Source organism: Talpa occidentalis, unplaced genomic scaffold (genome assembly GCF_014898055.3).
Source record: "Talpa occidentalis isolate TD23 unplaced genomic scaffold, MPIMG_talOcc4v2.1 talOcc4.5, whole genome shotgun sequence".
In the NCBI taxonomy this organism is placed as follows: domain Eukaryota; kingdom Metazoa; phylum Chordata; class Mammalia; order Eulipotyphla; family Talpidae; genus Talpa; species Talpa occidentalis.
In genome coordinates, this window is record NW_023604861.1 from 56691776 (window position 1) to 56813671 (window position 121896).

The 121896-nt window shown below is 41.3% G+C and overlaps 1 protein-coding gene across 1 annotated transcript; it reads right to left on the reverse strand.

Moving 5' to 3' along the window:
* Positions 1-24529: 24529 nt before the first annotated feature.
* Positions 24530-121236, reverse strand: FOXO1 (forkhead box O1). The gene is made up of 3 exons (XM_037527229.2): positions 120167-121236; positions 33557-34908; positions 24530-33053 (listed from the first exon to the last, which is right to left on the reverse strand). The coding sequence occupies exons 1-2, from the start codon at positions 120815-120817 to the stop codon at positions 33571-33573; spliced, it is 1989 nt and encodes a 662-aa protein (XP_037383126.1). The 5' UTR covers positions 120818-121236; the 3' UTR covers positions 24530-33053; positions 33557-33570.
* Positions 121237-121896: the final 660 nt, after the last annotated feature.

The window sequence follows — 121896 nt, forward strand, 5'->3', positions numbered from 1 at the left end:
TGTCTATTTATCTACTAGCATATCAGTGTGTTGAGAGCAGGGGCTGCATGCTTCATCGTGTACCCAGCATGGTACAAGTACAATAAACTTTATTACTGGCTGAATGGATGAATGATCAAGCATGGGAAATGGTCCCTTTTTATTGTGTCGAGGAGTCACTGAAAACCTTGGCAAGTGTGATTCTGGCAAAGGTAAGGCAGGGAAATCAGATCAGAGAAATTCCGGAAGAGTGTTGTTTATTAAGGAAACTCATTGTCGATGCTGCTGCAGGATGTAGGGAGTAGGGGGAAGGGAAGTGCAGCTGTAAACAGGGCCAAACATCTGGGTTGTATTTCATAAAAGAAGGTATTCAAAAGGAGGGGCCAGGGCCCAAAGTAGAGAAGGGAGCAGGCCAGTGCAGGAGGCAGGACGAGGAGGTGGCAAGATGAGGGTGACAGAGACTTTAATGGACTTGTCTGATGTGGGTGGGGTCCTGGATCATTTCACATGAGCCTCTTGGAAAATGCTTACCTTTCAGGCCATAACACCAGCACAAGCGGGTGAGCTTCCTGGCCACAAGGAGTGACATGACAAGAAGAGACACTTAAAACTTCCCCAGAAGGGGAGGCTGAGGACTCAGAGGCACTGACAATGGAAAGAAAGCAACACAAGCACTTACAAACAGCAACAATGGGAATGGAATGCTTGAAAAGGCACCGATGGGTAACCAGAAGCAAATTCATTAACACTCCACAGTTTCTTTTAAAGTTTGCTCTAATTGCAAATCATTCAATTATTTTCTTCAGTGTTCTTCAGGATTGCCCTCTTCCCATTTCCATTGAGGATTAACTTGACAAAATTGTTGAATGGGTTTGACCCCTGTGGAAAAGCAGTGAGGAATGAAAACAACCTGCTATCCTTCATTTTGAACTTGTTATTAACTTGCGCCTGATTTTTTTTCCTGCTCTTCCACTCCCAAAATCTCCCTTCCAAGATGGATGCATATGTTACCTAAGTGAATGATTCTGTGGTTGTAATCATTAAATTTCCTTCCCCAACTGACTAGATGTATGGGGAGTTTGAGCATAACCCTCCAAGGTGCCAACTTTCCCACTCGGCACAGTGTCACACATAAATTGAATGCCCACACTGAAGATTTATTCAGGTGTAAGAACGAGAAGGAAGGATGTTCATTTCCTCTTAGACGAGCTTTTCCCATTTTTTTTTTAATGTCTATTTGATTCTTTGACCTCAGTACAAAGTGAAACCAAATCTAGAGAGAGAGAAAGAGAAGTTCATTCTGGGAGCAAAAGATAGAGCCCTTTCTATTTCATTGGCTGGCAGTAAAGCCTGAAACTCCATCACCACGTTGCCTGGCAACCTAGGAAATATTGTTCTGATTAAACAAAAACTATCTGGAGTAAATTCACAATGAAATAGCTGGAAAGCATTATTTCATTCCACATTCCACTAAGACATAGCAGCAAACACCTTGGGACATTTCACCCCCAAGAAAACAAACACAAATCTACTGTCATCACTAAGAGGTAGCCTGGGGACTCAGAAATGCATGGGACAGGGGTCAGAAGTCCTGGGCAAGTGTCATAACCTTTGGGAGACTCAGTTTACTCCATCTGCAAAGACAACAAGTGGTATTAATGAACTCTGATACCTCATGATTCAAAAGAAACCGTAAAAAAGGAGAGCACAGTACTAATCACCTTTTGAACTGCAGCATTTATTACTCATGTAGGTCATCAACTATGATACACAGGCCTAAAGGGTAAAAGTCATCCATGATACCTTAAATGAAACCCACAGCAGGAATTGGCGAGGTTCTGATAGGTTATTAATCCCCCTGTTATTACAAGAAACTTCTTTACTTTAGAAAAGCTGAGACTCAGCATTATGGAAACTGTTCGTCTCATTAAGATAAAAATACCTCCTAGAAATTTCTTTGAGGCTATTCTAGTGAGCAATGCTGGAGTCAAGAAGCCCTGGTAAAATTAAAGCAACTTGTTTGTGGAAATCACAGATGAATGGTTATAAAGCTATCCAAAAAAAGAAGCTACCGTTGAAAACTGAAAACTGCAGCAACAAAGCTTTGAAGAGTATAGTATGGTGTTTAAAAAGCAAAGCCTCTGTGTTCACCCTCGCTAGCACTTACTACTGTGACTGATATTTACTCTCTGCATTTTGGTTTATCCATTCACATATAGGTATGAAATTAATAAACATCCCTCTTATAGTAATTGTAGGAATAAAATGAGTTAGTAGTGATGTTGACATTTCCCCTTCAATACATGGGTTCTATATTCCCTCCCCTTGAGAGTGGACCTTTACAACTTTTCTACAGCTAGGGTACAGCTATGTGACAGTTGTGTGTAAAAAGGCAATATAGCTTCCAGATACCTGGCTCTCTTTCTCTTGGAATATCTGCATTGGTATCCACGAACCACCATGTAAGAAGTGTGGCCTACTAAAGCGCCATCCTAAAGCTGCTAGGATGGAGACAATATAGGGAGATTACATAGAGAGGGTACTTCCCAGCTGTTCCAGCCCCCAGCAATTCGAGTCTTCCCAGCCCAGATACTAGAATGTGAACAAGTGAGCCTTCCAAGGATTCTAGTCCCCAGGCTTCAAATTGCCCCCATTCAATGCAGAAACAGATTGAAGATTAGTGAGCAAAACAAATGTCAGTGTCATTGATGCCTTTAAGAAAATGGTATAATCTAGGAATCCTCTCCCATGAAATACAAGTACATATCCCCTAAAATTTGCAGTTTTAGGAGTTTCACAGCAACCCTAATCTTCGTAGGGTAAGAAGCTTTGATGCTGGCTAAATTGAAACTTAGAGAAGATGTGACAATGGTGAATAGTTTCATTTCCATCCAAAGCACTGTCTGACCAATGAATGGGTAGATTATAATCTGTCTATGGAAAGGCCTGGAACTAACTGTTGGAGAGAATGCTGGAGTAAAAGTTAGAGCTCGTGTTTGGAATGCAGTCCCTCACCTCTGACTCTAAATTATATCATTTCCCACCTCTCTAACTCACAGGAATATTGTGAACATAAATAAAATAAAACGATAAAAATGCCTATTTTTTAAAAACTGAAAAAGTACTAATGAAGTAGACTGAGGAAATAAATGAAAGAATTGGGTGAAATTGCATGTACTTAATGCAATTGCATTAAGTACAGGGTAGGGGCATACAACAAGTCCTTCGCCTTAGACAGATCTTGAGTTTAAGTCCCATTCATCATAAAATGAACTTAAATTCATGCCATTTGTAGCAACATGCATGCAGCTGGAAGGGTTGATGCTGAGCGAAATAAGCCAGAAGGAAGAAGATAAATATTGGATGGTTTCACTAATATGTGGAATGTAGAGAAACCAAACTACGGTCAGACAAAGACAACCCTTGAAAACTGACCATGGATCTGAGGCATCCAGGAGGCGAAAGAGAGGAGAAGGGGTAAAAACAGGGGGGTGGGTGAGGAGAGCACAAGGGACTATGGTGGTGGATTATGGGTGCCTTGGTGACAGGACAACTACAGTTACCACCATGAGGGGAGAAACCATATAATTGTCCAAAAGTTAATAACAATGTAAGAAAAAAAAGTATGGAAATAAAATACAAAAATAAAATGACTCCCCCCCTCAAAAAATTATAAAATTTACTTAAACACTCTCAGCATCAAATTTACTTAAACACTTTGAGCATCAGTTGTCTTGTCTGACAAACGAGGGCTAGCAATACCTAGGGCGATTACGAAAATACAGTGATGTAATGGCCCTGATAGTCTTCCAAAGGGACTTCCCCCCCACAGGGCTTGGCTCCCTAGTAATCATTCAAATAAGCAGTTGTTCACTGGGTGTCACCCCTGGTGGATTACAAGCTTTGAGAGAGCTTTGTTCACAACTGTATTCCCAGGAGCTCTATAATTGCTGAAGAATGACTGTTTTGCTCAAAGCCTGGTGCATGGTCTGTGCTCGATAAAGGATAGCACTTATGAACACCCAGCTCAAACTGATAACAGCAAAGAAGCACAGCTAGTCAAGAAAAGGCTGTCTGCTCAGGAAGCCATGGAGAAAATAAAGGGACTCCCTGGAAGAGGAATAAGTGCTGTGCTCTCTGTCACCATCCCCACACAAAGTAGAGGATTCACAGACTCAAAATCTACCAGTCCCATAGACCACCTGAAAATGAGCTTCTTCCCGGTTCTGGTCCACAAAACAGCTCTTGAAACTCAGCCTGACTCGCGATTCTGAAAGAGCAAGAAGCCACTGGTGAGTGGGAGGCAGTATCATCTATGGCGAGAGGCCTAGCCCTCTCCCAAAAAGGTGTTACTTTTGATTTCCTTCAAGTATGATCAAGGTGGGGGAAGTGGTAGCTATTGGAAGGCTGGGTGAGGTGTGGGCTGGCTGAGTCAGTGCTGGCCAGGTTCCCCTTGGGAAATTCCCATGGGGAGGGGAGCGGGTGGCAACTGTCAGCTGGGAAATTAACCAGGCGTGACTTCAAGATCAATGGGGAGATTATAATCTGCCCATGGAAAAACCTGGGTCTAATTAATGGATAGAATGCTGGAGTAGAAATAAGATCTTGTGCTTGTGGGCCTCCCCGGTGGCGCAGCGGGTTGAGCACCGTGCTGTGAAGCTGTCTGCAGCCTCTGCAGTGCAGGGTCGATCTGTGGAGATACCCACATGGTGCAGCAGACCTCTCCTGTCTTGCTCGCTGCTCCCCTCAACAGCGTATTTCATCAGTCTGCCTGTGCTGTTCCCCACTCTGTCTCTGGTGAATCCTCTCACCTCCACACATCTCTCTGACCTGTACCCCAGCTCTTGTATGCATAAATAAATAAATCTTTAAAAAAAAGAGAGAGAGAACAGACAGCTTTTTATCAATAATGATTTTCATTTTATCACACATCAACTAGGCACTACTGCTTGCGCATTATTTCTAAGCCCCAAAACGAGTCCCAGTTCATCCACACGAGACAGAGACAGCACAAATGGCATAGAAGTTCGCTATCCTTCTGAAAGGTGGGCTGGGCGGTGCGGGGGAGCTCAGCCAGCCTGCTGGGCAGCAGCCTCCCTTGAGGTCGTTCGCGGTGAAGCCCAAGCGGGTGGCACTGCTGGCCGGGAGGCCCAGCCTCCAGACAGGGTCCAGCCGGGCGTTTTTGCAGGCTGGGCTATGCCGCTTCTCCAAACTAGGACGCTTACACTGACAGAAGTCCAATGTTGAACTAGACAACCCCTTATTTTAGCTTTTCTCCAGTAAAATGAAAATTTAAAAACCAGACATGAAAAAAAATATTTTGACGCTTTACTGTAGAAATTTTCAAACGCACACAAAAGGCAAGAAACTGGTCAAAGTTAGCTTTTCTTCCCTTTCCAATAATGACCGGCATGTTGTCATTCTTGTCTGGTCTATCCCTTTGTTCCTTGAATATTTTAAGTCCATCCCAGACCTTATGTAATTTCACCTGTTAAATATTCTAGTATTGATCCTAATATGTGGAGACTTAAATTTAACATGAGTTCATTATCACTCATAAGGAAAGTAATAATAATTCCTTAATATTATTTTTCGGGTATACCATTATTATCTCTAAGATGTCTTCTTACAGTTCAACTTACTGTATTCTGTCCACACATAAAATCGTGTTCCTGCAGTTGTGTACAGTTTGTTTTTTTTTTTAATTATAAATAAGGGAACATTATTGCTGTATGGTCCAAGATGTACCTTTCACAGTGAACTCGGGAAGATGGAACCACCCAAGCAAAGCAAGCTGACTTGTCCCAGCAGTGCACTTCCTATTGGCCAACGTTATTGCAGTGTTAGGAACTGGTTCCTGTCACTGCTGCAGAGAGAGTAGTTTTCATTGTAACAGATAATGTGCAGACTGATGAAGGAAATCGAATGTGTGTGGAATGGGTAAAAGTGAACTTCGTGGGGCCTCCCTGGTGGCCTAAGATTCAAGTCTCAGCTACCACCTCAATGGCCTGAGTTCGATTCCCAGCCAGGAAGCTGGCACAGCAGACCTCTCCTGTCTCACCTGCTGCTCCCCTCATCGGTATATTTCAATAAATCTGCCTGTTGTGCTCCCCATTCTGTTTCTGGTGAATCTTCTCACCCTTAGTACCGCTGGCTTACAACCCAGTTCATTTATAAATAAATAAATAAATAAGTGAACTTCATAATCACCTCAATGGTTGTTCTGAAGTAAAAAAAAAAAAAACTACTACTAGAATACATATATGTATATATATATATACACATATATCAATACAAATGTACATATTCACAACAATAATTGTCATCCTGTTAAGGATGTCTTTCTGCCTTTCCCATAGAGAAGGCTTCAGAACAGGTTATATGCCCCCTGATACACAAAATCAATCATTTCCAAGGAATACCTAAAGATTTTAAAGCAAATATTTTCCCCAGTCTCAAGTTCTACCTTCATTATTTCTTTTAGTGAGGTAACACTGGTTTATAACATCTATCTGCAGTCCTTTCTCAACTTTTTTTTGACTGAGTATGACCAAGGTAAAGCATCTTTCAAGTTCCTCTTCTTACATCCTCTTTCATAATAGAGCCTTCTCCCACTTTACAAAAGGAATATTTACTTCTCTCTCATCCCAAATCTTATAGTGACACATTGTCCATCAAAACTCCAGGGTACCATAGGTATATTTGAAATGTTAACATTGTGTTTGAGAAAATGCATGACACCAGTGACTACATAAAATATCTTATTGCAATGCAAGCAGTTTCTAAAGTCATTGTTTTCCCAAAAAATGGAAGGAGTTCCTGATAGAGTTATTCACTATAGAAATCTAAAAATAATTTCTGATGAAAGATCACCAAATGATTTTTGGCATTTAACTCTGAAGGAGTTCTGAACACATAAAGAACTCATATAACTGAACAAAAGACAAAAACTCAATTTTTAAATTAGATAAAGATTTAAATTCACATTTTACTAATGAAAATAGAAAAAGGGCCAACAAGTACTTGAAAAGATGTTCAACACTAGAGACACGAAGGCCAATGGAAACCAAAATGAGAGAACACTTTACACTCACTAAAATGGCCATGATAATAAAGACAGACTGGAAAGAAAGGCAAAGTGTTGGTAAGGATATGGCAAAACTGGAACCCACCTACTTAGCTGGGATGAGTGTAAAATGATACAACCTCTTTGGGAAACAATCTGGGACTTTTTTAAAAAATGAAATATAAACTTACATGATCTAGCAACTCCACACCTAGCTCTCTGCCCAAGAGAAATTAAAACCTAGGTTCATATGAGTATTTGTACGAGAATGTCCACAACAGGATTATTCATAATGGCTAAAATGTAAAAATAATCCAAGTATTTTGAGTTGGCAAATAGATACACAAAGTATATCCTTGCTGCAACACAGACCCACTCACTGGTGGCCTTAAAGACAGTGTGAAGGGTCGTCCTCCCAACGGGTCCAGCTATAAACAGTGCACTTGGTCATTCATTTTTTATGGGGGACAAAATTGTTCAAGATATGGATTTACAGATACTCAGAAGGTAATGACCAGTGGTTCGTTGAGAGGCACCTGTTCAGCTCTCACACGTGAAACCTGGACGAGCGAGAGAAATATCAATGGAAACAAATACCTCCTCACTCTGTAGGGCTTTTTAGACAGTTCTAGTAAAACCCAATCCTAGCCTCCCACTGAGGGTTGGGACAAAACAGAGGCAAGCAGAAAAAGTGAAGCATTTGGCTCAGGTGCGAAAAGAAAGGGGGGAGGGAAGAGGGCACCAAGAAATTAATAATATTTTATTAACATTTTAAAATACTATTTTTAAAAATCCAAATCAATATAAAAATCCATGCTGAGCAAATATCAAGATTTTAAGTAAAGATAGGATCGATATTACTAATTTTTTCCTTTGGCCTCCAGCTCCAAAAATGTCTCAGCACAGCACTCTCATTGGCCGTGGGCGCTGCCAATCAGCACCTTGATTACACAGTCCTGTCTGGTCTTCCTTCCCTGTTCACGAGCCCATTTTAAAACAACAACAAAAAAAAAACCACGTGTTATAGGCTCAAAATGGAGTAAGGTTCATAATGGAAAGGAATAAATTATCGACACGTGCTGCAACATGGATGAACCTCAAAAACTGTGTGCTAAGTGAAAAGAGTCAGACGCAAAACACTATGTCACCACGTACTGATGATTCCATTTATATGGAATGTCCAGGTAAGGGAAATCTAGGGAGCCGGAAAGCAAGGTCTGTTTGCCTAAGCTTGGGGATGGACTGCAAACTGGTACAAAGAATCTTTTTGGGTGAAAGCCTGGAAATAGTTGGATAATTCTAAAAAATGATTAACAATTATTGAGTTGTATATTTAAAATAAGTGATATGTAAATGTGCCTCAATAAAACTGTTAAACAAAAAATCACTTTCTAAAAAGGTAAAGTGAAATAAAGCAAATAAATCCAAATTTGTATGATTTAGTGGAATACCCACAGAAACCAAGATTATTTCTTAGTAACTTTAAATTTTAATGATGTTGGAGGATAAAGATATTGGGGGGCAGTGGAATAGAGAGGTAGAACATTGGCACAGGAGATTTGGTACAGGGTGAGTGAAACGTGTACACATGGAGAAATAAAAGCTAACTCCAAAGTTATACGGACATGTGAAAGACAGACAAGTTAATAATATTTTTTTTAATTAGTGAAATCATTGTGCATTCCTCAGAAGAAAAAAAATTTTTGAAGCTTAAACTGTTTTCTCTAAGCATATTGTTGGCCACGGTTTTTCTAGAACAGTTTAGACTGTTCTAAATATTGCTGTTGCTGTAATGAGAATTTTCAATGTAGAGAAAGGAAATACAAATGTACAACTAGATTAAATTTTAACACCAGAGAACTTATTTCTTTTTTTCCCAATTATGTTTATTGGAAGTAACAATATGAATTAATAATGTAGTTCTTCTTAAATGGTTTTTCTATATTTGTCCACTGAAAATCCCAGTGAAAAATGAGCTATCCAGCACTAATGAATCTCCAAGCACCACAGAATGGTTTCTAAGTACAATTTTCCACTGAAAAGAACAAGTGCTTCATGAAGGAATAACTGACACCAGATCTGTAGCACAAAGTACACCAGATGAGCCTGGAGATTTTTGTCATGACACCATGAAAAAGAGCTTCCAAACACAAGTATATTCATATCCAAAAGAATGGAGGCACCAAATTAGATTCCAGTTGACCAAAGCAAAATGATGAGTATCAAAGAGATGAATAATCACTATACATTCAACACCCCCAGCATGTTTAAATCTCTAACTTTATAAAGGTGCTAAAAGACAAAACAAAAAATCTCAGTGGTTGCCTTTGGAGGATGTTGGGGAAATTGATTATTTTGCAAAAATGGTAAATAAAAGAATTCGGCCTTTATCCTGAATTTCATATTTGAATTAAACCATTGGGTGCCATCAACAGCAAACTTTGAAAGCCAGGTCCTTCTATATTTGTCTGTAGTACTCCCAGGAGCTCTCACAGACAACTTATTTCTTTTTATTCCCCAATTATGTTTATTGAGGTAAAGTTGCTTTATATCACTGTATTTGCCTTAGGAATTATAGGTTCAAACCTCTACAAACATATGTTTTCACAGCATGCCCACCACCAATGGCCCAGGAATCCTCACTGTGTTCTACTGTGTCCTCTCTCACCCCACTCCTACCCCACAACCTCCCCTTTAGGTTGCCTCAGTTGCCTCAGTTTTGCAGTCAGCTGTCAAAGATTTATTACTGGTTTGGTTTTGTCTGACCTGTTGTTTAGTTTATATTCCACATATAATTGAAACCATCCGGTATTTATCCTTTGCTTTCTGACTTATTTTCCTGACCACTATCCTCTCCAGTTCTATCCATGTCATCGCAAATGGCAAGAGTTCATCTCTTTTTTATAGCTAAGTAGTATTCCTCTGTACATATATGCCACATTTTTCTGATCCCCTCCCCTGTCCTTGGGTACCCAGGCTACTTCCAAAACTTTCCAGAACTTAGCTACGTAAATAGGGCTGCAGTGAACATAGGAGTACATACAATCCTTCAAATTAGTTTTTTTGCATTATTCAGGTAGATACCTGCAAGTGGAATTGCTGGGTCATATGGTCGATTTATTTTTAATATTTGAGAAACCTCCATACAGTTTTCAGAGGATGGACCAGTCTACTGTACAGCCAGCAGAGTACAAGGGTTCCTTTTTCTTCGCACCTCACCAACAATTGTTTCTGGGTTTTTTGTTTTGTTTTGTTTTGTTTTTTTTTTTTTTGCTATGGGCCATTCTCACAGGTGTGAGATGGTTTTGATTTGCATTTCCCTGATAATAAGTGATGATATGCATTTTCTCATGTGCCTTTTGGCATCTGTATGCCTTTCTTTTTTTATTTTCCTAAGATTTTATTTATTTATGCATACAACAGCTGGGGCATAGGCCAGAGGTGCGGGGGTGGGGTGGGAGGGGTGTTGAGACGATTCACCAGAGATAGAGTGGGGAACAAACAGGAGGCAGATGGACTGAAATACACTGCTGAGGGGAGCAGCAGGTGAGACAGGAGAGGTCTGCTGCGTCATGTGGGTTGCTCCCTGGCTAGCAGGGAATCGAACTTGTGCTGCAGAGGCTGCGGATAGCTTCATAGTGCTGTGCTTAACTCTTTGAGCCACTAGGGAGACCCCATCTGTATGTCTTCTTTAGGAGAACCTATTTCTAAATTTGAAAATCTTTCAGTGTAGCGGTGGCAGGCACACAGCCTGTACATCGATAATCCCCTAATGCCATTAAAGTGACTGGGTAGAAGAGGGACTTCCTTAATTACCTATTCTAAGAGGATCTGATCTTAAAGGATTTGTCTAGTGCTGTCATTGTATGACAATATGCCTTTCTTAGGTGAGAAAGTCACTGAGCTGCTGAAGAGAGTATGCTACCTATGTGTAACTGTCCCCCAGGCCTCTTGCATTCACAGTAAAAATAATACAACAAAAGAAGCAATCAGTTAATTGAGCTTTGGATACCGAATAATTTAAGAGGATGCATTTAAATTTACAGAAGTATTCCAAGTAGTTAGGGAAGAAGGAAAATGAAATCAGAAAATCACCATCCTAATGATATAATGGATTTAGGCAATAATCACCAAAGGTTGCTATAGCAGGGGGGATTTTCACATATCATGATGTCCTGGTGGGAGTATATTTTGCCATTTATGATGCAATCTTGCTAAAAAAATTTTTTTTAACCTGAACCTATAAAGGCCTTTAAAACACAACTTACAGGAAATACAGGAGAATTGGGACTTGTTAAATTATACAATGATGCTATACAAATATCTAGACTTGGGGAAATTCTAAAGAAAGACCCACTTCTTCACTTCAAAAGCAGGAAAAGCTGAAATAAAGACAAACCTACATATTAAAAGAGACTAAGAGACACACCAACCAATCACAATATATAGGCAGTAATAAAATCCTGATGTGAAGCCATTAAAACTATGAAAGGGTTTTAAGATTGGATTGTGGTGATGTTTGTACAACTGTATACATTTACAATAAAATTACTATAAAATTCAAACTGTATATTTACAATGGATGAGGTTTACACTTTGTAAATTATACCTCAATAAAACTGGAAAAAAATGCATCAGTCTACCAGGGAAATATAAACACTAATGAGCAGTAAAGAATTATTGTTGATTTTTAAGACATAATAAATATATTGTGAATTTTTTTTAAAAAAGAGTCCTTACCGTATAAAGTCTAATAATGAAATATGCAGATAATTTGAAGTATTTGCTTCAGAATACTCTGCTTTCGAGTGAATGGGAGCTTTAGGTATTAATGTTCAGTGATAAGCACAGAGGTTATTACATTATTCTACATTTGTACATATTAGAAATTTTCTATAATAAAAAGTAAGGTATAAATGGTAGCCTGAAAATCAAAAAGGAAAAAAAAAATAGTGTAGAAGAGAAAGTCTTATAATGAATCAGTTCTCTTTCCCTAAATCATTTAGTTTTGACCTTTCCAACTTTAATATTAATGCAAAGGCCGCAGGAGGTAGGTGGGAAGTAAGTAATGACACCAGAGCTCAAGTCCCATGGCTTCAGAACCACATGAGGTGTGGAATACTGCCTCCCACCCCTGGGGTGCTGGCAATATGAAAATGGGCCACCATATATGGGGGTCCAACTGCCTAGCAAAGGCCTGAGTGTGGTTTAGTCATGGTTCGTGCCCGGCAATGCACACAGACTTCGTGTCATTTAGTGGTGAAGCTGTCAAGCTGGTGGAGTAAGCTCAGACCCATTAAATGGCTTCTTATTAAAGTAAATACTTTACATTGTTTAATGGACATCAGAGGTTCATAAGTGACTTTATAGCAGGAAGCTTCTGAGAAGTGAACTTTACCTGCAAAATTTGGAAACTAGCCCTGAAAAGTCTAAAGGTCTCAACCATTACAGCTCTGCATAATGAATGCTTATTGGCTTATACAGTTTGTTGCATTCCAACCCCCACTTTAGTCTTGATCCTGGGTTATTTGTTCCAGAATCCTCCATTCCTGAAGAGTGTGCCCGTTAAGCCCGAACAGTGGTAGTGTGTGAAACCATCTTCACCTCCCAGAAGCTGTAGAAGTTATGGCCTATGTTGGGGAACACCTAACAGGTGCATACTATGTTTTTCCACAACTGAACAGGAGCCCTGGACACCCAGCTGGAGAAAACTATTCCATTCAGCAAGCTGGAGATTCTTATTCTCTTTAATCCTCAGACTCCTCACCAGGGAAGGAGGAATAAAGACACATTCTTCCCAGGGTAGATAGAGGCATTAAAGGAGACCACACAGGTAATGTGTTTAGCACTGTATCTGGCACCTGGGACAAAAGCAGTTCCTATGATTGTTCCTAACACCAGGCCTTGGGGAGACTGGAGATGGGCCTTGCAGCCTGTTTCACCAGAAAATGAATATAGAAGCAGTTGGGTCACTGGATGACCTGGCAGGGCACGCATTTGATGAACAGAGTTTTCCAGTGATGACTCTGTGCAGGGGAAGATATTTAAAAGAACTTCAAAGGTCAGTGCATTTTCTTGGAGCCCAAAGTCTGGGCCTGTCAACCTCCTTGTGGGCCTGGCATGATGGAAAGAGTGTAGACAGATGGGTCAGGGGGTTACACAGTCCTCTCGTCTTTGGCTGAGCTGAGAACTGAAATGACAATAATATCTACCTCACTGAAAAGCAAAGGCTGAAGCTGATGCTGGCTCAGACTCTCCTCTGTGCCGGTGATATGTCCAGAGCTTAAAGTGTCCTTCAGCCTCCAACAACTCCATAAAGAAGCTGTAATGATCCCATTTCGTCACCGAGGAAAGTCTCATATCGAGGGCACTTGCCAAGGTTACATAACAGTTATGGGGAGGAGCCAGCATTTGACAATGAGTCTGAGAATGAACTCCAGCCCTACTAACCTCAGCTCACTCAGTAACCTAGCCTGGACACAGGAAAGAAATTGTGTAGGAACACGATTTCTTAAGTCGATTTTAACCCCTAAGATTTTATGAATCCCCATGGCAGCTACAAAGAGGAAGGTTTGGTGAAAGCCAAGCTAAGCCCCCTCTTTAGTTTCACTACAGACTTTTCCTGAAGGAGTGAGCTCTACCATATACAACAGGACCAGCGGCAAACATCTATGTACCCAGAAGATCAAGGGAATAATTATTTGGCACCTAGAGTTCAACTCCTAGAAGAAGAAATACAGCCATACATCTAAAGTCTGTTTCTTCAAAAAGTGAATTAAGAGAAGGCTGCTTTCAGCCAAGTCTCCAGAACAGAATATGAAGAAAGAACTTATGAGCTTGCTCTCCAAAGTGCTGTCTCATTGCTTAAATTCTTTAAAGCTGAATTCTGGTCTCAACCCTAGAGTTAACCTAAGTCCAAAAGTCCTGTGGCACCTGACCTACCTCACAGCAGCTAAGCTTTATAGAAGTTGCCAGACTGTTGAAACACAAGCAGAGCCAAAGATCCTCCCAGCCAGCACTGCCTTCTCCCAAAGTTCATGTGTTAAGGTTTCCATCACGCCCAGCCATAAAGTTCCCCCTGGCGTTTGTCATCCCAGCGAGCCATGTGACAGTCACCACTACCTGGGTTACATTCGCCTCTTCCCTTGGAACACAATTTCTCAGCAGAATGGCCTCAGGCACTTGCTAAGATGAGTCAGAAGTTCCTTAAACCTCATGACACCGCTGATGAGCAAAGGGAAAGGCACAGCAAACAGGCCCAGCAGGGGCTGTCTAGCCATGACCTAAGAACCCAGACCATTTCTGTAGACAAGCATTTTTGCCCACATCCCAACCTGCTTTCCCGGCACCTGGAGAGGGCTTGAGACAGCATTTGCACTGGTGGTGAGTGACAGGCCTGGGGCCAAGTGTCACACATTCGTTGGCTGTGGGACACTTTCCAGTGGCTGTGGGACCCTCCAGACATTCAAGGTACCCACAGAACCTTCCCTGACGACCCCCAGGCCCATTGATCCTGTGGCGTCCCGAACTGATTCCCAGAAAGTGAAAGAATCTCTGAAGGAAATTATTTTCTCTCTGAGCAGTTAAAGTTCTATGTCACGAGCCTCCCTGGTGGCGCAGCGGGTTGAACGCCACCCCGTGAAGCTGTCTGCAGCCTCTGCAGCATGGGTTCGATTCCCAGCCAGCCAGGGAGAAACGCACATGGCGTGGCGGACCTCTCCTGCCTCACCCGCTGCTCCCCTCAGCAGTGTCTTCGGTCCATCTGCCTGTTCTGCTCCCCGCTCTGTCTCTGGTGAATCCTCTCACCCTCCCGCGCCTCTGACCAATACACCAGTTCTTGTATAAATAAATAAATCTTAAAAAAAAAAAAAAAACAGCAAGAACAGCACAGAGTGCACAGTAGAGACCTGAGGCCAGCGTGCTTCCCAAAGGAGCCCAGGGTTCACAGAATTAATGCCCCCGTGGGATGGTAATCCTCCCTGCCTCTCTGTACACACTGGTCTCTTCGTTGTTCCTTCACAGAGGCTCAACCTCCACAAAACCTCTAAAGTATACCATTTTTTCCAGCACCTTTAGTGGCTCTTGGGGCAACCAGGCCAGATTCAGACTCTATCTGTGTCCCTGATTCCTTCAGTGGGTGAAATCCTCCAGGGCTCAGATAATGAGTGTTCCCCATGACCTCTGCTGGCTTTGGGCTCCTCAGGCTCCTGCTGCCCTCAGGAGGAGGCATCACTTCATCCTCCTGCAGGTTGCCCATCTCTAGTCAAACTCACCCACTCATTGCTTTCCTACTCTTCCTGACCTTGTGCTTTTGTCCAGACCTCTAAAAGACCATCCACTTCAAAAGCCTCCCTATCCTACCCAAACCTGTCTGTTGAAATCCTCCCTGCCCTTGAGGCTCAGTCCAAAGCTCCTCCCCACAAGGCACCCCCACCCCTCACCGCTGTCCCCCTCGCCAGGCCACACAGCACTCCACCCCAGGAGGAATGAACTGTGAATCAACCTCACTTTCAAACTTCTTGTGGCACTTATTTTTACTCTTAGCCATTGGCCACAAATACATTTGTTTATATTTTTTAATTTTGAGGTGATTGGAGACATAAAGAAGAGTTGGAAAAGCAACACAGAGTTTTTGTCTAAGCTTCATCCAACTTTCCTTAATGCTAACGACTTACATAACCATTGTACAAAAATCAAAACCAGGAAACCAGCGCTGGAACAATACTGTTACCTAAATGATGGGCTTTAATTGGATTTCACACTTCTCTGCCAATATCGTTGTTTTTTTTTTTGTTTTTTTTTCTGTTGCAAGATCCAATCTAGGATCCCATGTTACATTTAACCAGGTCACCTTAGCCTTCTCTAACATATGACAGTTCCTCTGTTTCCCTGCCTTTTGTGAAGATGACACTTCTGGAGAGTATTTTGTCAAATGTCCCTTAACTTGGGTTGGTCTGATGTTTTTCATCGATTGAGGGTATTCAGTTTCAGAAAGCATACCACCGACAATTTGGTCCTACCCAGTACAGTAGATCAGCAAGAACAAGACACCATGTCTTATTATGTGATGTGAATCTTGATCTCTTGGTTAAGGTGGTATCTACCAGGATTCTCTACTATGATCTCACTATTTCCCCACTTACAGATAGATAGTATTTAAGGGAAAATGATTTGAGGCTATCCAAATATTATTTCTGCTTAAACTTTTGTTCTTTACCATTCATCAGTAGGTCTTTCTGTAACAATTATTACTATGATACACTAATGTGTTTATACTTATCAGCATGAACTAAAGAGTATTTATCTTATATTAAAATTACTATTAAATATAATTATATATTGTAGAATATACAATTAAATTATGTTCATTATAAACTGTGCGTTATGTGTTATAAATGAATTATGTAAAATGTATTAAATATAAATACTACCATTATTTATTTTGTTCAAATTGTTCAAGCTTTGCCATTGTAAGCACATTTGGTGTACTATGATTTGTTACACTAGATTATTAGCTGTTTGTAGATAAGAATCATGTCTTTTGTTCCCACAGCCCCAAACACAATGTCATGAACATAATGGACTCTCAATAAAAATACTTAATATTTATACACATTTTAGTTTTTCAAATGTTTTCAAACAATTATCTTAAGTCTTACACTATGAAGAGAGTGTATGAATAAATAATGACCAGAATAATACATGAAGGATTTTTGTGTATATCCTAAAGACCTAAGTTAAACTCTTTCAAGAACTCAATTCTTTATCTGTCTATCCTCATTTGAGGTTAGAGATGCCATTAGGCAAAAATACTTGACTATTTTAGCTGTTCCCAGTCATTCTTCTGACTCAGGCTAATTCTATATAGGTCGCTTATGAGCAACCTGAGGTTGTTTTTGTTTGTATGTCTTGGTATTGAATCCAGCTAAATTTCCCTGGCCACTCTGCTGATTTGTTATCATACACAGGTTAGAGCAGAAAGGTGGAAGGCGTCCTCAACCACTGTGCATTCTCTGTATTATTCTCCATTCTTGGGTATTATACTTGGCTGTAAATGTCTGGCCTCATTCTACAGGACCAGAATTCAGATCCACGTGGCTAGACTAACACGGACATAGTCTAACACTTGGAAGGGCTGAACCATTGTTGACTGGAGAGACTTCAGATGCAAAACAATATTGCCTAGTTATCTAAAGTAACATATCTGGAAAAGAATACAGTGACACTCTCAGTCTCGCTGACCAGACAAGAAACACCGATGAGTCTCTCGCCCAGGAGAAACTAAGAGACTTAACCCAAGGGTGCTAATCTTCTTTATTCCTTGAACTCACTTCTACCATTCATGCCTGGGGACCTGAAGGATAGTAATGGGTAACTATTAAGTATAATGGATAACTACTGTGGACATTATTTTGGGTAGAGTGACAACAGGATTTATCATCCAAACTTGGAGACATATAAAAGTAAAAGAGATATTAGTAACTACAGTAGGGCAACAAGCATAAGTTGAGGCTATCCTGGGAAAACTGGGATTTGTAATCTATATAAAAACAGAATCCTCAGTAGAACAGACTAGTCAGCTTTTGCTAAACACATAAGAATCTTCAGGAAAGCCAACAACAATCTTAAATGAGGTTTTGAGGGAAAATAGATTGTCTTATAGTTGAGTGATACAAAGAAAATTAATAACTCTAAAAACATTGGCAGGCCTGGCACTACAGGCACACCTCACAGGTGTGCAAAGGGACAGACACTGCTGGGTGTGTGGAGGATTTTTTAGTGGAATGGAACCAAGGGTTAGGAAGCAGCTTGACCCACCAGAAGCAACTGCCTCCTCCAATCAAGAAAGAGAAAGCAGGGCCTCCCTGGTGGCGCAAGTGGTTAAGCACAGCACTGTGAGGTTATCCCAGCCACTGCAGCACGAGTTCGAGCCCCAGCTGGCCAGGGAGCTATAGATGAATAACCACATGGCGCAGCAGACCTCTCCTGTCTCGCCTGCTGCTCCCCTCAGCAGTGTATTTCAGTCAGTCCACCTGTTCTGTTCCCCACTCTGTCTCTGGTGATCCTCTCACCTCCCACACCTCTAGCCAGTACCCAAGTTCTTGTATGCAGAGATAAATAAATCTTTAAAAAAAAGAGATAGAGAAAGCAGACCCCTCTGCCTAGAGGCCAGCTGCACTGTGTGTGCATAAGCAGCTGCTGTGTAGTATCAGCTAGCTGGTGTTTCAAAACTTGATACTTTCTTCTCTTAGGTCAAAACCAATTCTAAGTATCCTCATAAATAATTTCCTTGAAACATCTAGTCATTGAGATCACTTCCCCTTAAAAAACACTAAGCCCTCATGAAGGTAAAATGGACTCACACCAGGGAAAGTGTGTTTTCTGGAATGTTCTTCTCTATTTGGAAGCACTTACAGACCCCACCATCCTCCCAAGCTCTCTTGGTTAATCTATATAGTGGGAAATACCTCTTTGGCAACAGGTTGTGAGCCAGTATTATTTTTTCCCATTCTATCAAGGAGGAAATGGAATCTTTGTAAGAGGCAAAAGACCTGTTTCAATTTCTGACTTGAATCAGTAAGCAGACAGAGCTGAGATTCCTCATGCTGGAGCCATGGCCCTGCTCTCTAAATCTTAATGGGGAAAGCCAACACCCTAATAAATGAGTGTTTGTCCAGAGTTCATATTTTTTCAAGGAAAGGCACTTAACAGGAGAAATCTTTTCAAACATAAGCAGGAAGAGGAAAGTTTTTCACCGATTCAGAGTGGAGAAAATGGCCCAGAAGAAACCCACACAGAAGGTTAAAGATCATTAGATAAATCTGCTACCTTATGGTGAGAACCAGGAGGATCTGTGAGTAATAGTTTCTGCCTCCGAGTATCTGATGAGTGAAGTACATGGAGTGCTTAGGTTAGAACCTGCCCCAAAAGTAATGATGATTATTACTGTGTGAACACTGATAAGTAACAACTTTGTTAACATTAACAACTACACTAGAGCGACAGGCAAAAATTGAGGAAAACTTAAAATTGTGATACAAAGAAATTAATAATCCTAGAATATTCCTGGAACTATAGGCAAACATCAGAGAGATCACAGGTTCCCTTCCAGATTACCATAATAAAGCTAATATCACAACAGAGCAAATCACACAATTTTTAAAAATTTCCCAGTCCACGTAAAAGTTATGTCAACACTGTAATATAGTGTTTTAAGGGTGCAATAGTATCATGTCTAAAAAACAATGTTTATACCGTAATTCAATGTGACAGAGATACAAAGTGAGTCCATGCTCTTGGAAAAATGGCACTAAATTAAAAAAAAAAGAGAGAGATCACCTTACATGGTGAGAATGGTTATTATCCAAAAGACAAAAAAACAAGTGTTAGAGGGACATGGAATGAGGAAACGCTTATGCACTATTGGAGGGAATGTAAGTTGGTACAGTCATTATGAAAAGCAGAAGAGAGATTCCTCAGAAATTAAAAAAAGATCTCATACCATTCAGTTATCCTACTTCTGGGTATTCATCTAAAGAACACAAAAACACTAATTCTCCATGTTCTCTGCAGCGTCATATACAATAACCAAGAGCTGGAAACAACCCAAGTGCCCACTGACAAGTGATTGGCTACAGAAGATGTGGTAAATATACACAATTAAATACTACTCAGCTATATTAAAAAAAAAAAAAAAGAATGAAATTCTGCTGCTTGCAACAACACAGATGGACCTAGAGGGTATTATGCTTAGTGAAATCAGTCAGATGGAGAAAGACAAATACCGTATGACTTTACTTGAATGTGGTACATAATGAAACAAAACAAACGAATGAACTAATAAAAACCAAAATAAACTTTTAGACCCTAAGATCAAAGTAGTGGTTACTAGAAGAGAAGGGGGACAAGGGGTGGGCAAAGGGTGTAAAAAAGGACCAATTATAGGATGAAGGACAGAATTAGGTTTTCAGTAGGAAAATAATGTATTATATGCCGATGCTAATTAAAAATGATGCCCACGTGTTATAAACCAATGTAACTTCAATGATATTATTTTTATAAAAAAAAAAGAAAAGAAAAAGAAAAATGGCACTGACATACTCGCCAGACACAGAGTTGCCACAAACCTTCAATTTGTGAAAAATGCCATATCTATCTGCATGGTGCAATAAAGTGAAGCAGCGCAATAAAGCAAGACAAAGTCCACCGGGTATTCAACAGTTGTTTCAGGGAAGTATCTTCATAGATGTTTTCAGCCAGTGACAACTTTGGCATCGTGGAGGATTCATAACCATGATCCATGTCATCGCTGCAACCCAGAAGACCTTGGAGGGCTGCTCTGGGAAGCTGTGGCGTGATGGCCGAGGGGCTGCCCAGGACATTATCCCCGCTTCTACCGGTGCCATCACGTCTGTGGGCAAGGTCACCCATGAGCTAAATGGAAGCTGACCAGCTTGGCCTTCCATGTCACCACCTATGATGTGTCCATTAAGGGTCTGACCTGCCGCCTAGAGAAAGCTGCCAAATAGATGACAGCAAGAAAGTGGGGAAGCAGGCTTCACAGGACCCCTTCCAGGGCATCCTGGGTTAAATGAGGACCAGTTTTGGGGTTTTACAGTGGCACCCACTCCTTCCCCTCCAATGCTGGGGCTGGCACTGCCTTCAATGATCACTTTGTCAAGCTCATTTCCTGGCATGACAATGAATTTGGTGGTGGACCTCATGGTTCACATGGCCTGCAAGGAGTAAGAGCCCCCTGGACCACCAGTTTCAGCAAAGCACAAGAAAAAGAGAGTGGCCCTCAAATACTGGGGAGTCCTCGCCCCCTCATCCACTCTGAGAATCTCCTGATTTGTCACAGTTCCACCCCAGAACCCCCAGAGAAGGAGAGGGGTTTAAGGGGCCCTGCCTTGTCCTTTACCACCAGTGAAGTACACTGTACCCAGTCAAAAAGAGAGGGAGGACTATTGATTGACTTGACAGTGACATCAAAACCAAACAAATTGCAATGTGTAAATGTGTAAATGCTCTTTGGAGTCTAATTTGAATAAACTATGAGGAAAAAGAAATAATTAAGAAAATGTGAATATCGTGATCAAATATTTGATATTAAGAAATTTTAAATTCTTTATGTGTGATAATGTTACTATGATTATGTTGTTTCACTTTTTTTTTTAAAGATTTATTTATTCATGCATACAAGAACTGGGGTACAGGCCAGAGCTGTAGAGGGTGAGAGGGTTCACCAGAGACAGAGCGGGGAACAGAACAGGCAGATTGAAATACACTGCTGAGGGGAGCAGCGGGCTAGTCAGGAGAGGTCTGCTGCACCATATGGGTAGCTCCCCAGCCAGGGATTGAATTCATGCTGCAGTGGCTGCAGATAGCTTCATAGGCTGCTTATTAACCCCTTGCGCCACCAGGGGGGCCCTGTTGTTTCACTTCTTGATCTAATATATAAACAACAAAATGATAAGAATATAAGATAGGGTCCTCCCTGGTGGCGCAAGGCATTAAGTCTCAGCACCATGAGCTTTCGGCAGCCACTGCAGCATGAGTTAGATCCCTTGCCAGAGAGCTACCCACATGGCGCAGCAGACCTCTCCTGTCTCACCCGCTGCTTCCCACAGCAGTGTATTTCAGTGTATCTGCCTGTTTTGCTCCCCACTCTGTCTCTGGTGAATCCTCTCACCACCTCCCACCCATGCACCTCTGGCTACACCCTAGCTCTTATATGTATAAATAAATAAATCTTTAAAAAAAGAGATAATACAGGGGTAGGTAAAGATTTCTTGCTAAGGATACAGAAAGCATGAACCATAAAAAGAAAAAATTAATAAACCAGATTTCATCAAAATTTGAAAGTACTATTCATCAAAGACAATGGCAAGAAAATACATACCCAACTGGAAGAAAATATGTGCAACAGCCATATCTGGATGGGTGGGTGGATGGATGGATGGATGATAGACAGACAGATGAACCGACACATATGTACATACGTATATACGTACATACATACGTACACCACCTATGTCTTGTATCCAGAAAATACAGACAGTAATAAAAAGGCAAATGATCCCATTCAAATGGAAAAATTCTAGAATAGGCACTTTACATAAGAAGACATACAAATATCAAATAAGCTCATGAATCATACAAAGCTCATACAAATATCAATAAGCTCATCATTACTCATCAGAAAATGCAAACTAAAACTGTGAGATACCACTACACATACCAGAATGGGTAAAATTTTAAAAGATGAAAAATTTTAAAGAGGATGTGGATCAGAACTCTCATACATTACTAATAAGAATATAAAATGGAACATACACAGGAGGAGCTCATTAGATATTTAATTGTTGAATGAATAGATAAATGAATGAATAGTAGAAAACGTCAGAGCATTCCCATAGACTACCGGTGGTTTTCAAACTTCAGAGTCAAAAATCACCTGGAATGATTAAAATGTAGACTATCCCACAGGACTGGGAAGGGAGCCTCAGAATTTGTATTTTTATCATTCTTCCCTCAATACTTCTATTGCCCAGTCAAAAGTTCAGACTCAGAAAAACACTGTCTCACTTGTGGAGTTACCTTGCAGCAGGTTCCCTTGGGCTCTCCAACAAGTCAACTCTCCTGCCCAGGGGACAGTTTGTCCTAGGTGAGTGGTCCACAGAAAGGGGGCTTGCTCTGTTCTCTTTCATTCAAAGGGAGGCTGGGCATTGATCTAAGTGCTTGGACCCCTTCAATGGAAGGTATTATAAATACATAGTGTTGCTAAAATCACAAAAACTTTTAAATAAAAATGTTTTCCCTAATAATCCATCTATTTTTCATAATAATGGTTTTTCCTCCACAAATCTTAGCACTGTTAGGGGCCGGGCTGGGGGGCGGGGCGCGGAAATCAGCTTATTTCACAAAGAAACACTCCAATCCGGCATTTGTGTTGGTCAGAGATGGCCATGCTACCTTCATAATTTCACTCTGGGAACTTTATTCTCTAGAATCTCAAAGGTGACAGGAGGCCGTCCCAGTGGCCCATGTTCGCAGACTCACTCTGCTGTTAGAAGCCCATAACTGTCTTCCCAAGAGGGGATACCTGAGGCAGAAGCAGACTTTATTTCAAGATGCTTAGGTCAAAACAGCATCTTGGGATCCAAAGCTGATTCAAACTTCTTTTTGCTGTCAAATACATCACCAAATTTTAATCCCTGAGGGAGTTTTCTTATCTATAATAAAGACTGAATTTTCATTCATTCAACTTGTCAGTTTCTCTAACACTCAGATCTAGCAGAGGGAAAATGGCCAGGTTTTGAGCCAACTCTTTGAGCAAAGTAAGGTAACTCGGACTAAAAGTATTACACAACAGAATGCCCGGTCCTGGAAACATTCCGAGGCCTTTTTTTTTTAAGTTATCCAGAAATGACAAAGGAAATTATTTACTCCAGGAAGGTTTGCAGATTGGTGTAGCTGAGGGATCCAAGAATGCATTTTTCTTATGTCTTCCTCCCTGTCCTACTTTTGCCAGTAACCAAGTGACAACAGAATTATTGCTGGTCATCTATTTTTTTAATCATGTGCTTTTCTTACAAAAGACAAGGACAATTGTTGTTTCCAAAAAAAGGCACATGATGGTTACATGAGATTCCATACAGCTGTTGGATGCTTCCAGCCAGTCCTATCCAGGGTTTTGAAATTATTCATGCTTTTAATGGAATACCAATTATTTAAAGCAGAAAAAAAAAGGAGTTGAATGGGAACTGGAACCGTAACGACAATACCAATTGAAAATACAACCCATAGGGCTCTGGAACTTTTGAGATCTCACAGGATATATTTACAAGAATAAAAGACATTTTCTATCCTGGGTATATTTATTGACAACTTCACAAGTATTTGTAAGCCAAATTGCCTGAACTTCAGAACATGTCTCCTTTTTACTAAGTCGCCGGTTTGGTAGCTGTGGTGAATTGAAACAGGAAAAACTTTTTCTTTAAAGTAGAATAATTACTTTCCTTTCAAAATAAGACTTGATTTCAAAAACAATTTGAATATGTCTTACCTCAAAATAATATTTTTAAAAATCAGAATGCAAATTCCACACGTTTTACCCAATTCCTTTCCGAAGGGAAGAAATGGAAATAACCCAGTGATACAACACTCAGGCAAAAATTACAAAAGACAGGGCCTCCCCGGTGGCGCAGCGGTTGAGCGCTGGGTTGAGAAGCTGCCCGCGGCCTCTGCGGCGCCGGTTTGATCACTTCCCGGCCACCGGAGATGGGACCCACATGGCGTGCAGACCTCTCCTGCCGCCCGCTGCTCCCCTCAGCAGTGTACTTCGGTCCTTCTGCCTGCTCTGCTCCCCGCTCTGGCTCTGGTGAATTCTCTCACCCTCCCGCGCTTCTGACTGTACCCAGTGCTTGTATAAATAAATAAATAAATAAATCTTTTTAAAAAAAATTACGAAAGACAGTACTTAAGGATTTTGCAGGTGAGGTTCTGTGAAAACAAATAACAAACTGCCTATTTGTTTGCTGCTGTTGTTGAACTGAGAAGCTATGACTGTTCCAGGATCGGACGACCTAGCTGTCTATAAAGACACACTCCCCTTCCTGGGGGTAAGCAGAAGAATTGATATTCAGCCTTGTCAATGGCAATTTGGGAGGGGGGAGCTCAGTGAAAGGACCTGGCTCTGGCCCCTTACCCAAAGTAAAGCTACATGGAAAGGGAGGATTTTGCAGCCTGTGGGGAGGACTGGCCGGAAGAAAAGCCAATGATCCCTTTCAGGCATTTCATCAGTGGTCATATGCCTTTGAACTTTCCTTGGTTAAAGAAAGTGAACAGCAGCTCCAGACTTGTCAAAATACCTTGGGTTTCTTGGTCTGCTTTTAATTTGTTGGAATGTTGGCAGACACAGAGTGGTTCGCCCAGGAGGAACGCCTTAGACTATGTTCAGTGGTCAACTGCCTTGATCGGGTCACAGGGAGCTTGGTGATGACACCAGTCAGTCTGGCTTGGCTCTGAATTTTGTGATAGGATGGCTATACGGTGACTTGGAAGGGCTACTGTGGGTTATTATTTATGTAGAGCTAAACATAGCCACATGTCTGGAAAAGGGGACCTGAAACTCATCTAGCCCACCTGGGCAAGTAACAACGGACTGAGGTGGGCTTGAAGGGTAGGGGAAGGTTCTAAGTTGTACTGTGGTTGACAAAGAAAGCAGGAGAAAGGCATTTCAGAAAGACACATCAAGCATGAGAAAGGCTGGAAGGAAGCACAAAGGGAAACAGTTGCGAGGTGTGACCGATGCATGGAGATGAGAATGCAAAGGAAGGCCAGAAAGAAATCTATGCTATTAAACATCCAGCTAACATTCCTTTGGAGTAAGGCTCCAGCCTCCAGCTTCAAGTCCTCTCATCTACTGGGATTTCTTTCCATTGTGAGGTGTGGACTCTTGGAAGTAATTAACTGAAAAGAAATCATTTGCTTATAAGGTGAACATATAACTAAGCACCCAATCCTGAACACTTCAGCATGATGAGAGCAGCTGTAATTGTGTCGGGCACAGTTTGCCCAAACCTGTCTTGGACAACCCAGAATGTTCGGTCACCCAATTTTTTTTTTTTAGCTCTTTCTAGGTGCCAGGCGCTGTGATAGAATATTAACTCAAGTCCCTTAATTCCCCCAGTTACTCTGTAAGTAGGTGTAATGATTCCCATTTGACAAACCAATGATGAGTCTCAAAAGCAGAACTGGTTATCTTTTTGTAGTCCTTTTCCACTCCACGATCTTCAACCCTCATGTTTACCAGTTAAACCTCTGTGGACATTTAGGGCATCCAGCTACTTCAGGGTAAACGTCCTCATCACTGGACCTATACTTGTACCTGCCTCCTGATTTCTCCCTTGTGTTAATGGCTAGGACACCTGAATTTGAAACCCTCTCTCCACCCCAGTCCCCTTCATGGGTTCAAAGGTCTAATTTGCATACTCCATGCAATCTCCAGACTCTTAGAGATATTCTGACCCCTGCCTCACTGCCTTAGTCACCCTGCCATGGCCACGCCCTCTACCTCACAACTTCCTGGTCTCTCTTTTCCTTATTTCCACCCTACCTGTTCTGTGCCACCCACACTCCCAGCCCTGTAAGGCCTCCTTGCACCCAGTCAGCTGTTTAACAGCTGGCTTTGCAGGCAAGTAACATGTGCTTGGTTATCCGTACACGTTCATGCGAACTTACTGATTCAAGGATGAGTGGCACATAAATTACAAATAAAATATTCAGTACTCTTTATTGTAAACTCTTATCAGGTCAACTGATTCTCACAGAATGCTTTCACTGGTTTTTACTGAACTCTTATGTGTAGTCAACATAAAAGGGAAATTCAGCCAGGATTTGACTAATTGACCGGCATCCCAACCCACCAGCTAGCTCTTTTCTCAGCAAGCTTATGTTCCCAATTCATTTATCCGATGTGATTTACTGTTAAACTATTTCTCACCTTCATTCCAATTTTATTCGTTAAACTGAAACTTTGTTCAGTCTCAGCAAGCCAGTATTCCTACCATGCAGGTAAATACAAGCAACCTATGTCAAGAGTAAAATGTAGTTCATTCTGACATGATGAATTGAGTAGTTACTACCTTTCTTTAATATCTTATCTAATTATAATCTTATTTGCTAATAATGGTGGCATTTGAAATCGGCTCCCAATATTCCTGCAAATTTACCATCAGTTTTCATGAAATGGAGTCAGACTCCAGCCTACACTGCGGCTCCAACATCTTTCCCTATTTTACAGGACAGTCTAAAAATGGCACATGAAGTTGGCTCCCTCCAATCTACCTGGTAAACATGACGAGAGTGAGATCAAATAACCTAAAATGTCTCCAAATTTCCTTGGTCCAGGGAGAACTTCAAGAGAAATACATACCACAATCAGTCTGCACTGGGCACACAATGGCTTTACAACTTAGTACAAAGTACCTCTAGAGTTACAGAGAAGCCTACCAGCGATCCTGTGCATGAGTATGACAAACTGTGTATGCATTTACCTTCTTAAAAGGAGGACTGCAGAAAAGCATCAGAACACAAGCAAGCAGCTCTCCTACTTCTCCTGCAGGGAAATGCTGACTACCCACAAGCCCCACTAAGAAAATAAATCCCCAAGGCCTACTATTATCTACACTGACACCAATTCGTATGCACAGTCTTTCTCCCTGACACAGGAAGCCACTGCAGACATTATCTCATCCTCTAATCCTCACATCAAACCTGTGAGGCAGGTAGCAGAAAATACCCTCAACTTACCTTATCTGCAGGAAATCACTGCCTAAGCATCTGAGAGGCTTACTGCTCTGCCAACACTCCCAAGTTTCCCTGCCACCAACAGAGATGAAGCAGTGGCATCTCTGGCTTCTAATGGAACCATGCACTAATGTGTAAAATGGACTTCTTCTTGAGCCCACTCATCAGAAAAATCTGGCATAAAATGACCCTCTGTGAGCTCTAAGCAGCTGTCTCACTGGGGCAGAATTTGGTCATGCTTTAGTCCCACGATTGTGGAAACTCCAGCAGGACAGGAACATATTACCATCAGCATGGAAATTCTGCAAGTTGAATATAGAGGACTGGAACTTACAGAAGTAATGAGGTATAAAGAATGAACAACAGCACTCATGAAGTTGCCTCTTTCTTCTTGAAAAATGAAATCTCTACTTTCTACCAATGGCACACTGAGCAGCTAGGTCTTCCACTTTTGGAAAATGCAAACGTGATGAAGGTCCTAATTGCAAGGAATTTCACTAGCCTTTGAGTTCATTTACCAGCACAAGGCAGGAGAACAAAGATAGTGTCCTATCACTACTCAAACTAAGAAAAGTTGGCCCTAATCTTTATCTCCTTCCTGTAAGAGGTGAATGTCCCCCTCAGCGTGGCACTTTCTCCTCTTCTTGCCAAAACCAGAAGTCTGCACCTCCTCTCACAACCACCTGCAAACCTGAAAGTTCTTTAGAACACTTCTAGGTGTTCATGCCATCCTGTAGCTCCTCCAGTGGCAGGATCCAAATCCTTCAGCTCCCATGGCAGCCGTCTCCATTTCATGCCGTGATGCATTTACCACCACCACCTAGGACTACCTGTCTTCTTTTCCTGATCAAGCCTTTTCCATGCCATGAAAAACTTCTCTCACTTTTCAGTTTCTTAAACTGGAAAACATCTTTTTAAGATGTTTAAGTTCATGTAAGTTATCACAAGTATAATTTTTTTATACTAACAGTAAATTAGAATGAGGGCATCTACCATGAATAGACCCTCATTTTGAAGGTCATTGCCCAGCCCAGAGGCTGGCTCATGGGCCTGTAATGAGCATTCATATGAGACAAGGTTCATCATGTAGGTGACAGCTTCAGAGCCTGCCACTTAGTGTGGCATCTCTTGAAATGGCACTCCACCTGCCTAGCCACATCAACCAGTTTAAATTTAACAGCACACCATGGTTATAGGTCAGCTCAAACATGGAGAAACAACAGCCAAGGCAAAGTCCTTCAGAATGGTCGGTTCACAGGTCAAGAAACAATCCTGGATACACATCCTGATTCTGCTGTCATCTCCCACAGCAGGGGCCTAGATACTGTCCAAGGAAGGAAGCCTCTCCCTCTACACTAAGAGTTGAGCTCTGCCCACTGGGTTTATCAGGAAAACTTTCCTGCTGTGTTGCTTCCTCTTATCAAGTAATGCAAAACTTGGAACTAGTCTCAGTAAGTGACTTTAGAGTTCTGTGTATATGTGCAGAGGGTTTAGGAAAGGAGTCTGCTGGTTTGAGTTCTGGCAGTACAAACTGGTTTGCTGCATTTAGCCTAGATCAGCAGTTTTCAGAGATCTGTGCATGAGCCACAAGGCCTGGGAATAGATGATTTTATGGTTCTATACTCTGGATTTCTACCATGTCTTTAAAGAAAGGATTCCATTTCTGGAAGGGGAAATAAAAACCACCCTGAAATATAGACTGATCTTCTGGGGTCTGAACAGATATTTCTTTGTTGCTATTCCAACTCACTCACTCACAAGGTACAAGAGTTAGAAGCAAGAAGATTGGGAATGATCTGGTTTTAAAATGTATTTTAACCACACTAATCTAATCTTAGCTCATTCCTTGAGTATTTTTCTGGGAAAAAAAAAAAAATCAAACATATAAACCTCCAAATCGCAGTAAAGGAGGATGCAATTCTCCCCCTTCAGCAGGAGTGTGAAGCAGTGTCAGGCACACACCAGCCTTGGAAAGCACTGTTCCCTACATCCTAGTCCGTGCCGGCTCAGAGACCTCCTAGCAAGACCCTAACTTACTGTTAGGTGTTCTTATGTTTAGCACAGGTCTGTTCTGACATAAGATTTAGTAAGCTTATAGTAATTACTATACCGGATGTCGTCTCAGACATTCCAAAGATGAAGTACTCCAGGGTTGTCTGTTATCAGGAATTTTACTTGTTCTCCAACTCTCTTGGGCTACGGTTTGGTCCCAGAGGGACTGTTCCCCTCCTCCCGCCCTCCAAAGGAAATACCAGATTTGATAAACCATGGCACTGTGGCTGACAAGGTTTAAACCAAGTGATAGCTAAACTTTTTAAAATCTAAGAAAAAGCTTATTTTGCACAATTAGGAAAGAAAGACACCAAAGCACTAAACATAATTTATGTACATTTATGGCTTTATACAGTAATAGCAAAGATTGTTCTTGTGTCTGTAAGTACATCAGCATCATCAGGCACTTCTCAGAGAGTATCGGAACAGGAACATGGAATCTGCACTGTTACTAAACTCGAGTAGCGAAATGCTCGGAGGGCATGACTATGTCCTAACAGGACTTAGGTGGCTACCCCTGGCCACACTGCCAAGCAGTGCACCACTCTCAAGGAGGAGGCCAAGAGTAATGCCAGGCTGTTTTGTTTGCATAAACTACACTGCATGTTTTACTGAATGATTACTCCCAAACTAAAACCACAAGAGAAACTTCTTAGTTCAAAGCCAGTTATAAATTAAGAACTCTTAAGAGCTGAATATAAGAATTTCAAGAAAGGGGTAAGGTTAGGGAGGTGGGGAGCACTGGTAACATATATCCAGCAGTTGAACAAGTCCAAATTGGATACCTTTGGAGAACTGTTTCCATTTTAAGTGTCCTTTCTCCTCTTCTTGGGATGTTCCATTTACTACTGCTCACTGGGACACAACATTTGCTAATTAATTTAGACTGTCAGTTGTCAAAGCAGAACTTTCCAGTAATACAGCTATTACCTAAATATATTCCATACGTTTATATTACGCAAACAATACTTTATATTTAAAATATCTGAATAGCTCTATAATACAATATGCTTTTAATAACAGTACAAACCAGAGGAAATAAATCAAACAAGGCTGCATAGATGATAACATCTGCACATTTCACAAAGCAATCATGTACAATAACTGATATACTAATTGCTCCAAAAAGTCAGTCTTCGTACAGAAAAAGAAGTACAAGAGGTCACATAATGTTTTCAAAATAGACAAGGTGCTTTTCACTGGACTTCACTGTACCCCAGGAGAGCTACCCAGGATTCATGTTTAGAATTTCAACACAAAAAAAATTTGAAGGATAAAAATATATATTTACATAGACTCAGTAGGAAGAAACATCTTTTTAAAAGTCACTCCAAAAAGTAGCAAGATTTTAACCATGATTTTAGCTGTAGTTGCCTCCCTGAAGGGCTGTGAGGCTACGGAGTAAGGGTACCCTAGGAAGGGAGTGGTAGCACTTGATAACAAAACGAACATGAGTACTCTGGCACCAACAAGTTTTATCACATGCACAAGAGGCACTGCTTAGAGGAACTAAAGTTTCTAAAACCAAACATTTTGGAGAAGCCAACAATGAGGATGGTCAGAGAGGTGGCTGTTTAATAAATTTTCAAAATGGTAGAAGTCACAGTGGAAAATTTACAACAGAGCTGGCCTCCTATAGGAAATCAATTGGGTACACTTGTTTTTTGTTAAATATGTAGGAAAACCCAACAGAGATGCGATTCATATGCAAGACAAAGTAAGTGTGATTTGAGTTAAGTGCACAGAAATCAGAGCCCTCAAGAAGGCAAGTGGAACATTTTTGTGCACCTGTTCCACTTTGGGCATTCCATGTGACTTGAAAATACTGATGGATTAAATGGGAGGCAAAGCCAATTAACTTGGTCTGTCAGTCAGTTACTTATAATTGAAAAATATTAAATCATAATCAGAATTACAGTTTAGGTTATTAAAGGTTAAAGAAAGTCTCCAATTTTTAACGTACGCAAAGACTTTTAAAAATACATTCAAATATACAACTTACAGCTGGTTTATTGGTTTTCAAATTAAATGCCCCAATTTAAAACAAGTTCTATTCCATTTGGTAGCCATCTGCACTCATGAACACAAAGCATTTCTACAAACCACTAAAGTCCCATTTAAAAAGTTCTCCCTTTGACTTAAATTTCCACAGCATGCTAAGTACTCTGCAGAAGTGGGAGAGGGTGTGTGTGTGTGTGTGTGTGTGTGTGTGTGTGTGAAGGGTGAGTGTTCACATGATCCCGCAGAGCTACACAACCAGCCTCCAACCTGTACCAGAATAAGAGCACAGGAATCTGAGGGGAAACTCTGCTGAACTCACCTCAAAAATTTTAAGTTGATCAAAAAAGCCCTAGTTTGAGAAAGGAGCAATGTTTTAGATGCAGACATCCCTCCTCTGCCCTACTCCCACCGCCAATTCTGATCTACAAACATTACAAGGCCTCCCTGGAGGAACTGGCACAGCACACAGCACATTGCCATCTTATGAGATGACGCAATGCTATATGGTGTGCTTAGCTCATGGATCATTGGAAGTTGACGGAGTTTCTTTAAAATACGTATAAAAAACCATATTAAATTCTCCTAAACATGAAATGCGAAATGTCTATAGCTATATATCACTCTCCTGCCAAAATAGGGCCAGAAATGTTGAGTATGCAAGTATTAATTACAATGATTTTAAGATTAGTCAGTAACATCACCAAGTAACATCCCAAAGTGTACAAACCAGTTAAGCACGTATAAAATTAGTACTAATCCAGTTAGAAATACAAAATGAAAATTATGGATGCTGCCTCAAATATCTGGGATTCCACAAATTTACAAGCAGACTATGTAACAAAGTAGACTCTAGTTTTAAGAAAACATTACAGTTCAATATCTATTCCAAAAATGATCTCAAGTCCCAACAATAACATCAAAAATCATTTATCTGGAAATTAGAACCATTTAAATGTTTGTACAAATTTGCAAATAACAAAATAAACAAACAAAAAAAATAGAAAAGACCTGTACAAGGCTGGCGTTTAATTATTTTTTTTTCCTTCGAGAGTGTGACAAGTCCGTTGATTCAGCAGATTAATAACAGGCTATTGGTTCTCATGTAAATCATGTGGCAATAAGAACAGGTCCAAAACTGTTCAACGGAGGTGCAGTATGAAGAGCTTGGTACTTTGTGATTCATCAGTTCAGCAGAACCCAGGTAGTACGAACAAAAGTTTAACTTATCAAGGACATGAGACCATCACAGTATTACAAAAAGAGTAAAAACTTTCCTTGGACCAAATGGGTATTTTTAAAAAAAAACACACACAAATACAATTCTGTAGCTACTGCTTATATACAAAACTTGAAAGCACACCAGGATCCAAGTCTTTTCTGCAATTATATGGTGTAGTGAGTTTGGCACTTCATTGTAATGAAATTTCCAATGGCACAGTCCTTATCTACAGCAGCACATAACCTGCAAACATCGGGCAAACATCCTGTACAGGAAAAGTGTCTTCGCTGCCAAGTCTGACGAAAGGAAAAAAGAAACTTTTTTTTTTTTAATCAAGAAAATGAAAAAGAGGGGTGAAGGACATCTTTGGACTGCTTCTCTCAGTTCTGCTGTCAGACAATTTGAAGTACTTTTAAGTATAGCCTAGGAAAAAAACACACACCAAAAATGAAAATATAGCCAAATTAAAACCAATTCAATTTAACATATTACAGTGACAGGCATACTCAAGGGTAAAAAAAAAAAAAAAAAAAAAAAAAAAAGCTAGTGCTTTCTCAAATAGCTCAAATCATTCAATGGGGAAAATTACACTTTAAAAAAAAAAAAAACCCTTTAGTATTTGATTTGTATCAAACATATTCATTTATTGAAGAGCTACTAACAAAAAGATGCAGTCATCCAACTGTCAAAAGAAAATCTTTAAAGTAGTTATAAGAAGTTTCCTTAAGTTATAACTCAAAAGGAAAATTTACATACTGCGAAAAGGGCAGAGAAGGGACGATAAAGGATGACTCTGTGGATAAAGGATGACTCTGTGAGGGGCAGCTTAGTCAAGTCCCAACCGTTAAAGACACATGGCATATGACTGTGCACCTATCCTTTACATTCTATTTTCAGAAGGTGTTTTAATATTGGGGTGAACTTACCTGCTCACTAACCCTTAGCCTGACACCCAGCTATGCGTTGTCGTCTTGACACTGTGCGGGAAGCTTTGGTTGGGCAACACATTGTCAAAGTTAAAATCCAACGTATCTCCATCCATGAGGTCATTCCGAATGATGGACTCCATGTCACAGTCCAAGCGCTCGATAAACATGCCGTCCAAGTCACTTGGGAGCTTCTCCTGGTGGAGAATGCCCATCCTGCCGTAGCCATTGCAGCTGCCCACAGAGGAGTAGCCCCCCAGAGCATTCATCTGCATGGGGTGAGGCAGAGGCACTTGTAAAGATGTCTTCACTGGGCCCAAGCGGTTCATACCTGAGGTGTGGGGCATGGTGTTTACCGCATGGGGCAAGGCACGCCCATTAACCACAGACGTTGGCTGAGCATGTCCAGGGTGAGAGTGGGAGCTGGGACTCATCATTTTGTTATGAGATGCCTGGCTGCCATAGGATGGCATGACCGAATTAGGGCCCATCAACACATTCTGGCCAAGAACCCGGCTGTTGGGCTGGGCCACCCCAGGATCAACTGGTGTCATAATGTCATTATGGGGAGGAGAGTCTGAAGTAAGTAACTCCTTCAAAAGCCCCGGTGCACAGGTATACTGAGTCATACCTCCATAAGTCGATTTGTTGTCCTGAAGTGTTTGCATAGGCATCTGGGGCAAGGGGCTCATGCTGGATTGGCCATAAGTGTATTTTTGGTAGTTTGGGCTGGGTGAATTCAGACTGGTGTTTGGTGGAGCAAATGAGTAGCATGGCGTCTGCTGCATCATGGTGCCAGGTGAAGACTGGGTCGAAACAGTTAATGACGTTGGTGATGAGAGAAGGTTGAGATTATCCAAAAGGTTTTCCATGTTTTCAGGATTGCTGATCTCAGACAGACTGGGCAGAGTGGAAGTCATCTTTGCAGCAGATGGTGGGTACACCATAGAATGCACATCCCCATCTCCAAGATCATCCTGTTCTGTCATAATAGGGGAAAGTCTTCCACTAATAGTACTAGCATTTGAGCTAGTTCGAGGACGAAATGTACTCCAGTTATCAAAGTCATCGTTGCTATGAGAGCCAGGGCTTGCAGGCCACTTAGAAAACTGAGATCCAGGGCTATCCCCAGCACCCTCCTGGCCAGACTGGAGGGATGCTTTTTTCTTGGCAGCTCGGCCTCGGCTCTTAGCAAATTTACTGTTGTTGTCCATCGATGCAGCTCTTCTCCTGGGGGATTTTCCACTCTTGCCTCCCTCTGGATTGAGCATCCACCAAGAACTTTTTCCAGTTCCTTCGTTCTGCACACGAATGAACTTGCTGTGTAGTGACAGATTATGACGAATTGAATTCTGTAAAACAAAACATCATGTGAAAAATACAAGTACCTCTCCCTTGGAAAACGTACTGCTCAAAATAGGTATACATTACATGAAAGACATGCAAACTTTTAAAGAGGTTATGGTATAATTTTCAGCTCGAATCGTCATGATGTTCTTTCTGAACACCATTATGAAAGAACTCAAATTGGTACAGGAAAAATAGTATCTTATCTTAAACACAGTATCTGCATCTTAATTTAATGAAGGGATAAAACTACGTAAGTATCATCATAAACACCTTTTATATAGCTATATTTCACAGGGAAATTACAGAAGCTGGTTTTAAAACCACTTGAATTTTGCTGAGTTATGATATGTAAATAGTCCTCTATGACAAAGTACATCAAAAACCCTTTCCATCTTATTACCTCCTAAAACTATTGCCAATTCTCTTCAGGTTGCACATGCACCATTTACACAAAGCTTTCTATTACCATACCCACATGATTATAGAAAACAAAGAAATGAGCAGGGTAAATGCTAGTCAAGAATTGAAAGTCTGAAAACTAGTAAGACCTAGATTCATTTACACCCTTAAAGCACAGGAGGAAAATACAGGTGAATATAGTCTTTTTTTTAAGAAACTAAACTGTCACCCCCCCCCCAAAAAATTTAAATTCAAGTATTGCTTGCCACCCTGCTCCCAAAAATAGCCAGTGCTCTGTGCTAACTGAACACTACATCAGTGGTTATGCTGTCCCAAAAGACAATCTGAGAGGGATAGTGTGGTGGAGAGTACAAAGGGCCCTCCAAGCCTCTATAGTTCTCTGCACCACATATACCCCTGTACCACATGTAATATAGCAAGGCAATTAGTGACATGGCTCAGCTCCTCACTGGCTACATAACTATGGCAAACTGCTTGGCCCCTGTGTACCTAAGTTTCCTCATCTATAAAACAGATTATAAAGTTGTACAGGGTTGTTCTACAAATTAAGATATGGTATATAAAATGTGTCTGTCACATGTTAATCAGTTGCCAAGAAGAAGTTATTAGTTTCTGACTTTGAGGGCACAGGATGTCGCTATTCTGATTCGGTTTCTCTCCTATTCACAGGAGTGTGGTAGGAGCTTGCAGATATAGACGCAGACCCACATCTCCAAACCACATGGTGAAGAGGGCCAGCAATAAGTCTTCCAGGCTCCAGTAGAAGCATCGAAGTCAGGCTGCAACAAATGAACCCCAACTTGAGTCTCCTATGGGGTACACAAGATTTCCAGCATCCAGAAAGCCTCAGGGATACATGAAAACAAAAAGTAGATTCCCTGAAAAAGAAGGGCTTTGTCTTTTTGTCCCTAGCACGAGACAGGCGCATGGTAGATTCTCACTATCTGCTCCTTCAGTAGCCTCTGTCCTTTGGGCCCTTATCCCAAGTTCACATATAAGAACAAGGAGGTTCTTGACTCTAGGGAGCAGGGCTGTGTGCCTGGTATCCGGACTGCCCCAGTCACCTCTGCCTATAAGATGCAAGGTTCACCTACCTAAGCCCCTGGACTTCTTCAGCCCCCGCTCTCCCAGACCACAAAACGGGTCTAGCTAGATTTGCAGTCACCCAGGGATGCAGTCACGATGCCCACATCCTCATGCCTTTAAGTGGGACGCAGATGCCTGGATGCCAATCATTTGTACCAAAACAAAGCCTTTGCATGCAGGACAACGTTGGGACTCCAATATAAACCATGAACTCAGGTATACTCTAATTAAAAGGAGGTAGAAAACAAAAAAAAACAAACAAACAAACAAAAAAACCTCACTTTTTAAAAGGAGATGCGAAAGTTAGTGAGGTCAGATAGTCAGGAGTGAGAAATCCACGTTTCAAAATACTCTCTGACCCTCTGTACTACATTCCACCCCAGGATTGCAACACAGCAGCTATGTAGCAGGCCCTTGGGCCAGGGCAGGCAGCAACTGCTGGTCAGACAGGGCCCTGAACAGGGAGAGGACTCCAGGCTGTTTGCCGGGCAGGTATGGAAGTAGATGACAGTGACAGTTTCTTTTGTTACCAAAACTTCCCTCTTTCTTCCCACCTAAGAAAATATCCCCAACTCAAGACAAGTTTTAAGGATGCCTTTCAGTCCACACAAGAATCTCTAAAGGAGGCCAAGTGTTACATTTCCCTAATGTCCTATTTCACTCCCAAAAGACTCCCCCAAACTCAATGGGAAAGTTTTGTGCGCAGCACACACATGTAAATGGTACCAGAGCCGCAACCTCATCTGCTGGGCCCACCAATATTGGAAAACCAAGTTCTAAAGTCCTCCTTCAAGAAGCAGCTTGACCCTGGGGGATAGACTGGAATGGGCCAAGTACTCTCACCCTGCAACATTTTCTGTATACTGAAAGGCTGGCATTTGCAAAATATTCCATCTTGATAATCTTGTTCTTTGAACACAATAGACACAGATAAGCTACCATGAAATCTCTGAAGGAAAGGAAACTTGACTCCTGTCCCTATCACATTTACTTAATGATAAAGGGAGATCTTCCTAGATAATGGCTTACCCACAGTCTGTACCGCCTGGGGAGGGGGTGGAACAGCTCTCCAACTTAGATATTGTACCAGATCATCTGCACAATTGGAGGGCATTTTTAATAATACTGTGAAATACATGACCATCTTTTAAAAGTTCAGGAAGTATTCACAAACCCAGGTGGGACAGACAGTAATTCTCTACTTGGACTTACAAAAAAAAAAAAACAAAAACACCACAGCACTCCCTTACTTATCAAAACATTATGCTACATATTTTTCTTAGAGGACATTTCAGGTCGCTGTTTGAGTAACAGAGCTGTCTCCTCACTTTGCCAACAATTAAAAAAAAATTTTTTCCGAACAGGAAAAGGTTTGCTGTGCAGGGCTTGTTACATAAATTCCTGTTTTTCACATAGCCAGCAGGACATTAAAGAAGCTATGATTTCCAACTGGGGGTGGGGAGGGAGGTGCGGTGTTGATAGGTAAATCTTGTAAAAATATGTGTTGCTATTAATGATGTTATGTCTACAAATCTCTGCCGGACACAGCCAAGGCCAGAGGAAAGTGCAGTTCACCCATAGAGCTGTGTGGCAGAGCCACATGTAACTGCTGGTGCTCTGAGATATTCAGTTCTTGAATTATAGACAAATTATTACTTGAGCAAAGAGGCAGATGTGAGGACAGAGGACTCGTGTGCTGTCAACCACTTACCCAAATCCTGATTCTGTATGACGCCATTAGAGAAAAAGACCAGTCAGCAATTTTCCTCCCCACTAGCTGTATATCTCTGCAGCCAGGGGTTTCTGCTAATGCTGAACTGGCTTTCCTCTTGGACCTGCTCCCCAGACTCTCCCCAGCCACCTGCATGCCTGGCCACCCCAAGCAGTGCAACATGTTGTTCTTATGGACTGTGTGAGGGAAAAGGGGTCTTCTGGAAAACAGGTATTTCAAAACTGCTTACCTGGCTATTACTAATTCTTGGGATTCTACAGACCAGATTCCATGTTCCTTAAAGGGCACGGGGCTAGAATTTGATTTTATTTTCAATCTCGAAGAGCTACACATGCTCTTATATACAATTAATGTTCGATACCTGACATCCCAAAAGCATCACAGGGAAGGAAGCTGGGATGTTTTACCCATCTTTTACCCATCCACTTTGGTACCATTTCTCCATTTATAAACTCATGCCAAGTAACATTTACTGGGACTTATTCTATCTAGGTGTAGTAAAGGACACAGAAGGAATTAGACACAAGAGTTTGCATTCTAGGTGTTTTATGATCTACCTGGGGAGAGCACAGGCCACATAAACAGTCACTAAGGGCAAAAAAATAATTATGTACAAAGGACTATCCAGGAATATTAACCATTTCCCACCAAAGGTGCTCACTTACTCTCCCAATTTTTGTTTCCTTTTAAGTGTCCTTTTTCTTCGAGATGAATTCACTGACTAACCCCATCCCATCCTGTAAGCTCTCTGAGGACCTTGTTTACCACTAATTATGATTCTGCTACATCTGGTCCTTTGGGGGCATATCTGGCTCCCCACCTGTAAGATGTGTCAGAGTTCATGAACATGATTTGTCTTCGTGGATACTATCTTCACAGCTCCACCACCAAGCAGGGACTCAAGTATTTGCTAAATGGATTAATGGGTCCCACATTTACAGGTCTGTTCTGAGATTAAATGAAATAATATATGTAAGGCACTTGCCTCGATCACTATTAGTTGATGTTATTATTATCACTGGGATAATGTCACCTATAAAATAGCATGTCTGTGCTTCAGAAATTTATCTATCTTATAAACATTAGTCTCACTTCTTTATAAGCATACCTTGTACTGTTTCCCCTAATGTGGCCTTTTAACATGGTCAGTTACTGGAAAAAGACACCAGTTTGGGGGTAAAATTATTTTATCTTTGCACTAGACACTGTCTCCGATGTTGTAAACAGATGTTAACTAAGGAGTTTAGATACAAAAGCTGGTCTGTTAATACTGGTCAAAATCCTTAAGTCTTCTCAAGGTGCTGCTGCCGCACCAAGCACATGGGCACCACAGAGCAATGGGCTCTCAGTGCTATGGCACAGCCAGCGTGTGACAGGGAAGCAGTGACGGGTATTAGAGCAGGGCTACTCCCACAGGCCACAGTCTGGACGACCAGTCCTGCTAGTCCACTGCCTTCCTGATTGGAAGAAGCAAGGCTCTAGGGCCAGTCTGCAGAGAACCCCCTGAGGACATAGAACAGGAACTATCCTGCCTAAAATGCTCCTAGTATTACTGTCTGAAGTAATAATCATGCAGCCACTGTCATGCAAGAAGCTTCTTTATGCCTTTCTTTTACTTTAAATTTAATTCATTTTTAAAAATATATATTTTCAAATGTATCATATATACATATTAGTATAGTGTACTATGTGTGTGTGTATTCGTATAGTAGAAATAAGTAAATTTTACACTGAAAGGGTATGCTGTATTTTTAAAAAACATTAAGAAGTCACTAGTTTACTAGAAGTCCCACCAAAGACCAAGGGAGCAGCTCTAGTTCAGGACTCAAGTCTAGCAAACTCTTTTCACGCCCACTGGGTCAGATCAGGTCCAGCCCTCGGTTTACAGCTCTCCTCCTCTGGCTGCCCCGGACTCCTCTTTACTTTGGGCTTACCTGGCTCCTTGCCCTCCTGCTTCTAGCCCCTCAGCTCCACTGCCAGCTTGGTTCCATCCAGTCTGTTGTCATCTGTGAGTTTGGACACCCTACCTCTTCAGGATTCTGCCTATAAAGGCTATATTCTACTTCTCTTTCTGCTCAGCAGCCTAACACTACTCTGGTCTTTGCATTTAGCCCCAAAAGTAAAACAAAACAGCAACTTAAGCTGAATACATTCTCCTCATTCTTTATATTTTCCTCTAGTTTACAAACTGCTTTCAATACATCATACCTCATTCCATCATTGGAAGGGTCCTATAAGGCAGGTATTACCAACCCTGTTTTAGAAATGGAAAACCAAGGTAACACCTGGTTTGGCTTCACCGTTCTATTAAGAAGATCCAAAGAAACATACTGAAGACTGAGGTTACATATGTGCATCTTGAGGGGGCAGAAATAAGTCTGTTTATAAATACCAGTTTACAAAACTCAGTTTGCTTTTATTTTAATAGGTTACTCTTTGTGGCAGGAAACCATAGCAGTTTAAGTGTGAATTTCAGATGTGAGCATGACCTGGAGGAAAACTTGTGGAAAAGTCCCAGAGGCCCCCACAGCCTAGACCTGTCCATTGCCCTAGAATATGAGCCGGTGGGTGTGGACAACAGTCACCGAGTCAAATAAAAAGAACTTCAAACTAAGACGCTGGAACACATGACTAAATGAACTTGTTGTTCTAGAAATTCTAGAAATTCTTTCAAAATGCTAGACAAACTAGATTTTTCCAAAAGCATTTTATCTTATTTCTGTGAACTTTGTAAATGCGTGCGAGTGTTTGTAGACTCTCAGCAAGGACTTTACTCCCTCCTCCTGCTTCCTTTTTTACACCATCTCTTCCTGCACGTCTACAAGTGAAAACAAACTAAGGAGAAAGCAAGAATAATCTCTATTCAACACAGTTTCCATTAGAACTGCTAATAAAACAACAACAGTGTGAAATTACTCATTTTGCTTGCAAACAGAAGGAAAACGTGACCACTTGCCATCACTCTTTACACAGTGATGTAAATGGACATAGACTATCAATAGACAGCACATACACTGAACTTTTAAGAAATCCTGTAATCGAAGATCTGCTGTAAAGAGCTCATCAATGTGCTCAAAACATGCCCTTGCATCCAGCTTATCTTCTAAGGCTGATTTCATTTCTCACATACCTGTCCTTCTAGCCTGAAATTCCATGACCCCAAAGGCCACTCTTGTCCTCTAGTTTGCGCCGAGGACACAGGCTTCTCCAGCAGTCCCAGGGCAGGGAACAGAGGGCTCACACTCTCATAAAACTGAAGAGCTGACGGCTCTGGGAAAGTCATCTGGTCTAACTCTCATTTTATGTTAGAGAAAATAGAGTTCAGTAAGATTAAAATGCAGGTGGAGAGTTTATGGGTGTGTTAATTTACAAAATGTAGAACCACAGGGGCTTTAGCCCTGGAAAAAATGTAAAACAAGTATCAAGACCATACGGTGTCCCTCCCCACCCAAACCAATTCTCAGCTATACTCTTGAACCACTGTAGATACATATTCAGCTCGAAGCAGTTTTATCTCAGACTTAAATCATTCCCAAAAAAGGAAAATATGAGTACATTAAAGCAGTTTCTACTTTTTTTTTTAAAAAGTGGGAGATTATGCACTCATGTAAAACAGTACCCAAAAGACCATGTTAGAACTCCTATGCAACACTTAGAAGTTTCATGTATTTGGAGGCACAATGGGACTTGGAACCCCAGGTGACTCTGAGTCAGTCACTCAATCTCCCTGTGTCTCACCTTCACATCTATGAAACAAAAATGAGTATCACATAGTACTGCTAGGGCCTAGAGGACATAATATACATGGAAAGCACTTAATGCATTACCTGACAACAAAGCTGAGGAAGTAAAGGTTGCCTATTTTGTTATAGGAAGTAAAGGGATATATAAACAGGAATTGTTAAGCCATCATGAGTGGTTACAACTTGATTAAAAACCATTCATCACAAACTTCCTGTTTAATAGGCAGTCAGCCTTCTGTGGGCTTGTTTCCACGCTCTCAAACTAGATCGTAAGCCTTCATTAACAGAAAAAAATATTTTCTCTCCTTAACAATTTTTAAATTAAAAAATTTGAATGCTGAACTGGCACACTGTGTCCACATTTTTGGTGCCCTACATGACACATGTGTATATGAGGTTGTTCGAGTTACCAGCTGACAGGTGACAGACCATATTTCAGGATGGCAATTAATGAGAACGATGCTCTTTTCTCCTCTCTTCTCAAACACAAGTTACCAAGCACGGTTTCCTTTATGGAGAGCAAACCCTGAAAGAGTCCCCAGGTAGTGCGGGATTTCAAGAACATGCTGTAGGACAACATGTTTGGTAAAGAGGTGAGTTACAACTGACTAGGCTCCTTGTACTAGGAAACAAAGAGTGGAGACTGAGGGGTACCCCACCCCCCAGGTGAGCAGGAAGGGCAAGGAAGAAAGCCTGCAATGGAGAGAACAAGACAATGCTCTGAGGGATCCCTGGTCTTCATTAGGGTCTCATAATATTCAAAAATCAAACTATCTCAGAGCAACATTTCAGTCAAAACCTCATGTATTTAGGATTCCAGGAAAAAATCTGCAGGGGTAGAACACTTTTACTTGATGATATTAAACTATATCAAACTTTTGATCCTCTGAAGGTGATAATTACAAAGTAGCACAGGGCTTCCCTTTACTGTGTCCAACAGGGAAAGCCCCTATATAGTAAAGAAAGCCACTTAGGGAAGGTAGGGCAAAGCCCTTAATTTTCAGATTGTGAAAATGACAATCTTTTCAATCCCACTGAATGCCATGTACTTTATACACTATCAGAAACTAAGAATCCCCGAAGAAAAAAAAACGCAAAACAATTCAGGTGAGCTAAAAACCTTAAGTGCAAGCATCTTCCCTTCTGTTCCAGATCATAAGGCATTTACCGTAATTACTTTCCTTCTATAACCTTCATAAAAGTTGCTAATTAAAAAGTGGATACCATTTCATAAGTTTGGGGCATATAAGGCAACAAGGCAAACTCTCAAGTGTCATCAACCCTGGCTAATAAGGTCCCAGAGGTGGAAATAAAAAGACTAAAATTTTCTAAAATTCTTTTAAATGTCTTGCTTTGGGGAAAAAAAAAAAAAGTCAAGTGGAGTTTGTTTCTCTCCTGAGATTAATTCAGTTTCAAAGCAGCCTGCAGGCATCCCTAGCGACCCTTTAGCCCACTAGCTATCTTCCCCAGGGTGGCAAGAAGACCACCCACTGTCAAGTCCACAGCAGAGAGCACCACAACTCCCCACCCTGCACATGTGTTAACCTTAAAGGATCCTATCCTTTTTGAAACTTCTACTTAATTAACTGCCCAAAATATGGACTCTTTTTGCTACTTCTGCCTAATGACTGTCTCAGGCAATAGGCCCCACCATTGCAGAAAATTAAGTGGAAACTCATTTGTTCCATAAGTGCTTCTGCTGTTTCCTAATGAAAAGCTTTGTCTATTTTATAGGCCATACAATTTTTCTAATCTTCACTGGCTTTATGACCACACTGCTTTAGAAAGCAATTAACTACCTTATGTTTTTGGCTGCCAGAAGAATGAGGCAAAACAAAATAACCTGGAACAAAGAATACGGTAGGATTTCCTTCTGATGACAAACTTAAATTAGGCATAAAATGAAGCATAGCATATCAATATTTTGCTCAATTTAAGTTTTCTAAAGTTATTGGCAGACTAAAGTGAATTTTACAGTACTTTATAACATTGTGATGAGTTCATTAATAAATATGTTCATATGACATAAATGTTTATTCAAGGTGAGTACCTAAACTATTTGCAAAAGCCAAGGGAGAGCTTTATGCATCTGCCCTCAAAGGCAAGAACACTGAAACTTGGATAGATTGAAATACCTAGGAAACTATCCCATCCAGAGCATGGACTATCCAAATTGCTTTTTATCTTAAATATGCTCACTGTCTAGAAGACCTAGAGAAAATTAATCCACTGAATAAGCTATTTGCCAAATACTGCTTACTCTTAGTAAACAGAATTTTGAAAAACAAAATCCAGGTTAATGTAGGGTTTATTTTTCTATTTTGGAACCCAATGATGATAAATCCAGAATTAAAAAAAAAAAAAAGCTAATTGCAATGAAGCACAAAACTCTGACCTACATATTATTTGTAATATGGAGTTTTCTTGTTTATACAGAATCTCCAAAACTAACTTGCCCATTAGTCTGACTAGGAAGCCTAATACAACAATGACTTGCAGCAGTTAAGCATACATTGTTTGGGGGGTTACCTCCCAAAATTTCTTTTTTAAAAAAAGATTTTACTTATGTTTGCGTAGAACTGGGGTACAGGCCAGAAGTGAGGGGGTGGGGGGGGAAGAGGATTCACCAGAGACAGAGTGGGGAGCAGAATGAGCAGATTGACTAAAATACACTGCAAAGGGGAGCAGCAGACAGACAAGACAGGAAAGGTCTGCTGTGCCATGTGGGTTAGCTCTCTGATGAGTGATGGAACTCAGGCCGATGTGAACCTTTGCAGTGCTGGCATTCACACACGCTCCAATTCCAAACCAACAAAGCTGCTTCCACACCACCAGGAACGCAGGCCAGTTCAGGAACTCCAACAGAATCCCATAGACTCCAAGTTGAGTCTGCCCTGGAACCAGATTTAATGACCTGAGGACATCCCACGGAGTCCTTTGGTTTCCATAAATTTTGAGCTCAGCCCCAGGACTAGGCTGGTATATATTCCAAAGAGAAGGAAGTCAGGAGGACAGAAAGTATACCCAAATCACCTGAGTGATTAGCAAACTTTACCATCTGGAAAATTTTCCTGTATTCAACTTTTTCTCTAATGCTGCACTTTGAATTCACATCCTCTTTGGAAACATGACTAATAGTATAGCCACGAACTAAAAGTACAAGACTATAATAATCATAAATCTCCAAAGACAAAAACCTCACAGCTACTACTGGTTATCAGTATCATTTTTTAGAAAGGTGTTTAAATTTTAAAATGCACTAGTTATACACAATATACATTTGTTGTTTGGGAGTTGAGAAAATGAGAAAATTTTATACAGTTAATTCTATTCTAAATACTTAGACGAAAGGGAGAATGACTAAATGACTAAATGAACCATTTCTTACAGTGATTCAAACCAATGGAGAATTAGAACTCTGCAGAGACAGAAGTTATACCTTAAACTGTTCTTTTTAACTTCAGTGCTCATTGTTTTCAGTAGCATCACTTTGAATTTCCTCCAAAAGGGAACTGTGAATAGGAACCATTGTGGCTAAAATCCCACACTGTACAAATATTTTGTATTTCATCCAAACCACTGCAGTCAAGAATACTCTCAACCCCAGCTACAATTTCCACCATAATATATCTATTAGTACTTTTGGGAAAGTGCTTTCTCCATTTTCTTGAAAGTATTTCCCAATATGGTTCAGTCAAAAGTTAGAGCTTATATTCACGTTAAGTCAGGTCATTTAGTCCACATGTGGAGCTGAGTGGGTTACAGATGTGCGGGTGCCTCACCACCATGAGACCCAAAGGCACACTGTGAAGACTAAATGACAGTGTCTGGAAGCCAATGGTGTATTAAAAATGTGAAAGATGTTAACACTTGCCAGCATATTAGAAAGTTCTTCGAGAAATTAATAATATTCTATAACAAAAAATTTTCCAGAAGTTTTTAGCCCATTATCACAAATAATTTAAAAACTACAAGCAGTCTAGACTCATGCTTGAGATCAATCTAAACTAACAGACAGACACTTTGACATTCAACTTCTCTCCAAGATCACTATTCTCAAAGACTTCTGCATTTCTTTAAACTAACAGGCAGTCTCCTTACCATCAATTTCTTTGTTTTGGATTATGGAGAAAAGCAATTTAATCAAATTCTGACAACTTAGTTAAAACTAATGGATAGTTTTGAAACTATCATTCTTCCCCCAAAGTTGTTGAGGGGAGCAGCGGGCAAGACAGGAGAGGTCTGCTGCACCATGTGGGTAGTTCCCTGGTCGGGGATCAAACTGGGGATGGAACTCATGCCACAGTGGCTGGCAATAGCTTGCTAGTGATGAGACTTTAATCTCTGCGCCACTAGGGAGGCCCACAGCAAGCAATTAAAAAAAAAAAAAAAACATATTTTCTTTAACAGAGGTTTCCAGGTTGGGTTATGTAGTTTTTGATGTATTTAATTACAGATATACCTATGTTAAATGGACCATGCAGGAAAATAAGGCTGGAACAGAACATGTCCAGCCAGTCAGTACAACAGCAAGTATTCTTCACAGGTCCTTGAGTTAGTCACTTTTATTGGGAATACAAACAGAAAATAAACTTTTGCCTACATTTCTATTACTGAAAAACCCATCCAAAATTAATCTAGGAAATGAGCAAAGTGTAGTAGAAGCAGGACTAATGTGAACTATTTAAACCCACTGAAAAGCCTGAGTTATTATCTCCATTCACATTTTATTAACATACTTTGGGCCTTTTAATTCTGCCAAATTAAAGCAAGCAATATAATTCTCTTTCAAAAAGCGTGTACTAAGCCCCTATTGTATACTACCGAGGATACAACAAAGTAACATAAAGCTCATTTCTGCCTCCCAGGGTGTATCTAACCATATAAATATATATCTCCACAGATATCAAAAAATCAAGACGGGGCCTCCCCTGGTGGCGCAGCAGTTGAGCTCTGGGCTGTGAAGCTGCCCGCAGCCTCTGCAGCACCGGCTCGATTCCTGGCCGCCAGCGAGGGTCCCACATGGCGCAACAGACCTCTCCTGCCACACCCACTGCTCCCCTCAGCAGTGAGTTTCGTCAGTCTGCCTGTTCTGTTCCCCACTCTGGCTCTGGTAAATTCTCTCACCCTCCCGCGCTTCTGACTATACCCAGTGTTTGTATAAATAAATAATCTTTTTTTTTAAAAATCAAGAAAGAGTGCCCACACACAAAAATGTAAGCTAGCCCATGCTCCAAACAGAAGGATCCTAAACTGGAATTAAGGCACGTAAAAGGGCAAATTCTGGATTGCTGGATAAAGGGGGAAGAGAATTCTCAGTGTGAGTACAGAACATGAATCAAAGCTGACTGAATCAAAGTATACTATATGGTGCTTAAGAACATGTGTTAGAAACCATACTGCCTGAGCAAGCGGGATAATGACATACAACCTAGCAATATTTATCTCATTGAATTACTACTGTACTAAAGGCTCAGCAGTGCATACAAAGTGTCCAATAAATATTAGCTGTCTGAATTTTCTTAGAAAAAAATTTAAACTCTATCAAGATATGTCTGGAATAGACAGAATAGACATAGAAGTATTTGAATTTAGACACTGAAGGGTGGGGTTGGGGGGATGTGGGAGATGGTTTTTAAAAACAAGCTAACACTACATGCAGTGCACAGGAGAGCAACTGCAAGATCAGAACAAAGTTATGACTCGGAACCCACAGGAAAGAGCCAACTATCTTCCCACAAGAGCGTGGGAGAAAAGGAGTTTATACCCTGAGTGGAAAGCAGATCTTTTTGATTTTCCCAAATTTAAATAGTATAGGTGTCTGTATTTTTATGTGTATACATGCATATAAATCTTTTTTAATAAGCAAAAGCATCTTTGGGGAGGGGCCATCTTTTGGTGTGATCCTCCCCACACCAAGAGTGCCCTAAAAGCATGCTGCTACAGTTTGTGTGTGAGGGTTGCTGTGGGGTGAAGGACCTTGAGAAACAAGTGTCACCTTCAGGACTTCATTTATCTATCTAGAAATGGTAAAGTTTTATATTAAAGCAGCTGTTCAATCTTTGTCTCATGGCTTGAATGCCACTTGTTTGTTTTGAAATTCATGGTATAACCTGATTTTTTTTCATAGTGAGACAAGAAGCAAGACCATTTGTCTTGATAACAATTTTTGAAATTCTCCCTTCATAAAGTCTAATGTGTTTTCATAAATTTTATCCATTATTCACGACATTTGGCACACAAATTCAATTCTTGTATTTTGAAAGGTTTATTTCTGTTTCTTGAGGTCATTGTCTAGGCTCAGTTATAATATCTTTCAGGTTGTTTTGAACAGCTAAAGGGAAATTAAAAGAAATAATGCTTTAAGTGAAACCATAGGCTGTTCAACCAACAAAGCATAGCATAAGCACAACTTGTCACCCTGGAATTAATCTATACCCTGGTGGGATCCAGGCCAAGAGTGACCCACGATCGTACCGCAGTGGTATAAGGATAAACTGAGAGAGTATCTGGCTCCTCAGTAACCACACACACAACAAACACTCATCCCTGCTACACATAGGATCCCCCCCACACACACACACACACAAATCATGAAAGGACCACATACATAAAAAAGGAAAGAGGTCTAGGTGTTGGGAACTTGATTTTTAAAGATTTGCTTAACCTATCAGAATTCAATTACAAAAGCAAGTGACTATGGATACAAACCCACACCTCTCAGCAGATACCAGCCACCATTCCCCTTTCACAGCCCAGATGCCTGAGCCTCCATCTGTCTCTTCTCCACCCAGTTGTAAGACAAGTTAGTGTCATGCAACTTTACAACCAGGTTTAAAAACCACAAGGTTACTAGCAAACAAACAAGAACAGACACTTCGAACATTCTACCAAAAGTAGGTCACTTAGTCTAATACTTTGATCACTTTTCCTGGGGAAAGCTGAGGACACTTGCTGAGAGAAACGCCACACCCATGGTTATTAACTTTCCCAACTATTTCACAGCCCATTCTCCCAAACATTTCTTATTCCTCCCACCAAAACAAAACAAACACTTCCATTAATTCAGAGTTTCTATTTTCTGGATTTTAAAATACTATATATGAACTTCTGATCTACAATCAACTTCTGGAACAGCTTAGCTTAAGGTAGGATGAAAGCAGGTAGGTACTTAAGCTCTTTGGAAAAAGAGAACGGGGTAGAGAGGAAAAGGGGAGAGAAGGTAGAAGAAAGGAGGAAGGGGAAGGGAAACAACAAGTGTGATATCCAAGATCAGTTCTAAGAAGTTGGACCTACTTACTTGGTGTGATATTTCCAGGCAAAACAATATATCATTGGAACAATGTACTTCAAACTAAAATTTTGTTAAGTTCTGCTTCTGCTAAACTGAAGTAGGAGAGCTGATCAATGAGATGATGCTGAATCTACCCTGTCAGCCTGTACCACCATCTCCTCAAGCCCCCACCATCAGTCAATCTAACAAAACAATGCATGCAAAGTTGAATATTAAACAATAAAAGTGGGGGAGGGTGGTTGTTGCAGATGACTTCACTTATGGAATGTGCCTTGTCAAACACCTGCCAAGTTACAGCAGCGTGCAGTTCTGGGTCCAAATTTCTTAAGTCCATCCTTGCCAAACAGTGCAGCTGTCACTCAGGCTACAGTTCATGGATCTTTACCTAAGAAAACAGACAGCTGGTGCTGATCCTATTGACTCTGATTAAAATTCTACTGTAAAGCTGCTGCTGATGAGGACATAAAAAGATGTCCCACAGCCAGCCTCCCATACCACAGTCGAGGTAGTCTTTTCTTTTCTTTTTTTTTAAGATTTGTTTTTTATTTATTTATGCATACAAGAACTGAGGTGTAGGCCAGAGGTGCGTGAGGTGAGGGATTGGGGGTGAGAGGTTTCACCAGAGCAGAACAAGTGGATCTACTGAAAGATACTGCTGAGAGGAGCAGCAGGCAAGACAGGAGAGGTCTGCTGCTCCATGTGGGTTAGCTTCAAGCTGTAAGCTTGATAGCACTGAAACTTTAACCCCTGCATCACCAGGGAGGCCCCAGGGGATAATCTTTATCCCAAAGCATCTCCAATCATGATTTTCCTCTAACCACTGAGTTTTTCACAGACAACTTCAAAATACTTTCAGGCAAAGCAGCACATTGTGGCCTAGTGAAGGATCTTTAACATGAGCTCCACAGAATAATGGTTCCTCTCGAGTGAAAGTTCACTGAAGAAATACATTCAGGAAATGCTGGCTACACCAACTTAAATAGAATTCCTAATGGTGAGGTTTCAGAGTCTTTAATTCATTAACTGTGTTAATACATAAAACAAAAAGCAAAGCAAAACATTCCATTCGCGCGCGCGCGCACACACACACACACACACACACACACACACATTTTTCTGATCCTTCCTGATAGACTACTAAGAAAGCAATGATTAGAAGCACAGTCTGGAAAATACCGATCTAACGGCATATGGTAGACAAGAGGGAGATTTAAGTCTGGGGCTTCCCTGGTGGCGCAGGCGGTTGAGCGCCGCACTGTGAAGCTGTCCGCAGCCTCTGCAGCGCAGGTTGGATCCTGGTGGGCCAGGGAGAAACCCACATGGCGCGGTAGACCTCTCCTGTCTCGCCCACTGCTCCCCTCAGCAGTGTATTTCGTTAGTCTGTCTCTTCTATTCCCCGCTCTGTCTCTGGTGAATCCTCTCACTCTCCCGTGCATCTGGCCTGTACCCCAGCTCTTGTGTAAATAAACAAACAAACAAATAAATAATCTTTGAGGGAAAAAAAGATTTAAGTCTGGCTCTGAAACAACTACTTCAATAAGCATGAAAATGTACTATATACTGAGTCTCTATTACTGTGCCAGGGAAGAAGGGGTGGTAACTGAAAGCTGCAAAACTGCCCCAGGCTTCTTACCAAAGAGCACAACAGTCACAGGTGCCTTAGAAAGCCCAGTCATTCTGCGAGCCATGAATGAGTGGTACCACATACTCTCTGAAGGATGGAGAGATATATTACCCAAGTCAGGTTGCATGGGTTCCCCCCAAACATCACACAGGAAACAGTCAACATGATTACCTCAAAAGCAGAATCACCAGAATGGGCCACTCTAATTTCATCTCCAAATCTCTTCTACCTCCCTGAACACTTTAGTGAGAGGAAAGAAGGCAAGCAAAGTACAGGAATGGGGGGTGGGGGTGGGGGAGGAGGTAGGAGAGAGACAGAAAGACAAGACTGCTTTAGGTTGGTTTACTTAGAAGACAATCGGATTATAAAAAAAACAAACAAAAGAATCCTGAGACATCTCCTAGGTTAGGAAAACACTAACTCTGACTATGATACCACTCCTCCCACTGAGAACCCTAATGAGAGCAAGGAGACATTTTCCAAGTCACAGAAATAGAGCCTGGAGGATGAGGAACCTACACACATGTTCTCCCCATTAGCATAATGAGTAGCAGATCCAGTGAAGGAGAGCATGTAGGACTGGAAAGTTTATATCCAACAATTGACAATGTCAATCATAGCGTCCCTGAAACCAGCAGTGCACATTATTTGTCATTAATATAAATGATGCCCTTTATTAGCAGTTATATGAGATCTATACAGTCAATTATTTCTTTTACAAGACAACCTTAATGAATATAATAATGCTGGCTCTGGGTGGTAAAGGTAGTGAGAATTTTCACTTTCACGTTTCCCTTTGCACATTGTTCTTTTGCTACTGGAGTATGTGTAACTTTTAAAATCGGAATAAAACAATGTCTTTGGGGGAAACAAGCAAAAAGAAAAGCCCTATGCCTGTTCCTCTTTCACGCATTCATTCAAAAAATAAATAGAAGTAGTTTTCTCCGAGTGTCAGAACCTGTACTGTGCCATATTCCACATACATGTGTATGCACACATAGGTATAAAAACACATGTACATAAATATTGAGATAATCAAATGCGATAAACTTCACAAGCTATATCTTTTCTTTTTCTTTCTTTTTTTTTTTTTAAGATTTGTTTATTTATACAAGCACTGGGTGCAGTCAGAAGCACAGGAGGGTGAGAGAATTCACCAGAGCCAGAGCGGAGAACAGAACAGGCAGACTGACAAAGAAATACACTGCTGAGGGGAGCAGCGGGCGCGGCAGGAGAGGTCTGTCGTGCCATATGGGACCCTCGCCGGCGGCCGGGGATCGAACCGGCGCTGCAGAGGCTGCTCGCTCAACCACTGCGCCACCAGGGGAGGCCCCATAAGCTATATCTTAAGTTTTGTTTGTTTGGTTTTTTCCAGGTAACAACAGCTCATTCCTTAAGCAGGAAGGGGAAAAAACAATAGTTCAATAATAGTTTTACATAAAAACCAGCAGAGTATATTGGCTGAGAAACAGGGCTTGTTATCAGACAACCTGGATTCTAATCCGCGCCTAATTTAGCATGTGACCTTGGCCTAGTCACTTAAACTTGGAATGTTTCAAGGTATCATCTCCAAAATGGTGATAATAGTTGATACTTTAAAAGGCTTTTATAAGAATTAAAATGAGATACTCACACCAGGCATTTATAAATACAAAATGTCCTGCAAATAGCTAGCCTCTGACTAAAGGTCAGGCACACCTCACATGGCCTCAATGATACCTCCCAACACTAATCTGATGAGAACCCAGTATGAGTATGTTCTTTAGGCAAAACACATCCAGGGCACTAATCTTAATGTTTATTCAACCATTATTAGCAGTAGCAACAAAAGATACTGTCATTTGAAGGTGAAAGTCATCCAGCTCACAATCTAGCAAAATAAGGTCAGCCTGAAGCTTATGGAGACAGTTTTATAGCACCTCTCAGCACCCACATACATATACCCAGGATGCCTCACTTAGACAGGCATGGGCCTTCTTGGGTTATGACCTGGGCACCAACATTTAAAAATCTACCAGGAGAGGAGAAATGGAGAGGAGGATGGGAGAAATAAGAAAAAATACAAAATAAAGTCAAAATGTATGGGCACTTTCTTGATGAACACAAGGAAGGAGAGGCTTTTCCAGGCCTAACCGGTCCAGAGTGGATGGAGCACCAATGAAAGTCTTAGCCTGGCTCCAAGATCCTCTCTCTTATCCTGGGTGAAATCTGAAGAGGCACTGCTTGAAGGAAAAAAGTGAACAAAAATAGAGTGTAACAGCCTGCACACTTGTTGCTGAATTCCTTCACCTTTGAAGGAGAACCATGAGAACTTGCAGGAGGGGCTAGCCTGTGTTTAAATTGGGAAGGCAGCTGCTCCTTGATCAGTCATCCTTTTATCATCAACAGAACTTTAGTTAGCCCCCATCTGCTTCCTGTTTTATGCCACAAATCTTAACTTTCACCTGTTTGGGACAAGCTGCAATAAGTATACCCATAGCAAATAAAAACAATTAATTTTTACAGAACATGCAATTAACTCTCATAAACTGATATTGGGCCATTCAAACTAGTGCCTAATTCAGATAACTATTTTCCCATAAATGACAGTATAAATGTTCTATACTAAAATTTCAACAGAAACTCTCTCCCACCCACATCTTCTTACATTTTTTCCATTAAGAGGTTTTTCAACTGTCTGGCTTCAATTTCCTGGTTTTACTGTTAAGTGTGGGGCCAAGTCAGGTCCCATGACAATAATAGATAAATCTCAAAAAACAATGCTGACTTAAAAGAAAAAAAATCAAGTTGTAGAATGATATTTAACCTAACTTACATTGACATCTATGTAAATTTTATAGGGGGGGAAAGGAGGTCCCATGTAGGATTTATGGACCCAAATATCAGCCCAGTCCAATGGGGGCGGGGGATAGAGGGTTCTCAAGAAAGGAGCCCTCCCAACACCAACTCTAGGATTAATGACTCTCTCTGGATGGGCCAAAGGATTACAGCAAAATGACTTATATTTATGAAAGCCAGGTTGTGACACGTGGGAACTAATTTATATTTAGTCTCTACACTTTACTTCATAAAGTTGGAAGAGACAGACAAACCAAGGACAGCCAGCAGTCAACCAAGGAAGATGAAAAATTGATGCCTTATTCTTCTTGACCCCACCCACATGGGAACATGCCACGCACTGGTAGCTGGAGTAGCAATGTACACTGCTTGAAAATGTTCCCCAATCATTCTCATGCTGCCACCTCCTCTCCTGCCCCACGCCTTGCCCCTGGAGAAAGAGTGACAATCCACACTCAAGAGCAGGGAGCATGTTTGCCCATCTCAAAACTGCCCAAGTTCACCTGCCTAATCAGTTACCTGAGAGACAAATACCATCTGAACGAACCAACAAATATCAGAAGAGGGTATTTTTGTTCTGCTTTTATCTAGTCCAACAACCAAGCACATCAAGTCAATTTCCCTTTCTGGATAGATGAGACTAATGATAGGAATGTTCTAGGAAGCTTATTGAAAACAGGAACATTAAAGTTGCTGGTTCAGAGGTCAGAATTCAACAGGTATGACCCCCCAGATCTGCATTAAAACAGATACTGAGGGTCTGGGAACAACTGGACGAACTTCACATCCAACATTCCTTTCAGTTACAAATTTCTTTTTTTTTAAAGATTTACTTATTTATGCATACAAGAGGTGGGGTACAAGCCAGAGGTGCGGGGGCCAGGGGTGGGGAGGTGTTGAGGATTCACCAGAGACAGAGTGGGGAACAGAACAGGCAGACAGACTGAAATACACTGCTGAGGGGAGCAGCAGGTGAGAAAGGAGAGGTCTACTGCTCCATGTGGGTTGCTCCCTGGCCGGCCAGGGACCTGGCCATGCTGCAGAGGCTGTGATTGCTTCATAGTGCTGTGTTTAACCCCCTGCGCCACCAGGGAGGCGCAGTTGTAACATTCTAAGAAAATAGCTGTGTTATTCCATACAGGTTCTGATTCAACAGGATGACGGAGAAGTCCGAGAATGTTCTTAGGTATCTCACATGACAGGCAAGTTTGAGAAGCAATGGTGTTGGTGGTACTTCTGGTCATTAACATCGAAAAAAAAGTAAGGCAACTTATTAGTATGATGTTATTTGATAGATGTTTGAGAAAGGATGTTTTAAAATATAATTATTAGGATGTGGATAAATGCCAGTTCATTCTGAGATCAACTTTTAAATCATCATTGTTTTTCAGAAAGAAAAACAGAAGCATCATTACTGAATGAGGAAGTGTCAATCTCACCTTTCAATTTCCTGGAATTTTCCTCCCCCGCTTTCCCCTTTAATATGTAGTATTTCCTTTGGACACACTCACAGCCAACTTCACAATAGAGTCTTGAAAAGATCACTGCTGCAGATACCAATAAGCAAGTGAGACCTCAGCGGGAGGTGCACTACTGCAGCCTGATAGCACCAGCTTCAACTGCCTCTCCTTTGTAGAGAAAGAGCAACGTTCTTATCAAGCATTGATATCATCTGAAATTCCTTTACATTTCTGACAACCCATCTGACCCTAGGGTGTAAGTGGACTTCATATTTGCTCTGAGGAAATGAACAGTGGAATGTATTTTCATGAGATCAAAGGTTTTACAGACAGCTGAGCATAGGTCAGGTTAGCATGACTCCGGTTAACAGAGAAGAAAAGGAGAGCAGAACTCCATCCCACTAAATGGGTCCAAACAGCTGCCATTTTTGAGGGTTGAAAGAAAAACTTAAATGACAAGATTGTCCAGTTAAGTGCAAACCTATCCTAGTTACTCTGATATATATCAGGGCTTTTTAAAAAAAATTTTGTTTTATTGAGGATGTTTTATTTAGTACATAATTCGAACTAGTTTCATGTTTGAGAATAATCCAAAGAGGGGACATTTCATAGTTCAGTGCAAATCCTTCAGTGTGTGTCCAGGTGAACTGTGAATTCCCTCAATTCACTCCTGTGGCCAGTTCTCCACAGATGAATGCATCTACCTTTCCCCCCCAAGTACAAGGCTGTTGCTAGGACATGAACATTTTAAAAGAACAGATGTGGGAAAGCCCTCAGACTGAAAACTGGATCACAAGCCACAAGTAGTGAAAGCAATTCAGAGATTTGAAGTCAGCATTTTTTTTTAATTAATAAAATTGGGCATACGTCACATAAATGGGTGCATATCATACTATTTTGTAAAATGCTTGTATTGTGTGCACATGTACCCTGAGTCATACTGTCAAATGGATTTCTTACTATGCATCAAGCCAGGAGGAAAATGAGAAAGCCCCAGAAACAGAAATGTACTACTTCCTAGAGGACAGGCTTTCCAAACTCTCCAAGAAAAGCTTAATGACAAAAAGCCATTAAGACCACAGCACACCTCCATCCCTTAGATTTATGGGGATATCCCACAACCTTCCTTCCAGGACTCTCAACTGAGGTGCCCTCTGCTCTGCAAAGCTGGTTCAGCACCTTGCCTGGCAGATGCAACTCTTGCCACCTGGGACAGGGAAGAATGCTGGATTGGAAAAGGTTGTGTCTTATCATGTTTGAGCACTTTTTTTTAAAACCAACTTCTGAGCAAGTTACTTTCTTATCAACAGAATGAACATGGCATGTTCAACGTTCACAGGGTGCTATTTTAAAGAAACATTATTACTTAAGCCTTTTATCTGGAGAAGACGATCCCATCTTTCTTTCTAGGGGGTGCAAAGTCAGCACAAGGCAACCATGGCTCAGGCAAGTGAGAAAAAGTAAATTTAGATTATGTTTACAGCCAAGGGAAGGAGACACGTTGAACAATCCTCTACTGGAAACATTGCTAAAGTGTTTTTAAACTGAAGATTATACCACCACTTAGGATATTTTTTTCTCCACTATTTTGCCCAGCATATTACAAAACTGCCTCTAGGACTGAAATAGCAGATTGCCTCAAGAGCAAATGACAATATTTGTACCAGAAATGTTGGCAACCTGCAGCACAGATGGGTTTCTGCACAGCAATCTTCAAACTGGGGCTCTAAGAATAACTCCACCTACTGCACTAACGCTAAATTGCTGATCCAAAGTCAGAAGGGCTCATTATTCCATATTTTCCCCCACTACCGCCCTCCCAAAGGCACATGTACCTGCCCGACCTCCTGTGCCTGGAAAGGGCTCACAAAGAAAAAGTGTGTGAGAAGTTCCCCAGGCATCAACAGCTAGTGAGTGGTCAGTTAGCCACAAGAGGCAGGATCAAGCCCACCCCCAACCAAAAACAAACAAACAAACATACTCGCTGGTAGGAAAGGTCATGTCAGTTATTTACATGGACAGTTTTAATCTACACTTCAAATATCAAAAAGAAAATTATTCAAGTTTCATCTAGTCTCCAAGGCTGGATACCATTGGTTTAAAAAAAAAAAAGAATGACTCAAGAATGGAGGGAGAAGCTGGCACTAACCATGGTCATTACTAAGATGATCCCAAAGGCAGTCTAGTCCTTCTGCACCTACAGTACATACAGCTCACTCCACAAAAATGGAATCTTCTTCAAGTGCCTGAAGAAAATAGCTACCTTTAAACAAAGGAACTGGCAAGTCCACATCTGCTCTTGCTGAATGCCAACTGAGAAGTGCCAGTCTTCCTCCTTCCTTTGCAATTTCTACCAAATGGTCTGGAAAGGCAAATTAAATAGAAGTCTACATTTAAGGAGACATTAATTATGAAATTCATCCAATTAAAAGTGCCATCTTTGGCATTCACGGTATCCTTTCCACGCCTTTGAAAAGGAACAGAGATTTGGTAAGGAAACGGGTTTCTCCCTCTGCGCTACCAGGAGCTCTGTGCTAAGTAAACCACGGTGCATCACACTCCATGTCCCATGTCCCCACCTGGCCTACAGCACAGGTGGCCTGGAGTCCCACGTGTTAAATTCAGTTAACAAAATGTTAGGGGATCTTTTTTTTTTTTTTTTTTTTTTTTGTGGGACCCTCACCGGGGAGGGTCTGCAGAGGCTGCAGGCAGCCTTGCAGCACAGCGCTTAACTGCTGTGCCACCAGGGGAGACCCAGGTTAGGGGATCTTAATAACATAAACATACACGAGAAAACCCAATAAATTGAGTAACTCCAGAATCCTACGTTTAAATAAACTTAATTTAACCCTAAAGAAACTGAGAGTGGAGAGTTAAGAGAGTGCTACTTGGCCTTCCATGGTGGCGCAGCGGTTTAGCGCTGGGTTGCGAAGCTGCCCGCAGCCTCTGCAGCGCTGGTTCGGTCCCCGGCCACCGGCAAGGGTCCCACCAAAAAAAAAAAAAAAAGAGAGAGAGAGAGAGAGTGCTACTCTCCCATATTTTTCTCTCCAGACGATTCAATTCAGTGAAGGTGTTTCTGGAAAAGGGAGCTCTACATTCAGTATCATGCCTTGATTTACCTGAATCTGAATAAGTCATGTGACTTCACAAGAGAGACAGAACTCCCTGCCTACCTTTTCAGATTCCACTAGTGAAAATAGGGTTTTAAACCCTCCACAATCACCACTAGCAAACAAGTTCAAAGGATTCCAAAACCCGGGGGGAAAAAAGGCATTTAAACTTTAAAGTACATCTTCATCCTTACTTGAAAGTGTATATAAGATCCGGGGAGGAATTTTACTCCAAAGGCCAAATAGCTACCCCGAGAAGACCCCATAAAAAGGGAAACTGGAAAGCAATGAGATTATTTCCCTATTATCCACCTAAACTCAACCCATATGAGTTGAAGGCATAGGCCTACTCAGAGTAGTCTTCAGGTAATCTTCTCCAGAGAATTCAGAATAAATAATTAATTATAGAGCCTTGCTTGGTAGAATAGAGGGTAGGTCCTTTAAACATACTCCCTGTTAGGATGTAAACTAATGAAAACTAATTGAAATCAAGTGAGCATTACAGTTTCTTATAAATGCCACTGATGCAAGCTGTCCATCAGAGAAGGTAGATGATCAAAAAATGACTCGGGAATAATGTGCACTTAAATCTCAAACATACCCATCATCTATTCTCTCACAAAGAGTTTAACAACTCAATCCAATTCTCATGAATTCTAAAACAAGAAGAAACTGGCATGATATTTACAGGTTCTCCCCAATCATGACACCTTCCTTACTAACAATAATATGGAGTTTTAAAATCTCACACAAACACAGTCAATATTGTTTTTAGAAAAAATTCATTTCCATTTTAATTTACTTGCAACTCAATACTTTCTAATAACAGAGACAGTATTTAAACACCACTAAAACCAAAAGTAAATGCAAAATAAAATAAAGTATTTCAGAGTCAAGCTCAACTATCTATGTTGGAAAATATTTGGTCTTTGTTACTCTCTCAGCATTCAATTTGTAAAAAGGAAACATGTTCTAGTTTGGTTAATTAACCACTAACATAAGTCAAATAATGAACGCTGTTGCCTCCTAAGTAAATCAGAATAGATAAATAGAATCCTCCGAGTTTATTCTGTTTCAGAACAAATTTCAAAGCCATCACAGTAACTCTGTCTGGAAGTTAAAAAAAAGAGGAAATGTGCTTCTGTATGTCAATAGTAGAACAGTTTTCAGAGTCCCATTGTTCCCATGTGCAGGGAGCTCAGCTGTTTGGCCCTGGCATGAATCAAGACAGGAAGAGTTGTCAGACTTCTGGGGCTGGCCACTAGATCATGACTGGGCGGAGACCTGAAGCAGATGTTTAAGGAGTGTTTGAAAACAGTAATGTGAAGAAGCAAGTGACTTGCTTAGAGACTTGAAGAGTTACACTTGTTCTTCTGCTGTAATTTGCAATCAAGAATTTAAATTTTGCAAATTTGTCCTTTGGCAGTTTCTAGCCTATCCTTCCCTACAGCTTATGGCCCTCACCCAACCCCTCCCAGTAACAACAGTATTACTGTACAATCCCTAAAGCTCATCTAAAAATGTAACCAATTAGAAAGTTACCATTTCTGTCCAAGGACTATTCTAGCACTGTAACACACAAACAAAAACCTGTTTTCACACAACTAACCATTGGATTAGATTAGCAACATCTAATCATATCTAAGTCAAATGATGCAAACAAAACAACATAAGAGGAATTTATACTATGGCCCAAATGATATGAAATACGGAAATCCTCTCCTTGCTGAGAATCTTGGGTTCTTCTTACATAAAGACTCCTAGCAGTTACCATACCTAAAATAGCTTTCTTTCCAAATGACCATCATCCAAAGGTCCCTGTCTTCCAGAGTTAAATTAACTCGTTTGAGAGGAGCATTTATCTGTAAGGGTACAGAAGAAAAACAGGCTGCCTTTAGTCAGCTTTGAATGTGACACAGCCTAGGATGAGGTACCATGTAGTAGAATCTAAAGATGAACCAAAGACAGCACAAACCCAGAAACTTCATTAAGTTCAGCTTTCCAGCGCCACAGCATAGGGTAGATACCAGCAATCTTAAAGTACAGAACCTGATAGGCTCAGATTTGCTGTGACTAGAGTGTGATGTGGACATGTGCTGAAATGCCACTCCAGCTTAAGGAGCTATATTTAATGTCTACTCTCCTCTTTCTTTTATTCTTTTTTGGTTTTTAAGTGTTAGGTACTGTCAGAAAACACAATGCACAGGTTCTCAAAGACCTCTGGAAAGACGGAGCATGACTCCGTCATGGACACAGGAGGAATGGAGGCCAACAGGACTAAACACTTGCAAGCAGAAAGGAATGATCGTTCAAGGAGTTCATCAGAGGTCCATCATTTCTGCTTTGCAAACCTACTGAGGAACAAACAGGTCTCCCCTTGAACAAGCAAAAAGGAGGAAGCAGGGGTACTGAGAAATCTAAGAGGGAAGCATACTGTGGAAGAGCGCAAGTTGGTAACTTGCTGCTGAAGAATGGCAGTGACACAGACATTCTCCCAATGGTTCCCACCTTCCAGGACACAGAACATCATAATTAGGTCTAGATGAGGACAAGACAAACAGCTCAGATGGAGGACAGTCTCAAAAATAATCATCACTGTCAGAAAAGCTTCAGCTTATTTGAGTGGGACTACAAACTAGATGGTAGGTTCTAGTCTTGTGATGCCTCCTTTAGGTTTTCTATCCTTTCCTCCATCAGAGGGAAACTCCAATTTTAAACAACTGAAGCCCTAGAAACTGCCAGGAGTGGAGAAGATGATTAGAGGTTAGTGCAAGGCAGTCAATGGCCCAGAACAGGAATTCTAATACTGCCCTTACTCAACAGGTCAACCAGGTAGAATGCCCAAAGGGTGCCACGAAGGACAGAGAGCAGAGACGAGACTTACAGGAGCTAACAACTGATGGGGTCTATAAATGGAGAGAGATTAAAGCATAAAAGGTCACAGTCATTATGTAAATTTACTCTGTCTGGTTGTTTTTGACAATCCCTATTTCCCTGGGATGAATGCTGTATTGATTTTTTTTTTTTTAAGTCAGAAAACCATTTCTTCTCTCTTCCATAGAGAGCAGGAAGAATAGCAGTTCTTTCTGACTATGCCTGATCTAATGGCCAGAGGAAAGAAAGGACAGTCACTAAGAGACCCCACACTGCAGACAACCTCTAAGATGATCTCCCCAGGCACACAGTTTAAATCAGGATTCCCTATGCACGGGAACTGTGAAACAATGAACTGTGTTATTTTAAACTCCTAAATTTTGGAATAGTTACCTGGAAATTGATAACAAAACTATTCCCCATTTTGTTAATGTCTCCAATGTAAAAACATAAGCAACTAAAATTAGCATTTCCTTAAGTGCAAAGCCATCCAAATTGATATTCAGCCACTTTTTCTATCTTTGGGCTCAAAGACTTCATTAAAGCCCAGATACGTGACAGAACACCACAAAGCAGTCAAGAGTTGACACCAGATATTTCTTTCTTTAATATTTATTTTTGACAAGGAAATAAAGTATGTGGTACAAGATTCAAAAGAAGACCTCATCATTTCAGGGGCTGGCATAAATGTTACCCCAAAGCACTAATCACCATGACTACCTTTACATTATAGTTATCTAATGTCTCTCCTACTGTCATTGTAAGCTCCACACGGGTACAAATGGCGCACATGCATTTTGTACATACAGCTCCACATGGGACTGACCTGTTTGATATTCAGCACATATTGACAAGATGAATAAAAAGGGGATATAGTGGGAAAAACCCCTGCATCTTCTTGACATGGCGTCTACTCTAATACCATTTTCATATACGATATTAAATTTAAATCCTGAATTTGTTCATGTTTGATCTCTTTAAGAGCTGCAAAAGCAACATGACTTTTCCATAAAAAACACCAGGTCTTGCACTGGTGGTTCTGAGTGAAACAGTTAATAATGAAGGCTTTTTCCTTAAGTCACTTTGTAAAATTCTTTGATAAGAGGTCCCCATGCATATTTTAACGTAAGTCAAAAATCATTACAGATATTTCTAGATTGCAGCCCCTTCCAAACCACTTTATTATTTGAGACTTCTATGGGAGAAACTAAGTTTCCAATTAACCGGAGACTGCTCACACCACAGTGCTGCAGGCTGTTCTGTATACTGAACTTCTCTAACTCTCACTCTTCGTCCCATGCCCATAAGCTGCTGGTGGTATTATGTCCCAGGGATAGAACATAACTTATAAATATGGCACAAATTATTGGAAGTTTTTGGTTGCTGGCTTAGTAAGTAAGTTAAAGCTTTCCAAGTACGTTAAAGGAAATAAATCATTAGTTCTGAGTTCTCACATGATATACACACGTACACATACCACAACTTATTTTTTTTTTTTAAAGATTTTATTTACTTTTATACAAGAACTGGAGTACAGGCCAGAAGCTTGGGAGGGTGAGAGGATTCACCAGAGACAGAGTGGGGAACAGAACAGGCAGACTGACGAAATATACTGCTGAGAGGAGCCGTGGGCGAGACAGGAGAGGTCTGCTTCGGCATGTGGGATTCTCGCTGGCCGGCCAGGATCGTACCCGTGCTGCAGAGGCTGCGCACAACTTCTCAGTGTGACACTCAACTGCCTGCGCCACCAGGGAGGCCCCCAACTTATTTTTTTTTAAAGATTTATTTATGCACACAAAAACTGGGGTACAGGCCAGAGGTGCGGAGGATGAGAAGATTCACCAGGGACAGAGTGGGGAACAGACCAGGCAGATCCACTGAGATACACTGAGAGGAGCAGCGGGAGTCAGGAGAGTCTGCTGTGCCATGTGGGTAGCTCCCTGGCCAGCTGGGGATCGAACTTGTTCTACAAAGGCTGCGGAGAGCTTCATAGTGCTGTGCTTAACCCCTTGCGCCACCAGGGAGGCCCACCACAACTTATTTTTAATCCTTGTGCTATTGTCACTCTGGTTCCAGCGGCGGTCAAATTACTAACTTCCAGGCAAACTAATTTGAGGACCTGTGTACCTACCCTCCATTAAAAGAAAAAACTAATCATAACTGAAAATACAGAGAAAGTTGCTTTTTGCCTACTTCACAATTTGTTTTGTGAATTATCCTAAATTTTAAAAAGCAACAGATTAATTTTTATTTCAAAGATCCACAACAGTGAACATCTTTTTGAATAGCAGTGAAAGCAGAGAAGAAGAAAGATTAAACTATAAGCAGTGCCCTAACTGCTGTATTCCTCAGGACATTTTCTAAATAGCTCCAATTCTGCAGCTAGAACTGTAACATTAGGGGACCCCTGCCTTGGATATAATCTACTCCTGAAGAATTCAACTCTGTCTTGTCCTCATTTGTCTTCCTGCAGTACTTAGCACAGGCGTGAAACCAGATTTCTCGTTTCAAAAAAAAGTAAAGTTTTTGTTTCTTTTATCTGTTGGGCAATGGCTGTCTTTTTAAGATTTATTTATGCGTAGAAGAATTGGGGTGCGGGTCAGAGGTGTGGGGGCAGGGCGGGGTGAGAGGATTCATCAGAGACAGAGTGGAGAACAGAACAAGCGGACTGATGAAATACACTGCTCAGGGGAGCAGCAAGTGAAGAAAGGGGAGATCTGTGGCACTGTATGTGGTTTATCTCCCCGGCCAGGGATAGAACCTAGGGCGTTTAAGTGACAGGCTAAGACTTAATTCCCAGGCCACCAGGGAGGCCCTGTGAAACCAGATTTTTCATAACTGACAAGGTTCTAAATTGCCCCCCACCCACTTTTCCATTTCAATGATACCAATTCCTATCTTCCAATCTCTTTATCACTTTGCTGCTTAACAGTGATGGCAGGCCCCTATATTCTAGCCAAAAAATACTAAAGAATATAAGGGATGTTTCTGGGATTCACATTATTACACATAATAAGAAGGTACATGGTTTATGATATTATCATTCTAATATTAGTAATCATTTCATAGCCTACATAATAGTTATGTTTATAAAATTTAATGCTGCTAAAATACCAACTATGCCTCAAGAATGAAAAGAAGCATGAATAAGTCTTTCTAAAAATCTAAGGCTCAGGAGAAAGAATACGGAACCTTGGGTCACACTTACAATACAATAATTAGAAAAGTTTACTTCCACAGCCTCAGCTACACCTTTCAACATTCCAAGATATTGCTGCTTTCTATTTAAGTGATGTTTAAAAGTTTAGCAAGGTAATTATACATGCAAAGAAACGCTATTACTACTGTATAGTGTGCCTTAAAAATATTTCAGGTTCTGGGCCTCCCCGGTGGCGCAGCGGTTGAGCGCTGGGTTGCGAAGCTGCCCGCGGCCTCTGGTTCTGGTGAATTCTCTCACCCTCCCGCGCTTCTGACTGTACCCAGTGCATGTATAAACAAAACAAACAAAGAAAGAAAGAAAACATGCCTCTATTAAAAAAAAATATATTTCAGGTTCAAATATGAACCCCAATAATATAATACAAACTACTGGACAACCCAACCTATGAGCTGGTTCTACTTATATCAGGTAAAGAAAGGTAAAATTTAGATTTTTGCTGTTTGCCAGTTTTTCAAATGGCAACATAAAGAATCCTCTCACTTCTAGGAAAATCTACCTTCTGATAGATATCCTTCTTTGCTCCTCAGATGTGTTTCACTGGCTTTCAAGTGAAACAACTACTGACTCTGAGATAATTTATCTTTAATTAGAAATGTTAAGCTGCCTTGTCACCATTATACAGCACTGTCTAATGAAGTCCCTTTAGATAAGGGTTGACTTGACAACAGTTCACAATTAGTTAATACTAAAACACGATCCAACATTTCCTAATTCCTCTGAATGTGAAAAGAATTTAGTGATAGGTAATATTTCATGAAGGGGTATCTTTTGCTTGAAGCAACTCCAAGAGAACTGTAACTATCAAGAGAACAGTAATATAAATTCACAAGTTCATCACCTCTGAGTTCTTAAACACAGAATCTCCCATCTCCTTGATTAGTTAGCGAATAGTGTGCATAAAGACCACTCTGATCACTTATATGCTCTTTTGGAGTTTAAGAAGCCCAGCAGAAGGCAGGGCAGTTGAGATTATATATCTGTAACTTGTCCAATGTGCTGTGATTTTTTTTATACTCTTTAGAGGCCAAGATTAACCCCTCTCTCCAAATAAAGGAACACCGTACTAGTTTCACATTACAAATGGTGGAGTGATCAAGAGTTTAATAAATTAGCCAGACTTTGCTAGATACGGCAAAATGCCCCTTGGTGCTAAACAGCTACACTAGAGACTTGTGTTCTTTAGGATCAAACTCTTAAAAATAAAACGTTTTATCCTATTTTAACCACTGACTTGCAGGGAAAGCAATAATCATTAAAACCCATGGGCCTTCCTGTTGGCTCTAGGGGTTAAGTCTCAGCACTATGAAGCAATCCTCAGCTACTGCAGCACAAATTCAATCCCCGGCCGGTGAGCTGACCCACATGGCGCAGCAGACCTCTCCTGTCTCTCCCACTGCTCCCCTTGGCAGTGTATTTCAATGGATCCGCCTTTTCTGCTCTAGTTCTTGTATGAATAAATAAACCTTTAAAAAAATAAAGTAAAACCCAGTGCCCTCTCATACCTGAATGTGCCCAAGGACCATGGGAGACCTTGTCAATATGCAGATTCTGTTTCAGTCGGCGGAGACTTTAACAAGAAGCTTCTCAAGAAGCTGTGGGGTGATGTTGAAGCCATGGGCCCAGTCCCTGGACCATACTTTTAAGTAGCAGGCCACAAAAAAACAGGAGGGACCAAAGCACATTTCAAGATATGTTTATTTCACAACTTGCACTGCTGGCTACAAAACAGTAACATGTGATTTCTTTTCCTTCTGGTAAGTGTCGGGCTCTGTAGAAACATCAACATAATTTCTTCAGGGGGAGGGGGAGGAGCTCAAGTCCAATAAATAAACATAAAAGTATTCAGTACATGTCACCATGGCTATTTAATATAGCAGAATCTGCTCTGGCTTCTAGGATGAAAAAGAGAGTAAAGATGGCAAAGTTAAGGAACCTGATTTAAGTCCACTTGGGTAGTGACATGGACCAACTGTTCATTTGCATAAAAGTGAATCTTGCCTTACATGAAACTGAGGCCCATTTGCTCTAAAAAAAGATCTTGTTCTTTTTCAGGAGTCCTCAGACAAGCACAGGAAAACTTAGGGCAGGACCACGGTGCCAGGTTCCTCTACTCCAGGTACATCACTACTTCCAGTAATAGCTGACTCCATTTCTTCCTGGGACCTCATGTGTCTTAGTGAAAGTGTAAGCTTTCTGCAGACTACCTTACAGTCTTTCTGGCCTATTCCATATTTGAAGAATAAAATTTTTTAAGTTAGCCTTATGAAAAAAAAATTGAATAAAAATTAGCCTTATGAAGTGATGTGGCTTTGGAGATCTTAACTCAAATCCCTGCCAGCTACTGGTTACATGACCTTGGGCAAATGATTTAACCTTTGTCAGTCTGCTTCCTCAACTGTAAAGTGAGGACAATTGCCTCTAAGTGAGATTCCAGTGAGGTCATACACTTGGGAGCACCCAGCAACTCAGTGGCTGGCCCAATGAGGTTCAAGGGCAGGATTAGCATTGTCATCATCAGGGCCACTTTCTTCAACTGAGCTGACCACAACCCCAATTCCATTGTATTAAATAAATATATACATCACTGGGTAGGTTCTATTCTCAAGTTTATATTCCAAGTCAGTAACACATGTAAGTTACAACCACTTTTTTTAAAAATATTTATTTATGCAAACAAGAACTGGGGTACAGGCCAGAGGTGCAGAGGGTGAGAGGATTCACCAGAGACAGAGTGGGGAGCGGAACAGGCAGACTGACTGAAATACACTGCTGAGAGGAGGAGCGGGCGAGTCAGGAGAGGTCTGTTGCACCACGTGCGTAGCTCCCTGCCTGGGGATCAAACTTGTGCTGCAGTGGCTGCGGACAGCTTTAAAGGTTGCATCTTAACCCCCTGTGCCACCAGGGAGGCCTACACCCACTTTTTAAAGGGCACTTATAATTCTTGATTTCTATCTAAGCATGTGATATATTCAGGGAAAAAAAAGCTGTCATGTGCACAACCACTCTCTTCATTGTCCCCGGTGCCATCATTATTCCTCCCAACTCTCACCCTCATTCCATCTAAAGATAGCACCGCAAAAGGAAAAGAAATCCTATACTCTCATCCCATCTCCCACAATTTGTCCGACCAAAGTCAAAAGCAACTCATATCTAGACCCCTGTCTTTGTGAACTTGGTTTAATTTCACAGGGAAGGCTATATTACCAAAGCAAAAACCTGAGGACCATTGTTTGCAAATAATTGCATGTGATTAAACTCCTTTATCTCACTCAATCCCAACAATAACCCAGTGAAATATTTAGGTTTATTATTACCACTACAGATGAAGGATCACGGAGTTTGATGAGTCAATTTCATGACCACTCAGCCTTTGAGCATGTTCCCTCATTCTCTAAGGCAGAGATCTTCCCAGTAAGAGTGTGGTGGACACATGAAATCATCTTTGTTATCAGAATCATCTATGTAAATTCCATTACACACACATTTCCCATAAAAGACCACTGGAACCTATTTTTATCTCTCTGAGCTGTGTCCCTCTAAATTCAGGATCTATATAATTCACAGTCCTCCACCAGCCCATCAGAGTTTGAAACAAGGTCTCCTGTATCAGAATTTATATGGCAATACTGAATCAAGGTGGAAGTCAAACCCCTACATTTGTTCTCCTTTTGAGCTAACTCTTCAGGTGATAACAGGCCAGAAAAGCAACAGAGTCTTGGAGCATTCATACACCTCCCAAGAAGCATCTAAGGGCCTTGTTCACCAGTGTGAAAGCACCTCTCTCTCACTGCCCACACACCCTTCCACAGCTGAAAGAGTCTTTTCAAAGCAATTAAAGGTATGCTACAAAATCTTCACTAAGTAATTTAATAATGTGTGCGTCTGGTACTTCAGTCCCAAACAGAAAGGAATGTGCCCAGGAGCCAGCAGGCAGAGCCACATTCTTTCTATTTCACTGTTCCAGCGGGCCGGCAGGCAGGCACTGCTCTGGGGACCAGTCCTCTGACAGCACTGCCTTCCCAACATCAAAGGGTGGGCTCCGTCTTCAATTTGTAACTTGGATTTTTCTGTTTCAAATCACAGGCTGACAGAGGTTAAATACCAACAAGGGTATAGTATCATAGATACCCAGTCAAGAAAATGACAAGTAAAAGGGGACGATGGAATAAAAGAGGTCCCAGCTCAGAGCAGGAGACTGGAAACCTACCCATAGTAAGCAGGAGATGGAGAAGAAGTGAAACTGGTTCTTCAGATGGCAGACAGCACAGTAGATGATTTGGTCAAGTACTGTGCACAGAATATAGTGACAAAGGGGGGACAGAGGGAGGGTGCTATGTCTTGCAGATGGTATTTTTTAGTTTAGTTCATCTAATTTTTTTAATTTTTAAGGAAGGGAATTCACAAATTATCACAAGTTATTTCCAGATTTATTTTCCTAAAAATTGTGAGTGAATTCATGGTTATTTTTACGGAAGCTGCATTATAGACAGTTTAACAAAGCTTAACTAGTGAAACCAACCCATCTTGCCACTAGCCGGAAAATCACATAGAGCAAACCATTAGTAGGAGCATTAACGCTTTTTGAATGGATTCTTTCATGTATATTTACACAAATGTGGCTCACATAGTAACTATCAACCCAAATTTGTGGAGTGCTTTTATGGGCAAAGTTGTTCTCATTCTGGGCTTCATAACAACACATCTTTAAATGTGAGTTCGCATCTAACCCCACGGTACTCAAAACGTGGCTCGGGTACGGCAGCAGCATGGGCACTCAGAACCTTGGGCTTCGCCTTAGACCCAAGTTAGAGCCTATGTTCTTATACAAGATTTCCAGATAATTTATATACACGTCAATGTTTGTTACCCACCATCTCAAGGGACATTTCATTATTTAAAATTATGTAAGACCATTTTAACAATTCTAAGTCTTCTTACACTTAGTTGTGCTAGCCCTCCCTATAAGGCCCATTATGGCTTGATAACTTAAATACTAAGGAAAATAACTCCAATCTTCAGCTTGTTGTGCAAAATACTTTTAAAATAAGCCAAAGGTCATTTCTGATGCATGCAAGGAGATGGGGGGTGGGGGGGGTGCGCCTGATGACTCAAAAACATCACAAAGCTTTTTAAAACACAAATTATCACATTTCCATTAATGATCAAAATGTACACTATAAACAAAAATAAAAGTAGATAGCTGCATTGAATCAACAATATTAACTGAACAATAAACATTGTGATAAACAATTCAAGTGAAAAATGAAATATAAAAAATGTTTCCAGGATTATGCTCAGTGAAATAAGCCAGAAGGAAAAAGAAAAATATAAGATGGTTTCACTTATAGCAGGAATACAGGGGAACCAAATAAGACATCAGTATAAAAAAATAACAACAGTACAAAACACGACAAAGCAAAAACAGACAATTATAAATGAGAGACATACTGCAGGGGAGGAGGAGGGAGAGGGATCAGAGGGAGGGAGAGAGGAGCACAGGGGACTGAGGTGATGGTGCACAGGTGCATTGAAGGAAACTCTATGGGGACCACACCTGAGGGGGTGGGGGGAAGCAAATAATGTTTAAAAATGAACAAGATGTAAAAAAAATTAATTTATAAATAAAGGTTGCTAATTAAAAAAAAATGTTTCCAGGGCTAAATTATTTGCAAAACATCTTACTGGGGAATATTGGCTATACCATTCAGTATAAGAAAGACTACTTTTACCTAACTAAGGTTTTTTGCTGTGTCCAGCAATTATTACTGCTTTTAAGCCTTACCACAGCCTTATAAGGTGAGCACTATTTTAGTCTCATGGGAGTTTAATTCACTTACAGCCAACCACTGGAATCTGCTATGTCCAGTATGATGAAAATTTGTATTTGTAAACCCCCATGTAACCACCACCCAGATCATTTCCAGAACCCTCACTCTTGATGACCCACCCCTCATCAACAGCACCTTCCCCATAGACAACCCTAGAACATGAAGATGGGCCGGGAAAGGAAGCTGGAAAAATGGGCCTTTCTGATGGGGGGTGGACGCCCACCAATGCCAGCAGAGAGCATCTGAGGTGTTTGAGGAGGTGAACAATGTAATTAAAGTGATACATCAAAGAAACCAACATAGTAGCTTGCCCAGAGAAGAGTGAAGAAGCAAGTCCCCTGTAATGATCCAGGTTTGTGAAGTGTTAAGTAGGGAAGAGGTGAAACTCCCAGAAAGTCTCAACTTGATGCTTCACTGTTGTGGCAGGAGTTGATGGGAGTTTTTCCACCTCTTCAGGAAGAGACTAATGAAGGAAGAGGAAGAGAAGGGGGAGGGAGCTGAAAGGGGGCGGGGGGGGGGGGCAGTTGTCCTCCTTGTCATCAGGAGGAAAACCAGTCTTAGTAGGAAGAAGACAAGTGAGCTATCAATTTGGTCATCAACTAGTTGACATATTAGACGAATGCTGAAGAATAAAGATGTGGAGATAGAGATATCAGAGGTGAAAAATAAGACAGCAGGTACTAATGGGTCTCCAGGAGCCATATGTTTGGCATTAAGGCAACTAGTTGAAGCCAGTGAGAAGAGAAACAGCATAAGGTAGAGGACTTATGGGGAATACTTTTATAAGTTAAAAAGAAGCGCTATGCAAAAAATAAATAAATAAATAAAAGGGCAGGGGACAGGAATAGGGTTGGAGGAGAAAACCAAAAGTTGGGGTGTAGCATAAATTTAGTAACAATTCCTGTTTAGTAGGCATTCAATTTAAAGACGCCTTTTTCTCAAATAGAAACATTGTAAATGCTGAGTCAGATACTCCAAGAAAATACAAAGCACTTCAGAAGCTTCATTAACTCTTTCTAGCATCTTCAAGGTATTACTTTGCAAATTACTGTCTGGGTACACTAAACTTAGTAAATTACTGTTTGGATAGACTAAATAGTACCCCTGTGCTCTGAAAGAGTTAATGGAGCTTCAGAACTATCTAATATACTCCTGAAGTGCTTTTCATATTCAAGACTAAATTTGCATAACACCAATGAGGGCTTAAAGCGCTGGGTTGCTGGGCTGCGAAGCTGCCCCCCCCCCCCCCCAGCCTCTGCAGCGCTGGTTCGATCCCCAGCTGCTCCCGGGCCACCAGAGGAGGGTCCCACATGGCGCGCAGACCTCCCCTGCCGCCCGCTGCTCCCCTCAGCAGTGTACTTCGGTCCTTCTGCCTGCTCTGCTCCCCGCTCTGGCTCTGGTGAATTCTCTCACCCTCCCGCGCTTCTGACTGTACCCAGTGCTTGTATAAATAAAAATAAATCTTAAAAAAAAAGGCAGTTCACTAAAGTGGGCATTCAAATTTTTGTCCAATTGGATCCAACTGATTTTCACTTATACTTCCTAAACATCCTAATTTCTAAATGATTAAAAACGAATCAACAGTGCTTCTTCCTCAAGAAATTCATTACAAATAAAAACTGAAGAGACAGAAAAAGAAAACCTGAGAGATCAGTGTATGCACAGTATTTGTGTTTGGAAACATGAGGCCTCGGTTTTCCAGTCTGTGCATAAAATCGCCCCACAGATTCAAAACAACCCTGTGGGCCTCCCTGGTGGCGCAGCGGTTGAGCTCTGGGTTGCGAAGCTGCCCGCAGCCTCTGCAGCGCCGGTTCGATCCCCGGCTGCTCCCCGGCCACCGGAGGAGGGTCCCACATGGTGCGCAGACCTCCCCTGCCGCCCGCTGCTCCCCTCAGCAGTGTACTTCGGTCCTTCTGCCTGCTCTGCTCCTCGCTCTGATCTGGTGAATTCTCTCACCCTCCTGCGCTTCCCAGTGCTTATACAAATAAATAAAAATAAATAAATCTTTCAAAAATATAAAAAAACAAAACAACCCTGTCCTGCTCTGCAATCATCTGCCCCTCCCCCCCCCACTAGACTATAAATTCCACCAGATGACAGAATTATAAATGTGTTCATAAAAGTCTAGTCTTTCAAGGGCAGTAAATGACAATCCTTCAAATGAGGCATGTTTTTTCTCTAAATGATGACAATTGATAATGTGAAAAAGGAATTTAGCTTTCAACTTGAAGCTTATTTTTATCTGCTCAAGTCACTTTTAGTCTATGCTGTCAATAATTCTATTTCACATTATTGTCCTGATTGAACTTACTCTCTTAATCAAAAGCCAACTGGCAGGTTATATACATTGCATCAAGCAACAATTTTTTTTAATAATGCAAAGAAAAATGGAAACACTACTAAAACATTCAGCTTAGTCTTGTTAAAGAAATATGACTGACCCTTTTCCATATTTTTCAAATTTCTTAATGATCATAATTTTTAAATTATCGATAAAAATTTAACGTCAACTTGTTCTAAAATCTTTAAGCAACTCTGAACAAATCAATCTGAACTGCCCAATAACTTAAACATTAATACTTCACTATAATATAATTTGGGGATTCCTGCTAAAATTCTCAGTGGTTAAATGGCTTTTTGTCAGACTGGCACTTGAGCACATGTTTTAAAAGATGTTTTTCTTTGCTATTCATTTGGAAAACAGAGCAGTAACTAGCATATATTTGTACAAGCACAGTTTTATCATTAACATCTTGATACATACTTTGAAATGGAAATACCACCAAATATCCTCAGCAGTTCAGAACTGGTATGTAGTCTAAACAAATGCCAATAAAAGGTTTATCTACATTTTCAAATATTAGAGATTTCAAAACAAAATAACTGAAATTCTATGAATATATGTATGTTATTGTTAATAAAATTATATATACAGTTTTCAGTATCAAGACGCATTGGTTGAAATCACAAAGAGAAAAATGCCACATAAATCTCAGCAAGAAGCAAACTTTCTGGTTATTTATAATTTCTTTTCAATTTATCATGATAGGAATTAAATTTTTAAAACTTTTTTACTAACTACAAAATAACCAACCTGTTTCTTAACTGTAGGTAGGTATGCTTCCTGTGTATGAACAAGCAAAGCACAGTGAATCTGAATTAGTCATCTGCAAAAAATTGAGCCTGCTGCAAGCAGAGAAATTTTCAAAAGGAACAGGTATATGGGAATAAATAAAAGCTTTAAAGAATATTTCTTTGAAATGTGAAATTCTTTTCCCAAGACTTACTGTACAAGGACAAGAGGAAAAATTTAACTTCAAAGCATAAAATTCATTAATATAGATCCCTTGGTGACTAAATGTGGAGGAAACAGGAAAATGTACAATCTACGTACATCTTAAGTATAAAGCAAAATGAAATTCATATAAGCAATACAAAACATTGCTTGAAACACAAATGGAGAGATACTTATCTTCAACTGCAACAGCTTTTTTTCAATGTCCAAGTTTTGACACAAAGTTATTTAGATTTTTTTTTAAACTACTGCATTCTATCTAGCATTCTATCCAGGCGGTATCATAGCCCTTATCTTTGGCCACTAATTGCCAATCATTTTAAGGCTTTTCCAGAATTTGTGCCAGAGATGTGGGGATAGATTAGCAATATAGCCTTTTTAGTTAACACATGTAAAGATGATCCCAAATGGAAAAACAACATACAATCAAGCTCATCTACTTGATAATCAAAATTTTCTGCATATTACTCACATTACCATAAAATTGGTACAGAGTTCAAGGCTCCAATCTACAGGCCACTTTGTGTGGGGATGAATAAGGAATGACACTCCCAAAAGCACAAACCACACACACTCAACTCACCTACTCACTGCCTTTGTCCCTCAGTCACTCAACAGATACACCACTATGAGGACTCATTTCCTCATTTTTAACTGAAGGCATTGGCAATAATCCTGCAAGTGTCCAACTTCTTACTATGTCTGTGCCTTTTATTTGCTCTCAGCATAAAGATCTATCATTTCAATATAAAGCAATAAAGAGAAACAAGATGTATCACTAATAAAGTAATGAGAAGTAGCTTTTGACAGCTGGTGTTTAATTCCACTGACCATTAGGTTAAAATGTGCTTGTTTAGCAAATTAATTTTTTTTTAAAAGCCAAAATGCAAAAGCATTTTTAAAGATACACGTCTTAAACATTTACCTTGCATATGTATGTATAATAAGCTTGCTACATAAGGCAACACCTTTCCTTTGAGGTAAGGTCTGCTGGCTGGACTTCAGCATTTCTTATAAATTCACAATACAGCGTCACCTAAGATTTACAATTCTGATTTCTTTAAAGGGAAGAAGGAAACTACCCAACCGCTACACAGTCTCCAATTACAGACTTCATGTTTTCCACCTAATCTTTCATAGGCTCTGACCACACATAATTTATTCACATTTAATTCTTTCCAAAATGCTTGATTTAGTTTTACTAAAGAGAATTATTTCACATTCATATATAATGGTTCATTTAATATTTACTTAATTTTTATTAATTGGGAAAATAAGTACAACTGTATCAACATGTATAAAGAAGCACAATTGAGTTGCAAAAAATACAAATTAAGCAGTGTACTAAAGGCTCAAGCAGTCAGAGTGCACAATCACAGAAGATGGAGGTCTTTCAGAGGGAAGGGAGAGCACAGGTTAATGTGTGTTGGTGAAGGGCAGGTCAGCCAAGAGAGTTGCTATGGTAGGTACTGGCGTTATCACCAAGAAGTACCCAAACACTATGTGTCAAATTGGGGTAAAAACAGAGAAGACAACGGAATAGGTTTTTTTTAATATTTGACTTACATTGTATGTGACAGAATTTGCCTGAATTGTTTTGATTTCCATTAAAACAAAAAGACTTGCCACCCAAGAAGCACTGATATTTAACATCTCAAATGTTTAAGAGGTGAATGTTACTTGTTCCTACAAGTTCATCTTCTAGAAAATCTGAATAGTGATATTGCATATATGTGCATGTTTGTACATGTTAATTAATATGCACATATGACCTACGCAACTCCCAATTATCTCATAATTAGCTTGATGCCAGATTTTTTTTTAATTCTCCTAGGCTTTAGAATACATGGTATGGTCTGTATGTGGTTATCTTATCATATTTATCTTCCCATGTACTCTATATACCATCATTAGAAATTGATTCCGGGGCCTCCCCGGTGGCACGGCGGTTGAGCGCTGGGTTGCCAAGCAGCCTGCGGCGTCTGCGGCACCGGTTCGATTCCCGGCTGCTCCCCGGCCTCTGGGTGAGGGTCCCACATGGCGCACAGACCTCTCCTGCTGCCCACTGCTCCCCTCAGCAGTGTACTTCGGTCCTTCTGCCTGCTCTGCTCCCCGCTCTGGCTCTGGTGAATTCTCTCACCCTCCCGCGCTTCTGACTGTACCCAGTGCTTGTATAAACAAAACAAACAAACAAATAAATAAATAAACATGCCTCTATTAAATAAAAAAAAAAAAGATTTATAAAAAAAAAAAAAAGAAAAAGAAATTGATTCCGATGCCTTCAGCCCAGTGTCAGATTGGTACTAGTCAAGGACACTAAGATGCCAACATGTAAAACAAACATACAGAACTACATTACAGACAACTGAAAGATGCCTTTCTCTACTGGAAGCTTTCTTCTTTGAAAATTTTGTAACAGTCAATATGGCTCTATGCCAGACTGTTCTGGATTAGTGCTCCTATGTAGAATAAAGCACAAAACATAAGTTAAAATATTACTGATACAGAAATCAAAATTGTATTTAACATTAAGGAGAGTAAAATCCAATTGGTTCCTATTTTACACGAAATCTTTCCCGAGTCTTACACTGTTTCAGGAACACAGATTTTGCTATGAATATTCACATTTGTTAAGTGCCACAGAAGCCTGAACTTTGTCTTCAGAATTTAAAAACTAGTATCTATTTCTTGATTTACTAAAAATCAAACAAACCAGTAATACCGGCAGTGATGGTCTGTATTTTACTCAAAAGTGTGATTTAACAATTTTTTTAAAGCTTGAAGTTCGTAATAGCAAAGAGGTAGGCATTCCCAGAAAAAGTAATTATGTTCAGTTATGTTAAAATTTATTTTAATATACCTTTAGGTACATAAAATTAGTAATTCAAACTTTCCAAAATAATATGTATATGTATGCAGTTTGTGATCAACTACAAAGTAATCCTCATTTTTAGCTAGCAAAACCATCCACTGTAGGAAAAAAACACTAAAATCACTTAGTAAATGTGTAAAGAAATAACAAAATAGAAAAATGAAACTCTTAAAATTCATTGATTGATCATATCATTTTAAACCATGATTGAGGAATACGTAGATTATTTCCAAAATGTTTTGAGGATAATCTAATTTGTTTACAGATGTTTTTGATTATAACTTTCAGCAGTGCAGAGCTTCACAGTTGGTGCTTAAAATTTTAACAGTATTAATGTCAGCAAAGTATATATGACAAATGCTCTCCTCAACAGCACCCTTCCTTTCAAATGCAAATGATAGGAAAAGGATTCCAATTTTCCAGTATTATATTTAGTAACCCATCTCCAGCTACACTGCATTTCTCAATTCCCTTAAGACACTCACCCTTTCATATATACCATCCCTTTGTATTCAAGGCTTGTCGTATCCACCCTGAATCACCACCCTACACAGCCCAAAGACAGCCCCACCTGGTAAAAATGCAATCTGTACATCAGCACTTTACTTAAGCGTGGGCCATATTTCCCTGGTGCTCCCAGCCCGATGTGACCTTCTAGTCCCTGAAATTCCTATTTATATTTCTCCCTATTTACAAGCCCTTAATACTAAAGTATCAGTAGTTTTAAGCCCTGACCAGTTGTTAACCTCCTAAGGCAAAGTCTGTGTCATTATCAACTGCTCAAAGGGAAGGAACAACATCACTGGTCATCAATGGAGTTCCAGGGCTGGCGTGTGGAAGGATGCCACAATTATAACAATAATGCTGCCAACACTAGCCACCAAAGATGCTTCTTAGTATCAGCTGAGAAGTGTCTAAAGCCAGTTAAGTACCAACCTAATAATCCAGAAGATATACATGGGCTGAGCAATAATAAAAATATCAACAATCTGGAAGATTTATTAAAATAAATTTTGGTACAATCTGTTAAAAATATCAACAAATCTGGGATTTAAAAAAGTATTCTAACACAACAATGGAGTGGAATTTGATGAAAGGCATGTTCTCCTTAACCATAATACTATAAAAACATTTTTTTTCCAGGGCCTGCCTGGTGGTGCAAGGGGGTTAAGACACAACCTATGGGGCCTCCCCAGTGGTGCAGCAGCTGAGCGCTGGGCTGCGAGGCTACCCACAGCCTCTGCAGCGCCAGTTCTTTCCCCGGCCGCCGGCGAGGGTCCCCCCCACCACACACACACCAAAAAAAAAAGATACAACCTATGAAGCTGTCAGCAAATTCTGCAGCATGAGTTCAATCCCTGGTCGGCCTGGGGCCCGAGGCTCCCTCAGCTGTGAATTTCAGTCAATCTGCCTGTTCTGTTACCCACTCTGTTTCTGGTGTCCTCTCACCCCCCACACCTCTGGCATGCACCCCAGCTCTTATATGCATAAATCTTTTAAAAAAGAATTTAAAAAAAAAAAAAGTTTTTTCCAAACGTTAAATAACAAGATAAAGTAATGCCAACAAACTGAAGACAAAATAGCATCTATTCAAACACACCAAGTGAAAATTTACCAACCGAGATCACAACACCCTTCAACAATGAGAGGATACCACACATCCTGTAACCTGAAGTTATCTAGCCTAAAACAGACTATTTCAAAGACTCGTAACATTTCAGAATACCAATTCCCATCAGCTTCTGAAAAGAGAATTTTAAAAGACTGAACTTCATGTTCTCCACTTTGGGGGGGGGGTGAGAGGGGGTGGAAGTAATCAGTGTGCCAACAGGACGTGGAAAAGACTATAGATATGGATACTGAGAATCTACCTGTCAGGTGCTCCCCTGTCCTTCCATCTTCCCCAAGTCACACTGCCACCCAAGAATCCAACATACCCACCTATCTGACTTCCTCACTGCTATCCTTGTTCCTTGCTTTCAAAAAAAGCACATCCAGGGCCTCCCCTGGTGGTGCAGTGGTTGAGCACTGGGCTGCGAAGCTGCCCGCAGCCTCTGCAGCGCCAGTTCAATCCCCGGCCACCGGGTGAGGGTCCCACATGGCACGCAGACCTCTCCCGCCACCAATTGCACCCCTCAGCAGTGTACTTCATCACTCTGCCTCTTCTGCTCCCCGCTCTGGCTCTAGTGAATTCTCTCACCCTCCTGCGCTTCTGACTGTACCCAGTGCTTGTATAAATAAATCAATCAATCAAAAAAAAAAAAAAAAAACCAACAACACATCCAATCACATCCCTGACTCTCCTTAAAAACACTCAGTGGCTTTCTTTTTCCATCAGGTAAAGATCAAGTTGAGGGAAGGCTCTCAGATCTAATGCTGTCTGCCTGCAGCCTTGTCTCATCTGCCTCTCCCTTTGAACTTTTGATTCAGGCTACTAAAATATATTTTGCCATTTCACGCTTCTCAGAAATTCCCTTATTTCTTCTAAGTGAGGTGTCTCTCCCTATCCATCAGGACCAGAGGTCACTGTGGTCCCTGCAGGCCTTCCCTGTGCCTTGTCCAAGCCTTTGCAACAGAAGCATAAAAAGCTACAGCTCTGTGAAAACTGGAAGACAATGACTAGGTTTCCTTGTCCTGCACACTGAGTGCCTAGCAAAGTGTCAGAGACAGAGGAGTCAGAGAATACATGATTATCTACAATAATGTTGCAGTCCTTAGAATACTGTTAACAACCCAAATGTCCAGAGGCAGGCAACTATCCATCCTGTAATCACTAAGTATGAGCACCAAAAAATTCTCATTCCCTTTGGAGACACTTTTAAGCTCAACCCTCAAATTTCCCATTTGAGGCTTCTTATTTCATTTGCTGTTTCCAAATGTGATGAGCTCTACTACGTCAGGGACTACAGACAGGAGAGAGAGAGGGAAGGAGGGAGGGAGGGAGGGAGGGAGGGAGATAAGGCATTTTCAGGGAGCTTGGAGTCTACAAGGGGTTCCATAACCACAAATATAGTATTCAGTAGTCATTATTCCACACTAACACAGCACACAGTACAGATAAGTTCCTGTACATTCAATGCCTTATTCTCATGCACTATTTAACTTTCTTTGGCTACTAAAGTCATTTGTTGCCCATGGGCATTTCTCTAGTTTTATACCTTGCCAATACTTGGTAACATAAACTGGAGGTGCCAATGAATGAAATCTGTACTTACACAGAGGGAATGAAAACTCCATTAGAAGGAACCACAGAGACAGAGTAAGCACAAGACCTCTATTTTACAGAACAAGTGACCCAAGGCAAAGCCAAATTACATGAATTGCCCGGGGTCATCTCAGGCAATTGTTGAACCCAATTTAGTATGCAGTTCTAAGTCGCACATCCATCCTCTTCCCCTCTCTCTTGCACCTTGCCCAATAGTAATTCAACGTCTGTGGTATGATAAATTTGGTCCACAGTCATAGGAAAAGCTGAACTGGGATTTCTTGGGGCATAGGAAATGACATAAGTCAAAGGCAATAAGGTAGCACCATATAATCTCATAACCAAATGCTTCCTTCAGTTGCTAACATTTTTAGCATTTGTGGAAAATAGAATTGTGGGTTCCAATTGTTCCCATGTAATTATTTCCATGACCTTCTAGTGGATGAAGTACACTTCCCTACTCCTTGATTTCAGGTCTGACGACTTAATTTTGGCTAATATGATGCTAGCAAACCTGGCACTAGCTGAGACTGAAAAAGTACTTGTGCATTTTAGGTTGGCCCTCCTGAACATAGGACATGGTCATGAGAACTTACCCCACATAGTTACTTACCTTTCAGCCTGAATCTCAAAGTCAGAAACAGAGTCAGCTTCCCTAGGCAACTTCATACATGTGAGTGAGAAATAAATGTGTGGAAGTATACACCACTGACATTTTCCAGATTGCTTGTTACACAGCAAAAGCTGATTGGTACAAGTCAAAAATGCCTACTTCTGGTTATCTTTCACTGTTGGCTATATCCCCTCAGAGTATTAGCTCACTATCAAAATAACAATAATCTTATTCTCTTTTATTTCCATTCTGCTAATATCTCAAAAGCCATCTTTTATGAATTCTTTTCAGAAAAGAGCGCATATCCAAATTAAAGTGCCATCTCCAAGTGCTCAAGGTGGTGTTACATTAAGTGGGAGAAAAGCTTACCCTTTCAGTATCACCTCATAAAATGCCTCCTTCTCCCTTCAAAGCAATGAGATTTGTCACGATCACAGTAAATTTATTAAGCTTAATTTTCAACACATCTAATGGAGCCTACAGATAAGTGGGAAGAGAGTACAGGTATCTCTCAGCGCAGATACTAAAGAATTTTTAAAGCATGCTTTTGAAATCCTCAGACAGAATAAATGTTAATATACACTGATTTTTAGGAAGCACCTCCAAATCAGGGTAAAGTTAAAAACAATCACATACAAAGTAAATGTCCTTTAATTTAGACATTGTTTTACCCTAGTACCTAGCTCAATGTTGTTAAAATTACTCCAATTTAATTATCATTTGTAATTTCTGAAGTTCAGTAGACTTGAATAAAGTTCCTTTGTGATGACAAAACACATTATGTAATAAAGTCATAGGAAGGGTAGAATATCAAATTGCTTTTTTTCCCTTCTGCTTGCCATGACAAGGTTAATTTATTTCCTTTCTTTATTCTTGTCTTAATAAATGAAAAGGAAACATTTCTTTCTGAAAGGATGCAATTTCCATCCATATATCAGTATATACAGTGTTACATGCCTGAGCACGTACAGAATTGTGCATGTATATCTAGCTGCACATGTGAGTATATTTATGCAATACCACAGAAAATACAGGTTTGAAGGCATCTCTTTTGATGTCAAAAGAGCTGGTGATCTTTTTAGGAAAATGAATGTTAATTTGTCAATTATGAACTACTGATAATTAATTTCACCAAAGAAACAAAAATTAAACATTCCTCTCTGCTTTTTGAATAGACACCAGTGGAATGGCACCACCTTCAAGAAAGACTGGACTTGCATATGTTCAAAGTGATGTCTAAAGATATTCTTTGGGGGGGGCGGGGGGAATCCCTCAGACAAGAGCCCTCACCCTGAAGCCTATGAATAGAACTCAAGGAATTTAGTAAACTTAAAAGGGGAAACATACAATTTTTATTTGTACTAACCTCTCATTGAAATTTAGCATTTCTTTCAATTATGAAAATAGACAGTACAACACAGTAGTATCAGCACCTACAACTCTGACACCAATGGAAATGTGGTATCTTCACATTACAGTTGTTGTCAAAAATTTTACTTATGATGAGTAATTACCTCAAAATTATGGTGACTCAACACTAAAGTCAATGATTTTAATGCATTAATAAAGAAGCACATACATCTATTTCCATATGGCAATTTTGATAACTGTATTCCCTATAACTGGTTTTCTTTGCAATCATGTATTGCATCCATGTACCACATCTCTCACTGACCAATCCTTATTAACTAAAGACATCCACGGTTCTTTTAGTATGTAGTAAGATAAGCATTGTAGAGAAGGGGGCAGTGATAACTAAAGATAACTACTATACACATGTGCGTGTGTTTGTGTGAGTGTATGTGTGTGTATAAAACAATGAAATTAAAAAATGGTAATTATGAGGAGGCATCTATCTATTTGGCACCATCTAAAACCAGCACGCAATAATTGTACAAGGGGGTGTTTAGTGTGTGAGGTTTAGGACCTTGTGCCAGAAAACCTAAAGCATCCAAGTTGTAAAACACAGTAATAAGCAGGTAATCCTAGGCCCAGCGTCCAAGTTTCTGCCCTAACCTGTTCCTTATGATTATGATTTTAAAAGATCCCAGTGTCAGCAGGTTCACTGTGAGTCAGTCCTGAAATAATACATGGCTTATTTTCCACCCTAATGGAGGAACTACATCATTGCTCATTGTGGCTCACTTGACTGAGGCTGTTTTTACAGGAAAATATAAAAATAACTAAGCCATTCTATCTTGCCATTTTTTAATTTTTTATTTTAAAAGTACTATACTACAATCTAAAAGAAAAGATATCTTTTCAATATAAACTGTAAGACCAATATCCCACAAACAACTACAAGGAAAATTAACATAAACACTTAGAAAATTAGGCTTTTGACGAAGAAATGCCCTGATAAGCCAAGATGACCAATTAAATGCATTCAACTTCGTCAAGATAAAGTGACACTATTTAAACTGTCAACCACATGGTAACGCTGTTAAGATAGCCTAGATTTTTCACCTCTATTTATGAAGGCTACCAGGTTTTATAAAATTATTTATTTATATACAAATATATACATAAATCCAAAATCTTGGCTGTTGCACTTCTCAATTAAAAGTTATAGGCAGGGGCCTCCCTGGTGGCGCAGCGGGTTGAGTGCCACGCTGTGAAGCTGTCCACAGCCTCTGCAATGCGGGTTTGATCCCAGCCAGCCGGTGAGAATCCCACATGGAGTGGCAGAACTCTCCTGTTGCACCTGCTGCTCCCCTCAGCAGTGTATTTCTGTTGTCTCCCTGTTCTGCTCCCTGCTCTGTCTCTGGTGAATCCTCTCACCCTCTCGCACCTCTGGCCTGTATTCCAGCTCTTGTATAAAAAATAAGTAAAACTTTAAAAAAAAAAAAGTTATAGGAGGGCTCCCTGGTGGTGCAAGGGGTTAAGCACTGCACTATGAAGCAAACCATAGCCTCTGCAGCACGAGTTTGCTCCCCAGCCAGCCAGGGAGCTACCCACATGGCACAGCAGACCTCTCCTATCTCACCCACTGCTCCCCTCAGCAGTGTATTTCAGTCAATCTGCCTGTTCTGTTTCCCACTCTGTCTCTGGTGGATCCTCTCACCCACCCACCCCCATCTCTGGCCTGTGCCCCAGCTCTTATATACATAAATTAATCTTTTTTAAAAAATTAAAAAATAGGGCCTCCCCCGGTGGCGCAGCGGTTGAGCGCTGGGCTGTGAAGCTGCCCACAGCCTCTGCAGCACCAATTCGATCCCCAGCCGACGGTGAGGGTCCCACATGGTATGTAGACCTCTTGTGCTGTGCCCGCTGCTCTCCTCAGCTGTGTACTTAGTCATTGCCTCTTCTGCTCCCCGCTCTGGCTCTGGTGAATTCTCTCACCCTCCCACGCTTCTGACTGTATCCAGTGCTTGTATAAATAAATAAATAAATCTTTAAAAAAAAAAAAAAAAAAGCTATAGGAAATGTGACATCTTCCCTCAAAAACTAAATATTTCTTCAATGATAACTACATTGCATATTGGCTGCAAAACCCACTCTATCAACCTATAAAATGAGCTAGCAGTAAATTTTGGGAACAATGAGTTTGTTGTCTCTCTATTTAAATACATTCCACATAATCTCAGGGGTTTGGTTCTAGAGACCATTGATTATACTACTTCATAATATAATCTTATTTGTTACCCAAAATTGAGCTAGAGGGGGTTCAGTACACTTTAAAAAAAAAAAAAAAGACATCGCAGTAGCTAGTATTAAGTACACAAAATGTATACTTCAGGATATGACCGATGAATTTATAATTGTATATAAGGGTTTCTGTATATTACCTTGAGGACAAAAGATTTCATAGCACTGTTGATTTATTTTAATGAGTTATGCTATCCTTCCAACCTCTCTCCCTAAAATAGTGCTAAAAAGGTAGAAAAACCCACTAAGAATCCCTACACACTTACCTGCCCATGCCTTTCTCATTTCTTGTGCCCTAAGTCTGAATGGGGAAATGGAGAAAGAACACAAAGAAAGGCAAACAGCAGAAGTTATATTTCAGTGTTATTCTTGTTTTCAAGTATGAATGAAATTCAAAAGGCAGAAATTTTCTCACATGCCCTGTTATCACCATCTCCCCATTAACAATAGTGTTATAAAAGTCTTTATTCTTTAAAAAAAAAAAAATCCTAAGAATTAGGGGGTTAGGTTTTGCTCTAAATTTTCACAGTATTTACCAAGACCAGGGTCAGTGGGCTCTTAAGAGGCACAGAAGAAAAGGCACTGTATTTCAGAGTTCCAGTTCTCCAGCTTCCATTTATTAACTCTTGCAACACGGAGACCTCAAATCTCACCAACAAAACTGGACTTTGCCACCACCCCACTGGGTTCCAGAACACTCAAATGGGATAGCTCAGCAGGCATATTATGTATCACAAACACTCAAATATTAAGAGAATATACCATTTATGGGGAGGAAAACAGTATGTCATCTGTTACATATCAAGATGACACTCAGGTTTTTGGCCTCAAGTAAAACAATCATTCAAAAATATTTGATATATTTGTGTGTTACACAAACACATACACAAACATGCAGTATACTTAAGGAGATTTCTTTCAAACACAAAATTGACCCTACAATAGTCCCAGGTACAGTATTTCTATAGATTTTTTTTAAGCCATTATTAAGTCAACTCTATTATTGGTATGTCAACTGATCTAGAATTTTTTTAAAGATTTATTTATTAATACATGTAAGAGCTGGGGTACAGGCCAGAGGTGTGGGGGGGTAGAGGAGTCACCAGAGACAGAGTGGGGCACAGAACAGGCAGATTGACTGAAGTACACTGCTGAGGGGAGCGGCAGGCGAGACAGGAGAGGTCTGCTGCACCAAGTGGGTTGCTCCCTGGCTGGCTGGGAATCGAACTCGTGCTGCGGTGGCTGCGCATAGCTTCATAGGTTGCGTCTTGACCCTTGTGCCACCAGGGAGGGCCCTGATCTAGAATTTTAATGGCAACTTTTTAAAGAAATGATCCACAAACTTTGCTTTGCATTTATTTCCTCATACTCTTTCCATCAGCAACACAGAGACAAAGAGCTAAATTTTAACAGCCACGATTTCAAGAAACCTCCTAGATAATCCCAAGGATTTGAACCTTGGGGAAATCTTGGGTTAAAGGAACACCTAATGCCCTTAAGCTCTTATTTCTCCATCAGGAATATCACTATCTCAATGACACAAGGCAAAGGCAAACGTGTCCTCTTGGGGGATGGCATTGTGTTGGGGGGCAGGTACTGTGTCAGAAATGACTATAAGTAGAGACAGTGAAAAGGTCAATAGTCTATCATCTCTCTTTTACTTGGGTACATAGGATGTGATATAAGGATATGACACATATATGCAGTTTGCAAGAGGCCTCGTCCCTTCATAAACCATTTCCCCAACACAGCCCCAATCTAAATCAATTTTTATTTTCAGTTTAGCATTTCAAAAAAAAGTTACCACACAAAGAGGGACTTAAGTTTGCTACATGAATCATGTCAAAGTCTAGAACTTCAAAACTGCAGTTGCCGCAGCAACGGCAACTCAGCTCCTATCTGCAATTGAATATTACTGTATATGGCAGCCTCTCTAATTTAAGACACTGATGTATGTCTGGGCAGTGTGGGCAAGTCACAGGCACTGAGAATTTGAATTTCCTGACTCTCACTTGGTTGAGTTGAGGCATAACCATCTACATTTAAAACAGGTCCCCAAAGAGGAAGCACATTCAAGTCACTTGAACAAACATGAGCGTAGGTCATACCAAAACCATATGACTAGCTGCCTGGCCTTTTCAGCTCTATGGTCTCTTGTCAGAAACCCACAACTAGGACTCTGGGACAGCTCTCACAAGATTTAAAGTTGGCCTCTCATGGCTGGCACCATCAAATAGGTCCTTTTTCTAAGAGTCTGTGAAGAACTTTATCAGGCAGAAAAGAAGTAAGTTAGGCTCCTCCATAAAGAGAAATAAAACTAGCATCCAACACAGCATTTGAAGTACTGGCAGTTACCTTTTCTCTACCATAAAACATAGTGGTTTCCAAAGGTATTTTCCACCAGTTTTAGTTCCTGATTTCAGTGGCCACTCTGTTTCAGGAATAAGAACAAAATTCAACACAGAGACAGAATGCTGGAAAAGTCCCAGAGAACTAACTTGGCACCAACGATTATGTGCAAGTTCACCCAGCCATGCCAGGATGCTTCTAAAAGCCAAACTGTTTTCTGTATGCTTGGTCTCCACTGTCCTCATCTCCTCCAGGGGTTGCAAATGGTGAAGTTACATACAACATTTAATACATGCTGACCATGAGCTAAGTTCACTTGAGAAAGCCAAGAGCAGTCACTATATGACCCCCTATTTCAAAGCATCATTCTGCACTACATTTTATGTAGTGCAATGTTATTGCACTACATTTAATTCATCTAAAAACATTCTCCCAAAAGCAGCCTAGGTGACTCAAGGACACTAAATTGTAAAATATCTGAAAACACTCCACCTCTTTTTATGAATAGGAAAACTAAGAGGGGGTGGGAGGAAACCCTCATGTATAGGGGCTTTGTTGCTGAGAATGATGCAGAAGACTTTTGGGGATGAAGTCCATGGAAGACACAGGCCCTGGGCAGCATGAAGGAAAAAGTACAAGTAAAACAATACTATCCCTCTGATCTGGACCAGCCTTCCAACAACCTTATCCTTTCAGACAACATTTAGGCTGTTTGAGCAAACATGAACCAGAAAGCCAGGGCAGAAAGAAAATGAAAACAGGTTGCTCGTCTACGGACAGAAATTCTCTTAGACCCCGATGCAGCCCTTGCTAGATATGTTTTATCAAACAGATCCATTTCACAGGTTCTCCAGAGAACCTCATTCTTTCTTAACTTTAAAGACCATTTTTAAATAGCTAGGAGACCAATCAACTCCCTGATTGGAAGAGTATTTCAGTGACTCCAAAAGGCATTATGGAGGTGGCAGTGGAAAAGTAGATGTTTTCAATGCCCACTCCAGACACTCCAGTAAGACTGAAAGTATACGTGAACTCAGAGGTGTAGCACATTCATTTAACAACTGCTGAGCACCTATTAGGTCCTGGGCTCAAAGCAATGAACAAACTGAAAGAAAATGCTTGTCCATGTCCTAAAGGGGAGACAAAGGAGAATAACCACCGCAGTTCAGGTGGTGGATCACACTGTGAAGAAAAACAATAAAGCAGAGACGATGTGCACACATTGGGGAGAGGGGAGACTAATTTTCAACAGAGTGTCAAAGAAGGTCACACTGACATCTGAGTAAGGAAGTCAATCATTCAGACACCTACAGAGGATTGTTTCAAACAGAGACAAAAGATGGCACACCAAGGCCCTGAGGCAGGAGATTGCCTGGTCTACAAGGTCGTCAATGTGACCAGGGAGATTTGAAAGGGAGGGAAACAAGGTTGGAGAAACGACTGGATTATCACCTTGTAGTCCTGTAGTTCATGGAGGAACCTCAGCTTTTACACTGAGGGAGCTGTACAAGATGGGGGAAGGTTCTGAGCAGAGAATCACCCTGGCCCTGCTGGGAAGAAACTGAAAGAAAGCAAAGGAAGAAGCAGGTTGTCAGTTAGGAGATAAAGCAAGCAACAAGATGAGAAATTATATGGCTTAGACCACTGGGTAGCATTAGACAGGAGTGAAAAGTAGAAGGATATCTGAATATATGTTGAAAGTAGAATTTGCCAATAAATTACATGTGGAGTAGGGAGAAAAAGAAAAAAGGTCCTATTCCTAGATTCATGAGTACATTAAAGTTATTTGGAATGTTTACTTAAATGGAACACAGATATCTTTAATTCTGCATGGAATTCAAATGGAACGACAAGAAGAGAAAGAGTATTTAAGGAAATACTCCATCCCTAATGAATAAAGGAATTATAAAGGGAAAAGGCTAGGAAGAATGCAAACCACTAAAAAAAAGAGAAGGGTGACACAGAAAGCATTTTCTTCTGACAGTAAAGGTGAAACAAGACAACATGTACACAATATTCAAAAGTCATTGGAGAATTCAGACTCAGCCAATGAAGACACAAGTCTCAATAAAAAAGTAAATCTGGTTGCCTAGGGTGAAGGGACATAAGAATATTATATCATGGGGAAGGCCATGATATGAAAAATTATAGATAAACTGATGAGACAGCTACCTGGAAAAAAAGATTCAGAGTAACAGTGATGAACAGTAACCAGAATGGCAGCAAAACCATAAATGGTCCTGAATTTTCAATTTCAGAGTTTCCTAAACAATTAAAGCGTGGGTATTTTATGTTATATATAGGCACAAAAGATGAGATATATTACTTGTGAAATTCTCTAGAGAATGAAAAGCTCTGAGTGTTAGCCTAAGATTGTCATGAACAAGAAATGAAGACACCTAGACCTCACACACATTTTATAAGCAACTGAACAACTAATAACTCTTTTAGCCTCATTCTTTCACTGGCAAAACAGAAACCAAAATGTGACACGCCTGTCAAAATTACATCATTTGCATTTCAGATACTCCTTTCAAAGTAGTTCAAGATTTTAGAACTTTAAATGTACATGTTTAAGGGCCTCCCAGGTGGCACAAGGGGTTAAGCACTGCACTATGAAGCAATCCACAGCCTCTGCAGCATGAGTTCGATCCCCGGCTGACCAGGGAGAAACCCACATGGTGAGGCAGACCTCTCCTGTCTCACCCGCTGCTCCCTTCAGCAGTGTATTTCAGTCAGGCTGCCTGTTCTGTTCCCCACTCTGTCTCTGGTGGATCTTCTCACCAGCCCCCCACACCTCTGGCCTGTACCCCAGCTCTTATATGTATAAATAAGTCTTAAAAAAAAATACATGTTTAAATACCAACTCATAATAAAATAATCCTATTTTCCAAACTCTCAAGAATTACATTCCATGGTATGGTGGAATACAGTGGGTTTTTAGTGGGTGAGTTTTTTTTTTTTTTTTAAGATTTAGTTTTTTATGCATACAAGAACCGGAATACAGGTCAGAGGTGTGGGCGGTGAGAGGATTCACCAGAGACAGAGTGGGGAACAGAACAGGCAGACTGACTGAAATACATTGCTGCGGGGAGCAGCGGGCGAGTCAGGAGAGGTCTTCTGTGCCATGTGGGTCGCCATGTGGGTCGCTCCCTGGCTGGCCAGGGATCGAACTCATTCGCGCTACAGAAGCTGCAGATAGCTTCAAAGTGCTGTGCTTAACCCCTTATACCACCAGGGAGGCCCTCATGCAGTTTTTCTTTTCTACAAAAGGCAGTCTTTCCCAAATTAAACCTATCTAAACTAAAGTAACTAAAGCTTCCACCAATTCCACACAATTCCAGTGTTTCCTGAGTCCATTTCCTCCAACTATAAAACAGAATTAGTAACAAATAGTTGCTTCAAGATAGCTGTGATGACAAAAGGAGATAACACATGTGAAATGTACAAAGCCATAAAAACCAAAGTTATTTATTACTGATAAATTCCAATCTTTTAAAAATCACTTTCCAATTTACTCTCATTGTGTCTATTATCCAGTAGTTATCAGAGCTACAGGTATGCATGGAGAAGAAGTGTTCTGCTTACTAAGACACAATTTCTTCAGTCAGAACAGTCTCCCAGGCATTATCTACCTTAAGGGTTTGACTCAAAGATTTAAGGCTATACCAATCACTTTATATGATTTTTAATGTGTTAACAGAAACACATTTATTCAGCCAATTTCTCAACTGAAAGACTAACTTTTATCAAGGGTGTTACTAAGCCAAAACAATGTAATATGCATTTATTCACCTTTTCTGTACAACCTTCCAATGGAAAAGTCAATACAATGAAAGAAAGGTAAAGGGAAAAAGGAACAATGGAAACAAGAATGGGGTTTCTGAAAAATAATACAATCATCACTATTGAAAATATGACAATAAAACATTACTCCATTGGTAGGCCACTCTATGAACGCAGGTGGTCTTAAGTGAAAACATTAAAGTTGAGGCTCAAGTTGAACAGTAATTACTATTGCTCACTGTCCTTCATAAAGCTTTTTTTTTTTCACTTTATCTCTGTGCATCACATGACAACCCAAGAAGGCAGAGCAGCAAACTCGCCAGTGACAAGAAGCAATATTAGAAAAGTGAAAAACACCACAATAGGGCCTCCCTGGTGGCCTAGGGGTTAAGTCTTAGCGCTACCATGCTATCACCACTGCAGCATGAGTTCAATGCCCCTAACCCATTATGGTACAGCAGCCCTTTCCTGTCTCATCTGCCTCTTCCCTTAGCATTGTATTTCAGTAGGTCCAATTGTTCTGCTCCCCACTCTATCTCTGATGAATCCTCTCACCCCCCGACAAATCTCTGGCCTACACCCCAGTACTTCTATGCCTATTTATGTAGGCACCATAAATAAATAAAATAAACAAAATAAATAGCGTATTATCATAAATAAATAAAATAAAAATCTTAAAAAAAAAAAAAAGAAAGAAAACCACCACCACACTGACAAGTTAGATTGCTGGGTTAAAAACTCAAAAGGGTAAAACTGAAAGTTCAACTTAGTTATAGAAAACTGAGGCAAAATGTCTGGAGGTAGCCAGAGAAACGTTTATGACTGCAAGCTTTATATGAACCAGAGAATGATACAGATACTGTTAAGTTGTTAGGGTCTTATTTTTAGTACAGTTTCTAGATCACACAAAATTAAAGTCCCATTGTGCTCAAAACTGGTCACACCATAGCTAAAGGATTAGGCGAGCTCTTTTACACTTTTAAAAGGACACTGATAAGGGCCTCCGTGGTGGCACAGCGGTTGAGTGCTGGGCTGCAAAGCTGCGTGCGGCCTGTGCAGCGCTGGTTCGATCCCTGACTGCTCCCCGGCCACCAGAGGCGGGTCCCACATGGCGCGCAGACCTCTCCTGCCGCCCGCTGCTCCCCTCAGCAGTGCACTTCGGTCCTTCTGCCTGCTCTGCTCCCTGCTCTGGCTCTGGTGAATTCTCTCACCCTCCCGCACTTCTGACTGTACACATTGCTTGTATAAATAAATAAATCTTTAAAAAAAAAAAAAAAAGGGCACTGATAAAATAAGGTATGCCCCATAAGAAAATGGAGAGCAATTAAGTTTCTGGAAATAAACAGGGGCTAGATGACACGCTACAGGAGATGCTGAAAGGGAATGATCTGGTCTCAATTCTAAGATTTCATGCACCTAGGAATTGTTATCATAGCCTGACTAACAAAAAACAGGTACGTAGCGTGGTCATCAAAAGTTTTTAGCACTGGGTCTCCCTGGTGGCACAAGGGGTTAAGCACCGCACTATGAAGCAATCCACAGCCTCTGCAGCATGTGTTCAATCCCTGGGCGGCAAGGGAGAAACCCACATGGCGAGGCAGACCTCTCCTGTCTCACCCGCTGCTCCCCTCAGCAGTGTATTTCAGTCAGTCTGCCTGTTCTGTTCCCCACTCTGCCTCTGGTGGATCCTCTTACCCCCCACATCTCTGGCCTGTACCCCAGCTCTTCTGTGCATAAATAAATTTTTTTTTTTTTTAGAGGCATGTCTTATTTATTTATTTATTTATTGTTTGTTTGTTTGATACGTGCACTGGGTACAGTCAGAAGCGTGGGAGGGTGAGAGAATTCACCAGAGCCAGAGCGGGGAGCAGAGCAGGCAGAGGGACCGAAGTACACTGCTGAGGGGAGCAGCGGGCGGCAGGGGAGGTCTGCGCGCCATGTGGGACCCTCCTCCGGTGGCCAGGGAGCAGCCGGGGATCGAACCGGTGCTGCAGAGGCCGCAGGCAGCTTTGCAACCCAGCGCTCAACTGCTGCGCCACCGGGGAGGCCCCAAAGCTTACTTTTAAACATCTAAAAACTGTGACCAAAGAGTACATCACCAAAATAACTATCAGGTTTTGCCCACTGATAAAATTCTAGTACTGATAAATACTGTATTATGAGAATGGTACTCTGACTAGAGGAGGGAGCTGGGATTATAAGGCCAGAGTAACCATCTCATCACAAATTAAATGGTGATTAGTCAGACAAATGGCAGGTAACATTTTATATGAATTTAATACTTTTTAAAGTATATCAACTCCACCCAGAATTGCTTTTTGGAAATTTTGAAAGTGTATGGAATTACCTACTCCCCCAATCTAAGATCTTTTTTGGAATATATGATTACAACTTTCAATGAGATTGTTTCAGTAACAGAAATAACTATCTTGGGCCTCCCCGGTTGCATAAGGGGTTAAGGCAAAAACTATGAGGCTATCCACAACTTCTGCAGCACGAGTTCGATCCCCAGCCGGCCAGAGAGCAACCCACATGGCGCAGCTGACCTCTCCTGACTCGCCTGCTGCTCCCCTAGCAGTGTACTTCAGTCAATCTGCCTATTCTGTTCCCCACTCTGTCTCTGGTGAATCCTCTCACCCTCCACACCACACCAATGGCCTGTATCTCAGCTCTTGAATGCATAAATAAATGTTTTTAAAAAAATAGAAATACCTTGCTGAGTTATACACATTTTTTTTAATTTATACAACAAAGAATATTTCTGGCACTCCATTAGGTAGAAAATTTAATATGTCAACTGCAGTAGTATTAAAGATTTATGTGTGTATGTTCTAAACTTTCATGGTGCAGCAGACCTCTCCTGTCTCGCCTGCTGCTCCCCTCAGCAGTGTCTTTCAGTAGATCTGCCTGTTCTGCTCCCCACTCTGTCTCTGGTGAATCCTCTTGACCCCCACTCCGCACCTCTGGCTTACACCCCAGTTCTTGTATGCATAAATATTTAAACCAAAAAAAATAATAATAAATATTTTGGGTATAAACTGAAGGAAAATGTAGCTCGTGGTAAGTACATTACATGGACAACAACCTTCTTATTACCTACCATCTGTATCAAAAGCAATCCAGGCAGTACAGATTACCATCCCTCTTCTATGGATGCTGACACTACAGCAAGAGTTAGAATGATATACCCACCCAGGGATGAGAAAGCCTTTTTCGTTTTATTATCTATTTTAAAACCCAAAACTATTTTAGGAAATACCTACTCTATGGTACATTCTAGTAGATAGAAAAATTGAAAAACACAGACATTCTAATAATAGATAGATCTTAAAAATGATCCCACTATTTAAAACCATTGTAAAAACTTTAAAGGATTCAATATTGCCAAATTTCTTGACAACAGAACCAAGTAAGATCACTGATATTTGGTGGTTATGATGTTTTCATATAACTGATAAATATGTTAAAAGATTGAAAGCCTAACATAATTTCTAAAGTTGTCTCTATCAATGAAGGATCTTCAACCCTGCAATAATCTTTGCATCTCAAGAGTTATAAATTCTGTGTCATTTTGAAATTCCCCATTTTTTTCTGACTCCACAATATAGAAGATTCAAAAGTAACTTTATATTCAGTGCAAGAATTTAATCACCCACAGAAATAACGAAGCTATGTATCAAAGTTGTGAACACCAGTATCTGCCCTTCAAACCTGTTCTCAAGCTCTCTTTGTGCTCTCAGTTGGGGAAAGATGACTGGTTTCACTTGCAGACTCTGGTCTATGAACTTACCTAAAACTAAATAAACCAAACTCTGCCCGAGATGGTATCAGTCTTGATTCCTTAAAAGCAAGGACAAAACTTCCATCCATTTAAAGTTGAAGGGTACCAGCTATGCACGCAAGAGTGATTTCACGGGCAACTCCCCATGCAAGAACTTGAATCTGGCCATAGGATACAAAACTCCTAAAATTTTACCTCCTCTCTCTAAATGGTTATTATCAGGGGTGTCATGGGATCCAGTAAAGTTTATAAAATATTCCATATACAACCTAGAGGCATGAAACTGCCCTTTTCCAGTTTTTCTTTATTTCTCCCTCCTCTTTATTTCTTTAATTTTCCAGATTATGTGCATTAGAACCCTATAATCGGGCCTCCCCGGTGGCGCAGCGATTCAGTGCTGGGTTGCGAAGCTGCCCGCAGCCTCTGCAGCGCCGGTTCAATCCCTGGCTGCTCCCCGGCCACCAGAGGAGGGTCCCATATGGCGTGCAGACCTCTCCTGCCGCCCACTGCTCCCCTCAGCAGTGTACTTTGGTCCTTCTGCCTGCTCTGCTCCCCGCTCTGGCTCTGGTGAATTCTCTCACCCTCCCGCGCTTCTGACTGTACCCAGTGCTTGTATAAATAAACAAATCTTTAAAAAAAAAAAAAACAAACAAAAAACAAACAAACAAAAAAAAAGAACCCTATAATCACTTCATTTTTCTCCAATTCTATCCATAGCCAAGCAATTTTGCCAGTAATACCTCCAATCACCTAAGTCTCTCAGTCCCCCACCACCTGCAATCATCTCATACCTGTTCATCTTCCCCAAACCCACCTGGATCATATTCACCCACCTGCTGCAAACTTTTTGACACTACAAAATAGCTGGTCTGTATTCTTTCAAATTGACATGAAAGATAAAGAAAACTATTCAAATCAAAGGAGATTAAAGGAAGGTGACATTTAAATGCATTGTGTGACCATCGATCAAATCACATGCCAGAGGAAAAAGACAAAATTGGAACATGGGATTAAAATATACTGCACTGATGATTAATTTCATGGTGATTAATTTCAATGTAATAATATCCTATGGACACATAAGAGATGACTCGTTATTTTTAAAATATACGTAAACATTAAAGAATAAAGCATTTATAGGAGCTGCTCTTGAATGAGCTGCTCTTGAATGAGAAAATGTTTTTGTGGGTATATATTATGCATATGAAAATAAATTTACACACACATGCATGTATACCTAAGGAGTGCAAGTAAATGTAGCCAAGTGCTAAAAATAGTTGAATATGGTAAAGAGTATACAGAAGTTCTTTATATTATACTTTAAACTTGTCTTTTGACAATATTTCAAAATAAAAAGATTTTGTTAAAAAAAGTTCTTTGAAGGGGATGCAAGGAAATGTATCACAGATTATTATATACTAATCATGGTAATGGATATGTTCATTATCTTGATAATGGTAATGCTTCGTATGTCAAAATTTATCAAATTGTACACTTTAGGTAAGTACAGTTTATGTATATCAATTATACCACAATAAAGCAATTTCTTAGCATCATACACTCAAAAGTCCTTTGAGGGTTTCAGTCTTCATGTACCCTGTCACAACTTATCTCCACACACCTTGTAATTGTGTGACCTTCTTGTTCCTTATCTGCACTCTTAACCTTTCCCTCCCACAATCCTCAAGAACTCTCAGTGTTACCTGAGCTCATCTTCTACTTTTCTGTTCATGTTCTACTTTTTTGTTCATTGGCATTTGGATTCATCCCTTCTAAATTCTTCTCAGTTGTAGCAAGTCCTGTGCTCAATGAGAAGTCCAGTTCCTCATCTGTGAAATGGTCACCTGACACCATAGAGCCTTTAAATGCCAGCTTTGTAAATTATAAGAGCTCAATATTTGAATCCAATAGTGTATTCCATTACAATGATTAGACCATTGTCCTTGAAGTTCAGCAATAAATGGTAATGAATAGTTACAACAATTGGTTCTGAACCTCCTATAACTTCTTTCACAACTGTGGATATATATGGCTGGACATGGATGGGGTCAATCCACCAGAGGCCCTCCCTTCACAGACATGTGGTGGGCTTTGGCTAAAATCTGGAAAGATACCATGGATCCAGTTTTCCTTCCAGGGCACCTGGGTACACATGGTCCTTCTGGGGTAGCAGGTCTATAAGAATAAGCTGATGATAGGCTCCAGGATCATTAAATGAGAGTTAATGAAGTGAATGTAAATCTTTCTAAACCAGAGGTCCTAGAAGGCTTACGATAAGACTTGGTGGTCAGAAAGGCTCCAGAAAGAACAAGTAATGTGACTCATGCTTTTCTCATGTTCAGCACAGAGGTCCATCAACATCTAGAGGTAGTACGAAAACTACCTTTAGTTACATCACATTAGTATTTTTAACTTACTAACGCTTACCACTCTAAAAAAGAGAATTTTCTATCTCCAAAAATTTAGATTTAAAATGTAATTAGCTAAACTAGGAATCCCAGATCTGTCAAAACACTAGGCATTTGGGGCCTCCCTGGTGGCACAAGAGGTTAAGATGAAGCACTGTGAAGGTATCCACAGCCACTGCAGTACAAATTGGATCCCCAGCCAGGGAGCTGACCCACATGGCGCAGCAGACCTCTCCTGTCTCCCCTGCCGCTCCCCTCAGCAATGTATTTCAGTCAATCGGCCTGTTCTGTTCCCTACTCTGTCTTTGGTGAATCCTCTCACCCCCTCACACCTCTGGGCTACTGGGGTTCCTGTATGCATAAATATTTTTTTTAAATTAAGCATTTTGTTCCCAGAATCCAAGTACCTTAAATTTAAACAGCAAGGGGAACTGAAACCCTGCAAATCTCAGATTATATAAAAAATCTGCATATAGTTCTATGTACATACAAGTCAGGGGGAATCATTCAAAATAGTCTGGGCTGTTTTTGTTTCTTATTCCTACTAAAGAGCAAAAATTTGTCAAAACTGGGAAAAAAAACAGGAAAGGCTTGTTTTTTAATGATTGGTCTAGGAAACAGAAAGGGCCTAAAATTATCTATTTTTCCCTTGAGTATAGCAATGGTTTACACGCTTTGCAACACCATTCTGTTATTGTCTTTGCTTAAATCTTTTAAATTTCTTAATTGCAGGGAGGCTGCCTTGAGGTACAATACCAAGACTCCCTCAGGGGTACAACTTTGCTGGAATGTGGTTCAGAATGAGAACAGAAGGAGCAATGCCTCACACAGGTGTGACTTCCCACTCACAAAGAGGCCTGTAGGTGCAGGGGATTTTCTGCCTACCATAAATTAATGGTGTGGGGATACGTAACTATAAAAGCCTGAAGTCATTATAATGAATAAGAAAAATGAAAATGACACAAAAATAATTACTGCAGTAGTCTTTGCTCCAGACTTTTCAATCCTGTTGAACCAAGAGGCGGGACAACTTAGAGGGTCCTACTGAAGGTGGGAATGGCAGTAGACAAGGGTTTCCTGCCAAAAGCTTTTATGCTCCAACTTCAGAGCATAACCAAAGCAGACCTTTCAAAACTACAGCATAAGTTTAAAGCCACAATTCCATACAATATGAATGTGATTTCATACCACATACCAAAATTAACTCAAAAGGATCAAAGCTCTAAATATAAGAACTATTGCTATTGGGGCCTCCCTGGTGGCGCAAGGGGTTAAGATTCAGCACTAAGAAGAAATCCACAGCCACTGTAGCACGAGTTCAATCCCCAGCCAGGGAGGTGACCCACATTGCACAGGAGACCTCTCCTGTCTCGCCCACTGCTCCTCCCTCAGCAGTGTATTTCAGTAGATCCGCCTGTCCTGCTCCCTACTCTCTCTCTCTCTGGTGAATCCTCTCAACCCCCGCATCTCTGGCCTGTACCCCAGTTCTTGAATGCATAAATCTTTAAAAAAAAAAAAAAAAGATGGGGCCTCCCTGGTGGCGCAGGGGTAAAGTTTAAAAGTCTCAGCGCTATCACCAGCCACTGAGGCATGAATTCGATCCCCAGCCAGGGAATTAACCCACATGATACAGCAGACCTCTCCTGTCTCACCCACTGCTCCCTCAGCAGTGTGTTTCAGTAGATCCACCTGTTCTGCTCCCCACTCTGTCTCTGGTGAAACCTCTCACCCCCCACACCTCTGGCCTATACCCCAGTTCTTGTATACATAAACAAATAAAAACAAATCTTTAAAAAAAAGTTGGTCCAGACACACATCAGCAGAAATGCCTGTTGAACATACTATGCCACATACCCAGGTCATAAAAATACTATGCCAATAAATCACTCACTATCAAAGTTGAAAACTCGATTATTAAGTTTCTTTAACAATCAAACACATGACATTAGCTCCTAAACATCAAACTGTTTGCCCACATTACAGATATGTGATAGGATACCAGGGCTTGATATTCTATATCTATGTGATTTTACAGCAAAATTTAAAGAAACTTTTCTAATAAAAATGCCCATAACAAAATCCCCTTAGAGTTTTTCCAATGACAGCACAAAGTCTTGCTTTGTGTTGAAGTAATCTGCAGAAGACTCAGCAATTTAACTAGTTCCTGCCTCAACTACATACAAGGATATATAATTATCTTGACATATCAGTAATAACAAATTTTACTTAGAAATTAACAAATGAGTAATTTCACATCCAATAAGCTGAATAAAAACCTAAGAAGCTGAAGGAAAAAACATATAATTTATAAGTCACTCTGAATATACTACTCTAAGAAAAGTGTCCTTGGTCCTAATTTCTCAAAAAAAAAAAAAAAATCTACAAATTCAAAGCCAATTTAACATCATTCACTAAAATCAAGCCTCTAAACCTAACTCACAACAAGTATGATTCATAACCAATTAAATATATAAATTGTCACCTTTTGGGGCATCTGCATTGTTGTATCTACCTGAAATGAAGTACCAGACATCAGAAATGCTTACAGAAGAGACTTTCAATCAAGAAATCATAAGTCCTATTTAACTGCACATTAAGTAACCAGAAAAAAATTTAGAAAAATAGGTATTGGTTGACATTCATTTTGTTTTCTCAGTTCTAAATACAAAGATAAGGAGTAAACTCAAAATTTCCCCATAAGCCACTAAAATCTGCAGCATTAAAGAACCATTCCGTTACAAGCTTTTACTATTTAAAAAAATTTAATTGTTTCTAATAAAACATAGAAAAAGGTAACTTTTAAAGTCTTAATTCATTATTATTGCAATCTGTGGGGAGGAGAAGGCATTTTATACATTGCTGAGGCAGTTTAAAAAGAAAAAAGAAATTACCATGGTCAGTATTATTTTTACTCAGCTTCAAAGTCTGTCTGTAAAACACTACTGAAATTTGTATGATCATGTTTTTAATCCCTGAACAAATATCCTGTCCAGTCTATAATAAAAATATTCCTACAATTCTGTCAGTATTTGTATATACATGAAAATTTAGAAAATGTCGTATGTGGGCAATCTCTTAAAACTAGATTCTCTCACCTCTACAAGTGGGCACAACTGTCCTCAGTAAGAAGGACCTCTGGCCATCAGTACACCCTTTGAAGGCAATTGCTTCACAGTCCCTTGAACTATACCCTGCCCACTCCCTAGGGCCTGACAGGAGGTTCTGGCCCCCAATATGCACTGCACTCTAACTGGTGTTCCCTCCCTGGGGACCCAAAATATGCCCTCCACAGGGGCACAGTAGAACACATCTGTGAAAAAAGCAGTGGGTTCAGTTAAACCTCTACCATTTACAACTGCCACATCCTGCTATATAATCTTGGGCAAGTTCTACCTCTCTAGGTCTCCTGATGATAATATTTATCCTGAATGGTTGCTGTGAGAACAAAATAACACCTACAAGTCTAGCATGGTCCTTGGCAGGCGGTAAAAGCTGAATAAATGACAGTAATTATATACAGTGACATTTCTTGAACATTGATTGTGTGCCAAGCACTGTTCTATAAGCACTTTACGTATTGACTCATCTGGTTTTCGTAACTCTCCATCATTATCCCAATTTAGAGATGAAGAAAGTGAGGTATAGACACTTAAGAACTTATTTCACAAGTGGAAGAAGTCTGGATTCAAAAGTCACACAGAAAGATCTCCAACTGACAGTCATCAGCCCTTCCAGAAGCAGTGGCAGTCTAGTGGTTACTGATCCCAGCATGAAAGCTTACAACAGATCCAAGCCGAGATTTCACCTTTGGCCTTAGCCTTCCTATCTATCAAATTTTAACCAACTCAGAAAACAGCAGTCTCATATTTTCTGACATATGTATATTCTGATATACACTAAAATAATAATAATGGTGGCCATTTATAAAACATTTCCTACATGCCAAACAATGCACTAGAACATTCCATATTTTATTTAATTCTCACAGCATTTTATAAAGGTTACTATCTATCTACATTTTTCAAGAAAAAACTATAGTACAAACATACATATAGTGGTAAAGATGTATTCCAAAATTTACATAGTTTTGTAAATAAATGGCAAATCATAAAAAAACTACAGCACTGTGAGGTCGACTTGACCACGTGACAAAGTACAGAAGGCAGCATTCAACCCAAGGCATTGTAGCCAGCAAAACCAAGCTCTTACCTACTCCAGTATATTTGCTCCCTCACAACTATTAACTTTTATGAGAACAACTGTCAAACCTATGACTCATCAGACAACCAATACTACAGAATTTCAGATAAAACTTAATTTTTGAAGCACCACACTTCAGGATCATTTCCAAGTTGCAATACACATTTTCACTAGGAGGTAACAATGAAATGTCAGCCCACTTTATGTATTTTTCAAATCCCTGAAATTTATTTTTCTACCAGCATAATTCAGTCAGTGGTAGGTAAGGCACAACGATAACAATGAAGCGATAATTTAAGGATCTGATAATTTAAAAGGTTGCTCTAGAAAAACAAGTTAAGCCAGATGAGAACCTATGGCATAACAACAAACATCAACAACTTAGAGAAATATTAAAGAAAGAAGACACAGAAGAATGAAACAGTTTCTATGTTTTCATCATGAAATATGTAACATGTTATTTTCTAAACATCTGTGTCTTACCCCTATGTGCAAAGAACCATACTCTGGTGTTTCTAAGTACTACCAAAGAGAAGAGAAGAATTCTGGCCTAAAGAACTTTCAGTCAGGTAAAAGATAGGAAGCAAGAAACTAAACCCCAAGAAATTTCACAACCTGCACCCATTATGAAGAATCAAAGGAAAGAGAGAGATATCTCATTTAACAGGGAGAAAGACATGGAAACTTTATAAAGGAAGTGGTGAAAGAGGTAATGTGGGAGGCGAAAGAAGAGCAGCAGGAGAATCAGGGTGCTGAATGTGAGCAACAGGCGTGGACTGAGCACTTTTCTGACATATACTCCAGGGACCCAGAAATTCAGAAGGCAGCAGATATACTGCAAATATTCATGTGCTTTTATGATAGTAAAGAGAAAAAACTGAAGCAAACTCTATGTACATGCCAGACTCAGGACAGCAACTTCTAAGTCTTTGTAAATTTTGGTATCAATTAATTTGAATCATTTGGTAAATAGCAAATAAATAGAGGTTAGTATAGAAAAAACATAGCATAATCTTGCATAGAGTGAGGCCTTTCGATCTCAGCAGTGCTCATACTGGAAGCCAGGTAATCTCTATTGAGGAGGCCTGTTCTGAGCATTACTAAATGTTTAGGCAGCATCACTGGTTTCTTCTTGCTACCAGCAGCAACTCCCTTCCCCCAGTTTTAACAACCAGAAATGTTTCCCAAATTGCCAAATATCCCATGAGGGGCAAAATCCACCACAACCACTCCACACCCCCCCCAGTTGAGAACCACTGGTCTAGATCTTTTGTTTGCGAAAAATGTCAAAATACTTAGGATTTTTTTCCTTTCTCTCTTCTATCTGAAAAATCTCTGCAGATAAAATGGACCAAGGACAGGGTGACAGCAACCTTTGTCTTCTTATGTGACAATCCCAATCTCTTAACCCTCATAACAATCCCAGGAAGTATTAGCCTTGTTTTACATATAAGGAAGCTTATACTTACGTTAACTTGTCCAAGGTTCTCCTAAATTCAACAAGCTTGAATGGATTTGAGAGTAAGACTCAAGGTTCTAAACAACACTGCCCCAAGGAACTCTTTTCTTAAGTAAATAGAAATTCTATTATTTGAATAAAACAAATATTAATAACCCAACATAATCCCATACTAAAATGGCACAAATCCTGTCTATCTATTAGTAACTACCTGTTCAGGAAAATGCACATGTCACCAACTCATACAAGCAATATATGCAAATTCAATTGAAACTGTTGTAGATGGCAACCTTTTTGAAAGGATATATGGGAAAAATTGGGAGGATGAACATTTTTGGAAGCAGGATTGAAAGTCAAGCAACATTTGCCTCTGAAGCTGTCTACCACTGCCTTGAATGCCTCTTTTGAAGCACAATCAAAAGAATGTCTCAATAAAAGAGTGACACAGGTCAACAGATGGTCTAGGAAGAATGGCCACTTTGGCATTCCACAGCTCCTCTCAGTTCCAGGAAGGCAGACTGGAATGAGCCACATGGCCTCCGTTGGTCTGTTTCTCATCCATACAGCGGAAAGAGTGTGCAATGGTGAGGAACACTGACCAAAAAATTGTAAAGTTTGCATGCTATCAATTAAGAATTTCACTTTGTCCCCGTCTCATAAATGAAGGCTCAGTAATCTTCCTGAAACTTAGGCTCATGTCAAGAACAAAATCTCTTCTGTTTGTTATGTCATCTTTAAAGCATCAACAGGTCAAGTCCTCCCTGTAAAAATGGAAGTACATTTAAACAGCGCCTGCAGGTCAGAGGGCCAAAAGCAGAAGGACTAGAGAGCACCCATCCATCTGATGAGGAAAACGGCTTTTTGCCACACTATAAGCTACTGCTGTGTCATAAGGTCAACTTTTCCCAGTGGCTTATTAAATCATCACCACAAATGTACTTATTCTTCTCCGAGGGCAAAAAAATTCACTAACACCAAGGGTCATCATAGCAAGTACTTTTTTAGAGAGCAGTTATTGCTGGAGGAGCCAGCAAGACTTTTCTAGCTTAGGGGCCTCCCCGTTGGAGCAGCGGTTGAGCGCTGGGTTGGGAAGCTGCCCGCAGCCTCTGCAGCGCCGGTTCGATCCCAAGCTGCTCCCCGGCCACCAGAGGAGGGTTCCACATGGCGCGCAGACCTCTCCTGCCGCCCGCTGTCCCTCTCAGCAGTGTACCTCAGTCTGCCTGCTCTGCTCCCCGCTCTGGTGAATTCTCTCACCCTCCAGCGCTTCTGACTGTACCCAGTGCTTGTATAAATAAAAATAAATCTTAAAAAAAAAAATAAAGACTTCTAGCTTAGAACTGCTAGTACATGCATTGTTTAGATTCTATTAATTAACTGATTAACTTTTAATTTTACCTTCATATATCTAAGTTTAAACTTAACAAAGTCTTACTTTTTCTTCCAAGATTACAAAGATAGGACGTCCCCGGCAGCAAAGCGGATTGAGTGCAACACTGTGAAGCTGTCTGCAGCCTCTGCAGTGCCGGTTCAGTTTCCGGCTGGCCAGGGAGATCCCCACCTGGCGAGGCAGACCTCTCCTGTCTCGTCCGCTGCTCCCCTCAACAGTGTACTTTGGTCCTTCTGCATGTTCTGCAACCTGCTCTGTCTCTGGTGACTTCTCTCACCCTCCGGAGCCTCTGGCCTCTACCCCAGTGCTTGTGTAAATAAATAAATCTTTTAAAAAAAAAAAATTTAAGAAAAGATTACAAAGATAACCATTCTCTCCAGTGTAGCAAAATTAAGCAGCTAAGAATCAGAGATCTACAGTGAAAAACCATCAGGAGCTTATCATCACTTTCTATGTGACACTGCAAACTATTTAACTCTGTGCCTCAGTTTCCTCATTTACAAAATAGAGATAATGATGCTATCTACCTTATACGTTTATGAGATTAAATAATAAATATAAATTCTAATTCCAACCCCCACTCCTCTCCCTAACAATATTACTAATTAACACCTGATTGAATACAATATTCTCTAAAGGAGGGATGAAACGCCACAAACTTCTCACTTAATGTTTCTATTCAAAGTGTTGCTCAAAATATGAAAAGGTAAAATACAAAGAAAAATTACGTTACCCATATATACATATGATCCAAACAAAATCCACCACTAACATGTGGGAGTATTTCTTCCTAAAGTGGAAAGATTTCATACAATTGAATCCATTTATATACATAGTTTATCTTCTGCTTTTCCATGTTGCCAGGTATTTTCCCTGCGTATTACAAGTTTTTGCAAAACAAAAAATAGTCTTCCAGAATGTCCTTACCAAACTTGTTTCAGAATTACTAGGGAAGTAAGAAAAGATAGATCAACTTAAGTGTTTTGGCTCTTTCTTTGATTTTGCATCTGTTTTGTTTTTTTTTTTTGGGGGGGGGGCGGTTTGCCTAACAATATTCCATATACTCAGTAAATCCATAAACAAAAACTGAAAGTCCCAGACTTCCACATACTTTGAATTTTAAGTTCAAGTATTCTAATATTGAAATATATAATATGGCATAATTACACAATTCCCAGCTCTAAGCACCCCAACTTGCCCTACAAGTACTTCCCAATGGTATCATTAACTTCATCTTACAGATGAAGAAGCCAGTACAGCACCCATGTGACTTACCTAAATATGAATTATCTAGTTACCTATCTAGACACAGACTCTAATCTAACCCAGCTCTCAGCCTCAAATAGAAAGAGAAAATTAATGAACAAAAGCAAGCCTACTAATAGAGTGGGAAGGGGTAAGATTCATGATTTTCTGTTTAAAACACTTAAAGCAAAGGTTGGCTTTTGTGACTTTTAAAATGAAAATGTTGCAGAATTCTGGCTTCAACAATTTCTACTTCATCATATTTTGGATATCTGAATTTCATAACAATTCAAAGAGGCTAATTTTGATGGTGGCTCTGTTCATCAAACAAAATCACACATGTGAGCTTTCAGACAATAGCAGCAAAGCACTCCCCTCCAGGAAAGAGGTGCAAGCACGTTCCATTTTGCAGCTTTCTCTGCTGATGACAACATACTTAGACTGGCAAAGACATCACAGACCTAAAATATCAAAAAGTCAAAAATTAAATCATGATCAGAGAAAATAAAACTAAATATCATTATATCATTTTCTTAGTATTTTGCAGTACATTTTTCGTAGGCTCAGATTCCTATAAAAAGCATGCCAACTGAACCACACCCAGTAGACATAATTAATACCCTCTTTGCGCATTCCAATTATGCTTTTTTTTTTCCTGTCCTCCACCTCTTAAGAGCCAAAATGTGTATTCCCCACACTATCACAGGAAACAAAGCAAGGGAATCCCATTTAAATGAAGGATGTCAAACTGCCTGGCATAGCCAAGCAGGATGTTAAAGGTCATGCCCCATATTTGGCCAAACAAAAACTACAATCAACAGATTTATAGCCAAAATGAATAACTATAAATGCAAAAGCTAAAATATGATGAAAGCTGGAAGAGGCACTAAAATTCAAAAGCTTTCTGAATCTTACACGGGTGTTCTATCTGAGTGACATTTTAGTATATTTGAACCATAAATGTGATCTAACAAGTCATTATGCTCTCTGATCAGCAGGCCCACAAACTGATGTGCCCCAGTCTTCAGGAAAGTGGCTGCTAACTTGTTGCAGGTCTAAGTAACAAGATAGCAAGCAGCCTGAAGGAGCAAGAACACCCATAGAAGATAGGAGTTTTTGTGCAAATGCTGTCACTGTCTTGAGTTTGCTTAATAAAATGCATTTTTAGGGAACATGACTGAAGGAGGTTGGGGGGGGGGTCTCAATTCCAAATGCTAGGGAGGTAATTATACAGTTAAGGATCACAAAGAATTTAGTTATAAAAAGATTCTGTATGTCACTGACCTTAGAATTTGAAATCTAAGTTTTCATTTTATCCTTAAGTCATCACTTCCTTCCAGCCTCTTCAAAGAGTTACTTGAAACAGATATGGGGATGGAGAGTGTAAATGAGGCTTAATTGGAGGTCGTGTTAATTAAGTTCAAATTAATCTCAGTTCCTGTCTTGCCCAGTAGAATGTGTTTTCCATTTTCTCCTCTTGCCTTTTACATAAACACAAGGGAAAAGTCAAGGCTGTCTAACAACCACAACCATCAACAACTTATCTTTGATTAAAATGTCTCCATAGGGCCTCCCTGGTGGCACTACAGCACAAATTCCATCCCCAACCAGGGAGCTAACACACATGTCACAGCAGACCTCTCCTACCTCTCGCCCACTGCTCCCTTCAGCAGTGTATTTCAGTCAATCTGCCTGTTCTGCTCCCCACTCTATCTCTGGTGAATCCTCTCATGCTCCCTCCACCTCTGGCCTGTACCCCAGCTCTTGTATGCATATAAATCTTTTTTTAAAAAATAAAAAACAAAAAAAAAGTTTTTAAAAAAATTAATTAAATGTCTCCATAATTTCATGACAAATAAAACTAAAGAGAGTTCTTTCTAGGAATACATTCAGGATTCCATAGAACCGCCTGGTGGCTCAGGCGGTTGAGCGCCACACTGTGAAGCTGTCCGCAGCCTCTGCAGCACTGAGTGCTGATTCGATTCTGGCTGTTGAGAATCCCACAAGGCGCAGCAGACCTCTCCTGTCTCGCCCGCTGCTCCCCTCAGCAGTGTATTTCGTCAGTCTGCCTGTTCTGTTTCCCGGCTCTCTCTCTGGTGAATCCTCTCACCTTCCCGCACATCTGGCCTGTAACCCAGCTCTTGTATGCATAAATAAATAAATATTAAAAAAAAAAAGAAGAACTAGAAATCCTTTACATGGGATGATATGGAACAATTTATAAGGTAAGCAATCAAATGGTAATTAATTCAGAAACTGACTTCGAACATGCACCCTCCCATAGTTTGTGAAGCAAATACAGCATATATCTGGGTTACACCAATCCTTTTTATTCTGCATCTCCCATATCCTCCCACCTTAAGCTGAAAATAAAGGAATCATTCTAAGGGATACAAGAGCATAAACTCTAATGTTCAAACAACTTGCCAAGTGACTTAAAACTAATTTGATATGATTAATTTCAGAGTATTTACATCTGGGGGCCTCCCTGGTGGCACAAGGGGTTAAGCACTGCACTATGAAGCAATCCACAGCCTCTGTAGCACAAGTTCAATCCCCAGCGGGCCACGGAGCTACCCACATGGCACAGCAGACCTCTCGTGTCTCACCCACTGCTCCCCTCAGCAGGGTATTTCAGTCAGTCTGCCTGTTCTGTTCCCCACTCTGTCTCTGGTGAATCCTCTCAACCCCCCTGCATCTCTGGCCTGTACCCCAGCACTTGTATGCATAAATAAGTCTTTAAAAAAAAAATTACATCTGGACCTCCCTGGTGGCACAAGGGGTTAAGTCTCCACACCATGAAGCTATCAGCAGCCACTGCAGGAGTTAGATACTCCCCCACCCCCCCACCCCCACCCACCATGGCAGCTAACCCAGCTAACCCACATGGCACAGCAGACCTCTCCTATCTCACCCACTGCTGCCTTCAGCAGTGTATTTCAGTCAGTCTGCCTGTTCTGCTCCCCAGTCTGTCTCTGATGAATCCTCTCACCCCTATATCCTGCACCTCTGGCCTATACCCCAGCTCTTGTATGCATAAATAAAATAAATCTTTAAAAAGAAAGGAATATTTACATCTAAGTTATATACCACAATGAGAACATTCAGGCTAAAAGTACCATAAAGAAGAGCAGTAACAGATTCTGGGGGACCACTCATCAACAAAGAATGCACTTAAGCAGTGAAGGGCAGACACGACAATTGAATCTTGTGACAACTTTGCTATTAATTTTTTATCTTAATAATCCTAAATCTGCTTTCTTGTACTTATTTTTAGTATGTTCTTAATATAACTATCAAAAGTGTCAAAACAGCATTACAAGAAATATTAAATGCCCCAGGATTACTGGATTATAATACTACAGTACTACAGAGCAGTGTGGTCACAGTGGGGAGGAATCATTATAGAACAAAACAACAACAAAAAAAGATTGTGCAGATTGCATAAAAAAACACACCTAATTATAGGAATTTTTAACCCTAATATATTTCTTCAGCATTAGTTTTTTAATTATCCCAAATACATCAGAAGAGAACAAGAATAGCAATAAAAAAATCATTTTGGTGACCTCTTCTAGAATGTGAAGCAAACCCATCAACTACTATTTTTTTATTATAAGATTTATTTATGCATACAAGAACTGGGGTACAGACCAGAGGTGAGGGACGAGAGGATTCACCAGAGACAGCGGGAAGCAGAACAGGCAGACTGACTGAAATACACTGCTGAGGGGTGCAGCAGGTGAGACAGAAGAGGTCTGCTCCCCATGTGGGTTGCTCCCAGGCCAGGACTGAACCGTGCTGCAGAGGCTGCAGATAGCTTCAGAGTGCAGTGCTTAACCCCTTGCACCACCTGGGAGGCTCAAGTGCTATGGTTTAATTCAGTGTTCTATTATAATCTGAAAGCCCACATTACCACATATGCAGATAATATAAATCAAAGTCCTACAGGAATTCTAAAGGGTTCAAGAAACTACTTCTGCAACACAGGTAAAGAGAGTGACAGTAAGGTTAAGAGAGTGACAGTACAGGAATCTTTCACATTCAGTGTATGTAAATATCATAATGGGCCACTAAAGAGAAAGTCCACCAGGAGGATGGTCCACAGGAAGCTTTCACATTCATTACATGTAAATTTCATAATGGGTTTGCATACCCACATATCCAAAGAGAAAAGGTTTCCATTTAAATTTAGAGAGATGTAACCAGCTTGGTACACAAACAACCTTACTTGATATTTACAAGTTCTGTGAGTTCCCTGCTGCTCCCACCCTCTGCCCTCTTCAGAGCTGGCTGCCTAGATGCAGACAGGAGAGGTAAAGGAAACACTTGCCTTAAGGTTACTCCCATTTTAAAATCTGTATGGACAGCTAAAATCTGACACTGAACTCTCACTGGTGTGACAAACTGATGATTCTACAAATTAGGCATCACAATCAAGAAGCTACATTATTAAAAAAAAAAAAAAAAAAAAACAGCAGCAGGGCCTCTCCGGTGGCGCAGTGGTTGGGCGGCGCAGTGGTTGAGCGCTGGGTTGCGAAGCTGCCCGCAGCCTTGCAGCACCAGTTCAATCCCCGGCTGCTCCCCGGCCACCAGAGGAGGGTCCCACTTGGCGCGCAGACCTCTCCTGCCGCCCGCTGCTCCCCTCAGCAGTGTACTTCGGTCCTTCTACCTGCTCTGCTCCCCGCTCTGGTGAATTCTCTCACCCTCCCATGCTTCTGACTGTACCCAGTGCTTGTATAAATAAATAAATAAATCTTTTTTTTTATAAAAAAAGGAAAAAAAAAAGCAGCAGCAGCAAACAGCTACATTATCTCTGATAGAAACTTAGGGTGATTGAATGCACCTACCTTGTTGCAATTTTACACTTAGGTTATGCGAATTTAACTGAGAAAAATTCTTTTCATGTCAAAATGGTACAATAAAATCCATACTTATCAGTAAATCAAGATTCCAAAGAGCCTCTAGCTAAACCATATGCAAACCATTTCCTTTGAGATGGCTTCCCAACAACCAAACTGTCTGAATTCAGTATCTACTTGTATAAGACCACCCCCGAATATTTATGCGGTTGTTTTGTTTTTAAGCTGTGAAGGACACATAACAATATTTAGGTACTTCAATTATAATTTATCTCTCTAAACTGGATTTGAAACCCAAGTGCATTTCTTTTCAGATACAGAATGTGGGGGTGAGAGCTTTTTACTCTTCTTCCCCCCGGCAGGGATTTCTCAGACAAGATGCATCTTTCCCTCATCCACTTGCATGGCAGACTTCTGGGGCATGGAACTGGTAAAAGAAAAGCACTGCTACCAATTTTCTAGATTGAAAAAGGAAAACTCAAAGAACAGGTATTAAGAAGACAAAGCTAAGTGCCTCTAGATCTCAGTTAACTTCCACAGATACCAAGTTTATTTTTGTTTGAAAGATTTATTATTTATTTTTTTTTATTTTATTTTATGTACTTTTTACAATTTTTGTTTTTGCACAATGTATGCATTTTCTCTTTTTTTTTTTAAGATTTTATTTATTTATTTACCCAAGCACTGAGTACAGTCAGAAGCGCGGGAGGGTGAGAGAATTCACCAGAGCCAGAGCGGGGAACAGAACAGGGACACTGATGAAATACACTGCTGCGGGGAGCAGCGGGCGGCAGGAGAGGTCTGCGCACCATGTGGGACCCTCGCTGGCGGCCAGGGATGGAACCGGCGCTGCAGAGGCTGCGGGCAGCTTTGCAGCCCAGCACTCAACCGCTGCACCACCAGGGAAGGTCCACAATGTATGCATTTTCATCTTGGTCATAGTCCCCATACAGTTCCCACCCCCCTTATTTTGACCCTAATCCCTCCCCCCACCAGTGTGTCTCTGGTTTATAGTTGCTTGTTATCAACAAGATTTATTTATTTATGCATACAAGAGCTGGGGTGTAGTCCAGAGGTGCCACGAGGGAGAGAGAATTCACCAGCGACAGCGTGGGGAGCAGAAAAGGTGGATCAACTGAAATACATTGCTGAGGGGAGCAGCAGGCAAGACAGGAGAGGTCTGCTGCGCCACGTGGGTTAAATCCTTGGCGAGGAATCAAACTTGTGCTTCAGTGGCTGAAGATTGTTTCATAGTGCTGCGACTTAAACCCTTGTACCACCAGGGAGGCCAAGATAGCAAGTTTAAAAAAAGATCTTTATCTTCAAAAACAGATTGATTTATTCATAGGCCTCTCTCGACTAGCTTTCAAATCAAATTTTTAACTCAACAAACAAACCAATAATAGAGACCCTAGCATTAACTCAGGATCATAATTATAAACAGTAAAATATTTTTTCCTTAACTAGGATGCTTATATATCTAACACAGTAAAAATTAAATTCACAATATCATGACCCATTTTCCAGATTTATGCAGAATAGCAATGGAGAAAAACATGTTATTCTAAGAAATGTGTTCAATCAAAGTAAAGAAGACAGATGGAAAAAAGATATGTAAACAGGGCACTCTCTCATCACAGTTTTGTTTTACTTAGATGGACTGCACCTTTACAGCTGTGCAGGTCAAAGGATTTGCATTAAGTTCTGTATCTTAAGCCACACAGAGAACTACACTATGAGTAAGACCAATAACATTATCTAGGGGAAAAACTTAATCAAGGATGGAAAAGCCTTCCTTTTTAAGTCTCAAAGATCCATACAGAGATACTGGAACCAAACCACACAGAAAAAGTTATCAGCCTCAGGATTTTCAAGTATGTTGTTGGCAGGGGTATGTTAAGAGACACAGGACTTGAAGAGATCCAGGCACCTCTCAGGTCACAAGTGCTGCAGTGCAGACCAACGAGCCACATGCTTTAGATGTAGCATCCCCTTATGAAAAGACAGATGTGCCATCCACTGTCTCAAATAATTAAGGAACTCTCATAACTTATGTCAGTAGGGACAAACTACCTTGGAAAAAAACTACCTAGTCTCCTACAGAGCTGCAAATGAACTTCTGTCCCTTCTCCCAAGGAGAGAAAAGATTATACTTTTTCCCCTTCAAAATTAAAACCAAGAGGGGCCTCCCTGGTGGTGCAAGGGGTGAAGAGGCAACCTATGAGGCTATTCCCAAACAATGCAGCAGGAGTTCAACCTCCAGGCAGGGAGCTACACATATGGCACAGCAGATCTCTCCTGACTCGCCCACTGCTCCCCTCAGCAGTGTATTTCAGTCAGTCCACCTGTTCTGTTCCCTGTTCTGTCTCTGGTAAATCCTCTCACCCCTCCTCCACAACTCTGGCTTGCACCCCAGTTCTTGTATGCATAAATAAATGAATCTTCGAAGAAAATTAAAACCAAGAGAAGACACAAGCTCAGGATAAAGTCGCTTCACATAATATCTTATGGAATACAAAGATAAAAAAAGAGCTATAATTCTGAACTTCACTGAATTTACAAACAGCAGTGGGGAAATATTTAATAGATCAATTCTATACTCTTTCCTAGTTGCTTCTGTCAAGTTTAGCCTGACATCATTACCAATCATGCAAGTGTGACATCCTTATATACTGGGAGAGCAATTTTGTCCTGATGTAAGGAAACTTACGCATTTAATAAAATCACAGTAGTGACCTAGGTATACTTTTGTTTTACTGTTGGCTCTGCCCTAGCAGGATATCTTTAAAAATAAAATGTCAGGCCTCCCTGGTGGCACAAGGGGTTAAGCACAGCATTGTGAAGCCAGGGAGCTATCCACATGGTGCAGCAGACCTCTCCTGGCTCGCCTGCTGCTCCCCTCAGCAGTGTATTTCAGTCAGTCTGCCTGTTCTGTTCCCCACTCTGTCTTTGGTGAGTCCTCTCACCCCCCCCCACATCTCTGGCCTGTACCCCAGCTGTTGTATGCATAAATAAATAAGTCTTTAAAAAACAGACCAAGCAAAAAGTCAAGTATTTTGTGAATGCCTACTATATACAACAAGTCAATTATATTACTCATTCCATATATTGCCAAGTTCGGTATGTCAGTTTTAAATCAAATGCAAAATATTGGTTTTAAATTACATTCCATGGGTCTCTGTATTTACAAGTTGGCATATTTCTATGAACTTTCATCAAAAAACTAAAAATGTAATCCTACTTTCATAATTTCTTACATTAAAAAATACAATTTCATAGAAAATTTGATCTAACACATTATTTTCATTAGACACATAAGTATCTACACTAGTCTTCTATCTATATTGTGCATCTCAAATTCTCTATATTGCATATATCCAACGTTCAGAGAAAATTATCCTCTAATATCATGCTTTTATGAATGCCAGTGCATCATTCCAAACACGATTTTTAAAAAATGATGGATGGATGGATACAAGATGCGTGGATATGACAAAGCAGTATTGTAAAATGGCTATAGTAGAAACTCGGTGTTATGGAAGTTCAACATAGAATTCTTTCAACCTTGGTAAACATTAGGAAGTATTATGATGAAATTTTAGAAGAACAGTATCCCATTTTTAGGTGCAACTCAATGACCAACAGAGAACTTTATTCTCCACATCTTCTCCCCAAGGTACTTTCTGCCTTGTAACAGGGTTTTTTAAATCTCACATCTACTCTCCCTACAGGATCCGCATTTGAATCACTTCTCTATCATTCAAATGTATCTAATACAATATCTTGTACACATTAATCACTCAAGGAATGAGAAAAAAAAAAAATACCCTGACCATCCATTAAAAATAATCACTGGTGAAATAAGTCAGAAGGAAAAAGAAAAATAAAGAATGGTTTCACTTAAGTAGGAATACAGGTGAAGCAAATAAGACATCAGTGTAAAAAAATAACAGTACAAAATACAACAAAGCAAAAACATACAATTATAAATGAGAGACATCCTGCAGGGGAGGAGGAGGGAGAGGAATCAGAGGGAGGGAGGGAGGAACACAGGGGACTGAGGTGATGGTGCACGGGTGCACTGGTGAAGGAAACTCCACGGGGACCACACCTAAGGGGGTGGAGGGAAGCAAACATTGTTTAAAAACGAATAATGATGTAAAAAATAAAAAATGTAAAATAAAAATAAATCACTGTTCTTTAGTCATAGTGCTAATAAAATTATTCTCACATAATACAAATTGTGATCATTATGAACACACAGAAGCTGAAATATCAAAGACCTATGTTTCAAGAAAAAATTTCCCCAACTCTCTCTCTCTATATATATATACAAACCTGAAGAGTTAAAACATGCAGATATTAAAATAATAATAACACATAGCAGCATGAATTACGAGATGACCAGGCATTCACTGACAGAAAGCAAAAATGCCTTTAAGCATAAGCCAAGTTTGGAAGTTGGTCGGACTGATGTAGGCCTTTAAGATTTTTTTTTTTTTTAATTTCCAGTGGAGGCCCAAGACAATCCATGTCCTGGGAACAAGATGGCCGAGGTTTGAAGTAAGAGCTAACCTAGAGGAATGGTTAGAAGCTGGGAAGTAAAAATGCTCCAGGAACTCTTCAAAGGAAGAATTAACAGACTTGGGGAAACAAAACATCATGAGAGAGTTGAAGACGACATCAGGTTTAAAAACTAGGGAAAGGGGCCTCCCTGGTGGCGCAAGGGGTAAAAGAGGCAACCTATGAAGCAATCCCCAGCCACTGTAGCACGAGCTACCCACACGGCACAGCAGACCTCTCTTGACTCACCCGCTGCTCCCCTCAGCAGTGTACTTCAGTCATTCCGCCTGTTCTGTTCCTCACTCTGTCTCTGGTGAATCCTCTCACCCCCACACCTCTGGCCTGTACCCCAGTTCTTGTATGCATAAATACATAAATCTTAAAAAAAAAAAAACAACCAAAAACTAGGGAAAGGGCAAACTAGACCATAAAGCTTAAGAACTGGGAACTTAACATGGAGCCTCATGTAAGCGGGTGGAAGGAAAGATTGTATGCTTGCGAATCTGAGGTGAAATAGAGACATCTCGGGGGGGGGGGGGGGGGTAACTGGAGACACAGGACAATAGAGGGTAAGTTATCTAGGAAAGAGTCTGAGTCAAGTCCACAACTAGTCCTGAGGTTTACTTATGGTTAAGGATAGAAGCAAAAATAAGTTAACCAATTAGAGAAGCCACAATGGGAAGAGGGGGCTGAAGGGGAGCAGGGGAGCAGGGACCAGAGCAGTACAATGTGACAGTGTCTGAAATAAGAAGGGTTTTCTACAGAGGAGGTGGTCAAGGAAATTTGAGAGAGGGTAAGAAGTTAAACACTCCCCCTCCCAGTCTTTGTGACTTACTGGTCATAGAGTGCAGTTTCAGCAAACATCAGGAACCCAGAATTGGGGGCTAAGAGACTCCTCATGCAGTTCTGCCTCAACTTTATTTTTTTCTGTAATGATATGGTCTGCAATAAAGGACACATGTTGAATTCATGCCCTTATGTAAGTAATCCATTACAGTGAAAATTCACTAACTAAAAAGGGATTGCATGTTTAGCTTTATAATTTTATTTGGCTTAACATCAAAACTAGTTTGCTTTCCTTCTCAGTGTATACCAAAACTATGAGGATGAATGAAAATGGGAAAGCAGCAAAAAGGGGAGGTGGGGGTGAGGAGGCAGCCCAAATTCCTGCCAAGTGGCAAAAATAACTCAAGCCAAGACTAAGTACAGGTGGTATGTAGGCCATAAGTTGATAAACCACAGGTAGACTGAGTGGAGTAAACTGGGATTTGGGAGCAGGGGTATTAAAGTTGAACCATAAGATATTGACAATATAGGGGCCTCCCCGGTGGCGCAGTGGTTGAGCGCAGGGTTGTGAAGCTGCCCGCAGCCTCTGCAGCGCAGGTTCAATCCCCGGCTGCTCCCCGGCCACCGGAGGAGGGTCCCACATGGCCCGCAGACCTCTCCTGCCGCCCGCTGCTTCCCTCAGCAGTGTACTTCGGTCATTCTGCCTGTTCTGCTTCCCCCTCTGGCTCTGGTGAATTCTCTCACCCTCCCGTGCTTCTGACTGTACCCAGTGCTTGCACAAATAAATTAAATAAATAAATAAATAAATAAATCTTAAAAAAAAAAAAAAAAAAGATATTGACAATATATAGAAATGTAGTTTCATGTGCTCCTTGAAGACCACAAATAAGAGATACTTAATAATTCTCTGCTGGGGTCTCCCTGGTGGCAAGGGTTATCCGCAGCAACTGAGAGTTCAATCCCAGCCAGGGAGCTACCCACATGGCACAGCAGACCTCTCCTGACTCACCCGCTGCTCCCCTCAGCAGTGTATTTCAGTCCATCTGCCCGTTCTGTTCCCCGCTCTGTGTCTGGTGAATCCTCTCACCGCCCCCACACACACACCTCTGGCCTGTACCCCGGTTCTTGTATGCATAAATAAATAAATCTTTAAAAAATAATAAAAATTCTCTGCAAAGAAGTTCTGTGCCACTGACTTAGTTTTGTTAGCACCTATCTGGAATTAGCAAAAAGGGAGAATTACTACAGACTTTAGTATATTAGTATACTGCATATCCATTGCAATGCAAGCCTTCACCCTGGTAAGCACCAAAATAAACATTTTTTTCAAGTTCACCTGGTTCTCTGTTTCAAAACTGAGAAACAACTACACCAACTTCATAATTTTGTGTGCTTGGAGAAAAGGTGGTTATCTGACCCTGGGGAGGTATAGAGAGGGGGAGGGGCTTTGGGCAAGTCTCTGCAAGTTGTTACTATGAAGGCCAAGGCAAATTTTGAACTGCAGGAAAACAGGACTGAATCTACTCTATACCCTCTCCTCTTGACTCATGATCCTTACAATTGCAAACTCCGTTTGGTCTCTCCAGTCACTATGGAGGGGGGTTCCTCAATGCCTTTTCAAGAGGATTCCAGGAAGCCCCAAAGTTACAGCACACATAGACCAGGAAAAAAAAAAAAAAAACTGGCCAAGTGAATTCCCATGATGCCAGGGTACTGGGTAGTTTCCAAGGGCAGAGTGTTCCAGAAAAATGCAAATAGTTCAGGCTTCCAGAAGAAATTCCAGACCAATACAAACAGCTGCTCTCTTAGAAAGTCTAAAACAGAATCTGCAGTTTAGGTGCTTGGAGGAAGCTAGAGCACAAAGACAAGCAAAGCACATCTAGCTTATTAAGATTGCAATTAACCACTGAGTATTCTTCCCCCTCATTCCCATTTCATAAGTCCACTTAGAATACTATGTAGTTTATGATCTCTAATGTTATTTGCATCCACTAGCAACAGCAAAGGGGGGAGGGGTGCAAAATGTCTCAATAAACTTTTATCTTTTTCAAAGTTAATGAGAAAAATGTCTTTTCCAGCATTCGAATATTTGCTACTTAAAAAAAATGCTCAGTATCACTGGAAAATAGCCATCCTTTCTGCCAAACCTTCCCCAAGAGAAATGCTATAAAACCGTAGATAATATAAAGTTATTATGAGTTTTAGTTAAGGTATTCATATTCAACATCTCCTTTGGAATTTCTGAACAAAATATCTCAAAGATGGTCACATCAGCTGCATACAACTTTCAGCCTTTTGCAAGTAAGATACCAAACTTGGCTGCATAGTCCCCTCGCCTGCTTTTTAATTCTCTTTCCTCCTGCTCCCTTCCCTAAATACATAACTGAAATTGTCACCCAACTTTATAAAACATTTACTTTAAGGTAATTTCAGTAACAACCCAGAAGTCAGCCTCACCAGGATTAAGTCAAATGTGACTGTGGAGCAAGAAAGCAGCCATCTTCCTACCTGGAATCTCCGTGGCTAGTTAATTACCCATCTGCAGATTAAAAACTCAAAAGTATATAGTAGATAGTGCATTTTCTGATATCTTAAAATTCCTGTCATTTCATAAATCAAAGACACTTCATTCCAAAATAAAGAACATGCCCATAATGAAATTTCTTTAACAAGTACTGTCTTATTTTTGAAGCATTCTTTTAACCTAAATTAAGTTCCAAATAATACCAAAATAAAAGACAAGAGTCAACTCAAAACTGCCATTTTAAAAAAAAAAAAAAAATCAGAGCTCAGAACACTGCTTGACGAGCTTTAGAAAGTTTTGTATGTGAGAAAATAGACCATGGAAGTTAAGTTTCACTATTTATAAATACTGTACATGATTTAAAAGATCCCGGGTTTTCCAAAATTCTGTGCTTCCACTTTATGGGTGGTGACCTTCAGAAAATTCTAGCCAATATTAAAATTGTGAACTAACATCTTTACAACTATTTTGTCATTTTGCAAATGACTTTCAAATTCCCAAACAGGCCCCAGGAAGTAAAGCACAAGAAACTATATTCTACTACAGATTCAGTCTAATTCCAACCAGTAAATCACAGGAAATATTTAGTTCCAAAGCAACCTCTACTCTGTCCTAGCAGTTAAGCTTTGATTGACCTGTATTTTAGAATTAGATTTTAAGGTATAGTAAAATTCATTTTTTATCAATCTTATCTTAAAAACAGGAAAGTCTTTCAGATACCTTGGTTTTAACAAGTAACTCATTTTTAAGAAAACTCTAACCAGTAGACTAGTAATGAGTTAGAATACTTCAAGTTGTTTCTTTTCTTCCTAAAATACCCTTTTACTCAAAGTGAAAAAGCACTTGCTGTAATCTGACTTGCACCAACTGACTGGTTACACCTGAAACATTTACTTAATTGAAATGGCAACCTGCTCCCTCTTAAAATCCCACTAGGTTTTCCACTAGGACTCCAATTCTAGACAGACAACCCTTAGTAACATTGAGTAGGTAGTCAAGTTCTGGTTTAAAAAAAAAAAAAAAAAAACTTTTTTTTTTTTTTTTTTTTTTTATAAAATCATAGTTACATGTGGGGGGAAAAATAGACCGAGAATCTAATAAAAATAATGAGGGGGGCTTATTTGGTTGTAGAAATTTTTTAAAGGCACTAAATCTTAAAAGCTTAAGTTATATTACTAGTGTAAGAAGAACTCTCTACAGTCATTTAATCAGGGAAATGAGGCAAAATTGAAATCCCCAAACATCGTCTTTTTCTATTTTTAAATAAAGGGACTCCAGCAAGGTTAAGTTGCATCCATGCCTAAGGACTTAAAGAATGGTACTCTGTACTCTGAATGCCAAAAAAAAGGGGAGGGAGTTTTTAATTATTACTTTATAATACTTACACAGGGCTGACAAATATCAAGTAAGTTAAATACTTAAATTCAAATATTAAGTAAAATTTAACTTGACAGAAAATCCCGATTTTGTTACTTGAAATTATATACTCCATAAGTTTAAGGAGACACATCTTTTTGAGTAAGTTGGTAAAATTGCACGTAATGCTAGCAATGAGGTTATAAGTGATACAGCTCTTCTCTAAAACACACTTTGGAAAAACTAAAACCCTGGCTCCTTCTCCAGGAACTTCAAATAAAGTCAGTAACTTGACCTTTCTGCGACACATTAACCACAGGGATGACAATGTGTGTAAAACAACCTTGGTGTAACAACTGCGCGGCAAACACCAATCTTCATTAGGCTGGACTGTCTGATGAGCGATGAGGAAGGAGTTCAGCTCAACGACAGAACCTTCACATCAATTCGTCCACGAGTAACAGTAAGAAACTGCCAGCGTCAGGAAGCCACAGGCAAACGGATCCCCGAAAGGATCCCCGGTAAACCTCCCCCATTCTGTCCTTTAGGGCAGGGATGTGCCCGTCCTCCACGTGAGTCCCGGTCTCCATCGCTCACCCCCTCTTTGGTAAAAATGGCCTGAGGCATCTCCTGCTCTGTCCTCCTTCCCTGCCCGTTCTGTGGAGCACCTCCATTTCGACTCCCCCAAACAGTTGTCACAAAGCTCCCCGGGATTTGTACCTCCCCGCAAATTAACACCAAGGTGGCAAAGCAAGAGAAGGTAGACACGTCCCTCGTTCTGGTCCAGAAAAACCCCTCCGCGCCTCATGCAGCGCCCTGGCCCCAGGGAGAAGCTGCCGGGGGGCATGTCCACGCGCGGGCACGCGCGGGCTCGGCCGGGCCGCGCTGGCCCTTTAAAAGCGCCGGCTTCCTGCGCGCGGCCCCTCCCGCGCCGCCGGCCCCCGCCCCCGCCCCCGCCCCCGCCGAGGGTCACACTTGAACTTTTGCTCGCCCCGCGCGGCCAGGCGCCGGCGCTCGGCGAGAGGTGGCCGCCCCGTCGCACGTGTAGGATGCGCTGAGCCACCCTGGGCTCCGCGCGCCCGGGCCCCACGCTCTCGAGGGCACTTTGGGTAAAACCAAATCAAAGTGCACACCGGGCTCCAAGCACCGCGCGGCCAGGCGCACACCGGCCGGCCCGTCCCCGCCACCTGCAGCCCGGGCCCCCGGGAGCCTCCCCCGCCCAGCGCGGCGGAAACCGCTCCGCGGCGAGGCCCAGGGCTGGGGGGGGAGGGGGAGGCGCGCCGTGGGGGCGGGGAGGAGCCGCCCTCACCCCGGAGGTCCGGGGGGAAAAGGCGCAGGGGCAGGAGTCCGGCGGGCTGCCGGGGGTGCAGATGCCCGCGGACGCCTTTCTCCTTCCACCGGCAAACTTTTCCGCCCCTCCGAAGTCCACTTCTGGGCGTACCCCTCGCCCCCCCGGGGTGCCCGGGCGAGCCCCTTCCCCGTCCCCGTCCCACTCCGCCTCGCCCTCCCGCCGGGCCGGCGCGCACACGCCTCCTCCGCGCCCGAGCGGCCGCCAGCCCGCCGCCCCCGGAGCCCCGCGCCGCCGCGCGCCCCGCGCTGCCAGGCCCGGCGGACTTGCAGACGCGCCCCCTCACCTGCCCCGCGGCCGCCACACACGGAGGCGGGGGTCCCCCGCGACCCGCGGCCACTCACCTTCCAGCCCGCCGAGCTGTTGCTGTCGCCCTTATCCTTGAAGTAGGGCACGCTCTTGACCATCCACTCGTAGATCTGCGACAGCGTGAGGCGCTTCTCGGCCGAGCTCTCGATGGCCTTGGTGATGAGGTCGGCGTAGGACAAGTTGCCCCACGCGTTGCGACGGGACGAGCTGCTCTTGCGCGGCTGCCCCGCGAGCGGCCCGCCGGCGGCGGGGGGCACGGGCGGGTGCTGCGACAGCGGCCCGGGCGGCGGGGGCTGCGGCGGCGCGGGGTGCAGGCAGCCCGCCTCGGGGCCCTGGAAGTCCCCGCACAGCCCCCCGGTGGCGGCGGCAGCGGCCGCGGCCGCCGCGGCCACGGCCGCCGCCGCCGCGGCCGCCGCCACGGAGCCGGGCGCCTGCGGGAAGTCCCCGCTCTCCTCCAGCAGGCTCAGGTTGCTCATGAAGTCGGGGCTGACAGCGGCCGCCGACGCCGAGGGCAGGCCCGCCGCCGCGTCGGGGTTCCCGGCCGCGCCGCCCGACGGCGCCGGGCTGGAGGTGGCCGAGTTGGACTGGCTGAACTCCGGCCTGGGCAGCGGCCAGGTGCACGAGCGCGGCCGGGGCAGCGGCTCGAAGTCCGGGTCGATCTCCACCACCTGGGGCGCTTCGGCCATGGTGACCCCCGCCCCTCCCCCAGTCGCGGAGAGCCGAGAAGGGGCCGCGCGCGGCGCGGGGCGTCCAGGGGCAGGGGCTCGAGGGGCGCGTCCGAGATTCGGGCCGGCGGGGCCGGCGCCGCGGGCGGGCGGGCGGGCGGGCGGAAGCCGGAGGCGGCGCGGCGCGAGCCCAGAACTTAACTTCGCGGGTCCGTCACCATCCAGGCTCCTCGGGGGCCGCTGCCCGGGCTGGACGGCGAGCCAGAGACGCCGGGCCGGCCGCGCCGGCGCCGCGCTCCCGCTGACAGGGCCGGCGGACAGGGGCTGGACGCGCCGCGGGCCGCTCGCTCGCTCGCTCGGGCGGCGCGACGGCGGCGCTGCTGCCTGTTGAATGTGGCGGCGGCTGCGGCTGCAGCGACTACGCTGCTGCCCGACTTACGGGATCTGCCGCCGCCCCCCGCCCGCGGCGGCGCGCGCGCCGGCCCGCCCCTGACTGACAGCCCGCGCGGCCTATGAGCGCGCGGCCCCGCCGCCCCGGCAGCCAGTGGACGGCGGCGTGGGCGGGGCCGGTTTCCACGGGGAGGCGGCGGCGGGCTGGTGGGGTAGCGGGGTGTTTTTCTCTCTCACACACTCGCGCGCTCGCTCGCTCTTTTCTGGGGTGTTATTATTTTCTGGTGATTCTCGAGTGTTTCTGGGAGTCTCTCGCCCTCAGTGTTTTGATTGCTAGGAGGCAAACCAGCGTGGAGGCGGCGGCGGCACTTTGTTTACTACGGAGGAGCGGAGCCGAGTACTCGGGAGCCCGAGGGGCGCGCCGCCCGCTCAGCCCGCGCCGCGCTCGGGGTCCCAGGCGGGCCGGGCGGGGGGCTGGGCCCGGGCCGCGCTCGGAGCTCCGGGGCGCCGGGTGAGCGGGCGGGCGGGCGGGCGGGCGGAGGCGGCCTCGCGGGTGTCCACGCACTCGCGCCCCCTCGCCCCCGCCCACTGTTTCTTTGCACGGAGCCGTGGGGAAGTCGGGGGGTTTTGTTTCTGGGTGTTGTTTTCTCGCCCCACGATCTGTCAAGTCCGCCGGCCCCGCGCGGGCGGCACGAGCCCCTGGCGCCGCG

Excerpts from the sequence above, each read along its gene's own strand:
- FOXO1 (XM_037527229.2), bottom strand. The coding sequence starts at position 120,817 with ATGGCCGAAGCGCCCCAGGTGGTGGAGATCGACCCGGACTTCGAGCCG. Across the intron at positions 34,909-120,166 it reads ACAGCTCGGCGGGCTGGAAG|AATTCAATTCGTCATAATCT; the intron begins GTGAGTGGCCGC and ends TTTGTTTTACAG.